At 31.9% G+C, this 144,179-nt stretch overlaps 2 protein-coding genes across 3 annotated transcripts; one reads left to right on the forward strand and one right to left on the reverse strand.

Moving 5' to 3' along the window:
• Nucleotides 1–2,863: 2,863 nt before the first annotated feature.
• Nucleotides 2,864–75,624, forward strand: LOC142334356 (pyridine nucleotide-disulfide oxidoreductase domain-containing protein 2-like). Its single transcript, XM_075382334.1, has 11 exons — nucleotides 2,864–3,077; nucleotides 8,935–9,122; nucleotides 11,909–12,064; nucleotides 13,642–13,798; nucleotides 19,033–19,201; nucleotides 20,728–20,869; nucleotides 59,683–59,887; nucleotides 65,913–66,069; nucleotides 70,129–70,282; nucleotides 71,965–72,072; nucleotides 75,393–75,624. Exons 1-11 carry the CDS (start codon nucleotides 2,939–2,941, stop codon nucleotides 75,588–75,590), a joined length of 1,773 nt encoding a protein of 590 aa, XP_075238449.1. The 5' UTR covers nucleotides 2,864–2,938; the 3' UTR covers nucleotides 75,591–75,624.
• LOC142334357 (uncharacterized) lies at nucleotides 50,203–57,294 on the reverse strand. 2 transcript variants are annotated; one of them, XM_075382335.1, is made up of 3 exons: nucleotides 57,081–57,294; nucleotides 54,022–54,119; nucleotides 50,203–51,348 (listed from the first exon to the last, which is right to left on the reverse strand). In XM_075382335.1, the coding sequence occupies exons 2-3, from the start codon at nucleotides 54,032–54,034 to the stop codon at nucleotides 50,903–50,905; spliced, it is 459 nt and encodes a 152-aa protein (XP_075238450.1). In that variant the 5' UTR covers nucleotides 54,035–54,119; nucleotides 57,081–57,294; the 3' UTR covers nucleotides 50,203–50,902. The 2 variants fall into 2 exon arrangements, with proteins under 2 accessions (XP_075238450.1, XP_075238451.1); XM_075382336.1 differs by lacking the exon at nucleotides 54,022–54,119 and having other exon boundaries at nucleotides 50,205–51,348.
• Nucleotides 75,625–144,179: the final 68,555 nt, after the last annotated feature.

The raw sequence follows: 144,179 nt of genomic DNA on the forward strand, positions 1-144,179 counted from the left end.
GAGTCTGAACCAGCGTACTCTGCTACAGCAATCCGGCGGGTTTCCAACTGAGTAACCCTATCTTCCTTCCGCTTACAACGCGTCTTCCGACTGGTATCCTCCGATACCACCTTCAACAGGCTCGAGCGGTGACCCTTCCTAGAAGGTACCAGTGCCTCTCACTGAGAGACCAGACTCAGAGTCACCAGACGAACATTTGCGAGGTCTACAACCCCGCAACGGTCTCCCCGCTCTCCTAAAAACCGGACGGCAGTCCTCTTCACTTTTCGGATCCTCAAAATCGGACATCAGAAGAAACGAACAGGATAATCCTCCAACGCCAACAATAAAGAAATAACAAACAGTTGTTGGAAACAAGCAATGCAAATATATAGTTTTACCAACTAAAGTTGGCGTAAAACGCCAGAAAATGTATATATAAGTATAATATAATCTATTATAAATATAAGTAAATAATAAATAACACCCAACACAACAAAATATAAATATCAGAAACAGAAATAGTCACTGTTAACCTACGTTGCTATGGTAAACAACTCAGATGTAAACAAAGTTTAATTAAATTAATAAAACAATAAAACGGGAACAAAAGCAGAAAACTGAACTCAAATCAATCCAGCAAAAAACAATAACAAACAAAAACAAGCACAGTACACCGAAAGAACGTAAAAACGAACACTAGCACGGAGTTAAAAGTAACACGCCTAATCACCATGGAACTCCATTCTAACCTCCGCATTTTGGAGGTTGTGAAGAGAAAAAATCTAATGTGGAAGAGGAATAACAATGCTAGGTTAATAGAAGATGGCTTGATAAACATCCACATCTCTGGTTACCTGGTGTGGAAACCTAATATGTATGTGTAAATTATTGAAATTAAAAACGAACATAAAAAAATTACATTTTTTTAAATTACCAAATTCTTAAAAAATCAAAATTCATGACAAGACTTCAAGTAGAATAAAGATAGTGATTTTTGAAAAACTCGTGAAAACCATTGTTGGAAACAAGGAATTGATTAACTCATAATTATGAATGTTTGTTTAACATTTATGACTCATTACTTGCATAAAAAGTATTTTTTTAGAAAAAAATTAATATTTTTTTAATCTTGATAACATTTTTTACATGTATGCATTTGAAAAATTGACTAAAATTGGATTGAACTTTTTAATAATTTTTAAAAAAGCAAAAAAATGGAAGCTGAGGGATTATTTTGCAAATTTATTTGTCATCTATCATATCTTTACAATTATTTATTGTTTCTTGAGATGATCATTAAGTTTATTAATTAGGTAAGTTTTTATTTTTCTGGATATTTTATTTTATTACAAAAAATCATTTAAATTCCAAAATAACAATTACATTTTATGCTTTCATTCTATCCTTGTTACTCATACTAGTACTCTTACTCTGAAAATATTAAATTTTTTAAAGATTATATAGCTTATTTTTTAATTTCTTAATATTTCTTTTTTAAGATCTGAAACTAAATTATTAAATTAAACTAAACTCACTGAAACTAAATTAAATGTTGATCATTAAACCTTATTTATGTTGTCTACATCAGCTACATTTGTTTTATGTCTATTTTGTAATTATTAATAAAATTGTGATTTAGTTCTAAATTTAATAATTCTGGCTCATTCTTAACAAGGTTTTATGAAAAACTGTTGTTTACTAAATGTATGATTTTATCTAATTTTGGTTGAAATTCTTCCTTAGATATTTTTATTTTCCTGTTATTTAAAGCTACATTTCTTTCTTGAACTATATTTTAATTTTTTAACAAAACAATCGAAATGATTTATTTATTGTTTTACTGAATTTAAGTATTTTTATGTTTATTATATTTTCTTTAAATGTATTTAATTTATTATTAATAAACAGTTTATAGTGTATGTCATCCTAGCTATGTAATTATATTAAAGTTATTATTTTAATAAAAAAAACATGTCTTAATGTTTTAATTATTTTACATAATATGCTCATGTGAACTTTCATAGAAGTTGTTACTTAATGAAATGAGTAAATGTGGGAAGGAATATCAGAAGGTAAGATTGAAAATGTAAATTCTATTATTATAAAATACACAATATTTTTTAAATAGAAATTACCAAAAAAATATAATCGAATATTTTACAATTCTTTAAATTTTGAAGTTGCAAGTAATATTAAAAAAAAAAAAAAAAAAAAAACTTAAAACCGTTAAATTTTTATTCAAAATATGGTTAAGTTTATAAAAAAGACGCCAAAATCCGCGCCTTGATAAAATTAAGCAAAGTAACGACGTGTTTTATTACCGAGCGTAAGTTAATGTGGTTTTTTTATTGGAATACGGAATGTGTATTATTTTATTGTAATTTCCCTACCAATTTTGTTGAAATACGTGTAAAATAATTTGAATAATATGTCGTAAGAGGCTGTATACCATAGCCCCTAGCAATGACTAATACTATAATCTCAAACCTTACTAGTAACAAATATTCAGTTTAAAGGCTAACAGTTTCACAGTATCAAATTTTTTTACATATTTAACAAACATTTACCCAAATATGAAGGAACAGAATTTCTTTTTTAAATAATTAAATCGAGGTCCTTTTTTCATAAAAATTGTCATGTGGTCAGTCATTTCAAGACTGATCGTACTTTTTTCTAACCGACGGTCGATAGTGTGATTGTAGGAACGTATATTTTTAGTGTTTATAATTAGGGGATGTACTTTTGGACGGACAGGAAATATTTTTGTTTAAATTAATGATGTAAAAATTTCTATTTCTACTGTACTTTATCATATTGTACTACACGTGACCCGTAGATATCTTGAAGTGAACTTTGTGCCTTCGGTGGTAATCGGAATTATTTCTTCTAATAAATATATTCATTTTGGTAGATGGTAATAGACTTTTGATTTTTTTGTTTTTAATCTATTTTTAAAATGACAAATACTGCACAAAAGTGCACACATCAGCTACTAATGAGATTAATGCGGCAAAGAGTAGAATATTTATTTAACCCATCAAGCAAATATTCCACGAAACTGGAAGCCGCATATGATGCTGTTATTATTGGAGGAGGTAATTATTAGAGCATGTTATTACCTGTTCGCAGTTTTATTTACCTATTTCCTTTAATATTAAAACTACTCTTTCATTTTCAGGGACGGTAGACCGATTGATTTATTTTTTTATGATTGGTTTGTTGATATCCAAATGTATATTTTTTCTTTTTTTGAGCCGTATGTAAGTCATATTTTGTTTTTACTTTTAAATTAAAACAATTCTTTAATTATATATGTAAAACGCATTTTGTCACATTCATCATTTGCCTTTTTTATGTAATATAACTTACTGGTTACAAAAATGTTAATAGAATTATTACGGTAATAACTTAATAATTTGAAAATTAGTTTACATGTTATGATTATTAAGATTAATTGTTTCTATAACTTTTTTTAAGTTATCTTAATAGGTTTTACATAATAATCTACACTAACGATCTCATACAATACGTCTCGGTGCATATTCATGCAAAATAATTTGCATGATACGATCTGGGATCATATCACCCATACTGTTTGATGGTTTGCTACCTTTATTTTCTCATTTATTTATTAATTTGGTCCAAATTCAGACCTATAAAATGTAAATAATAAAAATATATACTTTCTAAATATTCAGAGATGGTCCAGAAGAGCTTTTTGAACCACTGTGCAATTCACATATTGGCAGTGAAAGAAATTAACTCATCCACAGGTGCTGCTGCTACACAAATATTTTTGAATAGAAATGGCTTTTGCTAGTTATTATAGTGTATACCTTTTTAAAACAACAACCAGAGCTTTAATTAAGTAAATACAGTTGAATTTTATATTAAAAATGACAAGACCATACTTTAACACCTAATGCAGGTAGGTGGTTAAGCCTTACTATCACTTCATATTAATAAATAAGATAAAAGCATTATTTCATATAGAAAGGTGTCACCTCTTTTCAACCACATTAGTTAGCCAGGTGTATTATAAACAGTTCCTCCAAGTTGTCTAGGCAAGCCTTTCTAATTATTTGAAGTTTTCTTAAAAGCAGTGGATTATTTTTATTCTGAAGATAAAGTAACTGAAAAAAATTGTAAATGTATGCAGTATAGTTTTAATGCTATTCCTATACTAATATAAACTTTATTTTAATATTAATGAGTAGTAAAATAGCGATAAAACTGTTTCATTCTCTATTTTAGAAATTTTATTATCTTTTATTCAATAACCTCATTATTACATCATTGCTGGCTTCAAAAATCGATCAATATACACTCACCTCCCATAATAGTGAACATGTCAAAATTAACCAAAAGAGCAGATATAGTCCTATTTACACCCAAAATGTATCAGTTTTTTGGATGCTACTGTTGAGTGTATTTCTACCATAAAGAGAATCATCCTTTCAATAACTGGTATCTTTTCTTCTTGTGTCCCATATGATGTAAAATTTCTTGCAGGTGGTCTAAAAAATATCTGAACCAAATTTTCATGCCATCTCGTAATTAGACATATGAATTTTAGTTCACATTGTCAGTTTTAAATAAAACAAAACATAGCTAATCTTTAATTATTCTTAGTTTTAATAAATTTTGTATATTAGTTGGTAAATATGAGGAGTGAAAAACTACGATATTTAACAGTTGATACCCTAACTTAATTGTCTGAAGGATTTTTGTACCTGCTTAGAATGCATTACATATACTGAAATATAAAAACATTGTAAATACATTCTAAAGTTTGGGGAGCATGTGTTGTAACACTATTTGGAATAATGAATGATTTGTTTCACCCAAACCAGAGAACATTAGTTGTTACTCAAAAAGCATTGAGCTAGACAAAAAAAGAAGTAAAAATGTATGTAAAGCCAGATAGTGAAAAAAGTAACTTATGAAGTTTGTTTAGTTGAAAATAGTATTGAAAACTATATATTATTGAGTTAAAAGGTAAACAGAATTCATTTTAAAAAAATTAAGTTTATAAGATTCATTAATAAAAACACGTTTTGATACAACCTTATAAATATTAAAAGTAGCTATTTTGTTTAATGCTCTTTTATCTCCTTTTAATCATAATAAATTACAGTAGCTGTTTCATTAACATCAACCTTATAAAAAAGTTAATTCCATTTCTCCCCACAATATTTTTTTAATTTAATGGAAAATATTTTTTTCGTCCTGCTTTTTATTATTCTTTTTTATCATTGTAGAATGAATGTTTTCAGTTAATTTTGAATTTTTATGATACTCTCCTAATCATAAGAACAGTTCCTAATGATTACCTTATACAAAACATTTTGTTTCCCATCTTTTTAACTACAGTGAATACTATTTCCAGTCCAATGTTCCAGTTGTCTGGAATCTTTATATAACAGTCTTTCTTGGTTTTCCCATAATAAGCCTTACAATTCAAATTTCCAAGTATTTTTAAAAGTAGTGTGGTTCTTTATTATGTGTACATAATATTGGGATTACAAATCACCTCACTCTTTACTTTTGTCTCTGTGAATCTGAAAATTCTATCTCCTGGCAAGAAATTTTCTTTTTAATGGAAAAACAATTACTTCAGATTTCCTAATGAACATATTATGAATCAATAACATGCCATGGTCAGTAAAATCGCATTTTTTGTCAGCTCACCACATCCATGGCAAATTAAGTGTTCAATGGGCTCTGATTAATTGAGGCTTTTATGACAATAGAGTATGAAAAATATCATTTTATTAAATAATCAGGTAATGCAATTAAAAAATGCACCTTATGGTAACAAAACATGGACAATAGGAAAAACTAAAAGAAAAATAATAGCAATATTTTAAAAATGGTGTTATATTGAAAATTAGGGGATTGATGAAAATACAAAATAAAGAGGTATTACGATAATTTTAAAAGAAGGGAAATTTGTGCAAAATCTTATAAAGAGCCAACCTAAATAAAAATAACCATGGCTGGCCAACCCACCTAATTAAGATTGGATTAAATTGACAACTATTTGAATTTCAGGGTGATCATGCAATAAAATATATGTTGGACATCCAGCTAGTGAATGTTTGTAAAAACATTCTATCTGTGCTTTATTACAGGAATATGTGAAATGTGAATTGCAGTTCCATCTGGCTCAGCTCATTCTTGGAGCCACAGATCTTTGCAATACATAATTTTTTCCAAGTTTGGAATTTTTCTAAGATAATTGTCCTTAATTTTATTTTATTTACCTGTTTTCTTTGAAAATTAGTACAACAAACATTCCTATTTAGATAATGTATTCTTATCCAAATTTTTGTTCATTGAAACCAGACACTATTTTTGTATATATCTGTGTATAGAGATATACACACTTATAGAGATATAAGTTAGTTTATTATTTAAGTGTATTTAAAAATGTTTAACAATGCTATTCAGTTTAAAACACTAATAAGACATTTTTATTTTGTAATACAGACCTCATAATGCACAAGCCAACCATAACTGTTACCTGACAAAGTAAATGTTTTTATTGTAGATTTATCATGTAGCTATAAAAATTTCAATTATAATTCAAATTATGTTGTAATTGATTACATATTACCAAAAATGAAAATATAATCTTGCTTCATATAATTAATAAACATAATCATATTTTTATCAAAATATTGTCTAGATGTGAGTTTTAAAATTGCTCAAATGCAAAATTGAAAAAGATTTTGTTTCCCTAACAAAATAGCAAAATTTATGCACCTTTAAAATAGCACTATTTCAAAACTTTTTTAAAATTTTATCAATACAGTCAGTTAAACAATCCTTATCCAAAAATTTTCTTTTCCATAGATCTTTTCCATTTTTTCATATCATAAATATCTAACAATATAAAGAATACATTTTATGCAGAAAAGTCATTTCTTATGTTAATAAAGTTTTAATTACGGAGTAAGTTTAATTTGGAGACCTGAAATTGTATTACAGTTTATAAGACATCAAGAGGTACTTTTAAAGTGTAATATTATGGTCCACAAAACATTTTAATACATTATACCAAGAAAGTAAAGACATGCTTTTTATGCTACTCTCTCTTTTTTCTGATTAGCCTCTGGAATCACCATAAGGTATTACTTCAGAGGATGAATGAGGATGATATGTATGAATGTAAAAGAAGTGTAGTCTTGTACAGTCTCAAATTGATCATTCCTGAGATGTTTGGTTAATTGAAACCAGACCAAAAAACACCGGTATCCACAATCTAGTATTGAAATCTGTATAAAAGTAACTGCCTTTACTAGGATTCGAACCTTAGATCTCTCAACTTTGAAATTAGCTGATTTGTGATATGTTTTTTTATGCTGACTAATGCAATTTGTCATTTATTATTCTACATTACAACTATTTGTTAGTTGCTATGCTCAGGTTTTGTTATCTTCAGTTTCTGAAAGTTGAAAATTCTGAATGATGTGAATATAAGTTGAAAATGAATAAATAAATAAATTAAATGTTAGGCTGTTCATTTTCTTACCATGAATCAGTAAAATATTTTACTCTATCAGTACATTTTCTTTTTTGAAAATTTTCATTATTTAATGGCTGTTATCAAACATTTTTAGTAATTTATTACTAAAGTTTCTTTTTTCTTTATTTTGAGCATTTTTAATTACAGATTTTTGTAACAAACCCAATGCATAATAAAATATTTACAAAATATAGTTCAAAATATTTTTTGGTTACTTTGGAATTATTCTTGGTGACTAGTTCATCTGTTTTCACACTGGTATCAATTTATATTACTGCTGATTTTTTTTTATTAGGCACACATTAAAATAGTAGTCGAAAAGTGTACACGATTTGAACAGACATAACTCAATCACAGATATGTAATATAAAAATGCCTAATTAAAAAAAAAAAACACAAAAAAAACTGCCAAACATAACACTAGCTGAGATCAGTGTAAAAACAGCAGTACCATTCACTGAGAATGCACACAAAGGCAACTGAAAATGTTTTCAAGTATTTAAAAACTTTTGTGTCAACATACCTTATCAAATTATAGATTAAGTATAAATTTCAAATTAATATCATGAGCAAAAATCATGGATAAGAACATAACAAATTTATCTTAATTCCATGCGACTATCCTGTGTGATTAAAAAAAGCAGAATGATAAAACTGATATTGGTTGACAGACTGTAAAAAATCTACTAAAATCACTTAAGGGTAAGTACAGTTTTTGCCACCATTTCAGATGGTCTGTAACAAATGAGTAGAGTATTGCATTTTATAATGTAAATATTATCATTCAAAATCATTCTTACACATTTAAAAACATATTAACCTCCTTTTTTCAAGGATGTTATGTTTTTTCACAGATGTTATTTAATAAAATGTAACTTTAGAAAAAACTGTAACTATACAATCTGTGAATATCATGAATAACTGTTAATAAACACATTATTAATAATATAACATTTCTAAATAATAAAGTAATACCATTAATATTGTGATATTATTAGCAATGTAATTATACATTAGTAACAAAATAATTTATTGTTTTATGATTACATTGAAGCATGAACATATAATGTTCATTAAATACAGTGATTCTGTGAGAACAGTGATAAAAATATTGCAGTTTTTTGAAAACTTTTAAGTATTACAGGTTTATGTGCTTTAATATTTATGGTGTACCACCAGCTTCCTAATTTGTGGATTATAAGCAACATTATCTCATAAGGTAGCAGAATAGCTGTACTAAACTATCAGAATGCTTTATTTAATGAGGATTTGGCATTAATGATAAATATATATTATACAGTTACTAATAAAAACTGTGCCTGAAACCTGTAGTGTAAACCGGATCAATACAACATGAACTCCTGTAAAGAATTCATTTTAAGTGATGTAAGATTTAATTCAGAGATATTGTATTTTGACAGGTCACAATGGCCTGGTTACTGCAGCTTATTTATCTCGTGCTGGAAGAAAGGTTTGTGTTTTAGAACGTCGACCTATACTTGGTGGTGCTGCTGTCACAGAAGAAATTGTTCCGGGTTTTCAGTTTTCTAGAGCCTCTTATGTTCTAAGCCTACTAAGGCCTTGTATTTATCAAGATTTGGAATTAAAAGTAAGTTATAGTGAAGAGAATAGTAATAAATTTACTTAATTTACGTAATTTAGTTATAGTGAAGAGAATAGTAATTAAATTATTCCATAGTTTGTGTTTAGTCACTGAATCCAATATATCAATTTCTGTATATCATGAGTTTTTTTACAGCGTATTTATAAAAAGAAGCAATTATCAGAGGAGTAAAAAAATATATACAACTACCTGTTATTGTAAACAACTGTGGTAAACTGGTCATCATTTGTGAAAGTATTTTAAGACAAATTTAAATTAGTGGATTAATTTCATTATTAAGGGTTAATCTAGTATTGTAAATTTTCTGGCAAACATTCAAAATGAGATAATTGATCAGAAAAATATATAACTAAAAGAGGAAAAAAATCAGATTACACATAAAAAGAATTAAAAAACCAACCTGGTTCTGTTAATTATAAGGGGCAAAATATATTAGTAGAATAGGTAGAGAAGTCTTAAGCCCCATATCATATTAAGCATTTAAACATTATATTAAACTTTACAAGTCAGTGTCATCCTGATGTTTAATTACAGTGTGTAGTTATGTGATATATAATTTTAAATAAACAACTTGCTATTGAATAGTTTTTGGAAATTTTGAAACTTTTACTGTTATTTGAAATTTTATTAAATAATCTGGTTCAATATCTTATCTTAGCCCACAGGGCTGGAATAGTGGTTAACTGGTCATCGCAAATCAGTTGTTTAACAGCTGATTTTTGAAGTCAAAGGTTCTGAGTTTCAAATCCTAGTGAGATTTAGTTGCTTTTATATGAATTTGAATTCTAGACAATGTATACTGGTGTAGTTCAATTGGTGGTTGGGGTTCAATTAACCACACATTAGGTGAAAAATATTTGAGTTTACACCTATTGTATGAACTGATTAACTTTGATGAATGCTTGAATTTTTTTTTAATGTTTAGAGATTGTCTGTACAAAGTATTGTTTCATAACAGAAGGGGGTACAATAGCTTGCAAATTAATCAAACACAGATGTTATTTAATAAAAAGTAACTTTATTTAGACAAAAAGTCGTAACTATACAATTTCTGAGTATCGTGAATATCTATTAATTAATATGTCCTGCTTTATTATTAATCACTCATGTACACAATTTGACATCAATTCAACTAGTGTGTTGCACATCTTTTTGAGTTCATCATGAAACCATACTGATATTTTTGTTTTAATGAGATCAATTATGTGGTATAATTTATTCTTGAGAGTTGATTTTTGACTATTGCCCAAAGTTGGGAAGTTGCCTGGCCATGGCAGCATTTTAACGTATCGTTGTTAAAAAATATTTTCGTATTTTTTGGCAGTTTGGAATGGCGACAAATCGTGTTGTAACACTCCATTGCCTAGTGGGAATTTGTTTTGAACTTGTGTTCCAATCCTTCCCTTCAGAATCTTGATATATCCATCACTTTAACACATTATCTACTGGAATAATGAACAAAGGCCTTCAAATGTCATACAACCCCAAACATTCTTTTCTGGAATGTTTAACTGATTGTTGGATATGAGCTGGTGATGTATTTTTATCTGTTGTAACAAGTGAAACTCTTTGCTCCTGAACATAAAAATGTTACTTGACATTTATGTCAGAAAACATAACATTTTTCCAGTCTTCATTGGTCCAATTAGATGTGCTTTTGCCCATAAGAACCCTTTTTTGGAGACTGCTTAAGAGCTGTTTTTTAGCTGGCTGATGAGCTTACCATCCAGCTGCAAGAAGTTGACGTCTAACAGTTGTCACATGTAAATCTGTTCCACTGGTTGCTAATTCTTGATTTAAGTCCACACCAGATAATATTGTATCAAGTTTACTTTTTCTCAGTAATAACCAATCCTATGTTGGAGTAGTATTTTTTTTCATGAGCTCATTTGCCTTTTTCTTTAAGGTGAAAGGACCCAGTTTTTTTTAAATTGTTTTAAAATAGCATTCACTGCCCCTATTCCAAGACTACACCCAGAAGCTATTTGTGTTATGTAATACTGACATGCTCAGAAAGACAAACTTTTTTTGAAATATGTACATTATTATTTATTCAAGACAAACAGAATAAAAAATACAAAATATGATTTTGTAATAAAAAATGAAATAAACTTTCACAAAACACTATTTATAATATGAAAATTGCTAAATAACCAAAGAACAATAATCTCTCATAACACAGACAACTTAAAGAAAGATGTGGTCAAGCAGTGTAGCTACAACATAGAAATAAACAAAACGATTCCCGAGTTTGAATTAATCTGCATGGTACAGTACATTAAGCTGTTGCTTTACTCTGTTTTAAACTTTCTTAAAAGATGTAGTTAGAGTTGCTGTCTCTGATTTATAACAAATAGTATTTGCTATACATTGTCTTCGTTTCTTTTGGTAGAGTTATGTTTTCAGTTGTAGATCTGAATGTTGGCTGAGTTTCAGTGTTCTCGGAATACTGATGAATATTTGATTAGTAAAAAAGCCAGAAGAAACGGCAATTCAGTATCACATTTCACTGTATATTTTCCACAGGGTTTTGTTATTATTGAGAACATTTTGTCATTTTAGCTTTGTCATTTTCAGAAATGATTTGTGTTCTGATATCAGGTTACCAACAAATTATTTTACTATGGTTCCTAATAGAACTTTTAATTTGTCACAGATTTCATATAAGTGTTTAAAAACCTTTTTATCATTAAATATACTAATGAGAGGTGAAATTAGACTAATTTACTTTAAGCTATTGTACAAGTATTAATTGTATCTGACAATTACAGAAGCATGGTTTAAAATTACTTTTGAGAAATCCTGGCTCTTACACACCTTTGAGAGAAGATTACTGGACTAATAAAAAAGCAAAATCATTAACTCTTGGCTTTGATTCAGAAGCTAATAAAAGGGAAATTTCTAAGTTTTCTTCAAAAGATGCAGAGGTAATTATGTTATTTTTTAACATTTATCACATTTTAAAATAAAATAGTTTGTTCATTTTTACTAAAAATTAATAATTCTTCTTTAATGAAACTTTCTTGTTCTATTATTCTTGCAACAATGCTTTAGCAGTCTGTCTGTTTACATTAAAATTGCCTTATTGAAAATAAATTTTAAGAAGATAGAATTTTTCCGTAATTTATTGTCATAAAGATCAATCCAAAATTTAAAGCATTCAACCAGTTAATTATTATTTTCAATTTCTATTTAGATCTTTCTTTGTTTTTATTGTGCAGAATTTAATTACTTGATTGGAACACTGAATATTTAGATGTGCAGTTGCAATTTTTATCAATATCTACATGAAATACCAATGTCTTTATTAAGACAGCTGTTGTGAAATAAATCAAGTAGATGTGAGCCTTTAAAAGAAAGTATTTTGCTAGTATTTAAAGGCAAGAATAATCAGATATTCTTATTTAAATATGCATATAAAAGTATGTCAGAGATTGTAACATGTAACATAGTCAAACTACTTTCTGTTACTACTAGGACTACCACCACCGCTGACTTACATGATTATCATGAGTATGATTAATTAATATAACTTTATGAGCAGGTAATTACCTACTCATAAAGTTACGCCCATTACTAACCTTAGAAACCTTGTTACTATTCTCTGAATGCAATTTCCATCTTTCAAGGATAATGTCTGCATCTTCCCGCCTTCTGTTTGGCTGGAATGACTGTAATCTTATAGAATTTCAGCAAAATGTCTTTGTTTGCTTTGTGTCTGTGTGATGGTTCCATACATCCTAAATTTTAGTACTTAACAAACTTCTATGGATTTATATGGAATCTTGTAATCTGTGAACATCAACCTGTAGACATACTGAATCGGCATATTCTTTAAGATCAATGCAAAGTAATAGAATAAGTACTTAAAATGTCATTGTTTTTGTTTAATAAAATGTTTAGCAAAATTATAATCTGAAGTACTTTTTTCTGTAATTTGCATATTGTTTTATGCAATACATACTAATTGTTTGCTCTAATGACTCAACTGTAAACATAAATTTAAATTATAAAATTCCATTTGTACAAATCATCAAGTAATTCAAAATTCTTCAGTTGACTTATCCATTTTCACACAGTATTTTTGAGATGTAAAAAAAAGTATAGAAAATAATCTTATCCCTGTGACTCCAATATTTTTTTTACTTAAAATAAAATTTCTTCAGTACCAGTAACCACACAAATTTTCATTTAAATCATGGAATATAACATATATTATCTGTGCTGAAATATTTCTCAATTTGTTAGAAGTTAATTCTAGTTTCCGCAGTATCCTTTGTTTTATATTAACTGAAACAAAAAAAGTATATCTTTAGCTGAATGAATACTTAATCTGAAATTTCAGTAATGAAGTGAATATTACTATTAGCACTATGAGTATTTTGATCAATTTTGATCATATAAATGATCAAAATTCATGTAATTATTTTTAAAGATTTTTATTAATTAATTTGTATTTTTACTTCATGTTCAGAACATTTTGATATTTTTGTTGTAACCATAGGTATTTGTTGAGTACGAGAACTTGCTTCTGCGATTGATTTCTGCACTAAACCCTTTAATGGACATATCTGCTCATAAATTACTGGAAGAATTTTTTAAAAGGCCTTTATGGTATAAAGGTTACCAAATATTTTTTGATGCTGATTTCAGAAGAGCTGGTAAGTGATCAGTAATATTTATATAAAATATTTCTGTAATTGGATTTAAGATGAAGTTGCTAATAAAGTGTGTTATAAACAGTCCATGTTAAATTGATGCAGGTAAGATCAAGAATTTTTTGTGAAACAGAATCTCTAAACAAATATGGACTTTTAAGTAATTTCTAAACATATTACCAGTAATAATCTAGAAAATGTTCTATATTTTAAATTCATAAATTTCTAATAAAAACGTTAAAATGAAATTAAATGGAAAGGGCGAAGTACAAATACAAATTACTTATGTGGCTGCTCTTCTGAAATGGAGCCGAGTCTATTCAAAAGCATATGTAGATAGAATGGAACTGTCACCTGACACTTATTTCACACTTAGGGAAATACTTGTACAGCATATTGACATTGAAATTAATGATTAAGATTTAACTTGACTGTTGGACTTTTTAATTTGTAATTTCATTTTCACGTTATAGAAGAATAGCAGTTTGTGTTTATGATGAGTGGGAATATTATTTTGAATGTGTATCATACAAATATAATATTATAAAACATTTATCATTTATGCTAAAACAATTTTTATAAATTATTTAAATCATTTTCAACCAAAAAACAGTATGCCAAGCATTCAATACTCTATAAAGTAATGCTGCAATCAGTGCTCTTTAAGTAATTCTTATATAAGAGAAGAGAGTAGTGAATACAGTGAATTACTTCAATTATTATTATTATTATTATTGTTTTTTTTTAAGTTTCAGAGGCAAAGACTACTACAATTATTCTTTCATCCTATCCACAAAAAAAGAAAATATTTCTTTCCCTCCCTAAAAAGAACGCTAGCAACATAGTCAGAAGACTAGTTTTGTCAAAACAGGCCATCCTGAAATAGATTTGTCAAAGGATATTAAAACCCTATGGAAACACAAGATGACAAGGGTGTAGAGGTCCTTGCCAATTAAAAACACTTAAAACTAACATATTATAAACTCTTCAAAACACATTAAAAACACACAAAACCATTTCTAATGAAATGTCCAAAACTATCAAAACAAATTCAATGTAATATAAAAAATTAAAAAACATCCTTTCATTAAAATTTATCAAAGCTCATAAGAACTAACCTCTTAAATTTTATCACCTAGTTTATCCTTAGACCATCCTTTCTATCTTCTTTTTCCATCTTCCTGAAGGCCTTGATGTCAAACTCCAGATTGTCTGAGGCCCTTGGAGATGGATTCTTCTTATTCTCTGCAGTAAATCATGGAGGATGTCCTGCTGTCGGCATCAGATGATACTGGCTCTGATGGTACAGTCAGCAGTGTATTAAGAGTCAAGACTCTATGGACTTCCTGCTAAACTATGTGGGAGAGCAGAAGTGCTTGCCCACCCATTTTAAAAAACCTTTGTGTTTTCAGAGGCTTCATTATTATCTTTCAAAGTTTTTTCTTCTTACATCTTTACTTTCAGCTTCTCCGATCTCTGAATGGGGATATTCTTGATCTGAACTGTAATTTGTCATTTATTTTGCTCAGGCTTTCTCTGGTTTTTTGCTTTATTTTGCTTTATCTTAGAACTCATCGTGGGCTCAATGGTAGGTGAAAAAGAAACCTCTATTTTACTAACATCTGCTATCTTCTGTAGCAGTTTTTTCATTAACTGGTCCTTTTTTCAGTTCCTCTATGATGTTTTTGACCATATTAGCTAATGCTGGTGCCAGTTCAGATATGTCTCATGTTTAAATGTAGCTGTAGGAACCGCAGCCACCTGAGCATAAGACGCAACCTTTGGCAATCTACTAAAGACTATTTCCTTAGCATAGTAGTAGCTGACCTTTCCTACATTCTTCCTGGATTGCTACTTCTTGTTTGTAAACTGGAGAGTTACTTGACCTTATTGAGTGGTGTCCATGGCAATTGACACACATACTGGTGGATCCCTCCACAGGTCATCAGGGTTAATCCTAAATGTAACCAGCAACCAACAGTTCGTCTCTCTCTCTCGTCTCTCTGACAATGAGTTCATGACTGGTCAGAGACCAAAATACACAGAAAATTTAAATATAATGTAATGAATCTATACTAATAATAATAATACTGAATATAATACTGTAATAATACTGAATATACAGTAATAATACTGAATATTGTTGGTCGGTGAATATTTTTGGGTGAATGTCGATTCCTGTTTAAGACAGGTAAATATCAGGCAGAGCATTACCACGCAATGTTGGAGATGGGATCTGACCTTCTACAGAAGTTTGTTTCTGAAGCCAGGTTGTTTGTGGACTTCTCGTCTTGTAGGAGGATCATTACTAACTCCGACTTTGCGTATGTCCTGGGTGTATTTTTGGGTATATCCGAGGCAATTAACAATTTGTGGTGGCCCTCTGCCTTGTATCAATTACAACGGCGAGCTTGTACGTATGATGAGATCGGGTTCTGCAAAGTTACGTTTGTAAGCGATATGTAGTGCTTCATGATGGTGGCACTGAGGTGATAAGATGCTGTCCAAGGGGTGTTCGCAAGGCAGTGTGCTGAGTCCTTTGATTTGGATTGTGAAGTTTATCATGCTGTTAAGGTTGCCCTGTGGATGTCGTGTCATTGCTTATGCTAATGATGGGCTTCTGCTTGTCAAAGGAGACTCACGGAAGGATGTCGAATTCCGAAAAACTCATGCTTGCTGAATACTAGAGATGTGAAGCAAACAATCCAAAATGGTATTTAGCCCTGAGAAGACCACCGTGATGCTGCAGAAGAGTTGTTTGACCGAGCCCTGTTTTGATGCCCAGCCATTCTATTCATTATGTCTCGTTGCGATGATATTTGGGTGTACTTCTTGATGAGAATTTCAGATTCAAGGAGCACTTTCAGAATGTCGCTAAGAAGACGTGTGATGCCTTCTTCCGCATTCGTAGTGTAGTCCACCGCGATTGGAATCTAAATTTTAAAACAATAAGAATTTTGTGTGCAAAGGTGCGAGGCGATTATGTTTTATGCAGCACCTGTTTGGGCAAACAGGATGTGGAATAAAGCTACTGTGATATTCTGTTGAAGGCTCAGTGTCTCCTTTTACACTGTGACGGGGGATTATAGGACTGTTTTACGTGAGGCAATTCTAGTTATCGTGGGTGTTAAACCAATTGACGTACTTGGCGTCGGAACGTTAGTTACGTTACGCTGGGAAGAAGTCAGCTGAACTGACTGCGCCGTGTATTCGGGAAATAGGGGAGGAAGGTTATGTTATTTGGCAGGACAGGTGGGATGAGACAGCAGAAGGGCGGTATACGCCTGGGTTTTTTCCAGACGTAAGGGTGCAGAGAGTCGCCTTGTGGATCTCCCCGAACCGGCATGTGACTTAGTTCTATATGAATCATGGCGCATTCGCATTTCGGAACAGCCTGGCCCGATTTGGTTTGACTGACTCGGGTCAGTGTCCTCAAAGCTTAGTAAAGGTTGATACACATCATATGTTGTACGTCTGCTCAAAATATGAGTTAAGGTATGCAAAGGTGGCCAGGAAGCTCGAGGGTATTGGTTCGAGTCTGGATCTGCAATCTAACTGGAAAGTTACAGGTGAATGATGCACTATTAAAAGATTTTGAAGGTTTTTGGTGCTCAAAAAGACTACAGAGGGTGTTTAGTGTAGAATAGTTGCGGAGTGCTAGAAACCAGTTAGGGCGCTTTTCCGCCAGAGTGGGCGCATTGAGCAATTGTGCTTGGTTGTTGTTTGGTATGTTCGTGGGTTGATCGGTAATTTTGGTTGCTTTAATATGGAAGGTCAAAATTGGGATGTTGCGAACAATTTTTGAGGGTAAGAAATTAATGTTTAGTTATAGCTCAATCGGTAAATTTTTGCTGGTTATCAGTTTTTTTATTCGGTTAAGGTGAGTTTTCACACAGTATTGTTGAGATGTAAAAAAAAGTATAGAAAATAATCTTATCCTGTGACTCCAATATTTTTTTTACTTAAAATAAAATTTCTTCAGTACCAGTAACAACACAAATTTTCATTTAAACCATGGAATATAACATAACTTGTTAGAAGTTTCCACAGTATCCTTTTGTTTTATATTAACTGAAACAAAAAAAATATATCTTTAGCTGAAAATACTATGAGTATTTTATATGATCAAAATTCATGTAATTATTTTTAAAGATTTTTATTAATTTATTTGTCAAAGTATAATTGTCAAATTTAACCAAAATTGTGGTAATGACTACCCCTGCTAATTATGAGTTTGTTTAATAAATGCAATCTGGCCGGTAGGAGTTTTGTAACAAATCTTTATATTTTTTGCTTATTGTATGGACGCTTAAACATTTTAAATATAGTATGTATTTTTTAAACAAAATTCTAAATTTAAATTAATAACAAATTTTGATAATAGAAACGTAATCTCTCTCCTTTTTTGATATCAGTATCATTTTGTTACCTGTGAGACACTGTACAATTTCATTGTATTTTTGTTGGATTTGTACATAATTTGTTAAATGGTTTAACCCACTTAATAACCATTCCATTATTCATTACATCAGCTTTACTGCTGATGAATTTCACTAGGTGTTGCATTTCTTTATCCAATTTAAAAACTCATAACATATCAGAGTTGGATGGTCCTTCATTTGCCACGTTTTAAACGCTCAAATCGAATTGTTAATGCACATCACACTGCCCGTAATGACGTCTGTAAAGAACTAGCAAATAAACAAGGAATAACAATGCAAGCATAAAGCGATAATTGCAATGGCTTAATGACCATGTATTGAATGATACTTTCCGAACATGCATAAAAAAATATTAATTTTGTAGCATATTAGAAATGCCAGGCCTGGATCCCTATTTGAACCCCTGAAAGGTTGTTGGTGATTAGATACAAACTGCTAACAACATGTGGCACCCACAAAATCAAAAATACACTCTACCTTATCAAATCTTTCTGTTCTGTATTTTTTAAATCTCATTCCCACTTCACAATTTTTTCCCTTTCTGGTCTTTCTTTTTTTTGGTATATTCTTTATACCAAACAGTTATAATTTACCCTGAGTAATATTGCATAATATTACTTTTACATCTCATAATTTACTTTAATAATATTGTAATAAAAAAATGCATGTATGACGCAGAATAAACCAAAAAAAGTTATTACTTCTATTATTGATGTATTATCAAGTTGTTTTTCATTACACAAATTTTTATATTAAACAAACTTTATTATTGAAACCTTACTTGTTTCATTTCAGTGAGTGGTCTTGTTAATTTGAAAGCAGATGTGAAAACACTTTACCAGTTCTTAACTGCACCGATACTAGACATTCTTAATCAGTGGTTTGATTCTGAACCTCTGAAAGCAACTCTTGCAACAGATGCATTAATTGGAGTTATGGCGAGTTGTACAACTCCAGGAACTGGGTAAGAATGAACACATTTTTAAAGACATTACCATTAAACAATGTGCTGCTTATTAGGTCCAACATTTTTCTTCTTCTAAATTTTCCTGAGTGTTGAAAGCGATTAATATTTCTAAAGTATTGTTATTTTATCATGTGTTTTGTCCATATGTTATTCAAATTTAAGTTATTTTATTTGCCGGTCTCTGTTGTTGTGCTTCTGCATGAGTGGTAGTGTCTTGACCTTTCATCCGGAGGTCTCTGATTTGAATCCCAGTCAGACATGGTATTTTTACGCATGGTACAAATTGTTCATCTCATCCTCTGAAGCAATTCCTAATGGTGGTCCCGGTGGTTAAACAGGAAAAAAGTTATTTTATTTGACTTCATGTAATGAAAGTAAGAAATAATAACAATTCGCTTATAATAAGTCAAAAAATATATTATTCATTGTATCAGTTATACTATATAGATTATTATAACAAAATATGTCTATTTATTTTTAAATTTGAAATAATTTCACTTTCAAAATACAAGGAATTATGCTTTCAGGGAATCTTTTCGGTTAATTATTTCATCAACAGTTGAAGGAGGTTATTTACAGTGGCCATTTTAAACTAGTTAAGAAATACTTTTAGTATATAGTCAAAAGATCATATAATCTGTAGTGTTTGTTATTTAGTATGTTATTTTTCTGAAACTTAATGATTCTTACTTTTTTCATGATTTGAATATCCTATGCCTGCTGCAATAATGGCATAATTATGCTGTAATCTTCAATTATTTTTAAAATACCAAATCAACTTTTTCTTTACTCTTTTCTTATTTTGATCTGAGGAATTTACTCTCAAAGTTTCTTTGTGTATTTCAGGGAAACCTGTGAGTATTTATATATATATAAAACATTTTACTTTTTCATTAGTTCATCAGATATTATGAAGTCTGTAATTTCAACAATTATTATTAAAATGTATTCATAATTCTTTAAAATCAGTGCACTTTTAACACATCCCATGACAGTTAGTTTTATTTCATATTTTAATTAATTTGTGTAATTTTGATATTTCTGTAGGCCACTCTTGAGTTTTGAAGTTATTCATTTGATGTTAAAATCATAATCAGCTACCTGAAACACCCACTAACGTAATTGTACTTAAAATTTTAGTTACAATTTTGTAAGTTTTTAATGTTTAGGTCTTTTAATTTAGGTAGTTATCTTGATTCTGCAATGGTGCACTAATGTGAAAATCATATTCAGCAACATTAAAAAAAACAAAAAATGCTGTGAATGTTTTCATTATTGTACTGCTAATTGCTTTTATTTGTAACCTTTTCAAAAAGGTATTTTGTGCTGGTAGGTAATTTAGTATGAAAAAATATTGATTCACAGAATTTAAAAAAGTAAACTTTGAAATTCAATGCACCCTATTAACAATATAACATGAAAGGTTTCATTTAAATTTGTAAATGGTTGAATTATTTTGAAGATACAATTTTTTACATCCAATTTTATTGGTCTAGAATAACACATAACTTTATTTGCTCTAGGTATGGACTTCTTCATCATATGATGGGTAGTATAGGTGATCACCAAAGTGTATGGGTATATCCAGAAGGTGGTATGGGATCTGTTAGCCAGGCTATAGCTAAATCTGCTAAATCAAGTGGTGCACATTTATTTGTAAACAAGGTCAGTGTATTTGTTTTTAATGTATTGTATTTTATATTCTTTATTTTTCATAGATATAATTATGAAAGTATTTTTGTGACCACATTTTTGTACGTAAATAATGTTTATGTAGGATTGATTCATTTCATTTTGCTTCTTCAGTTGGATTTACATATTTTAATGCATGAAGCTTAATGCATATTTCAATAATGCATTTAATGCTAATTGTAATAAAAATTTTAATGCATATTTAAATGGTTTTCGTGTCTTCAGAATCAATTACTAGGTAGTTTCATTGTTGTGGATGGTTTTCAAAAGTAGTTTTCATAGTGTATGTATTAACTTATTTTCATAGTGTAATTATTTACTTTCAGAAAAGGTTAATTCAATATTTAAAAGTAACATTTTGAAATATGGATTGGAACGTTATAAAACATTTGTAATATCTAATCAATATCTGGTTGTTTTGTTCACTCACCTTTATTCTTAACAAATTTTTGTTAAAAAAGTAGGATTTATAAGCCTTTTTGTAACTAACAACTAAATCCACTCATTAATACATCAAATTAACAGCAAACTCATTCTAAAATTTTTATCAATTTACAAAATTATGCACTTTTTGAATCCACTGAGTCATCATTAGTTTTTTAAATGCAATCACAGGTGATACTTTAATATCATGATCAAGTGGATTAAAACTGGTTACAATTAAACCAGCTCTCAACACAGGTGTGCCAACTTAAATAACTCATCATTTTTTAAATTTACATGTTTCTTTATAAGTATGCTTATGTTAATAATTGATAATGTTAGCTTTTTAAAAATATTAATTTTTTTATTATTATTTATTTATTTCTAATTTTTGTAAATTATTTTCTAATATATATATTTTACTGTTTATAAACTATTAAATAGATAGAGATAAACATACATGTACTACTTTTTTCATTTTAAAAATACAGGTTTTCACAGCACGCAATGGTTCATCAAGTGAATATTATAAAATTTGTCAAATGATTAAAATTGACTGAAAGTATCCCTCTAAATGTTAAACATTACATTAATCAAATCAGATCTCTAAATTAATCAAATTTAGAGCGAGATCTCAGTCAGTTTTAATCATTTCACTAATTTTATAATATTATTCACTTGATGGAACAGTGCACACTATGGAAAGATTTGTAAACATTTAAAAAATAAAGGTATTTTATTACATTTATGTACATAATAATTTATATTGTTGCCGAATGGATTCGACGGCACGTGGCGCTTTATAACCTTGTAGTAGCCCTGAGAAGGGCTGTTGTCGATTGGCTTCGACGTCTCGTTGTAACTTGTAACCTTTTGGTAGCCCTGAAAAGGGCCTTTTTTGCGTTAGCTCGTAGAAGAGCTGTTCGGTCCGGAAGCTGGACCCCGGCGAAGTCGGGAAGTTGCGGCTCGTCCATTGAAATCAGACTGGGCTTTTCCTCAGCGGCAGCTGGGTCCTCATTACAGCGAGGCATTAAACCGAATCACATACAACTAAATTTTATATAGTTTCCTAAGTATATTTATTTTTATATTTTTGTTTGTTTATATTTTTTCCCTTATGAACATTATTCAGTGGAATGTTTGAGGTCTTCGGTCCCGTATTGAAGATACTGGAGTACTGGTACACGTACATGATCCGATAATCATGTGTTTCCAGGAACCTGATCTTCTACAACATGACAGAGATACGACTGTGTAGTAGACGGTAGAGTGAGTGGTGGAGTGGCTATTTTCATGAAGGATGAGGTATCGGCTACAAGGATTCAACTGACCACTCTCGTTCCTGCTATTGCAGTAAAGATCTTTATCCCATTTAATTTATATATCTGCAATCTGTATCTCTCACCAAACGCTGAGTTTAGTGCTCTTGATATCTCAAATCTCCTCACACAAATACCATCTTCATCGTTAATAGTAGGAGACTTCAATGCTCACCATGTTTCCTGGGGCTCGACCTTCTGCTCCACTCGAGGAAATATAGTACACAGTGTGAGACAAAACTTAGACCTTTGTTTGCTGAATAATGGATTTCACACATTCATGTCTTTATCATCTGGTACTATGTCTAACATTGATCTCTCCATATGTTCGCCGAATTTACTCCCTCATCTTGATTGGTCTGTTTGTGATTACTTTCAAGGCAGTGACCACAAACCAATTATTATTGGTTTCGGTGTGAACCACGAGGTTAAGAGAAGGCCACGGAGATGGATTGTAGAAAGGGCAGATTGGGATGGACATCATAAAGCCTTCCAATCACAGTATGACGATGGTCCGAACATCCTTGAGTAATGTTCCTCTTTTACGTCCATGATACTTGAAACTCCCAGCGATATATCCCACAACTATCGGGTAATCCTAAACGTCCTTCCGTTCCATGGTGAAATGATGATTACAAATGTGCTATTAAGAATCGATGGCGAGCACTACGAAAATTTAAGTATAGACCTACAACTGAACATCTAAATTTGTACCGCAGGGCTAGAGCGGTATGCCGTCGGGTCTTCTTGAACGCTAAGAGAAATTCATGGACGAAATATGTGAACACCATCTCATGTGCTACTCCCACGTCTACTGTGTGGAAAAGAATCCATGCAATTTTCAGATCACCAAGGCAATCAATTCTCGGTCTGATTGATGAAGCAGAACTCCTTTCATCATCTTCGGCTGTAGCAAAGACTTTAGCAAAATCTTTCCGCTCGGTGTCTCTCACTTCATCATATAATAACGATTTTCAGAGGTACAAAGTGCAGATAGAAATATTGGCGTTAAACATCGGTGATTCGGTTGGTGTATTGAACACTCCATTCGTATTTAAAGAATTGTTACACGCACTTAAGAACTTACGTGACACTTCCCCTGGACCAGACAACGTTCGCCTTGGTATGCTTTCCCACCTTCCTAACTCAGCACTACAACATCATTTGAATATTTACAATGGTTTATTCTCCGAACAAGTCTTTCCGCCCGGCTGGTCAGAAGCATTTATTATACCAGTACTAAAGCCTGGTAAAGACAAAACCGATCCCTCAAGATACCGCCCTATTTCTTTAACAAGCGTGTTGTGTAAATTAATTGAGAAAATGGTAAACCGCAGGCTTACATGGTACTTGGAGAAACATGGCTTTCTATCTTCGGAACAGTGTGAGTAGTAGAGAGATGTATGTTCTGGGACAACCTTGAGCTTTGACCCCGGGGTCAAGGCCAAGGTCAAAGTTCAAGGTCAAGGCCGAGTTGGGAAGCCGTATCACTTTCGTAGCGTATCAGTTGAGGAATAGCACTTGGTGGGAAGCAGCTAGTGTTAATGATTGAAGACTATAAAGTTTATCTACCAAGAAGATACTATGAAAGAGTGGATGAAGACATAATAAAGGTGGGGGTGACAATCTACAAATGTGAAAAGGATATAGGTGGCGGGAAGACTTTAAAGTGGTAGAATTCAAATAATGTATAGACTTACTATATGTAAAAGTTGAAAGGTGATAAACAGAAATGAAACTGTAATATTAAGTGTTAAATAAAAACTTTATTATTTTACATCCTACACAATTCTTTATTTGAATCTTAAATCCAAATGATTAATTAATAAGTAAATATTTAATACAATATTAAAAAAATATAAAAACATATACTGGAAAATCATTTAAATAAATTTACATTTAAAGTGCGTAATTTAAATGGAATCATAAGTAAATACTATTTAATACAATATTAAACAACATAAAAACATATATGGAAAATCTTTGACCTCTAAACCTTTATTGTTCTTAATTTAGAGGACTTGATTATTTTAACTGCATTTACGTCAATTGATCACTTTTTAACCTTAATTATTTTATTTATCTGATTAAACGGACAAATAAAAGTCACTGCTATGACCTTTATTGTTTTTAATTTATAGGACTTGATTATTTTAACTGAATTTACGTCAATTGATGACATTTTAACCTTTATTATTTTATTTATCTGACTAAGCGGACAAATAAAAGTTACTGCTATGATAATGTAACCAATCAGTTTTATCGGAATTGTCTAAATACGCAAATTAACGCCTTTTTAACCTCTATTGTTTTTAGTCTACTAAAATAATATTTACGTCAATTGATTACCTCTAAACCTTTATTGTTCTTAATTTAAAGGACATGTTTATTTTAACTGTATATACGTCAAATGTATTTATCTGACATAATTATTATTCATGTTAATCTACGATCTTTTAACCTCTATTGTTTTATTTATCATTCGTCTATAACTACCATATTTGGGTTTAAGTATTAAATTAACTGTTTAAAATTTAACTGTTAACTATAACTGTTAACTATAACTGTTAACTATAACTGTTTTCAGATAAATAAGAGCAAAATCTTCATCAAATTTATAATACTTTCTACAACAGCGGAAGAACCGCATATTGTTATTTCATCAAGCTACCTACTTCGTCAAAGTTGTGAGTAAAACTGTTTTTAAAATTTTTATATATTTTTTCACTTTAATTATTAGTTAAATTTATTTTAGATAACCCATTTTTATTTCTATTCTCCTTATATATAAATTCAAAATCTAAGTATCTCTTCAATTTTTATTTTATTTTATACATAAAGAAAATACTTTAGTTTTACTAATATATTTTAGGTCTGATGGAAGAAATATTTATTTCTATAAGTAGAATTATATAGAATAGATCTATAGACGATTTGTAAATAATAAATATTAATCGTCTATAGATCTATTCTATATATTCTACTTATAGAAAAATAGTTAGGATATATGTACGATGGTAAAAAATAAAAAATCAGTAGAAAGGAAGATATATTATTGGTCTGTTAGAAGAAATATTTATTTACAAATCTTCTATAGATCTATTCGACTATATTCTACTTATAGAAAAATAGTCAGGATCAGTAGAGAGAAAGATAGATTTAACATAATCTTAATTTATTTATTTACATTTTTCTCTTAACAGTACTACTACATTTTTCTTTAAACAGTACTACTGCATTTAGAAACTAAACTATCATCAAATATGCTATTTGCTAGATATAAACATCGTCTTATTCCAAACTATTATCTTACAGGTAGACTATTAATACTATATTGGAAAGATGTCCTTTTCTTTTATCGATAACTAATCTATTTTCGTTTCTTTCAGAAAATGCAGAATCAAAACAGCAGCAACAACAACGTCAACAATAACGATGACAGCCTGCAAGCGATGGAGGAGAGGCTGCTAATGGCTGAGATGGCCTTAAGTCAGTTGTGGCAGAGGCTGGAGGAAGAAAAGAGACGACGAGTAGCGCCTCTGCTGTCAACGTTATTAACATCAAACCGGCCATCTCACCCATATGGAAGAACGGCAAATAGGATGTCACCGCGGTGGTCAACCCCATCAACATCTGGGGTAAGGGCGATCAGAGCGTCCTATATATCATCAACGACATCGTTCTCATCGCTCCTTAATGCTTATGCGATTCCGGAGGCTGCTCCAACAACCACACCGCCAACGCCTCCAGTAGTCGTATTAAGTCCTGCGACCACTGCGCAGGAGGAAGCGCAGGCGCCGATAACAACATCGACAACTACATCGGCGACGCCTACAACTTCAACAACTGAACAAACAACACAGCTGTTGAATGTGGCATCCTCAGCTTCCTCCTCCACCCCATGAAATAATCTTCTAACACGCAGACGCCTCCGCATTGGATTCAACCATGCTGCATAAATGAAGAAGTGAGCGAGAAATTTGAAAAAATTGAGAGAAAGATTGCTGATCTCGCTCGATATACGGGAAAGATTAGCAATCGGCAGAAGATGATGGCTAAATGCCCTAGTTGCATGCATGCTTGTAACCGACCATCAGCCGAAAGAGTGGGTGAGCTCAACCCGGAGCCGGCTGAGGGGAGGTCTCTACCAATTTTAATGTTGATAGACGCGACACAGGATGCAGGCGGCTAAACAGAGCCAGCATGTGTCGCGTTACCGCAGGTGGGGGTTAGTGTCGACCCCACTCAGCGAGACGAGCGGCAACTGCGGCGGTCTACCTTGAGTAGCAATTTTTAGCTTTGAGGTAGCACCACCTCCCTCCCACAGGCTTTCTGAGCCTACGCAGAAGGAGAATGATAACCCCCTCCTTCCCTCAGGCTTTCTGAGTCTATGCAGGAGGATTTTGACAGTATTTTTAAAGAAATGTTATAAGCGGAGGTGACTGCGTGAAGATATTTATTATTTTATTTTTTATATTTATTTATATATTTTTTATATTTAAATAAATTTTTTATTTTAAAAATATTATATTTTATTTTACTAAATCCTTTCACTTAACTACATTATTTTCTATATACCATATTAAGAGTACTATTATATTTAATCAGATGAAAGAATCTTAAAAAATATGGTATATTATAACATTAATAATAAAAGAAAACACAACACCGTGCTCTATTAATCTAGCAAATATACACTGGAATATAAGCTGACGAATTTAGTGCTTAAATACAATATCCTCTTAAATTTTTTATTTTAAAATGTTATTTTATTTTACTACAATCCTCTCACTTAACTACATTATTTTCTACATATCAAATGAAGAGTACTATTATATTTAATCATAAGAAAGAATCTTTAAAATAAAAATATGGTATTATTATTATTATGTTTTTACGGCCATCATGGGACCACTTAAGTCAATTTTAGTTGGATCTTTTCTGAGAAAAGCGTGTTTTTCCGAGCTGTTCTTCCGAGCTGCCCAGTATTTCTTCATCCGTTCAGATCTTGCTTTCTTTTCTTCATCCGTAAACACCCTCTTCGTTGTATTTTGTCGTTTGTCTGTCTTTTGTTTAAATCTAATGCTTTTATCTTTTAGCTTTGTAATTTTTCCAGTTTTATTCTGTAGGTCAGTCAGGGAAATTCCCAATTCTTTCATATCTTCTCTAATTTCTTTGATCCATCCTACTTCTAGCTTTTGGAACCAGAGCTTTTCAATGATATTTCTTGACAGTCTTGTTTCCGGTGTCCTTATGAGATGACCAAAGAAAGAGATTCTTTTTTTCCGCATAGTATCAGTAACAGGCTCTATTTCTCGATACACCACCTCATTTGGCACAATCCACCATTGGCCTTCTTTTTGGTGTTTTTTATTGGTACACGTTCTGACAATTCTCCTCTCTATTTTCAGAATTTTTTCAATTCGGTTTTTCTGAGTGATTTTGAAAAGGGTCTCGCTTCCGTAGGTGACTTCTGGCTGTACTACAGTTTTATAATGTTTAAGTTTTGTTTTAGCAGAAAGGCATTTTTTGTTATATGTTGACCAAGTTAATTTTTGGGATTTAATCATTTTATTTGTCCTGTTTTGCCATGTCACTTTTTCATCTAAATTATAAGTTATTATTTCCCCTAGATATTTAAATTGTTTTACTATTTTAATTTTCTGATTGTTTACCGTAATGTGCTCTATTACCAGAGGATCTATGGCCATTAGTTCAGTTTTTTCGAAAGAGATATGAAGCCCTATCTTTTGTGCTAGGTTTTGAAGGCTCATGATTTGTGTTTTGGCTTGTTGAATATTATTTGCTAAAAGAGCGAGGTCATCTGCATATCCTAGGCAATTTAGTGTGATGGAGTTTTTCTTAGTACCCATTTTTATATTTTTGGGATTTATTTCATACCATTTTCTCATGACAAATTCGAGGGCGCAGTTAAAAAGGAGTGGTGAGAGGCCGTCTCCTTGCCTCAGCCCAGTTTTTATGTAGAAGGGTTGAGAGAGTTCAGCTCTGAATTTCACTCTGGACTGGGTATTGGTTAAAGTTAATTTTATCATGTTTACGAGTTTAGGGTGAAGGCCCAGGTTTCTCAGAATATTCAGCACGGATGGTCGGTGTATACAATCATAGGCCCTTTTAAAGTCGACGAAGGTGATTATTAGTTGTTTTTTCCGTCTTTTATATAAGTCCATCATAAGTTTTAGGGATATTATTTGCTCCGGGCAACCTCTCCATGGCCTAAATCCCCCTTGGTATTCCCCAAGTTCCAGTTCAAGTTGGTCTTTGCATCGGTTGTATATGATTCTCGACAGGATTTTGTATGTGCAATCCAGGAGAGATATGCCTCTGTAGTTTTCCGGATTAGTTTTATCCCCTTTTTTATGTAATGGATGAATGAGGGCTGTGGTCCAGTGTTCTGGAAGTTTTTCTTCGTTCCATATTTTCACGAGGCATAGATGTAGGGAAGTTTTGACTGAATAAACTGATGAGTGTTTCCAGAGTTCTGCGAAAAGCTGGTCTTCTCCGCTTGCTTTGTAGTTTTTTATTTCATTTAAGGCTGCGAGAACTTCTTGAATTGTTGGCGGGTTGATATTTACTGGTGAAGTTTTAACTGGAGTTTCAGTGTCAATCTCAAAAAGCTCTGGGGGGTCGTCACAGTTGAGGAGTCTATTGAAGGTTTCTGCCAAAATTTCAGCATTTTCTTTATTGGTGTGGGCCATATTTCCTTTTTTTCCTCTCAGCATAAGGGTGGGTGGTTCATATCTTTGAAGAGCCTGACCAAAAATTTTATAATAGTCTCGGAAGTTAGTTTTCTTGGAACTTTCTTCTATTTGCTGAATCAAGTTTTTTTGGGCTTGTCGTTTGGTTCCTCTTATAATTTTCTGAGTTATTTTCCATTGTTTGGTGAATTCATGGTTAGATTCTTCAGTTTTCTGGGTTTGGTGGTTGATCCAAGCCCGGTGTCGGTCTTTGACTGCTTTGTCACATTCTTCATTCCACCATTGGTGTTTTTTTCTTGGGTTTATAGGGGCTAGTTCTTCAGCTATTTCTTTCAGTTGGGATGTCAGTTCTTTTAAATTATTAGTTAATTTGATTTTTTTGTTGTTTCTTCAAAGATGGCATTGTTTATTAATTTATGTGGATCATAAGCTCTTTTGTTTTTAGGTTGGGATTTTTTCTTTTTATGCGGGGTGAATTTTATTTTAAATTTAATTAAGTAATGGTCTGATCCAGTATCTGTTCCTCTCAAGACTTTTACATTATAAATCTCCTTGTGATAATTCCGGTCCATGCAAACATGCTCGAGTTGCCATTCCCCTTTTTTCCAATCTGGGTGTTTCCAAGTCTTCAATTTGTTTGGTTTTCTCATAAAATAGGTGGATTTTGAGATCATATTATGGTTTCTGCAAAATTCGACAAGTCTTTGGCCGTTCTTGTTAGTTTTCTTTTGGGCAGGCCATTTTCCGATAATATCACGATATCTTCGTTCTTTACAAAGTTGAGCATTAAAGTCCCCTATTAAAATCTTGGTGTGGGTCTTATTTATGTTGTTTGCAGTTTGGTCAAGAAGTTCCCAGAATTTGTCCATCTCTTCTCTATCTTTTTTAAGATTGTTTTTGTCATTGGTGGGAGCATGGACATTTATTATGGTGTAGAATTTATTGGCTGATTTTAGGGTTAAGGTTGAAATCTTGGGGGAGTAAGACTTAAATTCTACGACTGAGTCAATTATTTTAAGATTGATTGCAAATCCTGTTCCGAACTGTGGGCAATTCTTCATCACACGTTTCCCGGGGATTCCTTTGTAAATTCTGTAACCCTGAGATTCAAACGGCTCTCGATCGGTGTTTCTCATTTCTTGAAGTCCTGCGATTAGGATATTTTGTTTGTTCATTATGTCTGTTAGAGTTTTTAGTTTGCCGGGTTGAGTTAGAGAATTAATGTTGTGAGTGGCAATGTAGTTTATTTGCTTGTGTCTTATCCTCAATTTTGAAGCTGTGTTGTTTTTGGGTGTTTCCAAATGCTCCGATTCATTGTTATCTTTTAAGCAGCTGCCCACCGGATCCGAGTGCAGCCTTCTCTGGTATTTACCAGACGGTGGATTTTTTCTTAAAAGACCTTCCATATTTGACTTTCAAAGGCAAGTCAGCCTTGGGTGGGAATAAATTCCCTAGTTACAACTCTGGATGTGATCCAGAGAGGTGATTCCGATTTAGTTCACCAGTAGAAATCTCCACGTTTCTAACTGGTTATCCAGACGAACCAACGTGGAGGCGCAAACCGATTTTCTTAATTGAGATTTTAAGTATGGAGAAAGTTTAAGGTTCCGGAATCATTTCAAAATATGGTATATTATAGCATTAATAATAAAAGAAACACCGTGCTCTATTAAATAATTTGAATAAAATTAAAAAACTTTGAGATCTCTATAAACTAATTTAGTAAATGTGCACTGGAATATAAGCTGATGAATTTAGTGCTTGAATACAGTATCCTCTTAAATTTTTTATTTTAAAATGTTATTTTATTTTACTACAATCCTTTCACTTAACTGCATTATTTTCTATATACCAAATTAAGAGTACTATTATATTTAATCATATGAAAGAATCTTAAAAATAAATATATGCACAACTAGTAAATATGCATTTTCATATAATCTGTCGAATTTAGTGTCTGAATACAGTATCCTCTCATAATGGTCGATGTGCAATCTATGATGTGTTGAAAATGATCACAGTTCATGAACTACATCTAATAATATTATCGGATAATTTATTGTTGCAGTTACCTATAAACCGCTAAGTCTAATTTAATATTTTAGTAATATCATCAGTGTACCTTAATGGTTGAGCCGAAAATCGGCGGAGGAACAAGAAGAGAGTTAGTGTTTCATATCACGCTTTGCAGGAAAAGAAAAAATGGTAATAACGCACATAGTAATGTTGAATGGTAGTTCGAATTTTTCAGAATCAAACTATTGTTAATATCTACATTATTTACCGTTCTTGTTTTCCCCGACTCCCTAGATTCCGCATTTGTAATTGGATTCAAGGATGGTCAAAAATGGGATACTTCCGTTGAAATCTGAATATTTCGCGATTTTCTTCCCTATCACATTTTTATTCTTCAGCGAGTGGTAAGGATGAGCTGTTAGGTAGTTCGATGTGTCGAAGTAATCCTCGATCATACTTTCTTTTCTTGCATTATCTTGTAAAAAGTCATACGTTTCCACTTCGTAGAAGAAACTGTTCGTATCTATGTACGTAATCCTGCTTTCTTGCCGATATAAAAAAACTACGGATAGAAAATCTTTCTACTGTACATGGATACAGACAGTTTTTTCTACGAAGTGGAAAACGCATGACTTTTACATAAAGAGATATAAGAAGAGAAAGTATGATCATGGATTACTTCGACACATCTGACTACCCAGTAGTAGCTCATCCTTATCACTCATTGAAGAATAAAAATGATAGAGAAGAAAGGATGTATTGTATTCGTGAAAAATTCAGATTTCAATGGAAATATTCATTTTGACAATCCTTGAATCAAATTACAAATGCAGAATCTAGGATTAAATAGAGTCAAGTAAAACAAGAACGGTAAAATAATGTAGATATTAACAATAACCTTATTGATGATCGACGGTTTGATTCAGAAAAATTCGAACTATCATTCAAAATTACTATGTACATTAATTACCATTCTTCTTTTCCTGCAGAGAGTGATATGAAAGCTAACTCTCTTCTTGTTCCTCAGCCCATTTTCGGGCTCCACCATTAAGGTATGTCGATGATATTACTAAAATATTAAATTAGATTAGCGGTTTAAAGGTAAGTGTAACAATAAAATTATCCACTAAAACAATTAGCCCTGATAATAATTACCAGATTTAGTTCGCGAGCTGCGTCTATTTCTTCTTTACCAACCGCAGTTCGCGAGCTACACTCATTTCTTTTTTCACAGTGTTGATACAATAATATAATTCAAGAAAGCGCGATTTACAGCAGAGGTAGATTCATAATATATACATTATAATTTTATAGAAAACGCGCTATTTTACCATTGTATTAGATCGAACTAAGTGGCTATTATTATCAGTTAAATTTAAATTAAATCTAAGTTCACCCTAACTAACTAGTCTGATCAAGGAACTCATCTAGTAAATTACGTAATGCAATCTGCTGATTAATGGTTGCACGTGATGAAGTTATTATCCCTACCAAAGGAATACTACTAATGTTAGATGTGTTCGAGGGAATTGAAACTCAAGAAGTAGTAACTGTGGTACTATTCCTCTCCTCCAGCCGAGCGGGAGCAGTGTTGCTGCTCGTGGAAGTATTCGTAAGATTATCCATATTCCTCCTCTTCTCCATTCGGGTGGGGGTAGTTTCATCACAGGTTTTACTGCGGTTACTGTACTATTTTTCGCAGTAGTTTCTATATTACGTGGAGGATGCCTTCCATTATTAACTATATCTCTATACTGAGGTGGAGAAGCATCTTTCTCAATATCAATGCTACTTCTATTTCCATCAACTTCATAATGGAAACGTGAAACTGATGCAGTAGCCGTGTTCGATATATCGCAAATGGATGATGCATTTAAAACATTTACCCCTACATCTTCTTCGCTAGCTGGAATCTCACGTTGTTTTCTTTTCTTATTCTTCATCACTCTTAAGTATAAATCCGAAGATAAATTATCATCATCACTTCCAACACTAATTAGATCTGTAGTCAGCATTCGCTTTTTAGAAGCTGAAATCTGTTTGTTCTGTTTTCTCCCTTTATTCTTCTCCGCTATTAAGTATATATGTGAAGAAGATAAATTATCCTCATCACTTCCACCGCTGGTTAGATCTATAGTTGTCGCTCGCATTTCAGACCGTATATCTCTCCTCAATTCATTTAAAGCATCCTGCGCTTTATCGATCGCATGTGTAATTCCATTTAATTTTCCCAATATTGCGGTTCTGGACAGCATCTTAATTCATTAAACTAATTATCTTCCAATAGTCTACTAATAAGTTTTTTAAATTTCTGCATTCATCTTCAGAAATCCATTCATTCTCGACTACATTCATATACTTCCTGCTGCAGAGATATTTAATATTTCCATCATTATTCCTATGGTTTTTTATATAAATCACACCATCTGATTTATCTGAATCAGCGCTGGGAGTAATAGACGCCGAAATAGATTCATCCGTAATATCAGTTAAGGGAGGGGTAGGCTCAGGAATAAGTTGCACATCAGAATTTACACTTTCTCCACACTCGAATCCTAACCATCTTCTATAGTTACACTCAAACTCATCAATTAGTTTTTCACAGTTCAACAGTCCCCTGCTTACACACTCGCTATTTTCATATCCCACACCTTCCCCCTTTATTAGTTAATACGTGACATCGAGATGAGTCTTTCTGTCGAGAATCCCTTCAATAGCAACTTCATCAAAACTTTGAACCGTTAGAGTCAATTCTAGGAAACTTTCACTCATTAGAAATAGTTGTAAGAAACATCCGCAATCTGTAACAAAAAGAAAATATATTAAATGATGAATTTATAATCTTACATTAGACAGACACCTCCCTCACCATTTTGCACCAATTGGTGACGGCCTTGGGAACCGCATTAATACGTAGTGGTTTAAGGTGTCTGAGGTTATGTAAGTGTGCATGTAATATGTTTTTATTAAATGAGAATGTATGTGGTAGATGTTGTGATGTAAGTGCGTAGTTTGTATGTTGTACATAATCATAATAATACAATAGTATGGTAGAATATAGGATGGAAAATAGTTGCTGATGTTGGACGTCATTCCCTACATAAACATTTAACAATCATGCATCTATTATGACATCGATGGAATATTTTTTATCGCAGGTAAAGAGTTTAGTACCCACTAACTATCCTTATGCGGCAACTACATTAAAAAAGAGTGACGAAATAAGAATTCCTATCCAACAACAAGATATGTACACACTTCCGCGCTTTGGAGAAAATAATATTCAGTCAATCACATCATCATAATTTTCCAGTCTATACCCTACCCACTAGACAATTTATTATGATTACATGTTCTCATACAGCCTTTTAAGCTCCAGCGGCATATCGCAATTTCCATATGCCATTGTATTCTTCTGATCAACAGCTACTCTCTTATCATCATAGTTGCATAGCGCTAGTTTATTGGTGATGATTGTATCAACAATATGCTTATTTGAACGAAACAACACCATATCCTTATACAGTAGTAGATTGGGCTCTTCAAAACAACGCTTGCAATCATCGAAAGTAATATTTTTCTTCACAAGATTCTTTTTAACGCCTTTCGCTTTCTTCTTCACTGCATCATCACCAGTTTTAAATGAGTACATTTTCGCCCGTAACCTTATAAACTCTTTTATTGGAACGCCATTACACTCGTCTTTATATTTGCCAAGCACCTTTTTGTTAACTAGTGAAAAGCAAGGGTGATTGGTTGGATAATCAGAAGTATCAAACCAACATTTAAGTTGGGGGTCGTCTACCATATCTTTATAAAAATCAGGCGTTCTAATATCATAGAAAAAACTATCAGTATCCATATATAGCAAATCTATATTATTATTATAATTGCACCTCATTATATCATAGTGAAAATTATACATTAAAGTTTTACTTAACTCTAGAACTGTTAGTCCTACATATATAGGCTTATCTAACTTTACATTTGTCTTCTGCATCCTAACCGCGCACAGATTTTTCGTATAAATTAGCCTATCTTGAAATTTGGGTTTCGCGATAAGTTTCATCAATCTCTTTTCTGACGAAACCAATTCTAAATTAATGCGTTTACGTACGTTCTCCATGCATTTTCCAAAGACAGCATTATTCATCAACTTGAAGAAATCCTTCTCAAAATTGTTTTTCGCAGCCTGTCTGTTAACAGTATTTAACTGAATCTATGACTTCATCCAGAGCTTCTGAGAGAATTGGAGCACTCTATGAACCTTAGTGATAATCAAACCATGCTCGACCGCCTGTTTCAAGTTGATGTAATAACATACATATCTCTTCTTCGGCAACAAAGTAGTCAGAAGTTTAAGCTGATTGGAGCCTGGCGGTTTTCCATTTTCAGCAAAAAATGGCAGATCATTATGTTGTTTGTGAAGCTGATCCGGATACGCTACATCTACTTCTAATATGTATCCTATATCAGAATCGTCTACCACGTTCAGAATGAAATCGATCGCTGTAGCCAACTTCTTTTCAGGCATCCATACGAAGTATTTATACGGTAGGTTTCTACTCATAGCCCAGCTGTAGAGGTTATTCGCATCAATATACATCAGATAATTAATAATCGAGTTTGAATCGTAACTCTCTACATATGGATTATTTGCTATGGCATGTTTTTTCACACAAGTTGTTATTCGACCTCGTATACCCCTCTCTAGAAACATGTACATTTTATAGTCAATAATAAGATCAAGCTCAACTTCAGTCTTCAATAACATGGCATCGAATGCGAATCCTGGAGCTGTATAGTAGTGGGTGCAATCTAATCCATACTCCCTTATACATAGACTTCTAAAACTTTCAAACACATCAGCTAACAGAAGCACATCATATCTGAGATAGAGATCGCTGTATTCGCCTAAATTCTTGATATAAAAGTGCTCCCACATCTTTCTCGCTCTCTCATACTCATCGTTAGATATGTGCTCTCCAGTTAATTTGCTGTAAAACTTTTCTTTAGATGGTAAAGCTGTTTCATCGAGAACATGCTATCCTGTAGTATATTCATAGGGATATATCCCCTTCTTCATCACAAAGGGAAGATCATCATCCCTGAAGAATTTGCGAACATGTTTAATAAATCGGATGGGAGGTTCTTTACTAGGTTATCCAAACTTTCAGCCATAAATCGAAATGAGTCCAAAAATCGTACAGATAAGTTCTTCGTAACATATTTACTGAATGTGATATATTTTTCCGTAGTATTAGCTATTACATTTATTCTATTTTCATCATACCCTAAATCCTTCACTATGAAATGGAAATCATAGTTAGAACCATTATGAAGGAAAATTGGGATCGATTTCTGATTCTGTCGCCTTAAGTTACATTTTCGACAGAGAGCAGCTCGATACCTACCAGTTAAATGGCAATGGTCTCTAACAGGCCTATCTGAAAATGATGCTAAACATAACTCGCAACATGATGCCGATTCAAAGGATTTTCTATCTCCTTCGGTAAATGTCATTTTTATATTAGCTCGTAACAGCTCGTCTAGCGGTTGGAGGATGGATTTGAGAGTATTAATGAAATGCTTTGCAGCATCTTTACCTCCATACAGCAGTGGTTCAGATGGAATATCCCTTCTAACTACTTGTAGGTGAAAAAATATAGGCAATAACTCATTGGTATGTTTTTTACCGAAGCCAATGTGGAAGAGGTTGAGGGTGTGGGGGATGTGTCAATAGAGGATAGCAAACATTCAAAGTCAGCATAAGCTACTATCGGTGCGTGCAATTTATGATGATGATTTTTAAATTTCAATATAGGTGCTCGACCATCTTTTGTGAGATTAGGCAAAATTATCCTACAGGGATTATTGTTTCTACACAACTCCAGATGTGCATCCAACTTTGAGTGATCATTACAGAATGTGAAACATCTTCTACAGATGCTTATTTTTCTAGTATGCTTTATGAGCTGAGAACTAATCAATCTCTCAAAATTTTCTATATAGCAATAATGGAATTTTCCTTCAGAGTGAAGGAGAAGAAGGTCAAAATGTTCCTTTTTCTCGTTATCGCAAACTAATAAAGGTTCTATTCCTCCTTTGCTAGTAAGCTCGTACAGATTGATTGCTATATTATTCCCTCTAGTGAATCTTTTTATCTGATGTATGGTGGTGGGGAAATCTACCATGCTGAAGTCGAACTTAATAATAAGTTTGGAATAGCGCACATTAACTCGCTCCCTATGCCGTTTATCAACATATTTTCACAGAATAGCCCATTTGAAGCAGAAATCATCTTCATTTTTAGGATTTATTATCGCCTTTTTAATGGAAATATAGCCAGGTAGGGGGATGAATGATGAAGATCTTAACGGAACATAGCGGTTTCTTCTCACAAGCAAACCGTCTATGCTGTATAGAGTCCATCCACTACCTTTACCAACAAATGTTTCCTCTTCACGTAGCAGGTAATTAATACATAGATCTACGGAGTCTTCACTGAAAAATGTTAAATTCCTCGTCTTAAATGTAATATCTCTATACTGGAATATCTCTGTAATATATGCACTTTAATAGCAAATTGAATTTAATTGGACCTAAACGATTGAAAGCGCCTAATAAAAGGTCCCGCAGTTTAACTTTTTGAGCATTTCAGAAAGTTGGAATATCTACAGTCATATTCATTTTATAATAAAATGTTAATAGGTTACAGGCGAATGCGTACTCTATTTCCGCGAACTGGTTTACAGTATCGACATATGACAGTCTCGCTTTTTTTGTGTTGAATTCCATCTGAAATCAAAAATGAAATTATTATATATTAGGTATAAAATTACCTTTAAAAAAATCCTAATAATGTTTCACTTCTGAATCGGTAATAGATTTCCTCTCCGAATCGTATTAAGCCGATTGATAATGATATGAAGATGAAGTGATAACATAGAGGTCAGCGTGTAGGCTAGCGTGCAGGCTTTCTAAAAGCCTGAAAAACCCTTAAAAAACCTAAAAAAGCGTGCAGGCTTTCAAAAAGCGTGCAGGCTTTTTTATTAGGCTTTTTTTCATGTCTTTGCAACAGCTTCACTATCAATCATCCCAATCGCTTTCTTTATCCTCCTTTCCGGCGGGGATGCAAATAATACCACCTTGCAGCCCATCGAAATTGGTCGCGAGGAATGGAGCATTCATCATCACCTCTATGATCTGCTCATAGTCCCCCGCATGCAGATAGGGAGCAAGAGACTCTTCAGCATCAATTCCATGCGCTGCAACCCTATAACGCGCTCTATTATTATCGGTTCACCACATCCGTCATTTTCACACGAATGGAGCACAAGCGGTGACTGTATACATCAATCATAAAAACCGTGTGGAAGCACTCATCCTCTATTCGAAGATTTCTGTTCGAGTTTCAAGAGCTTGCGCGTCCGATGAGATTCTGCAAGGTGATATACTCGTTGTTGCACAAATTCTTCTGAATGCATGATCCAGGCATCATGAAGAAAGTCCGCGCGAGATTTGGGCGGGTAGGGCATTTGCATATTATTATGCAGTTTTCGCCATCCGCATTAGCGATTGGTTGATGGAGGTTTAGGAGGGGTGCGGGTGTGAGTGTGGATGGGTGTGAATGGGGTAATGCAGCTCCTTCAGACGAGCTGGTAGAGCTCAACATGGGGGTGAGGTGCAACCCTAGCCACCGCTCGATCGATGTTCGGAGCGGGGTTTCCGGCTGCACCCTGCGTCTGTACTTTCTCCACTCTCATATTAGTATCAAAGGACGTGGAGATTTGAGGTTTCTTTATGCTCACATTCACATCTGCAGACGTGGAAATTCTAATTTGGATGGAATCATCCGTGAGCAGGCTTTTAACTAAGCGGAATTGAGGAGATTTGTTATCATCATCATCAAAATTTATCGTTATCAATCGCTCGCCTTTTTTTATTGAGATTACGGCCATCTGAAAAACACATAGTCCATTTTAGATTTTATGATGTGCACTACATCAATACCTCACCTAAAAAGCTAAGCGATCGCTTTGTTAACACCGCTAGGTATCCGCACTCTAATTAAAAGCTATGGGTGCTTCGTTAACGCCACACTCGTAGGTATCCACACTCTGGATACCTAGCGGACTACAAGGTAATAGTAGTAGCAGTAGTGCCAATGGTTCACTTCGTTGAAGTATGCTGCGGATAGGAAAACGCGCCCTATATATACCAATCCAGCGCTCCCCCACCACAACCGAACAAACTTCGACCTCGAACCTCGACCTCGGCCGAGACCTCGAACTTTGGCCTTGACCTTTTAACTTTGGCATTGACCTTGACCTATGAGCTTGAACTTTGACTATGACCTTGAACTTTGACATTGGCCTCAGTCCTTGACCTTGAACTTTGATCTTAACCCGACCTCGGCCTTGACCCCGTGGTCAAAGATCAAGGTTGTCCTAGAACATACATCTCTATACTACTAGTGTGGTTTCCGACAAGGACGATTTTCCATTGATTATTTAGTATCAATGAAAACAGTCATACAAAACGCCTTCCTAAACCGCCAACACTTCGTTGCTATTTTCTTCGATATAAAGAAGGCGTCTGACACAGCCTAGCGACGTGGTATTCTTAACACCTTCAAGAGATGGGGAATCAAGGGCAATATGCTTGCTTATTGCAAGAATTCAGGGATTCTTAAATCACGGAACGTTTCGTATTCGTGTAGACGATTCACTTTCAGATAGCGTCGTCTTGGAGAATGGAGTACCTCAAGGTAGTGTATTCTCAAGTGCCGCCTTATTTTCTGTAGCCATAAACAGTATCACCAATTGCGTACAGGCTCCTGTCTCATGTTCTCTGTTTGTTGACGATTTTTTTATTTACATTGTGAGCCGTTCAACGTCCACTGCAGAGCGACTACTACAGAACACTATATTTTGCCTTGAGCCTTGGTCCAGAACTACTGGTTTCACATTTTCATCTGACAAAACGAAATGTGTAGTCTTTTCTTGGCTACGAAACCCTTCTATTCCGCATGTTTTTCTGAACAGAGAACTTATTGCTATCTCTCCTTACGTCAAGTTTCTAGGTTTGCTTTTTGATAGCTGTCTTACTTGGGTCAAACATATAAAGGAATTAAGGACAAAATGTTGCAAACTTTTAGATATGATGCGGGTCCTTAGTAACACCAATTGGGGAGACGATCGGTCATGTATGTTACGTTTTTACTATTCCCTTGTTCGTTCCCGTTTAGATTATGGTTGTGTCGCCTACTCTTCAGCTCATCAAACCGTGCTTAAAATGCTGGACGGTGTACATCATGTTTTTCTTCGGCTTGCCACAGGTGCCCTATCGCAAGCTTACTTGTAGACTGTGGCGAACCATCACTTTGGGATAGACGAGATCAGCTTTTGTTATCTTATTTTGCCCGTCTCAAAGGACAGCCAAATCACCCGGCTTTTGACCCAGTTCTTAGAAATCCTTATTTAAGGAAGTATGAGGACCGTCCACGCTGCACTGCACCTGTGGGTGTCCATACTCGACGTCTGCTGCAGCATATAAATGTTGACACTCCTTCGTTCTTTCCATCATGTCCATGCTTATAATCCTCCGTGGAGAATAAACCTTGTAAATTTTACATTTGACCTTGCAACATACGATAAACAATCAATACCACCTACTGTTTTCCGGCAAATGTTTCAGTGTATTCTCACCAAGAGAATAAGTTTTATTAAGTTTTTATAAGTTTTATTATTTTAGAGTTATTTTACCCTTTTATTAATAAAACTTCAGGCATTTTTCGCCCCCAAACAAAAAAAACTAGATTGTTGATTGCAACATATGGACAATGTTTAATGTTCAGTGTAAATGTCCAGCGTTTTATGTTTTTGTATACTGTCTGAAAACTGGCCAAGTTATATTTTAACTGTTACAGCTTTAAATATCTTCAAAATGTTTTCCAAATTTTAATCAAAATTTGAAACGTATCTGTATAAAATATCAAGTATATTGAATTTATAAAATAAAGTATTTTTTAACATTTCAAACAATTAGTTTGTTTTAATTAGAATTTCATTAAGTTAATTTTCAGTTACCTCATTAAAACTAAAACTATTAGGAGCAAAATTTAAATCCAAAAATTAGTACAAATTATAAGTATAATGTGTAAGATCAAATTTAAATCTGTTTTTTTCTCTTCATGAATTAAGGAGAAATCTTATATTATTTAAATTAAACATTTTCTGGCTTATAAGTGTTCATAAATCTATGACCAAATGTTCATGCTATGCAACTACCTTTGAAAAATTGTTGAATAATTTTTTGAATGTAAAACAATACATGTTGAAAGAAAATAAACTATTGCTGATTTATTGATTTTTTTCTCTAAAGACTGGTTTTGATTTTGTTTTGAAGAGATAATTTATAAATTAGTTTAGTACAGAATTGATTTTAATGTCACATGCCCATTTTCCTTCAAAGTGAACTGTAAAAGCAGTGGTGAAGAGGATTATTTTTTTATTTTGTAATCTGAAAGTAATTGTTTTGAAAATCTTCATTTTCCTGAGATCAGAATACAATTTTTCATTAATTAATAAAGATTTATCTTTTAAACTGTGAGGAAATATATTCTTAGATTTTATTATAATTCTAAATAATGAGTCATCATTGTTTAATATCTTTGTATCTTACTTAAAGAGCTATTTTTAATTTTTATACTTAAAGTACTAAAAGGGTTTAGAGGATAATGGTTAAATAAAGAGAATATTCTCAATTGAAATCATGCATCATACATTATTCTATAAATTAATGCAAATAAAATATTTGGTCTCTTTTAGATAGTCCCAAAAGAAAGTAATTTTAAAAATATTTATTCAAGTCTTATAAAAGAAACAGTCTATAAAATAAACACATTGATAAAAAACAGATAGGAGAATAGATATTAATTATTTTTTAACAAAATTTTTAACTTTTCTGAGATCACCAAGATGTATGTTCTTTGTAATTACTTTGGTTTGGTTGAAATATGGATGATGTGTATACTGTTTTGACACTTCTCATTTTAACTGTAAAACCAAAACAAAAAATCATGCTTTGGAATAATAGTCTTGAAGATTCAGATAAAAAATGAATTAAATAAACATAATTTAAGCAAGCTGTCTATGTATTAGAACTGCTGTTTGTCCTCAAAAATGTTAAAGATGTAACTAACCTATTGAAACTGTGAGCATGTATTAATTAGTTTCAACAACAATAATTGCAATTTAACATATGTAGGGAAACTAAAAGAAAGATAGATAAGGTAACATTTGGTTTATTTTAAGTACTGAAGAATACAGAAATTGGATGTGGCTCATCATCATTTAGAATGCAGTCATTTTATGAATTCATTTGAATTCAGAGTTTTAAAAAGTTTTTACAATAAACAGAATCAGATTATTTGAACATTACTTTTTTAATAACAAATACAGAAAATTGATTATTGAACACCAACAGGGTATGAACATTAAAAATCTTAGTTTTAAATTTACTGTAAAACTTTTTATTATGAAGGTTTTCTATAATAAAAACATTGTACTTTTATCTAACATAGATCTTAATGTAATCATATCTTTATGATGTAGAACATTCATATTATCTGGCTACCCTAACCAATTTTTGCCTTAATTTTTGTGTGGGGAAGTGTGGCCACTTCCCCACACAAAAATGATTTATAGCTAACTCTTCAATTTTGATCTGTATTGTTCATTGTAATACAGTATTATTTTTATGTTAATTTTTTTAATTTATTACTATTGTTATGATTTTTAATAAGTTATGTAAATACAGAGATATGTTTGCGGCATCCTGACTTCTGACAGGGGACACAGCCACCTTATGACAATCCCAGATGCCACAACAGCCCCTCCATTAGTAACCCTGATGGCCTTTACTGGAGGTCGTCTTTTAGACCCTCTAAACTTAATAACACAACACAGTCATCCATTTGGCCCCTGTCAGGATCCACCCAAAGCAAATGTTTCAGCAGACATCTCTGTCAGTGTATTTACACAACCTACTATCGCCTTCATATGGCCTCTTGCAACCATGACCACATAACATAACTTACAACCCTCAACTATCAAATTAACCAATTCGCATAAGCGCAATTGCCTCACATAAAAATTCTTCCTATATCTAATGTCAATTAGACTATGCACTCAGATCATTACTTTATTGAATCTTTAAACACCAAAAATACTATACTGATACCAACAAAACAAGTGTTGATTGCAACAACAACAGCTTTGGCCTACAATTCTATTTACTCAAAGTTCTTTTGATTTACTTAAAAATCAAGAAACAGATTCTCAAATTTAATAATGAAAACATATTCTTTTTTTGAGGTCTGGTTTGCTTTTGAGAGTGAGGTCAGTGCCTACACCCTCCCACACTTCTGCTCAATCATGCTACATCACAGAGTCCTTAACACATCCATCTCATCCTAACAGCGAATGTTTTAGCTAAACAAGGCTTTGGCATTGAGCCTGATATGTCCAAAAAGATACCTAAGACACTCTCAGACTTACTAGAAGAAGCACTGTTCATAACCTTGCTAATAGTATCTTCTGTGTCCCTGCCTGAGCGAAAACCATACTGATCATCCATCAACACTTAGTAGAATTCAGTCTATCAGTAATACAATACCTTCTCAAAAACCTTTCCAATAACTGGCAGGTGTGTTAAAGGCCTATAAGAGGAGCTCACAGCGGGTGTTTGTGCCGCACCTTTAAACAGCAATTTTAGAACACCTTTTTTCCAGCAAAGAGGGAAATCACTAGCAAACAGCATCCTATTAAAAATTCTAATCAAGTACCAATGCAAATTCCTACTGAAGGGACAAGGAGTTCCATTGTGATTTCATTGAAACCCGGAGCTTTATTCCTACCAGAACTGCAAATTACCTGTCATACATCTGCTTCTGTAATTTCCACAGATAAATCATTAGAGCAAAAAGCAGCAACTTCCTCTTGGACTCACAGGTGATTCGAGGTTTCATTAGCCACAACATTATCTGACACCAAATCATTCAATAGAATATTTTAAATCTCAGCTTTATTACAAACAACACCCTGCTGGGTCAAGAGAACTGACAAAAAAATAATAATTTTAGCTTATTCCCTAGGACTCTATACATAACACCCCAAATATCCTTATTTCTTTTCTTTCTAACAAAAGAACACCAAGAATCTTTTTTTGATGTCCTGACTAAATGAAAATATTCACACTGCCACCTTCGATAGTCATCTACCAAAACTGCTTATCATTCAGGAACACTCTTCTGCTGAGCATCTCTCCTGAGATGGACAGACTATTTCAAAAAATACAACTGTCTAGTCCATCAATGGGCAATTATCTTGACAACTATAGGGTATTGAATTTTCAGCGGCATCAATGAAAGCCAGAAAAAATCTTTTTGCCAAGTCTTCCAACTGATTATCATCCAGATTTCAGTCTAAGAAACGGAGTCTAGCAAAGAGAATATTATCAAATTTAGGCCAGTCCACCTTCCTGTGCACAAAGTGCTCCTGATGAACAGGGACATTGCATCTATAAGTGTCTTGCAACTCCCTAACCAACTCTAAATTAATTAATCGATCACTGGAACAATTATCAACAACAGACCAATCATCAACCCTACCAGAACTATTCTTACTGACAGTAATATCAATATTCATTCCAGTAAGCAATCTACAAAAGTTTTGCAGCATTTTATAAGCATCAGATTGTTTTATACTTACTGATAATTTTTTTTTATGTAATTGAATTTTTTTTTACTTTTTTCTTTATCAGCTGATGATGATTGTTTAAAAATCAAAATTGTGTCTTACCTGGACTTTGAAAAACAACATAACAGGTTAAATAATTTTTTTTTAAATTAGCACTTTTCTTGTAAACAGAGTTTTATTTTTTGCAAATGGTTCTTTAGTGTTTCTCTTCTCAATTTATTGGAGAGAAAGGTTTGTGTGTATCACATTAATACTGTTTTAATATAATGATCATGGTTATCAAATATTTAGTTCAATAGATAAAAATCACTAAATGTAACTGTTAGCATAACAACAACAGTAAGCTGTAAGAGCTTATACAACAATAATTAATGGTGTTATTGAGCTTGAGGATGTAAAAAACAGATTACATGCTTTTGAAAAAATATAAAATTGAAAATGAATGAGTGTGAGTTTGTACATACACTCATTCACACATTCTATGCAATAAATTTAAGGTCAAACTGAAGAGTTATACTAAAAAGTGGAAATTATAAGTTAAAATAGTTTTTAAATTGTTATTTAAAGTCTTGTTTTTTATACTCACTCTCTTTGTCTCTTGATTGTTGCTTGCACATTTTACAAGTGTTTATTTGTTTGGGAATTATAAAACACTTAAAATTTATCAGTTTTTACTAATATGAATTGTTTATGGCATCCAAAGAGAAATCACGTCTGTTCACTTTCTACAGATATTTATTGGAAACAGCCATTTGAACCTCTGTAGTGTGAATAATAGTGTCTTGGTCTTTCATCCAGAGGTCCAGGATTTGAATCCTGGTCAGGTATGGCATTTTCACGTGCTACAAAATTGTCATTTCATCTCATCCTCAGAAATACTATCTAATGATAGTCCCAGAGGGTAAAACACACACACAAACACAAACACTTGTTTTAATTAAGAAGACAATTAATTGATGACAGCAGAAAAGCTATTTAATAAAATCAATTGAAACTGTCTGACAATCAAGACAGTGGTTGGCACCACTGACACGGAAAATTTGATTTATTTTTTGCCCCATAAGTGAAAATGGTGAATCTAATAGTATTTTTAATGCTGAATTCAAATATGGTTTCAAAATTAGTCTTATCACGTAAGAATTGTTAGACAACTATTTTAATTTTACATTACATATTTAAAATGCATTCTTAGTATAATATAATCCTACCTAAAAATTAGTAATTTTCGATATTGTATGATATTTTGCTTCATGAACATTTCTCTTTAGGGTCTAACAATAGTTAGCTAGTATACTCAGATCCCAGGTACCGCTTTTCTATATCCGAAATATCCTGATGAAACTGTTCACCATTTTCATCGCTGACTATTCAATTCAAATGTGAGTCCAAGAAGTGAATCTTCATTTACATGTTGCATCCTATAATTTTAGAAGATCATATACTAATTCTTTGTAGTTTTCAGATTTACAGTTACCTAAGAAGTTCTGGCAGTTGCTTTTAAAAGACTTCCATGCAGCTTTTTCCACCTCATTTAATATACTATTGAACTTGTCATCTCTAAATCTCTAATTTGAGGTCCTACAAAGATTCCTTCTTTGAGTTTTGCTTCACTGATCTTTGGAAAATAATTTTTTAAGTAAGCGAATCCAAGCCCACTTTGATCCATTGCTTTCACAAAGTTTTCATAAGCCCCAGCTTTGCATGGTCTGGAGGTAAATAAACTGTTTTTGAATCAATAAGTCTATCTTCAAATACAAAGAAATTCTTGAAATGATTATGCCTATTTTTAAAAACACATACTTTTGTTTTGTGGTGTAAGAGGTTCCAATCTTTTAATTGTAAGCCTAAAAGTTCTGCTTTCTTTTTAGATAAAAAGTAATGCATTAACAACATTATTCTTTCCTGAAGTTAATGCTGTTCAGTTTGGCCACTTTTTCTGTATGTAATGTGTTTTTTTGTCTCTGCTGTTCCACTTACAAAGAAAACAACAGTATTTGGTGAAAACGACTTCAAGACTTAGCAACAGAGCAATTACTTTCAAGTAATAACAAATATTTCATTAAAATTCTTCATACTTTATTTTATTTAGCAGAAGTTTCACGTTCACATAAGTTTCTTTCAGATCCGTCGCGTAAGCTAGTGGTATGGATGGAAACTCATTGCCAATGTGCAGAAGCATGGCTTTTGGTTAGCTTTAGATGAATCAATAAACAAACACCACTCCTCTGTTTTGTACTCATGACCAAATGATTCAATTACAGACTAAACATTATTACATAAAATAAGTTTATCTTCAAATACAAAGAAATTCTTTACGTCATTATGCCTATTTCTAAAAACATATACTTTTGTTTTGTGGCAGAGGAGGTTCCAATCTTTTAATTGTGAGTCTAAAAGTTCTGTCTCCCTTTTATATAAATTCAGATCTTGTACAAGGTCATTGAGAGGTACCCTTGAGGTAAATGTGGTTTGCTAGACAAACACAAAGCTTCATAGTTTGGATCAGTCCTTACATCATCATTATCCTCTGCCAAATCTTTGTGTTGTTGATCATCACTAAGTGTGATATTTTCAGCCATAGGCAATTCTTCACTGTGAACCACAGGCCTCATATCAGGTGGTAAATTAGGGTATGAAATAGTGTGCTTGATTTTGAGCTAATGCCTGCAATATTAGTCAGACAGAAGTAACAATTGGTGGCATGATCTTCTGGTTCCTGCCAAATCATTGAAACAGCAAAGTTCATGTGTTGAGAATCCTTTGACCAGCTTGTAAGGAGTCTCACACAACTAGCACAACAAATGCTAGGGGCCCAATGTTTGTCTTGGTCACCAACTTTGCTGCGAAAATAAAGCTCATAACATTTTTTGATGAGAAGAGTAAAACTAGTTTCTGAAATCTAAAGGTTATCTAACCACAAATGTAGCAAAAGCTGTCTGGGAGGTTCACACAATTTGCAGGCATTTGGCAAAATCACACAATATACAAACACTACAAAATTTATTCACTACACCTCTTGGATTCAAAATGTGAAATGTAAATTTAGAATATGTCACAACTGAGAAACATTTATACTGAACTTATTATATCAGCACGTACACACAAAAGATGTACAGATGTCAACAGAGTGTACACTGAACACAGACTGGCCATGGCTTGAACTGGTAACCCAGACATTGGCATCAAAACAAATGTTGCTTGTGACATCACTTAGACAAATAATGATGATTAAGTCTGTAAGAAAGCCATCCCCTGACTCATTTTAGAATTGCATCAACCAGCAGTTGTGACCAATTGTACTGTTCTATGCCATTGCAGTCCTTTTTTCATAACATTCATTTCTAAATGCTTAATCAGTACAATTTTGTTATCCATTTATGTTCTATAAATGCGTAACACCTAAACATAATTTCCATAACGTATGTAACACTGAACAGATTGAAAGTTGAAAACTATGGCGATAGAAAAATTCTGTTAACATTTTTGAATTCAAGGGAAAATACATATAGAAACTATTTCTACTTGCTCTGGGACAAAATTTTGTAAACCAGTAAAATCAACTATTTGAAAAGAATTTCCCTTATTTATGACCCCTTTTTTAATTTAAAATGTTGGTTCTGTTTTAAATGTCTGGAAGAACAGAGTGTTGTGATAAGATTTTAATTTTCTGAAGGACTAAATCTAGTCAAAATTTGCTTACAGATTTATAGTAATTTTGTTAAGCATGGCCTGTTGGTATAAGTGCATAATTAAAGTTAATATACAAAAAAACCACTTACCATCAATTGAATTCAAAGTGTTCAAGCACTTTCGGAATTAAACTCCATCTTCAGGAACTCTTATATTCGCCCTATTTTTTAATATTAATTAAAACTTTACATGTAAATTATATAAATCGCGATATCTGTTTAAAAAATAACAGTTGGTTGTCATGTTATAAAATTATGTCTGCGTAAATTTCCTGTTAATTTGGTGGTCTCAACTGTTGTGTTAAAATTAATGTGGATTAGTTTGGCCAATATAATTTATTAATAATCATTGGTAATCTATTACTTTCATTATCATTATCATTTCATTATATTATTATTATCATTACTATCTATTACTAATTATTTAGTAGTAACAGATTATCTTGGCCAAATTGATCCATATCCATTTTAGCACAACAGTTGGACCACCAAATTGACAGGGCATTTACGTTGACATAATCTTGTAACATATGATGACCAACTGCTATGTTTTAAACAAATATTGCAATTTTTATCATTTACATGTGAAGTTTTAATTATATTACAAATAAGACGAATATAAGAGTTCCTGAAGATGGAATTTAATTTCGAAACCGCTTGAATGCTTTGAATTCAATTGTTGGTAAGCGGTTTTTTGTATTTTAACTTTAATCATTAAAGATGCTAAAACAGATATTAAAACATGTTGTTCGGTTCCACGTCGAGCCGTCCGGTGCTGCGATCTAGTGGGTGCTAGCTCACCGAAGAGTTCCGCTCGTAGTAGCATTCGACACTCGAATCTGATTTAAGGCAGTCACATCATACTCTTAGTGCGGATGGACTCCATTCTTTGTTCGGATGAACGTTAGCTATAATGTTATATTTAATTAAAATTTTATATTTTTATATTTAGAGTTATACATTATGTTGCAATTCATTTCATTAACTGTCAAGACTTGTATTTTATGAATACGAGTATTTATTAATATTACAATAAATACTAATATTTTATTAAATAAAAATATCACGAAGTGAATAATGCTGTGCGTAATAATATTTTCAAAATATTGAAAATAAATATTTGATGATATGATTCTTAGATGATTTACTCTAACAATTATGAAAATAGATTAGGAAATGAAATGAATTGTATCAAAAATATTGCAATCCACAATTGTTAAACAGTAATTTTATAAACAAATTGTAAAGAAAATATATTGATATTAACAAAGATTTGTAGAATATTTGTAATTAATCTATATATAAATTGGTAAAATATATTATATTTACACACCCCAGTATTAGAATTAATATTACTAATGTTTTTTATTTGAAATAAATAAATATGCAGCATAATTCAGGTTTAGTAAATCAATAAAACACACTACTAAAAATACTCTATTAGATTTTGGAAATGCATAATATTAATCTGTGTGTGCATGCACATGCATATGCACAGATATACTGTATGTACAGTAATAAACCTGTTTGTCCAGATTAAATAGGATCATTCAAGATGAATAAAAGGTGAAAAGAATGGGATTTATTTTCTTCCATTAAAAGAGAATATACTTTGATTAAAATAAAAACTTCTCTAAAATAAAAACTTTTTTTTTACTGTATTACTGATTTTATTAGGTACTATTTAAATTACAAATACAAATGTTAACTAGTTACAGATGTAGTGCAATTATCATATATCTACATGATCTGTATATCTCTCTTACATAATTATGTAGCTGAGTAACTTTATTTATTTATTTCTCACTATAAATTAACTTCATAAATGAACCTTTTACACCTAAAGTAAATGTATAAGGAACAAGTAGGTAGGCTAATTTCTTTCTCTTTTTATACCTTTTAGATTTTGTGTAATTTGAACTGAAAGTAACAGCTACTTTATAATTATGCGCATGTAATTCATATTTAATCAAAGCAAAGTCAAAACATTTACTATACAATAATATGGAAAAATACCTTATTCATAATTAAGTACAGATGTACAATTTTTATATATTTTAAAGTTTGTAACTGACTAGAATCAGTCAGAATCAGTCTTAGAAATCTCAGTGTCACTAGTACTATCTTTGTTTAATTCAGTCTTTACTTTATCTTTCTCCAAATTTGTAATCTCTATATTTTGCGTTTCATTTTTAAAATGCTCAATGATTCTACCACTGTTCTCATCTTCTTTTGTTGGAGGAAAGTAATTAATATCTGCAACTGCCGAATAAATTCTTGTTTTATGTTTTAAACGGCCAGATCTTGATCGTGATAGTTGCCTATGTAATTTGTGTCTAGTAGAATGTTCACTGTCTGTTTGCGAAGGTGAATATCCTTCATCAGAAGGATATTTTTCTCCAAAGAGTTCCTTTATTTTATTCAAAATTTTTCCTGATTTTTCTGTACTTTCTGCCATGTTTCTTTGATGATCTTCACAACCAACTGAGGATTTAGATTTGTTGTAAATACAGGCATCAGCTAGTTCTAAAAATAAACATTAAGTTTTAAATCAGTAAATTAATTCTGCTTTTAAAATTAACTTTTTTTAAATTATTTCAGTTTTTAATTAATTAGTCTACCTTATTCTTTCGTACAGCAATTAAAATATTTACAGATGTGCAGAAAAGTTAAAAAAAAAAGCTACACACTAAAACAGTAAAATTAGTCATGCACATCTTATATTTAAGTTATCTATGTATAATATTATACATTATTCTGATCGAATTTCAGAAGAAAAGAATTAGTTAGTTTCATTCCAACACTTCATTTTTACATTTTACATTATGATAATATAAATAAATTTAAGGTTTTATATTAATTAAACACTATTTTTTAAACGCCATTTATAAATGTTACTGGAAAAAAATTTAAGTTGCACTAAGCTATTAATTTTAATGACAAAATAAACCCAATTTGAAATATATAGAGTCATTACTTGTATCAGAACATTTCTGATTTCTTTGATAGCCATTGTTAATGACAGAAGGGCTGCTTGTGGATTTTCTTAAACAATACTTGTTTAGGATATGGAAAACTATTTGATTTTAAATACGAGTATGATTGTTCTTTATTTATTTAGTGTACTTTATAAATAATTTATTATATACTTATAAATAAACATATATGTTACATTGATGTGTATAAAAAATGTAAGTAAATTTAATAAACATAATTTTCAAAGTTAATTTTTTTTTTTAATAGCTTATTTCTTTAAAAGTATAAAATTATATTTTTTTATGTGATTATCCCCTCCCACAACCATACCTAACAACAATAATAATTATATAAAATAACAAAAAAGAGAAATTTAAATAAACGTAATAAAAAATTAACAAAGAGAATTGAGTCTGCACATGAAAGTACTAATGAGGGTAATTTTAACCCATGTCCAGGTTATTGCGAGTTTTCTCTTCTCAGGACTAGATGGATACAGCCATAACATTTTTATACTTTTAAAGTTAATGATTTTACTGTGTAACAATCTCAAACATGAATGTACACCAATATAGAACAGTCAATAAACCAAAAGAGAACTACGTTTACGATTCTATTTATTTAAAAAGTAACACAGATCGAATAGAATTCTTCTGAAGTTTAAAAACTCTTAATAAATAAGATTATGACAGGCCAGTGAACAAAATACATTCCTTTCTAACACCGATACAATTAACTGTAATAAAAATTGCTGTATTTTATTTGTTGTTGACACATAACTTTTTTATTTGTAGTTGTTTAGTAAATTATTGTATAATAATTTTTCTTTAACAACAAGTTTTATTTTTCCATGTGGATCATTGATATTTATTTCATGACAACTGTTATTACATTAATGCTATTTAATTTTGAGATAACATTTTCAATTAGCATTTGATAATTATATACATTTTTTTTATCTTGTTCTTAACAAGAACAAGAATGCCATAAGAATTTTTCTGTAGTATGTAATTAAAATTTTTTTATTTTTTTGTTATTCTCAGGACATTTTAAAATTATTTTATCTCTGTGAACTATTCAGAGATTGCAATTTAGAAGTCTACTATAATTTTTTTCTCTTTTGAAGTCACACTATTGTAATAAATTTTATAATGTTTATCACATTAATGTGCTGTGATTATATTTCAAATTTTAGTGTAGTTTTAACATTGGTTATCAGTTTAAAATTCTTTACAAAATAGAATGTTTATCCAATTTAGAGTACATATTTTACTATACTTTTTCTATGTTCCTTAATTTTTTAAAAATTGAGTAGCTTATTTCCAAAACCTACTATTTTAAAAAAATATCAGTTTATATTTAAAGTATTTTAGAAGGTGATTCGAATAGTGCCATGGTTTTCCTAAATCAGGTATTTTGTATTAAAATTGTAACAAAATTGTTGACCTTGTTTTCAAAACCATCTATTCATGTCTTCTTCCCAAAAAGACCATTTTGTTGCTAAAACAAGCTATTTCAGTTTAGTTCCAAAATTTGCTGTAGTATTATTATCAGTCAAGAAAAACCTGCTATTTTACATGGGTAGTGTGGCTTACGATATAAGAACAGCCTGTTTCTTCAAGAAGAGTTATGTTGTACTATTCAAAATTCTTTTGAGAAAAATTTCTATTTTCTACATAAAACTTATTCTAATATTATTAATTAATTAATTAATATATATATATATATATATATATATAATGTTTACTTTGATTTTCAAGATATATTGTGGTTGAATTGTATTATTTTAAAAGTTAGCAATACTAAGCAGCTGTAAAGGTTATAGGTTATGTTCTAGTTTGCATTAATAGTGGTGATTCTGATGCTATTTGACAAGGTAGTTTTATAGCAGCTTTAACAGTGTTCTAAGTTTTCTTTAAATTATCAGACTTTATTTTTTTCTTTATTATCCGAATTATTAATGTAATTTTGTTACTACATATTGTTTAAATACGGTTAGTTTGTTTTTTTAGTTTTTATATCAAGATGGAAAGTGACAGTTTGCACTGTGAGAAATTTGGTGAGTGAGTACCCACAAGAAGTTGAAAAGGGAAAGAGTCAAAAGCTGGAGATAAACAAAGAACAGAGGCAAAAACTAAAATGAAATTAGTAAAACGAAATAAGAAAAATAAAGCCCGGCAAGTATCACGTATTCTTAAACAAACACACAAAGAAATGAAATACCTGTGGATGACATAGAAATGTTTCATAAAAGTATTGGGCTTTACAAGATGCTGTGAAAGAAAGGCAGCATGTCTCTGATTTTTCGCTTTTTTCATTACCTGAAAAATACAATAAAAAACCACATCAAGACATTCAGATGTCAGAAAAGTCACTACAAGTGATTAAAATCACCTGGTTGAAAGTACCTCCCAGCTGAGTTAACAATAAGTGTGATGCACAAGGAATTTCTTTAAAAAAAAATAACCTAACTGAAATGTAAATATTTACTTTACTATTCAATTTTCAGATTTGATTTTAATTTGAGTTTTGGTACAATAAAAACAGATAGCTGTAGTGAATGTTTTAGACTGAGAACTGCAAAAAGCTTAGAGTGATACAGAAGAAAAGAAAAAAATTAGTTATTTCCTACATTCTTCACAATATGCGAGTAAAACGGTTTTTCCATGAGTTAGATTTACCAGAGGGGACTGTAACAATTAATTTTGATCTGATGCAAAATAAACCTTTATTAAACACAAACATTGTCCAAGCTTTCTATGCTCACCAATTGTGGTATTGCACCTTTGGTGTAGTTATTCATTACACGGTCAAACATTTATAATGAAAGACAGGACGTTTATTTATCGCTGGTTAGAAACCGAGTACAAAAGAGGTTGTAATGAGATAATAACCAGTTTGAATCACTTTCTGAACAATGTTCTTAATGAGGAGCACTTAAACGGCGTAACAAAAATGAGATTTTTGATGTTATTTAGACCAGTTAGAGGTTATTTATACATGCCTGCAGATCAATTATTAGGTCTGGTAGAGAGAAAATTGCAAAAAGTAGACACCATTTTATTTCAAGAGCAATACAATGACATTGTTTTACTAGTAGAAATATTGTTTACAATTTCTAATCCCAAGTTTGTAAACTGGAAAAGTGCATCTGACTGATTTTTGAAAACTGACAAGGGTTTTAAGATAATCGAGGCAAAAGTTCTTGAACTTTCTGATCCATCAAGTAATACTATCATGTTCAGAAGCACATATAGTTCTGTTAGCACTAGCCATGATATTTACAAACATGTTTTGACACTTTCTAAAAGAATTTTATTGCTGAAAACTATTACACCTTCATTTATTTACTTAAGGAATAGTCTGATTAGTGATTTCTTTAAGGCTGGGGGCAGGGCTAGTAGTTCTGTCCCTCTAGTAGCACAATTTGAGCAGTTGTAGGGGATTCTTGAAGACCATTGAAGCGCCTCTGCAGTGGTTTGGAGATGAGTAATCCTGAGGCTTAATGAGTTTAGGGCAGTGTTCTCTGCTTTAGTGAATGGATTTAAGGCACTCTCTTAGAGGCACTTGCCTCTAAGCCAACTAGTCATGGAGGTTATAGTTAAAGAGGCAGTTGTCAGTACTGCAGCTGTGTCTATTAGAGCGAAGTAGAAACTCTACACCGAGGTGCTTAAAGGCCAGCTTAGCCCGCAAGCATCCAGAAGTTATCTTCCTAAACAGGAAGTAGGGTCCACAAAAACAAAAATAAAAAGTTAAAGTAATTAGAGAGAAATTTCAGGTTACTCTTTAGGGAAACAGGTCAAATTTGAAAATTAGGAGCACAAGGACAGTAGAAAAGGTCTAATTGTCATCAGAGATTGTTATGAGGATAGTATTTACGGTGTTTAATGACTCAGCCAAGTAATGATCTTAGTGTATAGTCTAATTGATATTTGATGTAGGAAGAGTTTTTGTGTGAAACCTTCTGTATTAGTGGAAGGCGTAGTGATCACACTTCTGTGAATCGGTTAATTTGCTAGTTGATGATTGTAATTGTAAGTTATAGTATGTGTCATGGTTAGAAGAGGCCATATAAAGGTGACATTACGTTCTATAAAGATACTGATTGAAATGTCTGCCAACACATTAACATTGGTGGCATCCTGACAGCGTCAAACTGATGACTATGTTGTGTTATCCAGTTTGGTGAGTCTAAAAGACTACCTCTGGTAAAGACCATCAGGGATAAGAACAGAGAGGGTGATGTGGTGATCGGGATTATCACAAGATGGGTGTCTTCCTCTACAGAGTTCAGGTTGATCAAAAGATGAAGAATCAAACAAGTAGCGATAGCAGCCTAAAGCTGTCAAGGATAAAAACAGACGTGACTAGACAAAAGAGTACTTCTCCACCGAGGAATATGCCTTCAACCAGTTCGAAGAACCGAAAAGAATTTCTTTTAAAATACTAAAGAAACCTGAAGCCAAAGTGAAAATTGAAAAAAAACTATTCAGGGATCAAATTTAAAAAAAAATTAAAATTCTAGAAAATGAAGATGTAGGATGACACACTATAGTCTTCTAAAGCTGAAAGGCCTTTAAGTGAGAGGGCAAGCATGCTATCCCACATGCTTTAGTGGGGAATGCATTGAGTCTTGACTCTGATGTACTGCTGACCACACCATCTGAGTGTGTGTCATCCATGCTGGATGATACCAGCTGTAAATTATGATAAGAATGTAAATGGCAAAGGCCCTTTATAATTAAAGGGACTTGTTAAATACAAGTTTTGACAAGACTACTCTTCTGACTACATTGGTAGTTTTTTATCATGGGGGAAAGAAATTTTTTTTTTTTGAGGTGGAAACAAGCTAATGACCACAGTAATTGATGACCTTAAACCCTCAAAAAAAAATAAATAAATAAAAAAAATAGTCAAAGAATTGAATGGTGTGACTGAAATGGTGATGATTTGTATATTATTATTCTGTTTAGATATGGTTTAGAATACTGATGTATACATGAGTATATACATATTTGTATACATTTTATATTTATTAAATGTATTATACATTTTAATTTTTTTAATATATATTTATATATACATTTTTTCTGTTTTGATGATTTGCTAATATTATTAATAAAGCAGTATTAAAAAAACAGATTTAAGATGTTTAAAAGGTTTGCAAAAATTCTCATTAAATTATGAAAATTGTTACTTTTTTTCTACCGGTTGTGGTTAAGTACAAAATGACTTATTTCACCAAGTTATTAGTTCTAAATGCAAAAATTAGTTTTCCTCACCTTTTTTGGCTATTTCCAGTTAATAACCTGAAACAGGAAGTAGTGTATCACATATTAGTTCTATTGCAGGCAAAATTAAAAAAATATCTTTACAAAACTGTTTAATTATAACAGAATTTCTTTTAATCAGGATTTGAATAAATACGTTGTCACATTTATAACAGTTATCAATTTAAGATGTTGAATTAAATAATGTGTTGTGTGTATTAAAAGCTGTTTCAGACAATTCAATAGTTTTAAATTATCTTATCAGTACAGTTTACAAGTAGTAATTCTACTTTTCATCTGATGATAAACTGCACTTGTTTTATTATCAGTATTAAGTATAAACTCTGGAAAATTATAACGTGTTATAGAGTTAGAATACATTTTCTCTTATCATTCTGACTAAGGAAATTTAAAAAAAATAAAATATTAACTTGAATTATTTAATTACTTATTTTCCCTAATAAAAATTATGTGCTTCACATAATTTTTATCAGTTTTTAATACATATAATGGAAAAAGATAAATTAACAGTGTAATTCATACATTATATATAATAATTTTTTTTTTTAATATACATTGTGCTCCATTGAAGAAAGGACATTGTTTTAGGAAGTGATTCCTGAGATAAAAATAAATTGTTTAAATCTATGATCGATAAAGCTTTGTTTTGAGTTATGGCTATCGAAAAATTTTACTCTGTATTTTGTTGCTAGTTAATTCAACTAAAATTCTTTGATAGTGATTATGTTAAAAAAATGGTTCTCAGAATTGTACATCTAATATTTTTTTGAAGTTGAAAATTGTTCGATTTGAATTGTGTTTGAAACTATAACATTTATATCATTATTAGAATGTTTTTTTGTTAAGTTTGGTCAGATGTGATCCTTTTTCTTCTGATGCTTCAAATCTCAAGTTGTTGGATTTGTTAACTATGAAAGATTGGCAAATGTTGGTCCTACATTACTATGGGACTTTTAAATGTTTATTGTGTCTTTGGTTGAAGCATTGTTCTCTTTTATCCATCTAAAATGAAGGGTATCTTACAGTGCATTTTGCTTGGTGACTGTGTTCTGTGTATAATATTTTTTTGGTTTTTTTGTTATTCTTAAGGCTGCATTGTTTCCGGTTTTTTTTAAATTTTAACTATTTTCTCTAAGATTTTGTTTATGTATTTTTTGTTTGTTTTTATTTATACCTAATTTGTTTAAGCGTATGTCACTTTGTTGTGTGATTCATTTGTTCTGGGTATTTTATGTAGTCGAGTACTTCAATATGATCTTCAGGTGATGTGGATGTGTGGAGTATTAATTATGTTATGCATGTTATCATATGTTTTATAAATTTTGAAATAAGGTTGCCGCTTGCTTTGAAAGAAAATTTTAATGTCATATAAGTACTGGGAATGCAGTTTAATGAACAATTTTTCTAAAAATTAATAATACGCCTGAATTTTTAACAAAGTGTTTCTGAGTAACTGGTAAAAAATTATGTTACAAAAAGAATAGATTTGACAGAAATATAATCGACAAATAAATTTAAACAGAAAAATTCAAAAACAGCAAATAGTAAAATTATCCTATTTTTCCTAATTGATTATTTATAAATAATCCTTTTTTAAAATTTATTATCAATTTTGTAATTGCGATATTACTGTAATAATTTTTAATTCTATATATATATATATATATATATATATATGCATAAAACATTGTATTAACAGTTTTTCACTTTCAAATTTTCATCACTGCATTACATGCAACAGTCATGGTTTATTCTATTCATAGAACTATGTACCATGAATGGACATGTCAATAAATTGATCTTAATGCATGTAATAATTTAGTTTTAGAAGTCCGTACTTTCAAATTCTAAACTATGTTGGAAATCATTGTATTACCACTCTGTCAGATAAATAGTTAATTTCACTCAAGTTTTAGGATTTTTTTATTTTAATTTTACAGTTAGATGGCAAGGTTCAGAATGATCATTACATTTATACAAGCACTTTTTCCTTGTATAGTTTTATATTTAAATTATGGTTATTAAGATCAACATATTCTGATATGTATTATTACCAATACATTATTAAATCATTTATTTCTTACTTTCAATACTACCGCATAAATTCTTTCCTTCTGGTATCTAGTTCATTTCTAACAATCATTTCATCACGATTTTGTCTTTTAAACTTGTTAACATTGCTATTTTGTTGCTTCAGAGTCTAATATCTTCAAATATTTGTTTTACTTATGTTCTGGTTGTCAATCTTAATATTAATGACCTCAAAAAGATTTGTTTATGTTCTTTTCTATGCATTTTTGTTTTTCTTTAAGATGAAAATAATAACACTTACTAATATTGAATATAAATATTTATATAATATTAATATTCATAATATATAATATTATAAATATTTAATAATATTATAATAATATTTTCTAAGAAAATAAGTGCTTTTCCTTCTAGACTATAAATTAATAGCTGACGAACAGATATTTTAGCGATTGTAAAAATGTATAATGTTCAATTATATTCATTAGAAAAAATGTTTATAAATCTTGCTGCTGAATTTTATTGAGACATGTTTCATTAGATAAAATGTACACTGTTTCAGAATGTGACAGGAATTTGTGTGGACACTTCACATAATGTAACAGCTGTAGAAACAAGTGACGGTATAGAGATAAAAACTCGTTTAGTTTTGTCTTCAGCTACTCCTAAAGTAACATTTAGTCTAGTACCAAGAGAAGCTATGAATGAACAGTACTTAAATTCTATTCAGAATATTGATTTCACAACTTCAGTCACAAAAATAAATGGTAATATTTTAATATGTATATATATATATTATGAAAAAATTTTGAATTTCTTTTTTATGTATTTTCATCTGACTCTGTTCAAAGGATTTCAGAAGCCCTTATGAGTTGTGTCTGGACTAGTCAGGCACAGGGGATATTGTTGGCCACAATCTTTTAGAAATGATTCTTCCATCGAAAAAATCCTGTAGCATTTCCATAGTAGAGCAATCTGTATGGCAAGTGGAGCTCTCTTGTTGCAACCAGTAGTCACACTCATCCTCTTGATAATTTCTTGGTAGATGGCAGCATCCACAGTTTTTTTTCAAAAAAGGAAGGTTCCTGTTATTTGACACCTTGAAACAACACTCTATATGCATATTTTTTGTGTTTTTTGTGAGTGCAGGAAAGATGCAAAAAAAATGTGCGGGTTTTCAGTACCCCAGGTCCAGTAGTTCTGACCATTAACATACCCAGTAAGTTGAAACCATGCTTCATCTTTGAAAAACACTTGATCTAAATTGCCAGTGTTGCCTCTGATGGATTTCTTGAACTACTGGCAGTAGTGTACCCTTTTAGCATAATCAGCATTAATTAGCTCATGGAAAACCTGCATTCATTATGTACAACATTTCAGCATTCTCCTTACTGCAGTGTAGGCTGAATCTATTGAATTTTTCTTTTCCCCAGCTAAGTCTTCGCTAAGAGTTATGAGGAGATCTTGTAACTGCTGCTTTAATGTCTGTGCAACTGTGTTAGACACATTTCCAGTCTAAACCAAACTTTTTTCATGAAATTTTTTTACTAACTTCTGAATAACACTTTTCTGTGGTGCTACTTTTTCAGATTTCTCCCAGAACTTTCACCAACACACAAGATGAGATTTCAAATAAGTTTCCAGCACTAATATGTGTTCTTCAACAGTTAATCACATTTTCAAACAACAACACGAATTTGGAGTTGTTTTATAGTTGTTTTATCAAGATTCACAGGATTATTACTGATCATGTATGGATCTTATTTATATCCTGTTGCAGGGCAAAAAAATCATTATAAAAGTTCACACTTCCATAGAGTTTCACATTGTCAGCATATTTGGTGAGCATTGATTTTATATCATGTCCAGTGTCATTAACAAAAATAAAAGTGAACCCAATGCTGACCTCTGTGGAGCACTAGACATTGTAGAATATTTGCTAGAGATTTCACCAGACATTTTCACTTGAAAAATCTTATTGGAAAAATATGAATGGATCATCCCAGCGTAGAATATTTGACACCTTCCTCTAAATTATATATTTGCTCTTCCTCTAAATACCTGCTTTTCACAACAGGTGAATGATATGCTTCTCACATCCATAACCTTTTTTCTTAAACATAGTGAACTTATCAAAATAAGCAACATTCTAGTTCACTTGAGATTTTAGTATGCTACTTTCTTATGCTTAAAACACTTAATGAGTACTCCGTAAAACAAATCAAGAAAGAAATTTGATCTTATTCTCTTCACAGGAACATACAATTTTATTTTTAACAAATTATGAGTGAAGACTTTAAATATTTTAGTAATTTATTCAAAATGGTAATGGTGGATTAATAAGGACCTTTCTTCAAAACTGAAGTATTATGTTAAGTTACTAGAAAAAAAAAAAAAAAAACATAGTACTGTGGTTTAGTTTAATAGATATGAATATTTTTATGTTTTTCTAAGAATAAGTGATTTCCTAAATTCTTTTTAGTAAAGATACACATTTATAAATGTAAAAACCATACCATTTAATAAACCATCTAGTTTCAAAGACTAGTTTATTTGTATTAAATATTCTAAATTTATAAGTTTCTGTTAATTAACCTAATTTTTCTCAATATAAGGTTTTATATAGAACCTAGAACCTAGGTTAGGTCAAGTTAAAAACAGTAATTTAATGCCCAAAAATGTTTAATATCTACAGAGGTTTTCATCACATAGTCTGAGATCCACCACTTTAGAATTAGTGATAGTTATATTGTTAATTTGTTTTCTCTGAAAATTCAACATTAAATATTAAACATTTTGTATAACTTAATTTACACAAATAATTTTGAAAAATAATGGAGTAAATGGATATTATATCTTGGTTTCCTCTTGTAACTGCACATTAGCATATTGTATCAAACATTTTTTTCTTGCATCTATGTTATATACTGTTATCTATGTTTAGTTTATTTTTTAGCAAAAAATTAAACACTGTCATATTTAAACCGGGTGTTAACCCGGTTAAAAAAAGTTATTTTTTTAATTCCAGTGTACTGGGATTGCATATCTTTATGAGTTTTCTGTACTTAGGAGGTGCAGTTAATAGATATTTCACTATATTATATTAACAAATGAACCTCAAAAAAGAGTAGCTGAGCAGAACACATTGATTGAGAGACTCTATTTCAATTTTTAATTCTAATTTTGTGTGTGTGTGTGTATATATTGTCGTGTGTTCGTAGCTCAATCAGGATATTGAGAGATTGTCAATTGAAAATGTTTATATAATTACTATGTAGTAGTTTAAGAACATAAACAAAATAAGAAAAATCGATAATAAGAATGACAATAGAAATGATAATAAATGACAATAAACGGATAATAACAATAATAATCACAAACACAATAATAATAATGTCAATAATAATAAACAGTGATTACATGCAAAACAGAATTTTGAAGTAATCATCAGGATTTATTTACAGGTAGTTAAATACTGAAAACCAGAATTCTGTTCCATTGACAAAAGACATTTGCATGACCTCAGATCTTAATATTTTTAACAACTAGTTTTGTATTAACAATAGTACTATAGATAAGACAAGTACACCCCTTCACTGCAAAATTCTTTGACTGCAAATACTTTTGCTGTTCACAAATAAAACTACCCTAACAATTTATGAATGAAATTTAGTAAATTATCTCTTCCACTTATAGTCTTACAGTAACTCACCGAACCACTTCTTCTTTTCATTAACTTGAATTACTTGTGATGTCACCTTAATCGCATCAAGCTTGTACACATTAAAAATCCGCTTCTTCACTGACTTCCTCACAGAATACTCTTGCTTCAAACTCGCATAATAGCTACATGCTTAGAACTCTCTTACAGAACTGATTTCAACTCATCTTCCCTGGAGTATTTGTATTCCTAACCTTTTGACCTGTAGGACCAGAACTTCTCACACCAGTTGAGTGTGAGAACGATCAACCGAGCCCTTTCAGTTTCCCATGCATTTTTAACTTGGGTTCGGTAACTCTTGTCACGGAACAACATCTGTTTCTGTGTGTCAGCGGTAAGTATTACAAAGGACGATTGTTAAACAGACCTGTTAGTTTTACTAAAAGGGTTTCTTGTAGCCCCTTTCTGGATTCCTGTTTTATTTTCTACTACTTTCTTCTTAATTGGCAGGAATCCGTTACTCAGGTCCGTTTTTACCGGTCTTGTTACAATATGTAATATATATATATATATATATTTCTTTATATACAAGAAAATGAGCGTTTCATAATGTCCTTACAAAAATTCAGTACAAAAAAAGTATTTCACTTACCTAAATGAAAGTTGTACGAGGTGATGCAGGGACTCAAACAGTTTTTGTTAAAATCTATAAATGTTCAATATGTGCTCCTCTGGTGACACGGCACACATCAACACTAAAGTCTAGCTCTTGCCAAACTCATTCTAACATGTCATTTTCGATAGAGTTGATTGCATTGATTATGCAATCCTTTAGCTCAGCGATATCGTGCGGCATTGGTGGGATAAACATCTTATCTTTCACGTAACCCCAGAGAAAGAAATCACATGGCGTGAGGTCTGGTGATCTTCGTGGCCACAGCATAATGTGTTGGTCTTCTTCAGACGCACGTCCTATTCAGCGCCGAAGTAATGTTGTGTTAAGGTACTGTCAAACCTCGTTATGAAAATGGGCAGGACAACCATCTTGCTGGAAAATGAAGTCGTTGAGTAGCTGAGGCATAAGCTGTAATTGTAACATATCCAGGTATATCATGTCGGTTACTGTCGTTTCCATAAAAAAAAAAAAACAGCCCATACACTGCCTCACGAGAGATCGCACAAAAAACGTTTACTTTCGGAGAATCCCGAATGTGTTCCACATAAGCATGTGGGTTTTCAGTTCCCCAAACTCGCACATTATGATGGTTTACTTTGCCGCTAATAGGGAAAGTAGCTGCATCGCTGAAAATTATCTTGTTTAGAAAACCTACATCAAACAACATCTTTTCCTGTAACTGTAAACAAAAATCGAGCCTACATATTTATCTCCATGAGAAAGACGCTGGATTAATTGAAGATGGTACGGTTTGCAAAATAAACGTTTACGGAGAAGTCTCCACAATGTTGTTTTCGGAATTCCTAGTGCTCTGCCTGCAGCCGCAGTCGATTTTGACGGGCTGCGAATGAAACTTGCACGCACACATTCGACAATGGCTTCTGAGGTTGATGGACGACCAGTTGATTTTCGCTTGCACAAGCAACCAGTTTCACTGAATTGTTTATACCATGCACGAATTGAATTGTCACTTGGTGGCTCCTTATGAAATTTCAACCGAAACGCACGTTGCACAGAAATTACTGACTTTGACAAGTGAAATTCTAACACATAAAATGACTTCTCGCATCCTGTAGCAGCCATTTTCTCTACTGTCATCGCCTAGCCAGCAAATGGTTTACTAACTGCCTAGTATATGTGGAAAAAACTATTTGAAGTTTTTTCCACATAAAACTTCACATATTTAAAGTACTCTTTCGTACAGTACTTGTTTTATTCTTATGAGTGAAATAGTTTTTTGTTAATGAATTTTTGAAACTCCGAAGAACATTATGAATCGCTCTGTATACTGTATTTAATAAAAAAAGGTACATCTTATCACTTCTATATCTGACAATATAAAACTGATTATAAAGTAACAATATAAAATTTTTAGGTTGATGATGGAGGAACTAGTACCAGTGACTAAATAATTAGTATAGCTAAAATTTATATAATGTTGAGAGAGTTTCAAAATGAATATGGGGTTTTAGAACTACGTAATTTTTCTCAAGTTTCACATACATTGATTAATTATACATAAGATGAAAGAGCAACGCAAACAGTTGTAGTTGTGCAGAAGCTCATAAACTGTTTCCTGTACCTTCCGTTTTGCAGTTTGCAAAGTGTGAATCTGTAAATACCGTTCAACATGCGTTATGTTTGAAGTTCTATTGTGATCCCCGAATGACAATAACATTCAGTTTGAAACACTTGTAAGCAATTTGAAATCACTGGTTGTATTTGTAAAGGGATGAGTACAGAATGACCAAGTATGTTCGAATACAATTTGAACATGTAAGAGAATCTTTTGTGCGATGTCCTAGGATACCCGTACGCTATCCTAGGCTGTCGTAGCCATGAATTAGCAATTACAGTGATGTCTGTGTGGAGGGTTTTAAGGAAACATTTACAACTGCGTCCATATAGTTTACAGCTGTAAAGCTTAGAGATTATGGTTTACGTGCTAGCCTTGCAAATGAAATAATACACTGTAAACAGTGAACACTTTCTTGTCATGTTGTATTCAGTGACGAATCAACATATCATGTTAATGGAAAAATAAATGCTCATAATGTGCATATTTGGGGATCAGAAATCCGGAAGAAAAATTGCAACAAGACTCCCCAAAACTGAATGTTTTTGTACTGCATTTCCTCGGAAAGTTTACAGGCCATTTTTTTCATAGAAACAAGTGTATATGGAATGAAATAAACTGATATGCTACAAGTATGGTGCTTTCCTCAACTGCAATACAAACTACAGATATACATTGTATTATGATATATTATGAATAATTTTTCACTGGATGCCACTGAAAAGTTGCAAAAGAAGTTTTGGCATTATGATAGTAAGAAATTTAACAACGTAACTTCATAATATAAATTATACTATCCCACCACAGTTGTTAGTCCACTGAATACAAATGAAGTAATAAAGGTGTAAGTACTATTAATTATAAATACTATTATTGCAGTTGCTCTAAGCAGATTACCAAACTTTATGGCTGACAGAAATGTTGTCAGTGAAACTCCAATGCCCCATCATCAAGCTACTATACATCTGAATTGTGAAAACTGTTCACTGCTAAATGATGCATACAACAGAGGTTCAAGCGGACATTTACCATCAAAGTAAGTCAATTTTTTTTCTAGCAATTATATTACAGTAATAATGTTGTGTTCTAATGAAAACTAATATAGAAAAGATGGAAATTATTACTATTTCACAATGAGCATCCAGGGGTGACAATAGTTAACAGTGATTAACTATATAGTTACTTCTACAAACAGCAGACAGAGCTACATTTCATCTGCATTCAAATCTATGGTTCTCTCTTTCTATGAGCATGCACATGTAGTGCACACATGCTGCATGCATGCATTTGAATTTAAAATAGCAGAATTATTTATTTACCACCACCACATTCACCAAAGTAATCATTATAGCATGATAAAATAACAATATAATATAGTCAAAATTTAAATTTTATTTTAAAAAATTATTTAGCCAAAATGTACTCGATCTTCAAAATATATTAAGATATATTTTCAGAAATTCCCTTTTTTCCTTCCATGCACTACACATTTATCATTGGAGAAGTAGGTGGCTCTGTTGTTAATATCACCCATCATCAAGTGGTTAGGAAATCCCATTTATTTAAATTATATATTAATGAACTATGACAATAAAATATGTCTTTCCATTTATTATGATATAACTTTAGTGAGTTTATAAATATATCCTACAATACTTTTACAAAATACATTTTAGAAAGATTTTTAATAAGGATGGTAGATGTAAAGTTCAAGATGATTTGCTGTATTGACTTCAACAATGAAAACAAGATACAGAAGAAAGATCTTGTGACAAAATAAAAAAACACACCTTATTTGGGTAGCACAATTAACATCATTGTTATCTATAGCAACTCTGATGAAGAAGCTTCACAATAGCTTCTTTTGAAGTGTTTAAAAACTGCTTTAGTAAAACTACTTGCCGTTTTAATTTAAAAGGGATTTTGGTATAATTGTAAGATGTGACAATTAATTTTTCCACATTACAAGTTGTACATGTAAACGTGCACTTATGTATGTGTTTGTGGGAATGTAATTTTGTAATGAAAAAAATCTGGTATTAATTACAGAATTAAGTGCTTTTGGATGGCAAAAATTACTATCTTTTTTCAAGCAGTAGGAAGTTTTTAATAATATAAAGGTATATATAACATAAGTTAAAAAAACACACAAAGTATTTGGTACACATGTAAAAAAAACTGCTCATGCATGAATACCATTTTTGCTCTACTTACATACATGCTACCCCTAGTTTTCAGAACTTTGCATGAGGCAGATAAAATTGTGTTCAAAGCATAAAATAAAGGTTTATTTGTAATAAACAGATGTAAATTCTTTTAAATACAGAATTTTTTAGATGTATTGGTTTATTTGTGGAAAATTAACAACAGATTAGTAATATAACTGAAAATGTTCACAAATATTCTGTACAAAAAATTACAAAACAGCTGGGAAAACAAAGAGAGCAATCAAATCGATATCAAACTCATAACTTTAGCACATTGTGCAATGAAATGAAGAATAACTGCAAGCTCAATTTAGCTTGGATTGACATCTAGGCCTAACAAAGACATTATAACACAGGATGACAGTATAAGCTAAGTTCGGAGTGACATCTAGTCCAAACAAAGACATTATAACACAGGATGACAGTACATGCTAAGTTCTGCCTACCAAATAGTAGGACTATGAAAAGCAAGCTTCTTTTGAAAAACCTTGATTTAGAGAAAAAGCTAGCCCAGAATCAAGTAAAGTTTCCGTAACTTTTACCCTAAATTAAATTGCGTTATAGTCAGTTTAGAAATTGTTTTCTTATTTTTAATCTGGTAAACAATGGGAACCCAAATTTAGAACTAGTTAATTATAACCTTCCACAATTCAGAATAACAGTATAATTAATTGTAAGCGTGTATAACTGAGATTCAGAAATTTCATAATAATATACCAATTTCAATAGTGAGAGATTATTTTATTATCAGTTTTAATCAATGATCTGTATACTGCAATGAGAAAATTGCAGGTAAATGTTTGACCACACAGTTTTTACTCTTAAAACTGCCAGTGCAGCTATCCTATCTCCTTCTGGGAAAGGGTATTTCTTTCAGCCTCAAGGAGGTTTCCTCCTATGAAAATCCTTCTGGGCTAAGTAAGCAGCTGGTGGTAGGGTATCATATGTGTAGTGATGGTGACTGGTATTTATCAAATGCTATGAAGGAAACCTATGAGAAGGCAGGTGCCTTCTTATATTGGTGAGGTTAAGTCATGTACCTACATGAGTGAAAGCTAGCCCCTGCTTTGACTTTGGTGTGTACGTTGTACCACATGGCATACTCCCTATTGAACTATCGGTTTAGCTACCCAATCCCAACCAGTTGGACATTGGGCATGGCCGGCAGAGATGATATGCTAGTAGAGATGTAATGCGATCCTTTCAAGGATGAAGCACCCTTTGTGGTGCTTTATCCTTGAAAGGATGAAGCAGGATACATGCTGCTTGGGAAACCTTGGTAACATGAGAACTATGGGGAAGGGGAGCCCACTGGTGTGGGTAATCGTTGTCCTGCCATGGCATGAGACACTTCAAGATAGTAGATCTAAATTCTTTTGTATATGTATAGTACTGGATATGTGTACACTATGTATAATCCAGTATGCTTTGTATAGCATAGTACTGGATATGTAATAGTGGAAGGTAATTCGAATAACCTTTTGCCTTTAAGTTATGTGCTTGCCTCAAGATTTATAAATTCTGTTTTTGTTTTAACAAAGAAATACTTTTTATTTTTACCTTAAATTTTTTACTAAATATTTATTGTAATCTTTTTGAATTTAATTTCAATTTCATTTGATTGGCATGATAATGTGCAATAATACTTTTGATTTAATACAAAGGACAGTGGAAAACCACTTCACTACTTTCTTCTCCATTTAATCTGGCACAGGATGTTTGTTATTCCTATGAAAGATTATGAAATATGATGCCAGAAATAGTGTATTCTATTTTCAAGACAGATTGTATTCTTTTATTACAAAACTAGAAAAAGGGCGAGTTATGGCTCGCCATAAAAATGTTACATGGTTTATGTTTTATTTCACTTGATTTTGTTAAATTTCTTTGGCAATTGTAACTAAATAACATTCATGAATATAGTGTAATAGCAAAAACCTTTACAACGAGAAGCTTCAAAATCTTGAACATTTTTAGCTGTTTCTTGAGTTGTGATTTTTTAACACAGCTCTAACCTCAGTGTTTCCTTTTTTATCCCTAAAACAGAAATATAATTTTAGATAAATCCTTCAAAAACGAATGAATCGTTCAAGCGTAGCCACGAGCCCTCTACCAGTAGTCCACCCTGCGCCAATAATAGCTAAAATAAAAATGTGAGCACCTAAAACAAACAAACCCATGTACCACCCGTTTTATGGAAAAGGTGGCATTATTTAAATTAAAAAAAAAAAAAACACATATATATAAAAAAATATGCCCTTCATATAAAAACTACTTTATACACAAACTTTGATTTCACACAAAACTTAAATCTAAAACTTAAGAAATAAATTTAAATTTATAAATCTAACACTTTAGATTTATACACAAATTTAGATTTCTAAATATAATTTTTAAAAACAACTTAATTTTTAATTTGGATCTTGAAAAAAAGAAAATATAACAGATCAAAACAAGGGTACAGGCAAATCTGCCTGTCATACACTTCATAAAATGCAGTTTTTACATGGATTGGTTTTTTAAACGCCTACTTTCAGATAATTATAGAAAAAACTACATCTATTTATTGAACCATGGTTTTAACAGCTTAACCTGAATAGTACCTTTTCACCAAGTCTTTGCAAATGCAAAATCTGGATTGGGATGATCACACCTGTACCTTTGTATTTACTCTCTCTGTTAATTCCATCACGCTTTTAGTTAATTTAGTGTTGATTATTAAGGCTAATAGTGAATTTGTGGAAAAAATAGTTGCAGCAGTCTCCAAAAATAATTTTATTTTGATAATAAAAAATTATTATTACTTTATAAAATTTGGGTAAAATGATATCTAAATAAATTATAATACCACAGTTATTAATTATATTAGTTAATATGATTTATTTCAGACCAATGGTAGAGATGGTTTTACCCAGTAGTTTAGATTCAACTATTGCTCCAAAAGGTGCACATGTATGTCTTTTGTTTACTCAGTTTACACCATATCATTTGACTGGAGGCAGATCTTGGAATGAAACAACTAAACAAGAATATGCTGAAAATGTAAGTAGTCTTGAACACAACATAAAATATTTCTATCAAAAAGCTAACAAAAAATCATGTTAAACTAATAAAACAACTGGCAAACAATTTTACTTTTCATTTAATTGTTCCATGTACAAGGCTAAATATGAACTTTTAATTTGTAATGATATGAACCAATTATAATAAATCTCAAGTAAATAGTTCATGCCCAAGAATTTGGACTGTGTAATCCAAAACACAGATGTTATTTAATAAAGAGTGGCTTTATTTAGAAAACGATCAGCATACCTATACAATTTGTGAATAACCTATAGAATTTATGGATACCTAGTAATTAATATGTCTGGTTTGTGGCGTTGAATATAAAACAGAACGTGAAGAAGCTGGAGGAACTATGGCGCCGAGCGCCTTGAAGGTGATCTAAGGATATTGAACCATCTCCATGGAAGCAGCAAATGTAATCACTGGTATGCCGCCAATATACGTATCTCCAGGCTTTGTTCGGGAAGAAAGTGTACGAAGGGATGGCCAAGAATACAACCAGTCAACTCCTACATCAGGAATGGCAAGAAAGATGGTCTGTTATTACAAAGGGTACATGGTCACAAGTATTAATACCAGATATGAACATACGGTTCGTGGGAGACTAACTACCACCTGACCCAAATGCTATCAGGACAGAGAATTTGGTGAGTATTTTCACTGCTTTTACAGACAGCCGGTTGGTGAATATATATGCTGCGGGGAATGGAATTCCCTGTAACACATGTTTTTCTGATGTCCTAAGTGGTTGGATGTGCAAAGGGATAGGTGTCTACTAACACTGACGCCAGACAATATAGTCGCCTGTATGGTAGCTGACTCCCAACAGCAGAGACAAGTAGAAGGCCTAGTTATTGGCCTATCATTGGGACAAGGGGGAGGATTATAGGCTCTAGTCTGCAGAGGTGTTAGGGAATACCTGATTGAGAACATGAGGAGCGTCGTTTCGAAGGGAACGACATGATGACCAACTATATAGATACCTGCAATTTGGAATAGAAAGCGACGATCGCTCTGCTCCAAGGTAGGGGTCCAGGAACGGCATAGCCAGGCTGGGCTCCTCTACCAAGGGCTAGATAAGAGGGAGCTATTACAGTGGCGAAAGTTAAGTACCACAAAAAAGAAATATGAAAAAACACAAATGATAGTCCCGGCTGCTGATGATGGTTCCTGGGAACAGCATAGCTGAGCTCAATTTCATCGCCAGGGGTTTGAGGCAAAGGATGAAGGAGAAAAGATCCGGAACCAGTGGACTGATCTGTCATGCCAGACTTACAGCTAGAAGGCGGGGAGGCCATTAGAGTCAGAGGGATACCCCCTGGGATTGAGTATTAGTTGCTTGGATGCAGATCCTTGCCAGGGGGGCAGATGGATGAAAAAAAGTTCATAATCTTAATTTATTTAATGAAGACTTTATTATAAATTTCTAATAATAAATTAGATTTATTACAAAATGACTGTATTATCCTTTTTTGTAAGTAAATTTTGTATATTTATTTTTAAGAGCTTAAAAGTAGTCAATAATTAATATTTGTATTAAAAATTAAAAGAATTTTTATTTGACAGATTTACCAGTATACTGGTATTAGTTTGTTATTTTTATGTTATTGTTTTTTATTTTATTTTTGTTAGATTTTTTTTGTATATTTATATTTTAGGTGTTTAACCTCATCGAAGAATATGCACCTGGATTTAAGGAGAGTATAATTGGAAAAGAGGTGTTATGTCCTCTTGATCTTGAAGAAATCTTTGGTCTCACAGAAGGGGTATGTTAAAGAATTTTTATTAGAAAATGTGTTCCCATTTTTTCATTGAATATAATTGTTTTTAACTTCCTTAATTAAAATCCAGTCTATGAAACTGATCCATAAAATACCTTTCTGATTAATTCAAGTTTAGTATTTTCTCTATGTTTTTGTTAATCTGATGTGGGTTAGTCCTGCTGTAAAATGTAAAATATATATTTTAAACCAACATACATTTGATTTTAAAATAAATTTTACTCGTAACAGAGTATTTACAAAAAAATCTGTAAGCAATACAAGATTTACAAAAAATTATATTAAGTGAAAATAATTCTAATAAATTAACAGCTGTAATACATAAATCGATTTTTTTCTGAAAATTTTATGCATTGTACTTTTTACTGTTTTTTTTTTCAATGTGACAGAAATTTTTGAACACAATAAGAATAATTTTTAAGAATTAAATATTAAACAATTATCTTTCAAACTGACCGAACTTCTTTTATGCAAAGACCTTTTAGAGCTAATTACTTTTTGGTTTCTTCTTCATTCAGTACTTTTCCTACTTTTTATTGGTACCTGTCTTAAAAAGATTATGAAATGCTTAAGTATGTAAACAGAAGATATATCCAATCTGATGTTTAATCATTTAATCATAAATCAAATTCAGATTTATTGTTATTGTAATTTTATATTATCTAAGTGTGATGAGATTGTGAAATTTACATGCAATATGTAAAATTTACATGTTATAATTAATGTTTATGTAAGAGTATGTGTATTCTGTTTCTATGAGATTAATTTACAAAATTTGATTCTTTGTTGAATGTAGTGACTGACTGAATGTGTTCTGTATCTGTCGTTATAATACATCCAGTTTGTCCATTGCAGTTTAATTTATATATTCCTATTTGGAATGTTTGACAGTGCAGTTTGTTAGCTGTATGAACTTGGGTACATTTGTTTGTTGTTGACACTGAAATCTTTTTCCTAAAAGGGATGGCAACTTTCTTTGACTGTTGGTAGATGAATTTTAGTATTATGTATTTTCTGTCAGTAGGAGTATAATTTTTTTTGTATTTTATGCAGCATTTGTCAATAAGATGGTTCGGTTTCCATAGCTAAGCCTTCAATTTGTGCCAGACACACTTCCTAAATGTATGAAATTGGACTTCTAGAAATTATTTTCTAGAAAGAAAATCTTCTAGAAGAAATTATTTTTCTGAGGGCAATTTACTACATTTTATGTGCAGGTAGAGGTTTTAGGTTTGTTGTCTTTGGTATTATTTGCAATAAAGTATATTGAACAATATATACAACTGAACAAATGTAAATGACTCAAGATTTCATTGATGATGAAGCTATGACAAGTAAAATTTTCTGGCCTGAATAATTAAAATCCTGCTAACCTTTCTTCTCTGTAATTAGTACCTTTGTTTTCATAATTTACTATATAGATAATTTGCAAAGATAATTTGCTTAATATACTCTCAGGATAACTATTTATGTTTCCAACAATAAGCTGGCCAAACTAGAGACTGTAAATTTTCAGTACCGTAATTCAAATACCTATAAGTTATGCAAAATGCTCTAAAACATCTGCAAACACATTGTCACATTCAGCTATAATTTTAGGTGTCCTATTTGGATTAGGTAATTGCACATACATGTACATTTTTGGTAATGCTTTTCCTTAGCTTGATAATGATCTTGCATCTGAAAAATGTTTAATTTCAAGTAGTAGACTTAGTAGTAGACCTGACAGCTACTGCTGCTATTATTTTTACTTTTTATATAAGCTTCACATAGGAAACAAGAGTACCAGGATATTCCTGTAGTGTTTCATTTTACCCTCAATGAACCCTATCAAAGGAGCAACTAACCATTGGTTAATAGAAAATGCTGATTTAACACCAAAGATGGAGCCATGGGATTTGTTCATACAGTTTGCATATACCTATCCAAGGAACAAAGGATGAAGGACAAAGCCAATGGAAGGAAGAGGGAGCAAATAATTGACTTGAATGCCTCTGATCAGGGTAGTTTCTTGTCTTGCCCAGGACAATGTGAAATATAAGCTTGCTGTTTAGGAGTTTTCTTTAAATAAATTTTTGCTTGACAGGTGGTTAATGTGCAATATAATACTATTTGTGAATTAATATTTTATATTCACAATGTGATCTTAAACCATAATCATAATTGCGTTAAAAGTTATCAAATTTGGTGATACAGAGCGAGGTATTTCATCTTGTAATTTTATAATAAAATCAAAGGGAATGTGCCATTTACATTTTAGTTTATCATAAACTAATACAATAACTTGCAAATTTATAAAACTGAACGTAAAATTGTTATTAAGGTTTTGAACTTGATGAGTCTCAAGTTCTACAGATTTGCCGCTACTTCTTGATAAGTATGGTTTAATACATAATTAAATGCATTACACAGTTTGATTTTGTGTTGTGTGTTGTGGTATATAAGTATGGTACTTTTATTCTGTATAGAATGAATGGTTGACCAATAGATTTATTAATATAAAAGTTTAGATACCGTAGTGATAACATGTGATCAATTCAATGAGGTTATGTTCAGTGAGTGTTTTTGGGTGTAAAATGTTTTAACTTAATAATAATAATTTTAAATGCTATTTTGGATTTAAAAGTCCTATAGAAGCCTTTTATTAATTTAAAATTCAAAATCTGTTTTCAGCAAACTTAAGATCAGTGCAACTCACGCTTAACTAAATACTTAATTAAATATTAAACTTTTTTTTTATAATATTGCACATTATGAACTTTTAAAATTATTTTATTAATTATCATAGTCCTGAAACATGTTATTTTGTATCATCTTTACAGTGTCATCTCTTACCTATATCACTGACCAAAGCATTAAAATTCTTTTATGGAATAAATCTTTTTAAATTTTTTTACCATAAATCTTTACATTAAAATATCAATTCTAGTGCATATTACTTTTGAGTTGGTTGTTAGAAAGTGTAGTACTTCTAAAAAAAATGTTTTGACTAAGTTTCACTACATAACACATATTCTACTTGTACTTTAAATCTAATGTAGATGACTTACTTAGTTATCTGGTCTCTTATTATGGTTTTCTCTCGCTTTATCATCTTTTAGAAATGTATATAAAAAACAAGTTTATTCCATTTTTATTTTAGATCTATTGTGTGTACCCATTAATGTATAGCAATTATTTTTAAATGGGACACAGACTTCTATCACAGTGTGATGTCCTGTAGTACTAAATGTTAAATTGCTTAGCAAATTAAGTATGAATTGCAAATGATAAATACATGAGAATATGATGTGTTCTGTTGACAGAATATTTTTCATGGAGGAATGCAACTAAATCAGATGCTACTTAGCAGGCCTGTCAGTGGATTCAGTTGGCATAGCCCAGAAACTCCAATTAAGGGATTACTTCTTTGTGGCGCTGGTGTTCATCCAGGTGGTGGAGTTACAGGAGCTCCAGGGCGACTAGCTGCTCTACACTCATTAAAATATTTTCTTAAGAAATAATGTTTTTTTTCTATTTTAACTGTATAGAAAATAATTTATTTTTTGTATTTTAACTCTATTGTAGTAAATTTATTATAAGAACAAACAAAACAGTTATAGTAAGTAGTGATCAGTGAGTGTTTAGCATACCTAGAACACTGACAAAAGAAAGTTTTCCAGCAATTATTACAGCTGATAGTATTAATTATGTAAATTTCTTTCTTAAAATAAATTAAAAATAATTTTTTTTTCTGTAATAATTGTTGGTTTTTTTTCACCCACACTTTTGATCAATTATTTTGAGCTTACGAGAAGCAAGATATACAATACAATCCACTGCATCAAGTTAGTTTTACTTTAAACAGTTTATGGAATAAAAATGAGAAAGTATGTGGTAGCATTCCAATCTTGTATATACTCAAGTACATGCTTAACAGTTTGTAGTTTTATTGGAGCCGTAAAAAACTTCAGACTACTTAGTAAGTGTGGTTCTGGTTCTGATGTTCCATTCATATACCCTCCACTTGCAATCTAAGCATTGAAAATATTCACTTGAGTTCTTTCTGAACAGAAATACAATTACATAATATATATAACTTTAGTTTTGTTAGTTACTTTTGAGCAAAGAAGTAAGTTTTTTGAAAACATGATGCAGTGAAATTACATAGAAAACAAGGATGATCTCTTGATTTGCAGATGCCTTTAACAATCTTTCTCTTTCTCCTTCAGTTTGAAATGACCCCACTACCTTAAATTCCTTCCACCAAGTCCAATTAATCTGTATCATTACTCTTCTGTTTTTCAAAAAGTGAAGACAGCCTTTTTTTAAGATTTAAATATTTTCTGGATTAATTATTAAGATGTGTAATTATGAAAAATATTTTTTTTTTAAATCGTTGTTTTTTCAAATCTAATATTTGTTGTATTAATTAAAAAAATTAAAAACTTGATTGATTCTTTCTTCATCGATTTGCCACAACATCTCTTCGTTTGTCACTTTATCCACCCATCTGATTTTTAACATTCTCCTATAGCAACAATATTTCAAAAGCAGGTACTCAGGTATTCCGATTGTCCAAGTTTCACTTCCATATAAAGCTACGCTCCAAACATATACATTCAAAAATCTTTTCTTGATGTTTAAATTAATTTTTGATGTAAACAAATTATATTTCTGACTGAAATTTCACCTGTGCTATTCGGCATTTTACATCGCTCCTGCTACGTCCATCTTTAGTAATTCTACTACCCAAATAACAAAATTCTTCTACCTTCATAATCTTTTCTCTTCCTATTTTTACATTCAGTGGTCCATTTTCGTTATTTCTACTACATTTCATTACTTTCATCTAGTTCTTGTTTATTTTCAAGTGGTAGTTCTTGCGGACTTCATCCATTCCGTTCAATGTTCTTTCTAAATCTTTTTTACTCTCAGCTGGAATTACTATATTATCAGCAAATTGTAGCATCTTTATGTTTTCACCTTGTTACTCCGGATCTAAATTGTTCTTAAAAAGTAATGGCAATAAAGGGAAAGGGAGTTCGACAAGGATGTTCCCTCCTTGTCGGACTCCCTTTCTTATATGGCTTCTTCTTTATGTTTTTCAATTATTTCTGTTGCTGTTTGGTTCCTGTAAATGTTAGCAATCATTTTTTTATCTCTGTATTTAATCCTACTTTTTTAAAATGCTGAATATTTTATTCCAGTCTACGTTATCGAATGCCTTTTCTAGGTTTATAAATGCCAAGTAAGTTGGTTTGTTTTTCTTTAATCTTCCTTCTACTATTAATCTGAGTCCTATAATTGCTTCTCTTGTTCCTACACTTTTCCTGAAACCAAATTGGTCTTCTCCTAACACTTCTTTCTCACTCCTCTCAAGTCTTCTGTACAGAATTCTAGTTAAGATTTTTGATGCATGACTAGTTAAACTAATTGTTCTGTATTCTTCACATTTATCTGCCCCTGCTTTCTTTGGTATCATTACTATAACACTTTTTTTGAAGTCTGACGGAAATTCCCCTTTTTCATAAATATTACACACCAGTTTGTATAATCTATCAATCGCTTCCTCACCTGCACTGTGCAGTAATTCTACAGGTATTCCATCTATTCCAGGAGCCTTTCTGCCATTTAAATCTTTTAATGCTCTCTTAAATTCAGATCTCAGTATTGTTCTCCTATTTGATCTTCTTCAACTTCCTCTTCTTCCTCTATAACACCATTTTCTAATTCATTTCCTCCGTAAAATTCTTCAATATATTCCACCCACTTATCGACTTTACCTTTTGTATTATAAATCGGTGTACCATCTTTGTTTAACACATTATTCAATTTTAATTTATGTATCCCAAAATTTTCCTTAACTTTCCTGTATGCTTCGTCTATTTTTCCAATGTTCATTTCTCTTTCCACTTCTGAACACTTTTCTTTAATCCACTATTCTTTTGCTAGTTTGCACTTTCTGTAGTATTTCTTAATTGTTGATGGTTCCTTTTACTTTCTTCATCATTAGCATTCTTATATTTTCTACGTTCATCCATCAGCTGCAATATATCGTCTGAAACCCAAGGTTTTCTACCAGTTCTCTTTATTCCGCCTAAGTTTGCTTCTGCTGATTTAAGAATTTCCTTTTTAATATTCTCCCATTCTTCTTCTACATTTTCTACCTTATCTTTTTTACTAATACCTCTTGCGATGTCCTCCTCAAAAATCTTCTTTACCTCCTCTTCATCAAGCTTCTCTAAATTCCACCGATTCATCTGACACCTTTTCTTCAGGTGTTTAAACCCCAATCTACATTTCATTATCACTAAATTATGGTTGCTATCAATGTCTGCTCCAGGGTAAGTTTTGCATTAAACGAGTTGATTTCTAAATCTTTGCTTAACCATGATATAATCTATCTCATACCGTGCAGTATCGCCTGGCTTTTTCCAAGTGTATATTCTTCTATTATGATTTTTAAACTGGGTGTTGGCAATTACTAAATTATACTTTGTGCAAAACTCTGTAAGTTGGTCCCCTCTTTCATTCCTTTTGCCCAGCTTGTATTCACTCACTATATTTCCTTCCTTACCTTTTCCAATGTTTGCATTCCAATCTCCAACTATTATTAAATTTTCATCTCCTTTTATGTGTTTAATTGCGTCGTCAATTTCTTCGTATACACACTCTACCTCATCATCATCATGGGCACTTGTAGGCATATAGACGTTAACAATTGTTGTCGGTTTAGGTTTTGATTTTATCCTTATTACAATGATTCTATCGCTATGCATTTTGAAATACTCTACGCTCTTCCCTATCTTCTTATTCATTACGAAACCTACTCCTGCCTGCCCATTATTTGAAGCTGAGTTCAAATAATCACCTGAACAAAGTCATTTTCCTCTTCCCACCAAACCTCGCTAATTTCTACTACATCTACATTTATTCTATCCATTTTCCTGTTTAAATTTTCTAACCTACTAACCTTTTTAGACTTCTAACATTCCATGCTCTGCCTTGTAGAATGTTACTTTTTAATTTTCTGCTGACTTCTTGCTTAGTAGTCCCCACCTGGAGATCTGAACGGGGGACTAGCTTACCTCCGGAATATTTTACCAAGGAAGGCGCCTTGATATATATGAAAATGTCTTTGTTATATGAAAATACAGAGAGCTACATTTTCTTGGAAAAAAAGCAGCTGTAGTTTTCCATTGCTTTCAGCTGCACAGTACTCAGAGGATTGAGTGATGTTGATACGGCTGCTTAAGTCTTCCTGACCTACACCCTTAACAATTACTGAAAGAGCTGCTGCTCTCTTTCAGGAATCATTCCTTAGTCCGGCTCTCAACAGATACCTCTCCGATATGGTTGCACCTTTGGTCCAGATACTCTGTGTCACTGAGCACTCAAGCCCCACCACCAACGGCAAGGTCTCATGATTCATAGAGGGAGTTATAAATTATTAAATTTCAGTAATTAAGTCATAATAAAATAAAGAGTTGTGCTAAATAGTAATTGAAATAAATTGACAAAAAGAGATGATGTTCACTGTTTACAAAAATTTTACTTAATATCTATAACTAGAGTGCCAATTAAATTGTTAAACAATCATCATCAGTAGAGAATGATGAAAAATTTATATAAGATACATAAATAAATTGCATAAGTAAATTAAAAGATATTAGAAAGAATATAAAGTGACAAATAAACAGTACTTGTGAAACACTATAAAACAAGTATTTTTAGAATTTTTTTTTTTTTGAATAAGAGTAAAACAATACAAAAAACTGTTATTTTAGGCAATCCTGTTAGATAGAACAAATCTGGCTCAAAAACATCTCTAACACATTATTATCTAATGAAATAAAAGTAAAATAAAACTTTGGCTTTATGTATCTAGGGCAAATAAAATTTATCACAATAAAGGTACCATGAATCTTAAAGCTACCAGAATTATTGTGATTCATTATCAAAATTTAAAAGAGGGAATAACTGTTAATGTTTTTATGATTTAAGGCCTTCACAAAGTGATTTCTGATAAATTTTAAATTCAAAAAAGTATTTTGTATTTGGCCCAAATATTTTTCAACAGTGGCTTTTACTAGTGATTAAATTTGCCAAACTTATAATTCCTTTATTATTGTGCTTCAGCCTTCGGTTGAACATCGAGACTTTAAAAATGAATATTTCATTACCAACGTGTATACAGCTTTTGTGTTACATTATAATTAGTGCAGGTTGTCTCCGTCCGTTACTCTACGAAACGTTTTGGTAAACGTAAGGCTTTCGGTGTAAAATATCACAGCAAAGATCCGTACCGGTAATTAGTCTTTCGATAGATTTACGTTCTCAAAGATTTATTTTCAGACCGGTATATGTCGTTCCACATCGTTGTGATATAGGTTCGGGTTGTTGTCATCAGAGTTCTGAATTTGTATGTCAATCAGACGTTAGAAATTAACATCACAGAACGGTTTATTATTAACACTTTGAAGAAGTGTAGCTTCAAATCATACAAAATGCAATTGTCAGGATATCACCATACCTATCAGATGAATTTTTTCTGCGTTATGGAGTGGGGAGACTGAGACGTTCTGATTAGTAGAGAGTATGGCGTGGCAGTAGAGGTGGGGAGAAGCTTATAAATATAGTGTAACCGAGCGAAGTAATTTTTAAATCTTAAACTTAAATCAGCAATTGCGACTCCTCCGGAGTAGGGGGCGCATTGCTCCCTGCATACAGTTATTGCCCCGTTGTGGCGTATTCCTGCTAGCCTATGAAGCGTTAGTACCGAAAGGACTTCAGTGGACGGTCTGAAGGGGAATTACGTCGGGAGGACAGGTTTCATAAGCCTAGCCTTCCGCGGTCGGCCCATAAAATGGGTTCGAAAACGCTGGTTTAACAACGGATTGGAATGCAATTAAATCCGTCCTTAAAAACACAAAATATTAAATAAGACAAAAATTGAAAAATTAGACCCGTCACCTAAAATAAACCTTTAAAAACGCCCGATACAATCATCAAGCAGCAAGGGACACTGTCCAGGTTCTGCGATCCGTAGGGAGAATCTATAAACTCCTGCCAACTTTGCATTCCATTCCGAAGTAATTTTTATCGGAAAGTGCAGGCCAAAGAAGAACGAAGAGGTCATCGGAAGGAGAAGAAGAAGAAGAAGATGATGAAGAAGATAGAAGACCGTCTACGCGACCCAACGTCTCGGACGGGAGTCCGAGAAAGAGCCCAGCAGAGATGCGTCCTGAAGGGCAGCCAACAAAGAAGTGGATGTAGAGCTTCTATTTAACCTTTTCGTACACAACTTACAATTAAATCAAATTAAATCAGCAATTGCGACTTCCTCCGGAAAAGGGGGCGCATTGCTCCCTCCAAATAACCAATGCCCCCTTGTGGCGTGTTCCTGCTAGCCAATAAAGCGTTAGCACCGAAAGGACTTCAGTGGACGGACTGAAGGGGAATCACGTCGGGAGCACGGGTTTTAAAAGCCTAGCCTCCTGCGGTCTGACCCAGAATTGGGTGTGATGACGCTGGACATGAATGGACACGGAACGCTATACAAAATCCGTCCATAAAACTAAAAGCAACCACTAAAATCATACCCGACATTAAAATAAACCCATAAACACGCCCGAATGATAGATAGAACAGCAGCAAGGGACAGTGTCCAGGCTCTGCGTTTTCGAAGGGAGAAATGAAACTCCCGCCACCTTTGCGTTCCGTTCTGTTCCGAAGTAATTTATTCTTTGAGAAACGCTCGAGGTATAAACATTATGATTCAAGTTATTGAAGAGGATTTTCGCGTACGTGTCGGTGACCGACGTCTGACGTCTCTGTGTTTTAAATTAAAACACAGTTTTGTATATATTGTCGATTTATCTGAAGACGATTTCGATTTAAATAATTAATACGGATTTTAAACTCGTAAATTTTTATTTATATTTATAAGCTATCATAGACTGATATTACTCACGTTGTTATACCGATCAGAATAAAAAGCACTTACATTACTCGGATCAGAATAAAGATTTACGTATTTGTTTATAAAAAAAAAAAAAATCTGTAGTATGTAACGTAATATTTTGTTATGAGTGGTCTAGACGAGTAACACGGTTGAGGCATCTGACATCATACGATGTTTACTGGCTTCAGTTTGCCAACATAAGGAAGACAGATTGGAGTTTTTAATATTTCATTTTCTGTATTCAGACGGAGCAGGATTCTAAGGTTCAGTTTCCTTAACGACATTGAGTATTTTAACGGTTATTGTACGCTGAACACGTATTGTAAAAGAACAATGTAGACATCACATTATTTAATCACATATTTCTTTTACCTATGGTTATTTTTAGGGAAGTAGGATGCTGTATTGCAAAGCGTAGTCTTAAAATTCCTTGATTTTGTATCTTTCTTCTCATTCTAAATAGATTGTTTTTTAAAGAGTGTTTGGATACATCAATTAATTTACAGCAATATAACAATGTTGTTACATATCTTAATCCTTGAAAAAACTTCGACCTATTGTTTTTTTACATAAAATGTATACTAGCATACACAGTAAGCATTTACTTTCAGCATCCATTTGTATCTGTCAAACGGAGGGAAAATATTGTAAAACTATTAAACGTGTCAAATCGCACGGGTCTATTTCATGTTTCCCTGTAACAATAATAAAAAAAATGATTGTAATTTAAAAAAATTGTGTAAGGGTAAATCACGAAAATATAATTTCTCTAAAATGAGCAAAACCTTAGCCTTATAAGCAACAAATATAATGCGTTTAAATGTTTACCTCGATTTTGAATTTTTAATATATATATATATATATATATATATATATATATATATATATTTAAATTTATTCTAAAAGAAGAAAAGGAAAATGAAAATGGTATTTATGTTAAGTAAGAAATGTAGAAACTTTTATTAAATTGTTTGCCCGATACACAACAGCTATTACCTGTCCAATCTTACAAATATATTATTATTATCAGATAATTTCTGAATAAATCGTATATCTACATGAAAAATAAATAATAAATAGTTTACGCGTGTCTGTTTACGCGTAACATAATAATAATAATAATCATTTATATACTGACCTCTAAAATGAATAATCATTTATAAATGTTTCTACATTAATTCATCAATTTGTCACTTTCCCACTGACTAAGAGTATATGTGTTAGGTAGATCAATTTTTATTATAAAAAATGCAATTTATATAATTTATTTTAAATAAATGATATTGAAAACTATATTTTCGTTTTCTTACCAATAACGATTGATATCGGAGACATTTAATAGAAAAGACTTGACGATAATGAATAATATATTCTTTAAATTACTGTTCTCTGTACAACAATATTACAGGAGAAATCCCATTACGATGTAACCAGTACGAGTAATACCTTTTGGAAGTGAATGTTTTAAATCGTTTTTATCTAAGGAAGAAAAATAAACACAATATGAAGAACTGTAGAGTTAATAGAACAAAAAACAAAGAAATTCCGAGATTTTATGATTCGATTAAACTTCTTTTTAAAACATTTAAATTGATCGGTCTGCTTCCATTAAAGGAAACAACATCTGAATTCGGTTATTTTGCTTGCGATTGGAGAAGTAAACAATTTGTTTACACGTATTCATTAACAATTGTCCTTCATATTTCTTCTTTGTTTCTTTTTCAAAAGTTTTCGGACAAAAACGATAACTTACGAAATAAGATTTTACCCTTCGCAATTTTCAGGTTTATCGATACATTACTTAAACAAATAATCCTTTTTGTGGTCTATAAAGATATTCATAAAATTTTTATCAACTTTGATAAATATGATAAAAATTTGTTAAAAAGTTTCGAATCGAAAAATATATATCCTTATTTAGGAAAACGTTGTTATAAATACATTTTCCTTGCGTTCGGTCTATCGATAATTCCTTTCTGTATTAAAGATCGTCTAATTCAATTAATCACCGGCGGGTTAAAACAATTTTTTTTGTATATTTTTTGGTTCCTACTTGATTTAATCTCAGTAATTCCAGAGCACGTGAACTTTTTGTTCGTTACTGCCGTTTTATTTTCAGTCTATAATCGGTTAAAAGTTCTAAACAAGTTAATTAAGCAATTTGTAAAAAACATTAAGAATGAATCGTTTAAAAATGATACGCCTACAAAATACATTGAAAAAATACGACTTTTACACTACGATTTACACATGTGTTACGAAGCACTTAACAGCATATACGGTTCTTATTTGTTTTACAAAAATATTATTATTGTAATTAACCTATCTGTACAAAGTTATTTATCGTGTTTAGTGGTAAATGATAATGACATATTTGTTACATCGTCCTGGGTAGCATATTATGGACTATGTTATTTTTTTTTCATAATATTAGTGGATAGACCACATAAATTGGTAAGCATTCTTTTATTCAGTTGTGGAAAACAAATTTATTATTCTATTAAAAATGTGTATTCCGTGATTTTGTCGCTTTCATTCTTTGTTCTTAATTTTCTGTTATTTAAAGAAATATTTTGTTTAAGTTAAAGCCGAATTTATTTGAAAAGATTTTTTTCAAATAGATTACCTTTCCAAGTTTAAGTTTCAATCCTGATAAGATGAAGATTAGTAAATTTCTAAATAGACGTTAATATGTTTTGTAAATTATTTATTTATTCCTATATAAATTACATATTAATTTTGTTAGTCGTAGCCCACATTTTTTTCCCCATTTTAAATTTGTTCCGAAGGTAAATGTTTTTATTTTTAATTTCCTCAAAGATGTTTTTTTTTTGTTGTTTGGGAAAAGTAAAACTTAATAAGATAATTTAATTTTAAATCTTTTCTTTTCATTTGTATTCCTAATTCATTTTACCAGTTTTTATCGTTAATATTTCTATTTTGTTACAAAAATATTTCTTTGACTTATTATACAAAATCGATTATTGTGATTATTCAAGCAAATATTATCGTAGCATAATATTTGCTTGTAGTATAAATCAAAAGATACTAGAAAAGGGTTAAATTTTATTTAACATTTGCCTTTTGTTTTTCTGTTTAAGGTGCGAGAAATGAAAAAAGATTTACTGAAATTGAACACAGCATTTATGGAGGAAGACTTATTTAATGAGGTACTGATATATTGAGGATGTTTAGATAAAGTGACTTAACCCTCATTGTGTTATATTTGGCGGTTTTTTCATTCATCCTCACAAATACCATATCACATTCATTTCTAGTAAAGTAATTTAAGCCACGTCGATCTCATTTAAAAAATAATTACAAAAAATACATTTGGTTACCGACCGATCTGAATAATCTATCCACATAAAATGATTTTTAATTCACAAGGAATTTTGCGTATCCCACATTTAGTCAGCTGAACGATTTAACCACCATTTTATAGTCGGTTAAGTCACTTTACCAAGGTTTCACAAGGTAATCGTATGTGAGTTTTACAGTTTTATGCTTTTATTTTAAGAACTGTACGCCGCAAATATTTATTAAAAAATGCATAAGAAACGCATTATAATTTCTAGAACTCACGAGTTACTAAGGTTAAGCATGCGCCAAAAAAGACAAATGCGTTCGGTATCGAAGGTACGAGAATAAATTATCATCAGATGCCGCTAACGGTGATGGCTATAATAAAAATATCGTTGAAAAGATATGCTATAGGAATTTATTCCAAAAGGATCAGGCAACTAGTAATGAAGATCAATTTCTGTGTCTATCATTTGATATGCAGACGGTCTTAAACGCCCCACATTGTGATAACCATGGAAATTTACTACAGTCAAAATTATTCTATTTATAATCGGACTTTTTATGAAAGTATAACTTGAAACGGACATTGTTACCTCTGGGACGAGTGCGATGGGCGTAGAGTTACAAATGATATCGGTTCGATTTTGTCCATGTATTTAAGTAAACTAGATGCAGAAAGTAATTTAAAAAATGTAGCCCTGTATTGTGACATTTGCCCGGGGAAAAACAGAAATCGAAAAGTTATTTCAATGCTTTATACATTTTTACAATCATCTAATTCTATACAACAGATTTCAATTAATTATGTTACCCGGACACACGTACACGCCTGCGGAATCAGTCCGTACATGTATTTGGTCCAAAGTACAAGAATGTGATTTGGGAACCGTCTGAACGGCTGACAATCATCCGGTTCTCCATAATAAACTCCATAAACAATTAAGACTGGAAGTTTGCCCAAGAGATATTATTTCCTAATTCAACAAAGAAATACAAAGACGGGACTAAAATTACATTTAGAAATATTACAAAAGTTACTTTTTTAAAAATGAAAATGTTTTAAAAATTAAAACATCTTTTAGCTACAGAACACAGTAACATACAGTAAAGATTCGGGCACCAAGATATCGTCCTAAATTCTTAGGCCCCAAACGTTTGTACACCGAGAGGCTTCCTATTCCTGTTGTTAAGCGAAAAGATTTGTCTGTGCTTTTTAATAAAGGAATTACACCTCAGCACGCTTACCGGGGTATTAGCAAGTTACACCAGATATATCGATGAAAACCGATGAAGAAGATGAAGTGTTTCTAGTGATGAGTGATACAAAAATAATGATATATTAAACTATTTTTTATTACAGCTATCTAAGTAGGCTTATCGATGTTGTGTTTATGAACTGTATTTTAAAAATAACATGTTTATTTTTTGTCCACGAAATGTGTTTCATTCCCCATGTAAGTAGTAATCCACACTGAAAATTATTCGTTCAGGTAAAGTAGCTTAACCCCCACATATTTCAAAATTTTATTTTTTTTAATTTTACTGACAATATATATGGTAAAAATGGAATATTTTAAGTACAACAACAATACTAATAGAATAATACTACATATTCTTCTTTGCAGTAAGTACTCTGTAAATTAAAAAAAAAAAAAATTTCTCCTGAAAAATTTACTTTTTGTGGGTTGTCATTTTACCTTAACACAATCGGTATACACGTAGCTGTCTGTAATAACACTACTTGGGGTAAGAAAGAAAAAGAGTGAAAGGGTGTGTGTATGTAATATCGATGAAGAACGGAGTTAGGAAGTACATACAACCTAATTTTAATTATATATTACATTACTCCATTTTATATTTTGTTGCAGATATATTTATTGATCAGTCAACTTCATACTCTACAGTTTAATGTTTGCGGTAGCTTTGGCTTTGTCATAAATAATGACATTATAATCAAGGTAATAAATTAATCGTTAATTACAAAACATGTAACTAATCAACCTTTAAAAATATCTACGAATTACAACAACATTTAAAATGTGGCTGATTTTACCATATTATTTTTAATGCTAATAATTTAGTCTTTTATTAAAATAAACAATAAACATATATTGTTAAATTTATTTAACGTTAAACTTAAATATTTAGGTTCGTGGGTGTACAGCGTGTGCATATGCATTAAATAAGATATATGTATTTAATACGTTTCAAAATCAAAGGTGTAAATTGAACTTAAATATACTTAAATAAATTAATTTGTATTAATCTGACTTTTTTTTTAAAAACTGAATTGTGTGCGTAAGACAACTATAAATAAATTTTTCAACATATTTAATAATTAATCGAATTCAGATATTTTTATTTAAAATTTGTTTAGATTTTACCTTAATTTTAACCTTTTTACTTAATTATTACTACTCACTTTTTTAACTTTAAATAAAGTTTTACCGTAACTCCAACTTTGAATTTGGGGTAGAAATTTGCGGACCCGATTTGTCTTTAATTAAGCGATTAACTTATTCCTTTAATATAGTTAAATAATTTAAAATTTCCTTCAATAATTCAATATTTGAAGTGTTTTCCATTTTACCCAGAGTTATGAAAAATAATGTAAAATATAACTTCTCAGACTTTTATTACTATTTATAGAAAGATATTTTCTCGATATAATAATGTACTATGTAGTAACAATATTACATAATAACAATAGCAGCCTTATTTTATTAGTGATAAAAATCCATGTGTAAGTTTTACATATTTCATAGATTTATATTTTGTGGTTGTATGAAAATATGCAAACTTTCATGTTTCGTACAAAAGTCTTATTATAGAATAAACTGGAAAAAAAATTTGTTGTAATGTTTTTTTTTGATTTGCAGGTCCTGAATGATGTTGTGAATTACACGGTAATCCTTTTGCAGTTAGATCCTGGTAATGAACGATAAAAATAATATAAAATGAAGTGGCCTTTTCTATTCAGTGAAAAAAGTTTGTTTATTAAATAATAAAGAGATTCGATAGATGAAGTTATGTTTTACATTATTTTTCATAACACTGGGTAAAATGGAAAACACTTCAAATATTGAATTGTTGAAGGAAATGTTAAATTATTTAATTATATTAAAGGAATAAGTTAATCGCTTAATTAAAGACAAACATTTCTACATCTGATATTTAATAAAAATTCAAAAGCTCTTATTTTTTATTTATTTATAAATCTAGTACTTATGGGGTTTATATTAATAAATGTTATGTAAGTTAATTTAATAATTTGGGTGAATTAAAATAAATTATTTTCTTTTATAAAAAAAATCTTAAAATTTTGTAAAGTTTTTCCAGAATCTAAGATATGTATATGAATTAAAGTATTGTATTTAGTACATATAAGCATCATTCCTGCAACAGCAATTATTTTAAGAATTTTTAATTACAGTTGAAGCCTTTATTATGTAAATTATTTTATTCAACTTTAAACTCACTTTGTTAGAATGCGCATCTAACATTTTTTGTAAGTTTCTTCTATTCGATTTAATCGGAAGGTATATTCAATGTATTGATATAGAAACTATATCTGTATAAAAGTTAATTTGTAAAATTTAGAAAAGTTTAAAAAATTGGTAGAACAAGTAAATAAAAACAACATGATGAAGTCCAATTAATACTCTGTTAATACAGATATAAAAAAATTAATAAAACAGTTACTACACTTGAAGATTATTTTAAAAAATTAAGAAATAAGTTGTTAATAATGAACATAAATTTTAATAATTTTATTGAATTAAAAAGATTAAGAGATTTTCTTAATAGGTTAAATATTTTATATAACATTATTTTAAGTTTAGTTTAAGATATTGAGATTTCGTTGTCATTTTTTTAAATTAGGAATGCTACACCCCAGAATTGTATTAAGAGTTATTTATGAAATAGAAAAGTTTTCTATTTTCATAAAAGTAAATACTTTTCTACATAATACGTATTTGTACGTATTATGTTAATCAATCTCCATCGGAACCTAAGTTATAAAACATAAGAGAATTCGAAAATTTATTTAAAGTTATAAGATTAATTCTAAGGATATAGTATATTTGTTAATTTACCGTTGTTGAACAATTAAATTAATTTTTGTTTAAATTGATTTCTGTTCCGAAAAAAGTAGATACAGAATGTATTATATACTACGAAAAAGTAAAATATTTGTAAAACAAAAATTATTAATTAGGAAAATCAAAAAGGCTTACCTTTTGAAAAAGGTTTACTTGAAATAATATCGCGACAAGAAATAAATAGCAAAAAAGAGCGTTAGATGTTCGAATTAAAAGTTAACTGTAGTGAGCTTTATGTTTTTTCTTATTTACATATATATAGAGATTCTGATATTTATTAGTTTCTGTCTTGTGAACAGTAAAAGTTAAAAAAATTTAAGTAATACACTAGATATTTGGGTGTACTACGTAGCTCTCTTCTTCGAACATCACTACTAAATCTGATCGTTCTTAGAGAAAGTATTTACTTAAATTTACTTTAGTGTGTTAGCAATAAATTTTAATTTTAATATTTTAACGTAATTATTTGTTGTAATCTATTCTGGAATTACATATACTGAATGATGTTGTGAATAGCACCGGTAATACCTTTGCAATTAGATGTTGGTAACTAAGGATAGCATGCAAGTAAATAAAATTGAAGTAGCCAGTTCTATGCGCTTAAGTATTTAAAAAAATAATAAGTATAGTAAATGAAAAATTGTATTTACACATCGTGAATTAATTATAGAAATCTTTATGCATTTGTTTTTTTTTATTTATAAATCGATTGTAATCCTAAGGTTTATATTCTTACACTTTGATGTACATTAATTTAGACACTATTTGAATTAAAGTAACTAATTTTTTTTTTGTAAAAACATGAGTAGTTATAAATATTGTCAAAATTTTCATGCATTTAAGGGCGTATTTAAAGTAAAACAATGTCGCTTATCTAAATAAACATTTAACAGTACCTACCATTGACCTTTATAATTATTTGAACTAATAGCTAATTTTAACGCTGGTGACTTTATCTTAGATAACACTTTCGAAAATAAGTATCCATTTTGGATATTGTCCGGAATATTATTTACATAATATTTTCTATACCGACTTGTCAGACAGTGTAATGAATTTATTCAGTGATGTAGAATCATCTGAAAAGTCAGGGATCATTTTTAAGTGTACTCTTTTAATACTGGAGTTGCCATTTCGATGTACCAAAATAACTAAAAATTCTCTAGCAAAATTATACATAATAAAACTAACTAAATAATGAAAATTAAATCTAATGCTACTATAGGTTATTTTTCTGTCCCGTCTATACCAGGAGACTTTCTCCCGTTCAAAGCCTTTAATGCTTTATTAAATTCAGATCTCAGTATTGTATCTCCCTTTGCATTCTCTTCGACTTCCTCTTCTTCCTCTACAACAGCAGTTTCTAATTCATTTTTTATACAACTCTTCAATAGATTCCACCCACCTGCCGATTTTTTCTTTCGAATTATAAATCGGTGTGACATATTTATTTAACACATGACTAGATTTTAACTTACGTACCACAAAATTGTCCTTAACGTTCTTGTACGCTCCGTCGTATTGGTAAAATGATCATTTTACCAATGACCATTTCTCTTTCCACTTCTGAACGCTTTTCTTTAATCCACTCTTCTTTAGCTAATTTGCACTTCTTGTTTATAGTATTTCTTAATTGTCGATAGCTCCTTTTACCTTTTACCTTCTTCATCGCTAGTATTTTTATACTTTTTACGCTCCTCCATCAGCTACAATATATCCTCTGATATCCAAGGTTTTCTACTAGTTCTCTTTCTTCCGTCTAAGTTAGATTCTGCTGATTTAAGGATTTCCTTTTTTATATTCTCCCATTCTTCTTCTATATTTTCTACCTTACATTTTTAATCAGAACTCTTGTGATGTCCCCCTCAAAGATCTTCTTTACCTCTTCTTCCACAAGCTACTCTAAAATTCCATCGATTCAACTGCACCTGTTCTTCAGGTTTTTAAACCCAATCTAGATTTCATTAGCAGCAAATTATGATCGCTAATAATGTCTGCTCCTGGATATACTTTGCAGTCGACGAGTTAATTTCTAAATCTTTGTTGAGCAATGATACCTTGATATTAATTTCTCAATCTGATACCTTCCAGTATTGCCTGGCTTTTTGTATGTGTATAATCTTCTACGTATTATGATTTTTAATCTGTGTTGGTAATTACTAAATTATGCTTTGTGCAAAACTCAGTAAGTCGGTCCCTTCTTTCATTTCTTTTTCCCAGCCCGTATTCACCCACAGTATTTCTTTCCATGCCTTTTTCGGTGTTTGCATTCCAATCCCTAACTATTTTTAAATTTTCATTCCCTTTTATGTATTTAATTTCTTCGTATACACACTCTACCTCATCATCATCATGGGCACTTGTAGGCATATAGACGTTAACAATCGTTGACGGCTTAGGTTTTGATTTTATTCTAATTACAATGATTCTATCGCTATGCCTTCTGAAATACTCTATTCTTCCTTATCTTCTTGTTCGTTACGAAACTTACTCCTGACTGCTCTTTACTTGATGCTAAGTTAATTATTCTACAATCATCTCACCAAGAGTTGTTTTCCTCAACCCACCGAACCTTGCTGATTCTTACTACATCTACATTTAACCTACCCATTAAGAATATTTACCAAGGAAGGCGCCTCCATCTTTGTTGCATGAAAGTGAAGAGAGCTACATTTTCTTGGAAAAAAAAACAGCTGTAGTTTTCCATTGCTTTCAGTTGCGCTGCACTCAGAAGATTGATTGATGTTGATATGGGAGTTTAAGTCTTCCTAACCTACGCCCTTAACAGCTACTGAAACAGCTACGCCCTCTCTCAGGAATCATTCCTTAAGCTGGCTCTCAACAGATACCACTCCGATATGGTTTCAGCTTTGGTATCACTGAGCACGCAAGTCGCTTCACAATAGGCAAGATCTCATGATTCATAAAGTGGGCTTTTGATGACATCGAACGAAAAATTATGTTCACTAATTTTTCCTAAGTTTTCCCTAATTTTAGTTCACCTTGTTAACGATTGAGATCGATGTTAATTATATGCGCTAATTGAAATTAAGGTATCCTACCGACTGCGCCAGTTAAGTCTTTTCCTAATGTAGTAGCCTTTCTAAAAACTTTTTATTTATTTTATACACAGCATTACAAATTTATATAAACTATATCGTACTTTAATTATTATTGTTAAATATTCACTTTAATAATTATTATTAACGTTTAGCGTACTTGACAGTGTAACATACATGTTAGTTGTGTGTTAAGTACAAGAGAACTTTCTTTCTTTTTCCTGTTTAGCCTCCGGTAATTACCTTTTCAGATAATACTTCAGAGGATGAATGAGGATGATATGTATGAGTGAGTGTAAATGAAGTGTAGTCTTGTACGGTCTCAGTTCGACCATTCCTGAGATGTATGGTTAACTGAAACCCAACCGCCAAAGAACACCGGTATCCACGAACTAGAATTCAAATCCGTGTAAAAATAACTGAAGTACAAGAGAACTAACTAAAATTATTACATTAAGACTAAGCTCTAATATAATAAGAATTCCTAGAAACGAAATGATGAGTTGGAAATTAAGTGATTAACAGGGGCGCCTGGCGATGTACATTTATACATATCTGTAAACATTATTAAAATATTCAAGTAGGTTAAAATTTCAAGAAATTTAGCCTGAAAATAATCAAACTTTAAGCTCCTTCTTACGTATCGGATATTTTCCTTTTTTCTTTATAGTATATATCTATTTTTTTCAATAGGTCTATGATTTACTGTTACGTATCGTATGATTTTATGCTTTTACCCGTCCATTTACAAACAAAAAAACGAATGTACATTTGATTCTTTTTAAAGTGGTCTTAAATCGGGTAAATATTTGTTACACCACTTAAATAAAATATAAATAATTTTCTTTATCACCATTAAAATTATGCCCTTTAAGAGACATATTCTTTTGACATCACTTTTTTGCATTAAAATTTTTCAAACTAATTAAAGATTCATAAAATTATTAAGTTACAATTAATATTTTTTTAATTTATTAACAAAAACGTTTACATTGAAAGATAAAATATAAAATTGCTCTTTTATCATAATGTATATTTAATAGTGCGATTAAATAAGTAGTTCGGTATTTAGTTTTTCATTTTAATATTTCACTAAAAAAAAAACACTTCAGCCTGTATGTTCACAGTATTTTGCAATACAGTCCTTTAAATAGAAAATATTTTACTTCCTTAATACAAAATACAATAAATTGTAATACCGGTATGATATGAGATGGACAACTCGTATTCGTTTTTATATAATTCAATTCGATTAGTATTAAACATTTTTAGATTTTTTGGTTTACTTCCACTAAAAGAAACAAGAGCCGAATTTGTATATTTCAAATACAATTACACACTGTAGATCTGTAGATACACTCGTAGATATCATCGACTCTTTAAGTTACTGAGAACAGAAGGATTTTCCCGACAGTAAAGTGGGCGTGTACTTCACAATATAGTAGGTTTTTCTCTTCTATATGTTTAATGTTTCGCCGGTGCTGGATTCTCACTTTATTATTACTTCACTTTTCTTCTATCAACAATCACTTCTAAGTAGTTTTAGTCAAATGATTAGTGAATAAATGCTAATGTTGTGGAGGATTCTACACATCATTTGTATCATTAATATCTGCAAGTTTATGAAGGAAAGACTACTTACGTACATGTCAGCAAGTTCGGCGATACATGCTGCTACAGAAACTATACCTATAACGAAAAATTATATAAGTCGGTAAAAAAATTCGAAAAGAATTGGTTTGATTTTAACTCTTGTGCCTTAAGGAGATATTTAAGAATACTTAGAAAAAATTGTAATATAAATTTAAACAGGTTGTAAATAATCTGCGAAAAATGTTTTTATTCCATTGCTCCCAACCCCAAAGGATTAATTTTTCTCAGACGGACATCTGTGCGTATGTACGTACTTTGACCTGTATTTGGTATTATAACTCTGGATCCCAGCTGATCAATTTCTTCAAACTTGATAGGCAGGTACGATCTTCGGGGGGAAAGAACGTAATAAATTTTTCAAAAATTGGAAAAAGCAGTGGGGATGTATTGGAAAAAATAGAATTTAGAATCTTACCGGGGAAATTTAGCAAAAGATTTTTCTCACAAAAGTTGAAAATGTTTTTCAAGATCCCAAATTACCATAAACCTTTATTTAATACTCAGATCCTCCAAAAAAAAAACTATATATATCTTTCTTTTTTTTTTTAGGTACATTTTGCTTCAGAAAAAGTAATTAATGGGAGTTATTTACATTTATATTATCTACATCGATGGCCTTCAAAGCATTATAAACATTTTTTGTCCATCCCATTCCAAATACCTTTTGATAACAAAAAATATTTGTTTTAATTAAAAAAAGATTGATTTAGTCTATTTTAAATTTAAATCCACATCGTAAGTTACACATTGCATTTATTATGTAAAAATCATAATAATAATACTAAGCTAAACACTTTAAAACTTTTCTATTTTGAATTATGGCTATATTTTTGTATTGTTTTATGAATTTTAATTTTTATTTTAATCTATTATCACAACTTAGGGTTATTTAAAAAAAAAAACGATTTTAACGGAATGCTTTACCTTGAGAATGGGAGCCCCTAAAATGAAAAAAAATATTCACAATTACAAATTTTTAATGCTCTAAACGTATTTTTTTAAAGAAAAAATTCACCAAAATAACTTAATTAACCCTTTGAGGAACTTTAAAAAAAATTGAAAAGCTTTTTTTAATTTCGATTTTAATTTATTTAAAATTAATTTTATCGAATATTTTAATTATTAAGTAGCTCCTTTAAAAAAAAAAATGAAGTTTTTTCAAAGATGAAGAGTATATCTTGGCCAGCATAGCCATCAAAGCTGTGCAGTAATTTCCGGATTTTTTTCACCTATGATTAATCTTAAAGTAATGTGAATTAATTTTGTGAAGGCTTTTTTTAATAAATGTATAACCCAGTCGCTTTGTTATTTACGCCACCTTTCTTATATTTTTAATTTTATAAATTTGAATAAACTATCTCTCGACATGAAGGAATAGAATAAAATTGATTGCTTCTTAAGTATTGAAAAAAAAGATATATTTTATTAATAAAAATTTTGTCACTAATAAATACACTTAACCAGATGTTCCAAAAATCTATTGTAAATCTGAATAAAATTTTACTCTTATCATTTTACTCACTTGGCAATAAAACCAAAAATAATATTCACCCAAATTTCCATTCCTAAATCAAAATAAAGCATATAAGGAATGAGGAATAAATAAATGGATTTTCTCTGATTGTACAAAACCTTATATTAATTAAATTAGATATAGATTTAAATATAACCATTATAATATAAAGATACCTCTGAGAAAAACACAGCACTCGTGCCAAAGGATGATTCTGTATGAGCAATTGAATATATAATAAATATAATAATGAATTCAATTTGTTCTATTTTTCTACAATTAAATTTTAAGAAAAAATAACACGTTTCTTATAAATATAATAAAATAATTACAAATAATATGTAAATGTAAATTTATTACATTATAAACTTTGTAAACTTTATAAGTTTATAAAAGAGATAATTATGAATGCAAGATTTCTATGGTTTCTGTGCCCGAGACATACAGAGCATCAGTATGGGTAAAAAGAACGAGTTTGAAGCACTTCAAGAACTAGTTTTATATCCTTGCTAATAGAAATATTTCTTCTTTACAGGTTCTAAATAACATTAAAATGATTTAGTAGTAATTTTCCAGCTAGATCGTGATTAATTGCGCTGCATATTTTATAAAACATTCGAACCGACTGCGAAGAAATGAAAGAAATTTTACAATAAAATTGAAAACAAAAAAGAAGAAAAAATATTGAATTTGTAATTTTAACTTATTACGCAACACACACACACACACACACACAACACTTGCTCACAAGTAAACTTGGTAGTAACAACTCAATTTATTAATGCATGAACAATTTTCGCAAATAAATTCTGAAGTATTACAAATAATATAATAAAATAAATTTCTTTTTAAAATATTTCTTGAAAGTCTCTTAATAGATTCCGTGTTTAAAAAAAAAAAACTCAAAAATAACTTAAATCCTACACAAAAGTCTATTCCATTTTATCTACTTAACTTATAACGCTATATACTTGCTTACTGAATCCTAGCTTTCTGATCGGTCTCGGTCTCTTACCTTACCGACTTCTATCCAAAAAAAAAGGTAATCTTAATACTTGTATGTAAAAAAACAAGTCGTAATGGGAATATTTTGATTGGATGCGAAAAATGTATCTGAAAAATATTATTAGACGATTGGAAATGTAATACATATCAGAATATATATTACAAAAGAATATGTCTTAGTTTTTCTTCTTTTTTTACCGTGTTCCTGAAAATTAAAAATAAGTGATAATAGGTTTTTAACACTGCATTACTTAAAATTCTGAAATTTGAAAGTGGGACAAGTAATGTAAAGGGAATATATGGCAGTTTTTACATTAACCTGGTAATAACCTTTTTCCAAAAAAAATATTCCATTTTAGTTGTGGTTAATCATGTAACACAGTTTACACCCAACTAGTACTATAGGCCTTTCATTCGGAGGTCCTAGGTTCGAATCCCGATATGGAATTTTCATATACGCTACAAATCATTCATCTCATCCTCTGAAGCAATACCTAACGGGGGTCCTGAGGGTAAAACAAAAAAAAAAGAAAAAGAAACTAGTACAATAGGTCTTATTTTATTCATCTGAATGACTTAAATACACGCTATAGAATATTACAAATCATTTTCAGTTACAAATAATGAAGGGAAAAATAATAATTTGGGTTTGAAAATATTTTATAGTTTTAACTTTAAAGTTAACTGATGAACATTTTCTGTGGAGAAAGGAATAATCTCTAACCTTCATGTAATTAAGACCTTATTCATGGTGAACAGCTTTATTATATTTTATAACAACAGTATCATAAAACTTTGTAAGTTTATAAAGGAGATAATTATGAATGCAAGATTTATATGGTTTCTGTGCCTGAGACATATAGAGCATCAGTATGGGTAAAACGAACGAGTTTGAAGCACTTCAAGAAGATCCCGTTGAAGAGTGTAAAGACTGATAATAGTAATTAGAGGATATTGAACCATCCTGAATAATATAATGCATGTGATTGACGGTGTGAAGCTGCTAGACAACAGCAGTTCATTTCTATAAATGATTCCAAGTATTTACTAATTATTAAAAAATATAAAAAAAACTTGTAAAGATATATAAAACAGAATATCTGTTTTCATTTATTAATACAGTTATGTGATAAAAATTTTATTTATTTGGAAAGTCTAAACACCTTTGAATTTTTTATTTAACATGTTTCTATGCAAGAATAAAGAGTAATCAGAAAACAATATTACTTTGCTCAGTTTTTAAAATTTTATATATATATTACATTTATATATATATATATATATATATATATAAATGTAATTTATAAATATATAAATAGAATGTGTTATTAATCTTTAAATAATTTTCTGATAATATATTGGCTATTATTTCCCCAGATGTGTATTTATTTTTAGCTTCCTTTCCTTCATTACATTATTATTTTTCTAAGACTATAATATATTACTGAAAAATTAAAATTTTTAAGGAAACATCAGGCTATAAGAGGACAAATTTTATTGGCTTGCCATGCATAGAATATGTGTATTCAGTACAATGACCAACACCTGTATTCCGCATTATTCTACTTACTAAGAACATTCTTATAATAATACATCAAATTTAATGATTATTTAACAGTAACTAAATTACATGAAAAATACATTTTTAATTAATCAAAGCTGAAAAAAGGTATTTCTTATAATCATAGTCACATTCTATAACAGAGTAAATAAAAACATTAAATAATAAAAAAAACAATTATCACTAATTGTTATCGATTACTTTGTCAGCTCTACAAAATATTCGAGTATAGAGTAGTTCAAGAATAGCCTCAAATTATGATGGAATCTTCTGCCTGAGTAGACTGTTTTCTGAACTGGGAAATCTTGTAGCAATCAGACTCTAAACCTTACTTGATATGATGAAGATGGTTTCGAGAAGAGAGGCTTGTGATGAGCTGCTATTGTAGACCAGTGAACAGCAGCTACACCAAGCTAGACCAACAGCTGCCAGTTAAACTTTACAATATTAGAAAAGATTTCATGAATATCGTTTAGGAAATACTGCAAAACAAAAGATTTTATGTGACTCATTATGGTAAGAAATTTTGGTGGAGAAATTAAAAGAATTGGTTGCCGCAGGGAAGTGTGTTGTCCCCCATTCAATATAATATTTATACAAACGATCAACCAAACAACCCAAAAGGGAGACGATTCATACAGCAGATGACCCAGCAAATGCAGGAGGTTACTTTCGAAGAGATTGAAGAGAATCTAGCTGAAGCCTTAGCAGAGTTAGCAGATTACTATGAAGAAAATCATCTGATACTAAACCCCAGCAAGATAAGGTTTCTGCTTTTCACATCCAGAATAATGAAGTGAGAAGGAAACTTGATATAGAATGAAGAGGATTTCATTTGGGTACTGCAGGAATTGCAGTATTGTTGGTCACCAATGATTTGTGAATGTCAGTCTGTAATGATTTTATGAAAATTTCTTACACATGTACTTTCAACACATACAAAAAAATTCTATGTTATAAAACATAAAGATATGAAATCCTAAAAATTACTAACAGCATCTTGTTTTATTCAGATTTAGGCAATTGAAATAAAATAAAATTTTTAAAAGTAAATTTCCTTATAAAGTAAGTATATATTAATGTTTCTACATTCTTATAAGCATATGTACAACCCATCCTAGGAATTATTGGCCAAACTTAAAGGTTGACTCAGAACAACATCAATAAGAATAAGTTAATGATTTACCATCAAAATTTATAACTGTCTTGTGAAAAAAAAATTTACCCCTGACCTGTTCTGCCAATATTGATTTCTTTTTGAACCGTAACACGAGTATAATATATCATCTTGACCAGCATAATCAAGAAAGTTTCATCACTTTTTATTTCACTAATTTTACTCAATATCTAATACTGTAATATATAATATAAAAAATATGAATAAAAAGAAGTAAACGGTAATAATTAATATAAAAATTTATCACTTATTTATTATCATAAAATAAATTAAACCTAAATGTATGTGTAGTAATAATACATATTTAGTATTTTTATTAAAACCTATATGCACATAAACAATTAACATTGTACTGTATAACAGAAATTAATTAAAGGGAAGCTAAATTTATAAATCATGAAATTTTGCTCAAATTCTGGTAAATACCTGCATGATAAAAATATGAACACCAATTTCATTAATAGCAAAACATTAAAGTTTATGGTTTATCAAGATTATTGTAGTTTAATTTCATGATGTAATCTTTTTATGACTATATCTTAATAACAATTATTTTCATCTTCAGTGTAATAATCTCTTCTGAGAACTGTGGAAAATATTAAATGGCCATAATTTTAGTTAAAGTTGTAACATGATCTTTATTTTTGTCAAAATTGTTGGTTTCCAATGCCCTTTAAAATGATGCATCATACTCCTTGAGTTGTTCTCCATGGTACTCCTGTGAATGTGGTGGTCTCATGCAAAAAAATTTATTTAGAGGTAGGAACATTTGTCAAATTTCATTTTTCTACGCTCTGTGGTTGAAAAGCTGTTTTAAGGATTATAATACCTTTATGAAGATGCTGTGTATGTAAAACAAAAGTGCATGAAGCCCTTATTATACTTAGAACTAATAGATATACTTGGTACATATGTGAAAATATTAAATAAATAAAGAATTAAAAAAAAATTGAGTAAGCATTAATGAAAATTCTATAAGCACATATTATTTTTGTACACGTTCAAAGATGCTGAAGATTCAAATTTTTTATTATTCAAGTATTATATTAAAATATATAATTGATAAACTACTTGCTGTTTCTGTAAATGAAATCTTTTTATTTTATTTAAAATAAATCAGTAGGAATAATAAGTAATTTACTAGAAATGGTGATGTAAATATACAAATGTTTTTCATAACCCCCTATGTATTGTGCTATGTTAATGCAGAACACTTTTTGTTATCTGGTCTGATTGTATTTAGCAATATTATTTTTTAGGAATAAGTAACTAATATTATTTTTTTATAAAAAAAAGTACACTATCTTTGCTGTAAAGTAATTCCAAGGAAAAGAAAAATATTGGATTTACTAAATATTGGTCTAAATGATTCATACTTAAGGGCACCAAACAATGAACTGGCAGCCCTATTTTGTATCTTGGAAAGTGTTTTGACTTTTGAAGGAATTTCTTTCTAAGAGATATTATATTTCTGATGGCATAATAAAATTAATAGTGATAATAAGCTTTGCGTTTTATTAAAATACTTACAAGCAAGCAATAATACGGGTTAATTTTATTACAAACTAATTATATGTATTGTGCCCCAAGGACTTATTATCAAATAAATAAATAAATAAATATGTATATATATATATATAGAGTTTGTCTGTTATTGCATCATGCGAGAACCAACCAACTGATTACGTTCAAATTTACAGAATACAGTTGTGATATCCCAGGGAAAGTTTTAAGCCATCGACTGAGGTCCTAGCTCCCTTGAAGGTTAAAATATTAAAAATATTCATTATTTCTTCACCTCTAAGAAGGGTGAAGTTCTGAATAAAAGATATTCATTAAGGAAAAAATTAAATCCTTTTACTTTATTATTATATTTCTACCACCATGACAAAGAAATAAGTTATGAATTTTTTGTTGCCAAAGGTGTGTCTACTTTAGTTACCATAGTTTCTATTATTCTATCTTTTGTAATTTACTTTCTTTTCAGGTTTCTATAAAGCCTGAATATTAAATTATTATTTATCAGTATTATTCTCAAAACCATGAGGATAACAGTGTGGGGGTCCAGGGGATGGAGCCCTTTGGGTAGATGGGAATGGTGACCGAAGCAAGTCTGAGGATGTCCAGGGTGTCGGTCCCTGTGGCAAATTGGAAAGGGTGAGTGAACCGAGCTCTGCAACCATGGGGTAGGTCCCTTGGTGGCTCCAAGGAGCCGCTGAGTTGGCTTCAGGATTCACCTGGGCTAATCTGAGCCCCGAGGGTCCAGGTTTTGGATGGAAGGGCAGGCTAGTATTAATATACACACACACACACATATATATATATATATATATATATTTATACTGTGGTGTGGAGTGATACCAGACATATGCAATAGATAATGACATATACCCTATATATTACAGATAGAGTCTGGTATGTGTTATAATTTAACGAACTAAATCGTGTGGTAAATTAAAAAAAAACTTTTTTATAAACTGTTTTTTTTTTTTAATACCTTAAATATATTTTTACTTCTGTGTATTACTTCCTTACATTATGTTTCTAGTAATTTTTTTATCCTTTGCAGGTTTATTAAAGATTGTGGACATCAGTTGATGTTGTTCTATCTCAATAGTTGTAAATTTATTGACAGCAATTGTATAAACAGATCACACTGACTCATCTTAATCTTAGAGGTAACATTTAATTTTATTATTTTGAGAAACGTTATTATTCACTTTTATGTAGTACACAACTTTTGGATGATCATAACTGACATGACACGCTTTTTTAATGGACTGTAATCAGTTTATTCCTTGTTATTGTTCTTGATCACTGATCGTTATGGGTCAGCGGGTCCCAGACTCGTTATAACCACATACAACAAGAACAGGAAACTCATTGTTGCAAAGCATTTAACAATCTCTTTCCATGCCCCCCACCTTGAAGAGGTTGCTTTAAAAATACTATATAGATATACATAAATAATAATGACAATACTAAACAAGTTAATATCTAGTGTTTCCTTAAAAGGAAATTGGCAATAAACATAATTTGTTAATTGGTCTCTTCAATACACCATTTGAAGTCTTGATGGTGACAACCCAAACTTCTGCTGGATGATTTCTACAATACGGGCCATTTTCCATTGTAAAGGGGGAAGAGCGTCTTCCTTGATGATAACTATTTCACCAATCCTTAAATTAGATGAAGTGGTCCACTCCTTTCTCTGCTGTAGGCCATTCAAGTAGTCTCGCGCCACCAAGATCAGAAGTGTTGCAACAACTGTTGGATTTGTTGCCAATGAGATAGTTTATTTGCTGAAAGATCAGATATGGAAGATAAGAAGTTAAAGGAAAAAGATCAGTTGGGTTATCTGACAAAGGAACTAAATGAGCATGAATTTATGCATGCCTCTACCTGTGTTAATGTACTAGACAAATTAATTTTTTTTTTCATTGTTTACATGAGTTTTTGTCTGACAATGTATATCTTGTTTTTAGTAATGACATTGTATACAGTGTTACAGCAAGATTGCTATTTTTAGCAATCTATTTTTTAGCAGAGGCTAAAATGTAGAGAAAAGAGTTTTTTAATATTACAGCCATATTGCTGCAGGGCCATTGTAAAATAAATACAAAATAACTCATGCAAATAAACAAACAAATTGATTCTGGTGTGTGAAACATTTTTATCTTAAAATTGTATCGTCCAGTTTATTGTTGAACACTCTGGGAGTTGTATTTTATTAGTTGAGTTTCTTATTTTAATTCAGTTTTCATTACTATAATTTTTTTTTCACTAAGCATTTATTACTTCTTTTATTTAATTTTTTTAAAGATTAATCAAATTATAATCTTAGCATAGAGTTCTCTTAATTCATCATCTGTTTTTTCTTCCAACATGTATCAGTTTTTCTCTTCTATAATCAGTATATGATTTTAATGTTTTTTCAGTCATGTTAAACAGACATTTTCACTAAACAATTCTCTTCTGAACTGCATGCTAAATGATGCAATGTTTAAATAAGATTTATGTCATCCAACTCAAATTGGGACTGATGATATTTTTGAGTAGATTCTAATAAGAATTAAACTGAATTTTAATTTTAATGGGAATATTTTTAAAAATTCTTTTGTAATTATTTATGATAAAGAATATTTTAAACATGTGCTTTGTGATTGTGTGGGGTGTAGTTTATAAGAATAGCAAGATAATTTATTTTCAGTAATTTGAATCCAGACAGATGTTTTGTATATTGCGTATTGTACCAATACAATTGATCCAATATTACAAATTTTAATAAGTATAGAATATTTTATGGAATGCTAGACGGATTGAATTGCAAGTGTGATGATTTTTATATATTATCTTGATCCTAATTTTAAATAATAAATTTTAAGTATTAGCTAAAATAACTGTGAACATTTAATTTTTAATAATTTTTATTATTTTATTTTGAAATTGATAGTATTTAAATACAATTTAATTTACTTAAAAGAACATGTTTCTGTTCTATTAACAATTTTTTTCTGTGCATTTATGTAGTAAATATGTTTATTTATGATTCCATCCTAAAATATCTAGGAAATGTATCCCTGTCTTTGCTTTTCTTTTATACTTCCCTCTATTGTCAGATTAGCTAAACCTGGATGTCTTATTATACGGCCTGCCAACTTAGTTCACTTTACCAAGATTCTGTTACAAAATGTTCTTTTCTTATATCCATGTTAAGAAATCGCTTCAAATTTTATCAGCCCACATTATTTTCAACATTCTCTTGGAATACCACATTTCTAAGGTTTTTATTTTTTCTTCCTCTTTTTCTTGTTGTTAATTTTTAATTTATGATGTTTTACATCCCAATAACTTTTATATCTTGTTTTATATCTTCAATAACTTCTTTGTAATTCTTACACCCATATTTAATTTTAGCAGACTGTTTTTACATGAAATTTCTCCTTTTCGTGATTATATTACATAAGATTTTCTTATCAACTTCTAAACAAACAGCCTAGCTTTAAACATTTCCATGCATTATTATTCTATGGATTTTTCTTGTCCATTTCTGTTTCCATTGTAAAATACATAAGCTTTTCTTTTTTTTTATAGGCACCATTTGGTCTAATACTCTATAGTAATGTGGGACTCTCCCTTGTAGGCCTGACCACTAAAACCTCTCCTCTACAACATGGGATGCTGGGCCCACCTTATGGTATTATCGCAGCACCCGTGTGATTTGTCTCTATCTGCACCTCCATTGCTGGCCACATGCCTCAAACTTGTTGGAATCCTGAGTTTTTCTTTTTAAATTTCAACCTCTTGGGATCAAGAACATGCCTTAAGGGAGACTCAAAGGTAGTAATTAAACCCTGAACATCTTCCGCCAACTTGGTGCAGATGATCTTAACCAGCATCATGGACACCGCGTGCCATGATCGTTAAGTCTGAAGCATAGTCCCAATGATGTTTTCTGGGGAAAGCATGCCAAATTCTCCCCTGCATGCTTATCTATGCTGCAGGAACTGATCGCACATGAACACTGTGTGTTCTACGGTGTCTTTCTCCCTGCAGTAATCGCAATCCACAGAAGGACTCAGTGTCTGTACACACAAGTTTCAAGGCACAAGTGTGCCTTGAAACATCAGTGACCGGAAAGGAACTGATTCAACTGAATTCAAGTTGACAGTTCCCCATGTTTTTATCGATGTCTCCACACCTGCCTTACCCTCTCCCCTGTACATCTCAACCCTCTTCCAAACAAGGAAATCTAGGAGCACAAGTCCACCCACTACGTTGGAGAAAAATACATAATCTAGCCTACAAAATCAATGTGTAAGTCTGGGATATAGCATTCTTCAAAAATTGATTTTCTTTTAATTTTTAAATATTTCAAATTTCAGAAGTAAATACCAGTCTCAAAATTTAGATATGACTTTTTTTTTTATAAAAAACATTTTTAAACATTCATAAATGTGTACCACATGGAGGAAAGAAATAGATGATCTTTGTAAGTCTTTATCTATGAAGTCTAAGAACAGTAAAGAAAATATTCGCTGAGAAACGAGTCATATATTTAGTTAGGAATTAGGTTCTCGATTATTCATTTACTTTTTCACTAAACCATTTTCTAACTACAGTTTTTAACTAGTATAATAGTAATTACATAAGACAGTTGTGGCCCAATTACTACATCCTAGCTTTTATTTATTAAAAAAATTATATTTACGACTTTGACCCTTGAGTGTCCATCCTATTGCAATTTTAATCTATTTAGTATTGAAAGATGTTAGTATTTTATTATATTTCCTGAGCAGTAAAAAGTAAAAGTGGTTTGGAGTAAATAATTTAAGTATTGGTGGATTATCTGAGAACATAACTAAATATGTACTTGTCAGTGCATTTAATTTGTATATAAGGTATAATCATTGAAAAAAGTGAAAATCTGTGTTTGAAAATCAGATTAGAATTTGCAAAACATATTAGAAATAAATTAAAAAATTATATTATCATTTGCATATTTCCGATCGTAAAATAGTATTTATATTCTTTCAACTTAAAAGGCCATGAGACTGTAAAGCAAGGTCACCCTCAGTATCTAGAGATTTCGGCTAAATAAGGTCATATTTTTCTTGGGCACATATGTCAAATATTCAATTTTTATCTTAATAAAATTAAGACTAAGTGTTTTAACATGAAAGAGAAAAAATATAAATACTATATTACGATTGGAAATATGCAAATGATAATGTAATTTTTTAATTTATTTCTAAAATGTTATGGAAATTCTAATCTAACTTTCAAACAGAGATTTTCACTTTTTCCAATGATTATACCTTATATACAAATTTAATGCACTGACAAGCACATATTTAGTTATATTCTCAGATAATCTTACCAATACTTAAATTATTTACTCCAAACCACTTTTACTTTTTACTGGTTAGGAAATATAATAAAAAAATAATATCTTTCAACACTAAATAGATTAAAATTTCAAAAATTAAAATTAAAATTAAGATTTTAATTAAGATTAAATTAAAATTGATTTTAATCTTAATTAATTTTTCATTTTTCTTGGGTAAAAATGTCAATATTTGCAACAAAAAGATTTGCAAAATCGCAATCCCACCCCAAAAAATGCTGTTGTATTCGACTGTTATGTTATGACGCCACATGTGAACGGTAGAATTAAATAAATGAATAATATTTAAAATGCAAAAAGTAACTCAGTCTGGTTGAATCTCGAGCTCGATCGCCAGGTTGACTTGGTCCCTGGTGCGTTAGTCCTCGCGGCTAAACCGCCAGTCTGTCGACCGTACAAGCGAAATTTGTTCTGTGTAAGTTGTGAAATTACATTAATTTAGTTTGCGCTGACCGTCGCCCTCAGTCTGGTTGAATCTCGAGCTCGATCGCCAGGTTGACTTGGTCCCTGGTGCGTTAGTCCTCGCGGCTAAACCGCCAGTCTGTCGACCGTACAAGCGAAATTTGTTCTGTGTAAGTTGTGAAATTACATTAATTTAGTTTGCGCTGACCGTCGCCGCTAGTGCTGACACAACTGCGCGAATTAAATACGGTATGCGCGCGCGCTTTAGAATCATTGAATTAAACGAAAAAATATGATATTTAAATAAAAGAATAAATGTTTTAAATTAAGTTGTGGGTAAGCTGTCCTTCAGAAACAACCCATAGTTGTAGGACTTGCTTTAGCCGCGTAAATTACCTTTTTATTTTTTATACAATAACAAAAATTAAAAGCTCTTATAATTTTTCTCCCTTGAGCAATGAGTTTGGTTTTATCAATTTATTTTATAAATATCAAATTAAAACATAAATTTAATAAACGATTGGATGGAAAATTTGTCACATAGAATTATATCACTTTTTTGAAGTTAATTTTCAACACATTGATTGTATTTTATAATCTTTAATTTTGGTTAGAAGGTAAAAAATGAGAAAAGTAGCTTTCTTAGTAAAATTTATTAAAATTAATTATATTCATATAGTCAATCTCTGTGGCCCAGTTGTAGTATCTCGGCCTTACATCCGGTGGTCCCAGGTTCGAATCCCGGTCAGGCATGGTATTTTTAATTTGCTACAAAATTATATTTCCATATTTCTAAATACCGTGCATGCTTTAAAACCTTTCTGTCGTGAACTAATTCGTCAAGCAAAAAACTAATTTTACGTATTTGCAAGCATAATAAATTATTATTACTACAATTGTTTAACTTAGCTACAACTTAAAACCATCATGAATAATTTATTTTTAAAAAAACTTAATTTATGATTTTTTTTTATTATTATAGAAAGTTACTCATGCTGTGTGCTTAACTTGTATTAAAATTGCTGTAATATATTTTTCAATAAAGATAAATTAACGCAAGACGTCTCATTTTACAGGGAATTTAACAATTTTTAAGGGTATTTGTAATAGTTTACATATAAGTCGCTGATTGAACTCTATATAACAAATTAAAAAAGGAAAGTTTTTTAGGTTAAATAAGTTGTGAATTCACAACTACTGCTCGATTTTCTACCAAAACATTGCAAAAGGTTCGTGCATATTTGTTAATAGCATACATTTTTTTTCTGTATTTTCCCCTCCCCCCCCCGAGCCAGGTCCACAGCCAACCATAAACTCAGCTCCGGGGGGTGCCATCGCCTCAAGCTACCTTAATGGGACCCCCACCGGGATTCCGGTCTTTACGCTCTGCCTCTAATGAGGAACCTCCAAAGTGATCTCCCGACTAAGGTCTTACATTCTCTCCTCGAAGGTGCTGCGAAGGAGTTCCCGGCCAATCATTGATGGTGGAGCCCCAGTGCTTCAAACTCCTCTTGGACGGGGTTCTGCCCCACAGACACCCAACAGCGCTAAGCAGACGGCGCATATTATGGCGCAGGTGAAGTCGTACATCCCGGCCCCCCCGGGTGCATGCTCATGCAAACTGCAGGAAAGAAATCGAGCATCCCGCCGGCTGTCCTTCTGCAGGTGACCGGCCTCACCGCAGGTAAAGCAATGCCCACTACGGTCTGGCCCAGTTCAAGAATTGGCTATGGCCCTGCTTCCAGCAGAGGAAAGAAAGGTCGTCAACCGAGCGCCTCATGACTCTGCAACCACCCAACCAATACGGACACGTCCGTCGGCCAATAATTTGTCTGTCAGGATAGGCGTCACGGTCACAGCGACCACCTGCGTTTCACCATAAGCCAGTCGCATGGACAGAACGTCTATCGACATTGACTCCCCCGTAAAATTTCGAAGTTCCGTCACGAACTCATCCTGAGTAGTTAGAACATCCATGTCCTTGACAAGGACGTGAACTCTCCTGCCACCCCTCCCTGTCAGGACCGTAGTGGTGGCCTCGACCTTTGCGGAAATATCCTTACTGAATTCGTTCAGCCGCACCCACATATGAAGGTCCTCTCCCGTATGAAGGTCTTTGATTTTTATCGGCCCGCACCCACATATGAAGGTCCTCTCCCTGCCCCTTACGTGCGGAGAGGACGACAACTTCACCTGGCGACACAGGTCCTTTCACTGAGCGGTGGAGATCGGCGTAGGTTTTCCCCTCTACTTTAACCACCACTGTCGTCGTCGGCGGGCCTACCGGTCGTTCCCTGACGATATCATTTCGCGTTGACCCCAACAGATGGACAAGATAATTCTCCCTAACCCGTCGACCGAAGTACTCGACTGAACGACGTTTAGGTTGGTCGACTATCCCGAAGGTCCTGAGAAGCACACCGCCCTACTGTGACCATCCTTCATAACTCGGGGATCCGACCGAGAGATAATGGAGGCCACTTCCTGGTCCCCGGCCGCCGTTAAATTAAAGAAGTATGCAAAGTTAAAAATTAAAGTAACATTAAAACTATTTACAACAATTTCTGTTTCATAGCAACCGTTCAAAAATTATGATTAAAAAATAAACATTCATATTCATTATACAATTTTGAAGGTAGAAGACATGAGGACATAATTCGGAGAACTACTGAAAATAAACACAAATAGTTAACAGTAGATAAAGGTATATAATTATTTTATATTTTGGATACTGGACGTAAAATAAGGTAAATTTGAAAATATAGTTGTCTTTATGAAATTACAAAAAAATTCTATCTTTGACATGACTGTCTTTATATTTTTATTTAAATTTATTAAATATAATATTTAAATATATATATTAAAATTTTCTTAGAATTCCTTTTATTTTAGTTTATAAAGTTTTCTTAAAACTTTAAGAAAATGGTTTAATTGTATTCCTGATAAACCAGCATTTTGATTTTTCTTTCCTTTTTTGTAAACTATTTTGTGGTCAAATTCTTCTAATTTTAATCGTCACCTTAAAAGTTTGGAGTTTGATTCCTTAATAGAAAATAGCTTTTATGATTGATGAATATTTAAAATTTTCTTTCCTAAAGAAATGGAAGAAAATATTTCGTCACCCAAACTACGGTAATTCCTTTTCTATTGTGGAATTATTTATTTCAGTATCACTGAGGGTCCGACTTGCAGATGCGACGGGTAGATCTGTGCCGTCTTTATGGCTTAATTAACAGTTCCGATACAAAAATAGCTGGCATCTGTAGTGAGGTTAATAAAATACATTGGAATATCGACTCATTTGACAAAATATTTTTACACATTTCAAAACATTTTATATAATTTGGGTTTTCAATATATATTTCGCGTTCTTTTTTAAACATATAGGAAGTTATTTTGTTATATTAGCAGAATTTTTTATAAATTTTCTATAATATCCTAATAAACCTAAAAATCCTTGTTATCGGATAACGTTTAATTACATTGACCTTATCTGGATTTGATTTAGCACCATCTGCTATCACAAGATATTCTAAATAGGCACCTCTTTTCGTAAAAATTCTGTTTTATCTAATTGAATTTTGGAATTAGCCTATCTAAATCTAACAAAAACCTCTTTTGTTCCTTTGAACTAGTTGAATAAATAATATCAACATAAACAAGGCAAATTTCATTTTTAATTTCGCGTGGTACATTATTAATAATTTGTTGGAAGGTCGGTGAGCTATTTTTTAATTCAAATGGCACCCTTAAAAATTCAAAGAGTCCTGTTTTTGTGGAGAACGCTGTTTTCTATGCTACTGAGATCCACCTCTACCTGATGAAACCCTGAGGCGAGATCCAACGTACTAAAATATTGAGTTTTTCTTACCTAGCTCGTCTAAAATGTTTGTTACATTCGGAAGCGGAAATTTATCATCTATTGTTTATGAATTTAATTCTATAAAATCAATCGCTAATCTAAATGTTTGTTTTCATAAGACGTCAGGTTTTTTCAGTACTATCCAAACTGGAGAGTTCCTGGGTGAATATCAGGATCGAATAATTTTTTGATATACCTTGAATTTGGTTATCGACTTCATTTCTATATTTTTCGGGATAGCGAAAAATTGTTGGAGGTTCTACTGAATTTCTTGTAATACTCATGGTATTACTTGAGTCCTTTTAAACTGAGGTCTCTGGTTCGGGTTGTATTTTGAAAGAGTAGTCGCCCGTTGAAATTTGGTTGTATTTTTTTAAACTACGATCTTACAAAGGAATTGGGATTTCTGTAAGGTAATTTCTGGGTATTGAATTTTTTGAAAGGTAAGTTGATTTGAATTAAAATGTTGCGGGATTCGGTATCGGTTAAATCTAACCCGTTTGTAACTATTTCAACTAATTCTAAAACAGGCGATTTTATTTTGGACAAATTGTTGAAAACAAATGTTCATTCTGAAAATCTGGGTTACTGTTTACATAAAATCTTGTTACAGATTTGTAGAAAAATAGTAATAAATCGATTTAATAAAGTCGGATCGCCTTAGAATTCAAGGATCATGTCAAAATATTGGCTTTCTCAACACTGTTCTCGTCATTTTATCCAAATAAGATTTGTTTTACACAAAAATTACACAAATTAAAAGGGACTAATAATAGAATTTAAATTTGATATTAATACTTTTCTACTTAACATAAAATTATTTTGTGATCGTGCACTATTTTTTACTACTTTAATTTTTACTGATTCACACCGATTTAATTTTTTTCTACAACTTTTAATAAATTTACTTTATAAAAAATATAACACATACAATAAATAAAATTGTTTTGAATAATTTACACTTATTCATTACACTTCTTAGAATAATATGCTTTTATTCTCGTTGTGTTTGTCGTCTTCACGAACTATGGAAAGCGATAAAGAATTATGTCCATTAACTCCTTGAAGACTTCCTTCCGACTGCGTCAGTTAAGTTATTTCTTAGCGATGAATATTTAAAAAAAAAAAAAAAAACGTTTATTTTATTATACATATAAAATAATTATTTCACATACAGATATTCTTTCTGTTATATTGGATATACCTTCCAAATACAAGACCGTAATGAACTATGTTAGGTGTACAAGCTAACAGAGTACGTTTTAAACAACTGAATAAAATAATGTACATAACAAAAACTTCAACATATTATTTCTTAGAATTGCTACTAATCCAGGAATACATACCAGTAATAATGCTTGCATTTGCTAAATAATATATCCTAATATACATGTGTGTGTGTTTTATGTGCTTAAAAATATACTTTATGTATATTATACTAATGTATATTGTATGCTTTGAAATTAATCTGAAAATTATTAAATGTTATAAATTATGATTACTTAATATTAAACGTTAGCGGTTTAGTTGTTTCTCACAAAAATTTGACTACATTAAATTATTATTGAGAATCAAGTTATGCAGTATTTTTGTGTTTGTTGCACTATAAACTGTACCTAAATTTCTCCAATTGAAACTGAATTTAAAAAAGTGAAATTCTGTTTATAGTTCTTTGGTTTGAAAAAATACCGCGTCTCTCCACTCATGCAGAATACACCGATATGATTTTTGCGTACCACTTTTGCGATGATGATACTGCAGCTGCGGTGGAAGAATACTAACGTAGGAATCCTGAACAAATATTTTCAAACCGTAAAGTATTTTTGTAGAATTTTTAATAATCATCGTGAAAGTAACAGTTTCCAGTGCACATGTTTCATCTGAACGTCAACCGATATACCTTGATGGCAAGAAAAAACATTCTTCAGGTGCTAGAACCAGTTAACTAACAGCTTAATCCTACTACGAGCACGTGAAGAATTTGTACACGACTCAATATTCCACAAAATACCGTATGAAGGACATTACACTATTACGGATTGCATCCTTATGTTCAGAAAGTTCAACATCTCCTCTTGGTGACCGTACCAGATGACTGCAGTTTTGTCATCGGGTTAACAATAATTACCAGTTAATTTCATTCATTCTATTTTTGGACGAAGCTACTTTTACTCGTAATGGCATAAACAACACACGGAATACTTATCGCTGGTCTGAAGAAAACCCACATGCTGTAATCGAATTAAATTTCCAGAAAATATTTTCAGAGAACGTTTGGTGTGGCATGATCGAAAACCAATTAATAGACGACCCTTTTATACTAAAACCAGTAGAGAAATTTTCCGGAATTTTTAAACAATTTCGTATAGTGCGTGAAAATTTCCCATTGGTGAAAGGAATTGAAATGTACTATCGACTTCATTGATCACTAACAAAACATTTCATGAATGAATGACAATTGTTAGATGAAAAATTTACTGGCAAGTGGATTGGACGTAGAGGGCCGGTAAATTGGCCACCTAGATCACTGGACCTTACTCTCTTAGGTTATTGTCTATGGGGCTGATTAAATGTTAGGTATGGAGACAAAAATTAGGCACGCAATGAACTGACCGCTCGCATTCTCAATGCCGCTGCCCTCATCAAGGCGGTTGAGGGCGCCCTCATCAATTACTAGTTGGCGCTAGAGAATGTAAGGAAACGTGTTGAAAAGTACATCGATGTCAGTAGTTGAATCTTCGAGCATTTATTGTTAATTAATGCAATATAAACCACAATGTGTATTTTTTTAAAAGAACAGTAGATTCAAAGTATTTTAATTTTTCGAAGGTCTAAATTTTTTGTACAAAAAACGGGAATTTTTAATTTTTAGATTAATTTTTCTACTAACATTTGCTAACATTTTTATGCTAAGTTTTGTTTTTAATAATAAAAGTTGACTTTTTTTTGTTTTTCACAGGTTTCATTACAACAGTTTTCTCAGAATTGAATTCTCTACAAGTTTTGGTGACAAAATTTACTCATTTAACAAAGCTGCAATTGAACCTAAAAAAAGTGTTTTGTCACCGAATGTTCGTTTTACGTTGGATGTGAAAACTACGCGAAATACAGTTCTTGGACCTGCTGTTATATTCGATTTTTTTTCAGATAAAAAACATAAAAACTATCAAGTTTATTCTTATACAACGCCGTAAAATTCATTCAGTTTGACTTCATTGGTCATGTTATATTTGTAAAACCATATTATTTATTATATATTATTTCTCATTTGTTAATATATATTTTCAATATATATATATATATATATGAATATATAATATTAATAATAAATGAAATGGTAAAATATTACACCTAAACCTTGACATATAACAACTGGTTGTTAGCGTTTGAATTCTTAAAACTTGATATCTCGTGATATATTCACAATATATTTTTAAAAACAATAATAATTTCATTTACAGGGATATTTATTTTTTTATATTATAAAATCATTTTGTTAAACCTAATTTTCGTAACTTTTTTTCAAACGATAATTATATACATATGTGTAATAAAATCTTAACTAAGATGCAGTATGAAAATTAAAAATACCATCGAATCTTTTATATCCTAAACGTAAGATAAAATTGAAATAAAATATATGATAAACTTTTTGTAGCTATGATAACGGAATATTAAGTCTTCATGTATTTTTTTGGTTTCTTTTCAGGGAGTTATATCAACAAAGAGGAAACGCCGGAGAAGAGAATTCAGCGAGTTCTATCATCCCAACCCCCGTAGGGGAAGACGCCCACCTTGAGACGATTCCGGTTTCTAGCCATCACCCCCGTTTCTAGCCCTGATGGGCTTACACGGGAGTCATCTTATAAACCGATTACACCTCACAGTAATAAGCCAAGCCTCGGTTCGGATGCCACCGTTTTAAATACCTCGGTAGACATTTACATCGGTGATTTTTTAACTCAGCTTTTGCCTTCGCTGTAGGCTCCATACGGACATCTTGAATGTCCTACAACGTTAAGCTCTAATTTAACTGACCGAGTTCGTGGAATCACGAATCCCGTTCCTAGTTCTACATTTTACAGAGCCAATTTGTAAATGTCACTTAAATTGTTGCAATAATATTTTTAACATGCCACCAGCAATGTTGCTCGCAACAACGGAATTTACTCCTAGCTTTCTTAATGAACTCATTTTTAGTTCATATCCCAGACATTGGAATAGTTGGACTCCGGTCTGGTCTACAAGGGGAGAGGCGGACAGACCGCCAACACCCACTCAGCTCCATCGCAGAGTCCCGCGTGACATTTACATCACTTAATACTATCGAGATGTCGCCATATTCACAGCTATCCCGATAGCTGAGTCGCCATCCCACCGACATCCCAACTCCGTAGGGGAAGACATCCGCCTTGTGACGCATCCGGTCGACACCATCCCCAACATGTTCATAAGCCTGATAGGCTTTAACGGGAGCCATCCCGCCGACATCTTTAATTTTGTTTAAGAGGCACCCACCTTGGGCTATTCCAGTAGCCCACCACCCCTGCAGTTCCTAGGCCGAAGCATTCGCCTGCAGTCCTCTAAAGCCCTCGGAACTTTTATGCCATAGAGGCATTCGCCAGGCTAAGATGTCCCCCCCTCAGCCATCCTCGGTTTCCCTCCGGCCTCATCGGGAGATTCTCGGACCGGCACACAAATTCGTTTTTCTCAACGTGATCGCCGTCCAAACAGCTTCAAACGCCTTAATCACAGACGATCCGCAAAACCCTTGCATGCTCTGCTCACAACTCATCCGATGATCTTCTTGGCGTGGGCCGCCCTACCCTATGCGGAGTCCCGGCTGGCTCAGACAGGAGGCATGACCCGGGCGGGCCATACAACCCTAACCAGCCGGGCTGTCCGAACTACCTACCTCGAAAGATGATTTTAACAAAAGATTGAAATACTTTTAAACCGGCAGTAGAAAACATCAAGGCCGGAATGGCCGACAGTGACGTTTGCTCGTTTAATATGTCCTCGTCGAAATGATGTTACGCCACGGCTGAAAGGTCACACACACAACCGCACAGTCACCGCTCCACCAACAGCTTACAATCAGTTTTTAAAGCAAATTCTATCAGCGAAGATGAAACGCCGCAGAAGGGAGTGGTGATCAGCGGGTTGTGAGAGAAGAGGAAACACCACAGAAGAAGTTGAGATCAGCGGAGAGGAAACGTCACAGAAGGGAGTGGTGATCAGCGGGTTCTGCCTGTCAACGGAGATGATACGTCGCGGAACGGGGTGGAGCTATACGTCGGTATGGAGCTATTACACATCCGACGGGCGCCAGGAGGTTAGCTGGGTGGGAGGCCTTGAGTAGAATATCGGTCGTGGCACGTTGAGTGAGGAAAGCGGCTCATACAAAGTGTGCTAGATGTGCGGTAGGGAGACGGGAATGCTGCCAAACGGGATAGAGGTTTTTTTGGGATGAGGGACGTACACATCCGACGGGCGCCAGGAGGGCCGCTGGGTGGAAGGGCGTTGGGTGTGGTATCGGGCGGGTTGTGTTAGGTGGGATATCGGTCGGGACGCGTTGGGTGGGGGAAGCGGCTCATCCAAAGTGTGCTAGATGTGCGGTATGGTGAGGAGGGAACTCTGCCGAACGGGATAGAGGTTCTTTGGGATGAGGGACGTACACATCCGACGGGCGCCAGGAGGGCCGCTGGGAGGAAGGGCGTTGGGTTTGGTATCGGTCGGGTTGTGTTAGGTGGGATATCGATCGGGACGCGTTGGGTGGGGGAAGCGGCTCATCCAAAGTGTGCTAGATGTGTGGTATTGAGAGGAGGGGAACTCTGCCGATCGGGATAGAGGTTCTTTGGGATGAGGGACGTACACATCCGACGGGCGCCAGGAGGGCCGCTGGGAGGAAGGGCGTTGGGTTTGGTATCGGTCGGGTTGTGTTAGGTGGGATATCGATCGGGACGCGTTGGGTGGGGGAAGCGGCTCATCCAAAGTGCTAGATGTGTGGTATTGAGAGGAGGGGAACTCTGCCGATCGGGATAGAGGTTCTTTGGGATGAGGGACGTACACATCCGACGGGCGCCAGGAGGGCCGCTGGGTGGAAGGGCGTTGGGTTTGGTATCGGTCGGGTTGTGTTAGGTGGGATATCGATCGGGACGCGTTGGGTGGTGGAAGCGGCTCATCCAAAGTGTGCTAGATGTGTGGTATTGAGAGGAGGGGAACTCTGCCGATCGGGATAGAGGTTCTTTGGGATGAGGGACGTACACATCCGACGGGCGCCAGGAGGGCCGCTGGGTGGAAGGGCGTTGGGTTTGGTATCGGTCGGGTTGTGTTAGGTGGGATATCGATCGGGACGCGTTGGTTGGGGGAAGCGGCTCATCCAAAGTGTGCTAGATGTGTGGTATGTCGAGGAGGGAACTCTGCCGAACGGGATAGAGGTTCTTTGGGATGAGGGACGTACACATCCGACGGGCGCCAGGAGGGCCGCTGGGTGGAAGGGCGTTGGGTTTGGTATCGGTCGAGTTGTGTTAGGCGGGATATCTTATCGATCGGGACGCGTTGGGTGGGGGAAGCGGCTCATCCAATGTGTGCTAGATATGTGGTATTGAGCGGAGGGGAACTCTGCCGATCGGGATATAGGTTCTTTGCGATGAGGGACGTACACATCCGACGGTTGCCAGGAGGGCCGCTGGGTGGAAGGGCGTTGGGTGTGGTATCGGTCGGGTTGTGTTAGGTGGGATATCGGTCGGGACGCGTTGGGTGGGGGAAGCCGCTCATCCAAAGTGTTCTATTAGTGCGGAACGGAGAGGGGAACTCTGCGTTAGGTAGGGTATTGGTCTGGACGGCGATTGGTGGCGAAACTATACAGTGAAGGTCACCATCCTCAGCCTACGGTGATCTCAAAATTTATCGTACGTAACACTTATTTGCAATGAATTTATTTACATATATATTACATCTAGACTTTCTTATTATCTTTAATATTGAACATATCTTTCAATTTGATCTCTTAAAAAAATATTTCTATCAAATATGTTGGTACAACTTCAAAACTTGGCAACATGATGCCTAATTTTACCAAAATCACTTCTCTTATTTTTTTGAGGTACTAATGGTACTCTATAATGTGTGAATTGGGAATTGATGGAAGAAGCCTAATAGATGAAAAAGTGGTATGCTGTAACGTAGAATAATAATAATAATAACAATCTGTCATAAGGTACTTTGCAAAAATAAAAATAAATAAATATTTGGCATATTTTTTCATTTTCTTCAGTTAAGACAGATTTGTTTATTTAAATATCAATTTTAAAATAAATTTAAAGCCTAATCAGTCTCCATTAATTTATGCTTATCACGCAGAATATCATTAGTGCCTGAAAAACTAAAACAAGTGATTTTGGAAAACTTAATGATAGTAATGTACCATTTTTCGTGAACATGAAAAATGGTACATTTTCCATGAAAAAGAAAAATGTTATTGAAAAGTTAAATGTTTAAACGCTTTACAGTTTCCATTATTGATATCGTTATGCATCTCTATCTATAAGTGTAAATAATAATTTCACATCGAGTGTGAAAAATTACTTCTATGTCATAATCAGCAGCATCATATGTAGTTATAACTGAAAGAAATAGACTTAAGAAAATTATTACTTACATCAAAATAAATTTTGATGTAAAAAATGGGGAACTATTTAGTTTATTGAATAAATGCAAATAAAAAAGAAACGTTGCAGTTAAGTTTCGATGGTATTTTAACATTCATATATATATATATATATAATCATATATTAATTATTTATGTATGTATGAACCCTCGACACATTTAATAAAATAAAACAAAATGTGAAAATAAAAAAAAATATTATTAAAGTGCAGATATAAAAAGAAGAGCCTGATTTAATCAAATCTCTTTCCATTTTAGTTTTGCTGAAAATTTCGATACGTAAAATATATTTTACACGTTATTCTTTAATTATAGCCTGAATACAGAAAAATATTATAAAAAAAAAAAAAAAAAAATTATTTGACTGGAAATTATACTTAATGAATCCAATTTGAACATGTAAAAAAATTAATTACCGTATTACAATATAATATTAATGTTATAAAAATAATATTTTAAATATTCCTGTTATTAAAAATTGATGTAATTGTTTAATAGTTTACAATTTTTTTTTTATGAAGCATCAAAACTTTGTTATCAAGTTTTAAATATTCAAATGCTAACAAACAATTGTTATATGTCAGTAGTGTTTTGGTGTAATATTTTCCCTTTACAACTTTTAAAAATATATCTATATTCATATTTATATTGACATAGATGTAATATATCTATATCAACCTTTATATGTATTAGCGAGTTTTGGTGGGCAGAGGAAAGACATGTGGTCAGGTTATTTATTAACTCAGCGTCAAATAAACGGCAGGAAGGAGTAGGTTTTGTAATGAACAAAAAGATAGGGAAGAGAGCAGAATATTTCAAAAAGCTTAGCAATAGAATCATTGTAATCAAGATAAAATCAAAACCTAAGCCGACAGTGATTATTAACATCTACATGCCTACAAGTGCCCATAATGATGAGTAGTGTGTATATGAAGAAATTGACGAAGCAATTAAACACATAGAAGGAAATGAAAATTTAATAATACTTGGAGATTGGAATACAAGCATTGGAAAAGGCAAGGAATGAAAATATTGTGGGTGAATAAGGGCTGGGCAAAAGGAGTAAAGTAGGGGACCGACTCATTCAGTTTTGCACGAAGTATAATTTACTAATTGTCAGCACCCAGTTTAAAAATCATAATAGAAGAGTAACCACTCTTGGAAAAAGCTGGGTGATACTACAAGGTATCAAGGTAGATTAAATCATGGTTAAGCAAAAATTTAGAAAAAAATTCATTGACTACAAAGCATATACAGGAGCAGACACTGATAGCAACCATAATTTAGTGATAATGAAATGTAGATTGAGGTTTAAAAAACTAAAGAAATGATTTCGGACAAATCTTTGAAATTTAGAGAAGCTTGATGAAGAAGAGGAAAAAAAATTTTTGAGGAGGATATCACAAGAGGTCTGGTAAAAAAGATGAGGTAGAAAATATAAAGAATGGGAGAATGTTAAAAAGGAAATTCTTAAATCAGCAAAAACAAACCTAGGCAGATGATTGCAGCTGATGATTAACATAGAGAGTATAAGAATGCATGATGGTAAAAGGAATTACCGACAGTTAAGAAATAATGGAATGAAGAAAAGTGTACAGAAGTGGAAAAAAAAGATCATTGGTAAAATAGACGGAGCATACAGGAAAATAAAGGAGAATTTTTTGGTACATAAGTTAAAATCTAATGTGTTAAATAAAGATAGTAAATCGATTTATAATACGAAAGGAAAGGTTCATAGGTGGACGGAAAATAATGAAGAGTTACACAGAGGAAATGAATTAGAAACTGATTTTTTAGAGGAAGAGGAGGAAGTTGAAGAGGATGAAAATGGAGTTGCAGTACTTAATAGATCATTAAAACATTTGAATGGAAGAAAGGCTCCTTGGGTAAACTGGATACTGCAGAATTACTGCACAATGTAGGTGAGGAAACAATAAGTATATTATAGTCATACAAACTGGTGTGCAATATTTATGAAGAAGGAAGTTCCATCAGACTTCAAAAAGAGTGTTATTTTCATGATACCAAAGAAAGCAGGAGCAGAAAAGTGTGAAGAATACAGAAAAATTATCTTAACTACTCATGCATCAAAAATCTTAACTAGATTTCTGTACAGAAGAATTGAGAGGAGAGTGGAAGAACTGTTAGGAAAAGACCAATTTGGTTTCAGGAAAAGTATAGGGACAAGGAAGCAATTTTAGTGCTCAGATTAATAGTAGAAGGAAGATTAAAGAAAAAACAAACCGACATACACGGCACGTATAGACTTAGAAAAAGCATTTGATAATGTAGACTGGAATAAAATGTTAGCATTTTAAAAGTTTAGGGTTCAAGTATAGCGATAGAACAAATGTTAGCAGTTATAGGAACCAAAATGCAACAGTAATAATCAAAGAAAGAAGCAATAATAAAAAAGGGAGTCTGAAAAAGATGTCCCCTATCTCCATTAAAACTAGCTGTTAATGATGTTAAAGAACAATTTAGATCCAGAGTAACAGTGCAAGGTTAAAAGTTAAAAATGCTAATGTTTCCTGAAGATATAGTAACAATTTGCTGGTGATATATTAATTCTAGTTGAGACAGAAAAGATTTTGAAGAAACAATGAATGGCATGGATGATGTCCTTTGCATGAACTACCACATGAAAAAAAAAAAAACACAAAGTAAAAGTAAAGAAATAAAGTAGATGAACCACTGAATATAAAAATAAGATGAAAAAGGGCTATGGAGGTAGAATTTTGTTATTTGGGAAGTAGAATTACTAATGATAGACGAAGCAGGAGTCATATAAAATGCCGAATAGCACAGGTGAAATGTGCTTTCAGTCTGAAATACAGTCTGCTTTCATAAAAAATTAATTTAAACGTCAGGGAACCATTTTTGAGAATATGCTTAGCTACTTTATATGAAAGCGAACGTAGCTTTATATGGAAGTTAAACTTGGAAGATCGGAGTACCTGAGAAGAGAAGATTAGAAGCTTTTGAAATGTGATGCTTTAGGAGAATGTTAAAAATCAGGTGGCTGGATAAAGTGACAGATGAAAAGGTATTGCGGCAAATTGATGAAGGAAGAAGCATTTGAAAAAATATAGCTAAAAGAAGACAGACTTAATAGGCCACATCTTACGGCATTCTGGAATAGTCCCTTTGATATTGGAGGGACAGGTAGATGGGAAAAATTGTGCAGACAGGTAACGTTTGTTATATGTAAAATAAATTGTTAGGGATGTAGGTGGTATACTGAAGTGAAATGGCTGACACTAGGTAGGGAATCTTGAGAGATGCATCAAACCAGTTAAATGACTGAGGACAAGAAAAATGTCTGTTTTTCATTTGAACTTTTAATCATCAATCTGAGAAAAAATTATTATTTATCAAGGTTTAATAATTCTCAAAATATTTGTTTTGTAGAATATTATCGAGAATATTAGAAATTAAATGTAATTTTATAAATGTATTAACTTTTAATAAATGTATTTCTGTTAATACTGCGTGTTAGTTTATTACTCCTTCACCTCTCCTACAGAAAGCAGATAGGAAATGGGTTAAAATTTACAATTACTATTTTAAGGTAAAAGATAGGAAAGAAAGACAACGTATTTTACTAGAATTGTTTATTAAGTGTTATAATTAAAAAGGCTATATACATATACTGATTCAATTTACTTCAAATTTTAACTATATCTTATATCCAACCCTCATTGAGATTTACTAACAGAATATGATATTAAATTTTGAGTGAATGTAATACGATTTGTTATATCAAAACCTGTAGCTGTATTGAAATGAAATAATGCAGCATATCTGTCGAATTTTGATTAGGAGGACATAATGCGATTAATTAACCAGCTTCCTCACACATACTTTTTTGGGGGTACTGGAAAGGTTCCTTTTAAAATCTGACTTTGTTGTATTAAATAATGGTTTTGAACTTATTTAAATGACAGATACAGATTGATGTCTTGTTAAAATAAACATCTATAACTGCATCAATGGCACTGAAATATACTTTCAAGGTTTTAGAAATTTCCACAGAAGTGACTATTTTCCAGTGAAAATTTAAACAGTTCCATCTCCAAACGCAACTGTATGATACGGCAGATTGGACGAGCTTCACTCCTTGAAAAATGTCGATGCTTTAACCAATGTTTTACTTAACTCTCAAATTTATAAGACTTAAAAAATGATCCTGACAACAATACTTGTTGTACACTAATAGAAATACTACTACAGCAGACATTTGGAAGATAGTGAAGGTCATCTGTGGGCGTACAAACTTTATTTCCATATTATGCTGTTAATCTGAACACGATCTAATAGATTCACCAAACAAAATCAGATTATCCGATATGATGGGATGGAACTTATCTGTAGCAGTGGAAGAAAGCATGTATTGTTCCAATCCTAAAAAAAGATAAAACTCCCATCAGTTAGAATCCTAATTTTTTGACATGTGCTACTGGAAAAATGTGTATTTTGCAACTTGTCAATTTCAGCATCAATCTACTTTTCCTCCTATAGGTAAATTATCCCTCTTAAATGTCCTTTATATTCTAATTTTTTTCCTTTGTAATCTAACCCCCCATACTCTTCTGGATGTGGTGCAGTACTCCAGCCTTTTGACAGTTACATCACTGTAAGGTATATTAAGTACTGATTTACTTGAGTTGCTACCTCTCACCACCTAAACAACTGAGTTAGTGCACATCATCTTTTTGTACTGAAAGTCTGAAAATCTGACACATCAGCTACCTCCATGCCACCACTACTTTCATTTTAGTTAGCTTTACAATTTTCTTCATGATGTTCCTTAATGCAAAAACAATACTTGGACAAAAAACATTCATCAATAACTTTGATGAAACGTCATTCATTGATTGCTGGCCTCATTTCTGCTATGTCCCATCATAAATCTGTTTTCTATGTCACATTCTAAAACTGTTTTCTATTACTGCTTCTAACATTGCATCTTCAGTAACACGGTTTACTGCTGGGCCTAATATATCATCATATTTATTAAATTTTTTACATGTCTAGGTAAGTTCATAATTCCATGAAACACTCTGCCTGCAATAACTCCTTTTTCAAAGCACCGAAGAGCATACCCTAACCTAGTATTTCTCAACCTGAGAGTCAAGATCACCACAGGGATCATGGTGATATGAAAGGGGGAAATTAGGCCTACAAATTTAAACGTAAACAATAACCAATAATGAAATCATTTCATGAGAAAAAATCATTATAAACATTTTACTTACCTTAAGAAAATAAAATAAATTGAGATAGTTGTGTTTGTTTTTCATTTAAAAGTTTTTCTATACGTGGATCTATGTTGGAAACACGCTAAAGAAAATTATTTTCAAGTGATAAAAGAAATTGCTATATTTATGTTTTAGCACAACCATAGTATTGTGAAAAACATCATAATAAAACATCAAGAAAGGAATTTAAAAAAAATTATTCTAATGTATGTATTGCATTAGTCATTTCTCATGTTTCAGAATAGATCTCTTGTGCAATTTCCAAAATTTAAAATGGTTATGGAAATAATCAACTTAAAGAAATTCTATCTGCCTTGGAAGTAAGTAAAAAAACAGATGTTCTGTCCATGTATGTTCATCCATGTATATAAAAGTTGCATCAAATAAAGAGAAAAATAATTTCCTAAAACTATTTAAAAATCAGTCATTAATGTTTAAAAAATATCTTTTTTAATTAATAAAAAAATTGTTTCATTTATGTGTAAAAATAATACGTTGGGTAAAGTTAACTAAAAAAAACACAGCTCGTATTTGCCAAAAGAAATTGGACTTTAATGAGAAAGAAAAACAACTTAACTTAAAAACTAAAAAGAAATTATGAAAATAACATAATTTAATGATACATAAGAATATCAAATGAAATCAGCATAGCCATGATATTAAATGAAAAAATACATGAATATACACTTTTAAATACAGATTTTGACAATATACATTTTTAACAAAGCCTGCAAAAGAGAACATGAAACATAATCAATAAACATAGTATGTCTGAAAAACTATTGCATTGCTGATAAATGCAGTAATATTGAAAATTAGGAATGAACAAATGTCATTCGCTTAGAAAAATAAATTACAGTAAATCTTAATTGGCACTGGCCTTTCGTGATTTATGACCAACAAACTTAGCATTAAATAATATAAAAATGCAATTCTAGTTTAACGCAGAAAAAGGACATAATAATATTATAGTACAAAAGGAGTTAATAACAATAATCAAATTGTGATAAGTAAACATAAAAATAGAGAGTTAATTACAATATAATCGCATTGAAATTGAGCACGTAAAATAGGTTGCAGCTGAACAATGACAACCTTATGTAAGTAACCTGTCGTGACTGTACTTAAGTGAAATTGAAACTTGAAAGGCATAGGTATGATGAACCGAATGTTCCACAAATTTTTACTGATAAAATAACCGTTTATACGTAATAAATAATGAAAATTAAACTTGCCTGTAGCACACAAATAATTGTAAGAGACGAACTCGTGAATGAAGGTAAAACGAATACATACAGTAAATTCCTGAGCGTAGTCCGCCGTGGTGTATCAGGAACGCAGGAGTTAGACGTGGTGTAGAGTTAGACTAATGCGTAGTAGATATGTAGCAACGAGGTTGGAGATTCTGGATCGAGGAAAATAAAATCTGCGATTCGAGAAGATTCGACGTCGATAGAAATGGCAGTTTGTAGTAATTGAAGCACTTTCAGGAGAAACGTAATATAGGAATTTGAATAATAACTTAACGAAGAAACGAGGACGAACATAGAAAAACTGTGAAATCACGAAAAACTGACGAGTAGAACTAGAAAATATTTTTGACACAGGAATACCGCATCGTGCATGCGAGTATGGAGGTGATGATGAGATTAGCACAAATCTTGAATGCGAAACGTAAAGACGTGTTTACATTGTGAATGTCTGATCAACTCTGCCGAAAATATGGCGTGAACGAAAGGAGGGGAAAACCACAGCTAGGCAGTGAACAGGAGAGAGAGTGTTTTGGCAACAAGAGTAGTGTCTTAGTGTTAGTATAAGAACGATTAGAGAGAACGTGTTGGAATTCGAGACCGAAGACATAACAAAAATAATTCTGAATATGCAAGTTGAAGAAATGACATCAGAGCCGACAAAGAGAAATAGACTTCTAGGAACTATGACAATATTGAAATTGGTTGAAAATAAAAAAGAACACTAAGCCTAATATATACATTAAGATTAAACAGCAATGAAATAATGCGTGATAGAAATGAGCTAACACCATAACCTTGAATTCATTGAAATAAAACGACTTTACGCAAAACGGCGCAAACAGAATATTTTATAGAATTACAAGTAGCATCATCATAATACTTTGGCATATTTTGTCAACCATTGTTTTTTTGCAAATTATTTTTTTTTATGTAAAATTAAAAAAAATATGGGTTGTTTTTGTACTTCTAACAATAATCATGTTTATACTTTACAAAATAAACTATTTTACACATTCAAAAATCTTAACCATTTATATAATCTTTCAATAACGGAAATAATGTATAGTGTAAATTAGAATCTATAATAAATAGTTCAGCTTCAATTGTAACCTATAATTAAAATATACAAATTTTTCATATTTTAAAAATTTCTATAAAAAAAATAAATTGAACCCTGAGGTTATTTTACTAAAATTTAAATATGTGAATGAACTTTATCTAAAATTCAGATCCTATTTATAAACAAAAAAAAAAATGTATAACATTAATTATAAAAACACACAGCATGGGTGAACTAAACTACAATAAGACAAATCAAAATATAAAAATATAATAATGAATTAACAATAAATTACTAAATAATGATATTTAAATATCATTATAATAAGGAACATACACAATGAACTATCTTATCTAATAGGGGCTAAATCGATTTGACTAGACAGTTTTGAAGGAGAAAGATGAGATGATGAATCAGCAGTATCTGCTTATATCCACACTATATTTAAATGTGTAAGCAGTATAATAATAAACGAATGTAATCTAAGCAAAGAATACAAGTATGAAAAGAGCTCATACCTCCTTATTCTTGTAAATTTCAAGCATCTGTAAATATCAAAAAGGGTGAAAATTAACAATATAATTATGAGTAAAAAAAAATTATTTAAACTGAATATTGTTACAATAAACTAAATTAAAAATGATATTTAGTCTATCAGGTTTAAAACTCTAGATCCTATACCCAAATATAACTCACCAGATTCAGGTTTTTCATACTCAGGAAGATCATGTTGTACTCATTTTGGCCTTTTGAAAAATGAAATCCTTGTATGCTATGTTTTTATAATTTTTTTGAATGATAACTGGAAGAGAAGTTTTAGAGAATCTATCCTGTTTAGCTGTTGTCATTTGTTTCATAACCATTCTCATTTTGTGCATTTATTATGTAATAAGTAAAGAAGTATATCAAAAATAATTTACATTATATCATAAACAAAATGAATAGTAGAAAAGTTAATAACATACTTTTATACATTAATAGGGGAACACTGCTTTGTTATAAATTTTACATGGCTGTTGCCAGAAATAAAGTTTGGTTTCAACTCATAATGTCTACATCCAAAGCCTTAGCAAATAAGTTATAATATTTCAATGGATTTTATATCAGTGTAATATCGATATATATTCTATCATTTTAGCAGCATTTAATGCTACTGAAGAAGCAGTTTGTATTCCTATGGAGCATGCAAAATATACTGGAGAAATAGCTTCATGGATAAGAAATCACTGCACATATTTTAACATCAAAAGATTAAAGGGAGGTGAAGAACGAATAAACACCCACGATACACAGGTAATACTTGTATCTAGAAAGTTCATTAGTGGCAGTAAGTTATATAGCCAACCCTTCATGTAGATTCTCCATGCTGTTAGACTTCTGCCCGCTGTCAATCAACCCAATAACATAAGGAAGTGTCAAAACACATATGACTTATGGAGATATGGTCTGAAGCACTTAGATTTTTTCCATAAGCATATGGTATGACTAAGTGCTTCAGACCAGTTTAGAATTAATTTTGAAAGCTAAAAAAATTGCTAAAAGGTAAATGTACTGCTAAGATAAATTGCAAAAAAAAACTTTAGAGAGACATGGGTATGAAATTCATGCAAAGACATGAGGATGTAAGGCATAACAACACAACATAATTGAGGAGTTTTGAAATTGTTGAAGTAAGAATTTCTTCTTATTTTTATCTCAGAGGAAATTATACACTAAGATAGGGAATTGATGGCACTATCAATTATTTAAACAAGAATAATGCTGCAGGAGCAAAATACAAACCAAGAAATCATAATAACACTGTAGTGTTTCAGTGAAGCAGAGATTAATATTTGATGGTCATTCATATTTGAGGGAAAAATTAATAAATGTATATTTCAATAAAAATAGTATATGTATTCTAAAGTCAGTAAAGTTTACATTTAACAACTACCGTTTAAAAAACTGTCATTTCATTTCTCTAAATAACCAGTTAGGACAATGTTTTGGAAAATGAAAGGTGGAAGGTATAGTAGAAAACAAAAGTAAATGTTCTAGAAAAAAACCCTGATTCATAAAACGCAGTTTCATGAAATTCAACAAACCAATAACTACACTATGTTACAGGTAAGTATTGGTCACGTAAATAAACTGACATTCCTTCACATCAAACTTTCATGCATTTGAGAAGCAGATAGCTACTGTTGTTTAGGAATTACTATAATGCGTGGGTAGAAAGAAGCTAGTCAAAAGTAGTTTTCAGTAATTTTGATGGCATCAACTAATTTATAATCGATGCAGTTTGGGCAATAAAGTCAAGCTAACCTTTTAGGTTTTGTATATTTCACAACTGAAAGTGATAGAAAACTGTTGATAATTTTCCAAGAAATATTTTTTTTCTTTTTTTAGTGATACCTCATGTGTAAATTTCATTCAGATCCTTGGGTTGAGAATGCCCAAGAAAAGGTCGTAATAAAACATAAGAAACTGTGGTGTTCTTCACCTCAGAGATTAGGAATAATAATTTTTACATTAATGCAGAGAATCTGTAAGATTTTAAGAAAATATTGTATTGAAACACAAGGATAGAAGAGTTATTTATATAATAATAATTTGGTAGTTAAAGGATGAAGACTAATATAATATAAACTACAGTTTTAATTTAGGAAACGGAAAGATTATTCAATAACTGGGGGAAATAAATGTATTCATATGTATATAATAACAGATGAAAAAGAAAATATAGTGCACTAAATTTTTTTCTCTGCTAATAGTGCAATTAGTACAGGATAGAGTTAAAAATTAATGAGTAGTTAATGGGTTAAAAATAACAGACTTAAATTATAATATTATAAGTACTTTGATTGTTTTTAATGTAATGATAAATTAATTTTGTGGTATAAATCTATGTAATACTTTGAACTGAAATAGATTTGTGAGGATTTTCATAAATTTGAAATTTGTTTCTTTTTACATGTATTTTCGTATTATTTTTTTTGTAAAATTAGGTCTTGACTTTTTGAGTAAGCCTATCCTTAGTGAGTATGATATATATATATATATATATATATATATATAGGTGTGTGTGTGTGTGTGTGTGTGTGTATGTGTTGTTACACTGGTTGAGTGCATGTATAAGTTATTACTTAAAAAACCATAATTAAATTTCAGTAATTTAAAAATATAAAACAATTTATATATGAATGTTTTGAGGATGGAAAACCATTTCTTCATGTGCAGTAATTTATTAAGTAGTGATGCGATAAACATTGAGTCTATTATAAAGAAAGCAGCAACAAAAGTACACAGGATGGGATATTCAGTATGAGTGACTGAAACTTGAAAACGTTTTTATATACAGTGCATCAAAACCATGTAGAGGGTGTGTTTTTGATTTTAAATTACTACAGGTGCATTTATTTAAAAAATAATACACATATATAAATTAGAGTATTTAAGTTAGCTTAGAAAATGGTTTTTTTTTTACTCAAGTCTAAAAAAATAAAGCTGGTAGTGATGTGCCAATTTTTTTTTCTTAATTTAACGCATTTAATAACATTTAGGAAAATTTAAAACAGACAAAAATATCCTTAAAATTTTTAGTTCTCAGATAAGTTTAGTAAGAAATTAGTAGTTGTAAATAAAACATATTTAATCAATTTTTAATCTTCACAATATATTTCAATTCGGAAAGAAATGGGAAATTAAGATATATATACCGATTGCGGTATTTTTCATCAAACAGTGTTTTATTTCAAACGTTGAAGTGTACCGTGGCAAGAACACCATGTTTTTAAAATCAGTTATTTATAACTAAATCTGTTATTATAACTACATAAATTATTTATAAGCGACTATAAATAAAATACCTTTTATGGTTTTATAAACCTTTATTGACATAAATTAGTTATTAAAGAAATGTACTTACTGTTGGTTTTCATTTCATTTTCTGTTTCATTCCAAATTTTCCCTTTATGACTTACATTCATGTATTTTTCATTTCCTGAAATATAAATTATAGGATATAGCTGAACTCGTTCAATCAAGTAACATAATTTATATTTATTAGTAGTATTTTGATCATAGTAAATAAATAAAATAAGTTAGGAAATGTAGACGGTAATAATAAAATGCTTAAAAAATAACTTATTTTATTTTGGAAAGTATATAACAATTTGAAATAATAATAATTTTAGTACACAATATTGCGCCAGTGAAAACCAAAAAATATTGTTGGCAACCAATTTTTAAATTTTCACTCTCTGAAACGTTCTGTGCACTAAGCATCAATATACCGTATTGTTGTGTAGCAACTTGAACATGTCGATTACAAAACAAGATAATGATATTTTTTATCGCTGGCACTGGTAGAATTTCACTGTTGTATCTGAATAGACCTTAATAATATCAATTTTTACTTTCCCGTCTTGATAGTGCTACAGCTCTAAAAGGAAAAGTATTGTAATCGATCCAATTTTGGCATATTTTGTTTTCACCTATCTTGATGTTTTGCCTAAGGAACCCAAAAAACCAGTTGGAAATTTTCCAGATGTTAATATCTGTATGTACACGTGTGCGTTCCGTGTCGCACCATAAATCACCTTATATCTTCAGAACTACTGGACCGATTTTGGCTAAACTTAGTCAGATTACTTCTATGTAATGCCGTTAAATTTTCAACTTAAAAGGCCAAGGGGGTGAGACTGTAGAGCAAGGTCACTCTCAGTATCTCGAGATTCCTCCTAATTAAGGTCATATTTTTCTTAGACATTTGTTAACAATTAAAAAATAATATCTGGCAAATACAATTTTGGCAAATCGAACCCTGTCCCAAAAAATGCTCTTAACTACTGCTGTGTTGTGACGTCGTCACAGGTGAGCGGTATAATTAAATTATAAAAAGAACTCGGTCTGGCTGGGTCTCGAACTCGATCGCCGGATAGATTCGGTTCCTGGTGCGATAAGCCTCGCGACTACACCAATCTGCCGACCGTACAAGCAAAATTTGTTCTACATAAGTTGTGAAATTACGAGGGACATTCAATAATTAAAGAGACAAATTAATGTAGGAAAGAACTGTATTTTTACAAAATGAGACTTTTACTACTTCTCAATATAATTTGATTCAGTCGATTGCTATCAAAAGGGGAGGTGCACAACTAGATGTAATAACAGTCCTAAATCCAAAATTTCAACATTCTACGGCTAATCGTTTTTGGTTTATGCGAGATACATACGTACGTACATATGACGTCACGCCGAAACTAGTCAAAATGGATTCAGGGATGGTCAAAATGGATATTTCCGTTGAAATCTGGAAAACGAAATTTTTCGCGATCACAATACTCCCTTTACTTCGTTCAAGGAAGTAAAAACAAAATCTTAACTTTACTGCCATGGGTTTTTGTTTTAGTCAATTCTATTAAATACAGTACTGCATGGTAAAAAGATACAGTACAAATACAAAAAAAAGGATATTATTGTAAAATCCACATGTTTGACTAATTATGGATGTTTCACAATTCGATTAGCGTGATTTAAATAAAGAAATAAATGCTCATAATTCAGAAAAGAATCATATTTATTAAAGCAATGAGTGGACTATAAAAAGATTAAAATACGAATTTATACATGTCATAAAGAGACTTGCGTGAAATGAAAATAAGTTACATAAAAAATAAAACAAATGAGATATAAAATTGTTAATAATGCCGCTAGACGGGTGAGTTTCGTACACGGCTGATATTGCGCGTCGACTGACTGGTCCAGCTAGTCTTGCGTGTATACCCCCACTACTTGAGTGACAGTATGAGCAAAAACACCATATTTATAAAAACGTTTTATGCGATGAATTAAGAAAAAATAAATCTGTAATTTACGTACAGACTACAGAAATTTCAAGTATTCTGTAATGCTATGTAACTAATTATTCTATTTTGAAATAAATTTTTTTTGTGGTGTTCAGAAGCATCATTTTACACTTTATAAAAATCACGGAGCCGTTCTGGTCTTCCTACGCGTAATTACAAATTTTTCTGTAGAACGCATAGGTTATTTCTTTTAACGATGGTATTTGCGGCCGAAATTCCTCTGCTTCTTCAATCTCGTCCCTTCCAGCCATTCATTAATAATTTCTGATACAATTTCATCATCAGTAACAGGAGTACAAACAGGAATGTCCTTGTCAATAGAAATCCAATGATCAATTTCGTCATCCACATCTTCGATTGAACTTATCGGCACAACATCATCGGATTCAATAGAATCATTTTTTTTGAAGCAGTTTTGAATGGCTTCAATTAGGTAGATTTCATAAGAAAGCTACCTATTGTAATGGGTACCATGATTCGACTTCTCACGTTTCGCGTTTCATATCCCCCAAACCCCAAAACCACTGACAGCTCAAAAGTTTAAATATACGAGTACATTTATCTATCTATCCATCTATCTATCTATCTATATATATATATATATATATATATATATATATATATAAATGATTCGATACTGTGCCTATTAAGGGGGTACGATTTTTTTTTTTATCTTCGAAACCCCATTTTTTCCACCTCGTGGACCAATGGTTGGTGATATCAAAAAACTTTACTTAGATATTTTAAACGAATTCTATATTTTACTCTCTCTCTCTCTCTCTCTCTCTCTCTCTCTCTCTATATATATATATATATATATATATATAGATGGAAAAAATGGGGTTTCGAATATAAAAAAAAATCGTACCCCCTTAATAGGCACAGTATCGAATCATTTTAAAGTGATCGTTAGTCCTCTAAAAATTATCTAAAACTTTTGTCTGAAACAATTTTTGATATGTCCAACCCTTACGGAAAGGGATGACCAAAATACTTCTAGAATTGTAAGAAGATGAGGCTTGATGTATGCTAAACATGTGACTTTTTTTACATGCAACCATTGTCGTATTGAGTAAATTTGAAGTTTTTCTTAACTTTAAGATGAAAATATTTTTATCCCCTACTTAGCACCGGTGAAATCTACTTCCGCCTTCTGAAAGGGATTTTGTTTTAATCTGTATTTTGCGCTTATTTTGGCTAAAGACAGATTTCATCAAGGATGTATTCTTAATAACTGCTGGTCCTTTGCACCTGCTTTTGATAGTTTTAATGACATTTCATCAGGGATGGATCGGATGTTTTTCAGTAGCAAGGGTATGGCCATGATAGGGCTTCTCTTTTGGAAGCCGACAATACACCCTTGTGATCTTGTGTTCTTCTGGGGTTTTATTGTTTTATGACAAGTCTGTTTTCTAGATGATTACTTGGCTTTCCACGTGCCTATAGGACAGTTTCCAGCGACGCCATGTTTGTCATCACCGGGGTACCACCCTTGAATCTCATGGCGGAGGAGAGGGCGATGAGACAACGGGGTGCTTTGCCAAGTGTCGCTCGCGATTGGCTTATCGGGTAGTGGCAAGAGAGGTGGCAGGCGTCGCAGACAGGTGGATGGACGATATCCCTCATCCCAGATATCAAGATCTGGATAGGGAGGAAGTCCGGAAAGCAGTCGTTCGAACTCACCCAGTTTCTGAGTGGCTACGGGTGCTTTAGTGCTTACCTGCATAGGATTGGGAAAAGAGAATTGGGTTGGGAAAGACTAGAGTTGTGTGACACTTTGTTGTTATCTAAACTATGCAAATCAACTGTCAATGTATTACATCTTCAAATTGATTCAGTTTCATACTACACTGATTCAACTATAACATTAGCATGGATTAAGGCTCCATCTTCTCATTGGACATCATTTGTTGCTAACAGGGTATCTAAGATACAAACTAACACTGAAAACAGTTCATAGAATCATTTTAAGAGTCAAAACAATCCTGCTGACTTATCTGTCAAGAGGCGTAATGCCAGATAAGATTACAAAGGCGGACTTGTATTGGAAGGGGCCTTCATTTTTGTACAGGTCACAGGAATCTCCAGAAGAGCCAGTTACTCTACCAATTGGGGATCAAATTCCAGAACGTCGTCATACAGTGTTAACATGTGTTACAGCCAAAAACCAAATGATCAATTTAAATAATTTTTCTTGTTTTACAAGGGCTTAACGTGTAATGAGTAACTGTTTACGCTTTATTAATAACTCTCAAGCACAAAATTTGCGGCTTCGTGGTCCATTGCCAGCTTCTGAACTTCGATTAGCAGAGCGTGCTTTGGTGAAGATTGTGCAAAGGGAATCGTTTCCAAGTGAGCTTAACGATTTGCAGCTAGGAAAACCACCAACCAAAAAACCAGAAAACTCATTTCTCTAAGACCATTCTTGGAAAAAATAATGTAATATTATTACATTATTGGTAGAAGATTACAGCAGTCAGATTTAACTCCAGATCAAATTCACCCCATTGTCTTACCAAAGAATCATATATTTACTGACGATTGCCAGACATTTTCACATCAAAATGCTTCATGCAGGGCCACAGTTGTTACGCACTATTTGTCAAAAATATTGGCCGATCAATGGCAGGAATTTCGTTAGTAAAATCTTCCGTCAATGCATCATGGGTTTCAAGGTAAACCTAGGTAATTACTAGTGGGGATAATAGATTTTTTGCAGTTTATTTCTTGTCGCAATATTATTTCAATCGAACGTAAATATTTACAGTTCATTTACTAAGCCTAAAAATTTTGATTTTCCTAATTATAATTTTTGTTTTACAAATATTTTACTTTTTCGTAATAAATAATACACTTTGAATCTCCTTTTATCAGAACAAAAGCGATTTAAAAAAATTTAATTTAATTGTTCTACAACGGTTAATTAACAAATATACTATATCCTTAGAGCTAATCTTATAACAAACCTTTAATTTACTGTTGCAAATTTTTCGACATCTTTTTAGATTTTAAATTAAATTAATTAATGATTGCACCATCATTTCTCTTAATTTTTTTACTAAAACTCAGTTTAAGCAGTGATAATTGATAACAAGTAATTTTTCTATAGTCGTGGGCGAAGAGATATTGAACCGTTCAACTACTTTGTGTATTACATATTTTAGATGGTTGTCGTCCACAAAGGCTAAATGTATAATAGGAAATGTGTTACATTACAAGAGGGTGTTACATGGATAAAAAATTGGCATTTTCATGTGTACTGGTGATCAATAAGTTGTGACGTAAATAATCAGTTGAGGTGAATTTCCTTGCATTAGAAAAGTGGACTAATATGGTCATGTAAGTTCAGCGATTTGATTTGTTAATCTTTAACAAAATGTAAGATGAGATGTAATTTATACATGTAATAAATATATCAATTCATTATATTAATTTAAAGCTATTCAACCATTTACTCAGTGAGACTAAGTATGTAAATTAATTGATATGAAATTAATGCTAATATAAATAATAAAAGATTCTGCTTCAATGTTTAGCTCTACTACATTAGTAAACGTATACTAAGCCATTTTTTAATATAAATGTGGTTTTCCAAGTACTTTGTGTGTTTTAATTAAATTTTGTGAATGGTATATTTATTTTTTATACAGTACTAACACTACTGGAAATGTTAAATCTCACTTATTTTTGTACTGAATCAAAAAAAAAAAAAAAACACAAATAATAGGCTCTCCAACGAAATTAAATTAGTAAACTTGAAAATGGAAGTACAAAACGAATGTGTACAATTGATTGTGGAAGGTTTATTTATTTATTATTTTTTGTATGTTTAAGGAAAAACAACAATTTGTATGGGCTATTATCATCAGTAATTTAAGACTAACACAATACTCACGCTTGCGAATAACTACAAACAACGTTATTTTTTTGCAAAAAATTTCCAAAAAGAAAAAGCTGTAATGAAATTTTGTAAGACAATATAAATTATTTTGGAAGTTAAACTACGTTAAGTGGCGAAAACAAAAATATTGAATTTTAAAAAGGCCCTCTCTCCAAAAAAAGACTATCATCAAACCAAGATGAGTCCGCATAATTAAACTGAAAAAAGGTCTAACCTAAAAAAGAACCCAAATGTCAAAAAACCGAATTAAAAAATAATTTCAATGAACTCAAACAAGTTTTTTGTTTTTACAAGGGAGTTTTTTCATAAAGTATAACAAAAACTTGTACAAAATGACAATTTATGAATATTTATTCATCTTTTTCTTTTCCGACTGTAGCGATATATCCTGCTGTAGGAGTTTTAAATATAACGGCAAAATATGTAAACCACTTATTGAGTTATATACACAACAGATAAGTTTAAAAAAACTTCCCGAAAAACTGAAAAAGAAGCTAATAAGAAATTTCATATAAGTTTAAAATTTTGTTTGAAATATTACTTTTACTTTCCCGGCTGTAATTATACAAGTCAAAAATAAATCGAAAAAACCGGTCTTTATTAGGTTTTGAGCCTCAAGAAGACATAAAAAGAAAAATTAAATCCTAAATCTGGAAAAAGTTTACTAAACTGTGAGAAATGGTATGTATTATTTGGTCTTATAACTCTAAATCACGTTGACCGATTTCTTCAAAATTAGTAGAAAGGCATTACCTTGGGGGAAAGAATTTACTAAATTTTGACAAAATTGGAAAATGGCGTGGAAATGTTTTAGCCGAAATATTTCAAGTCTTTACCTGGGCAGTTGAGCAATAAAATCTGGCTCGTAAAATTTGAAGTATTTGTTATCAAGATCAGAAATTACCACACATTTTTATTTAATATTTACCCCTCTCAAGAAATGAATTTATATATTTTTTTATCTATATCTTGCTTCAGAAAATGAATTGATAGGAGTCTTTTGCACCTATATACAGCAAAAGGCATTCAAATCATTATTAAATTTAGTTTTTATTTGCCTTTTCCTCCTTTTTACCCGCCACCCGGAGCCGGATCAGCAACTAAACATAAAGCCGGCTCCGAGGGGTGCCATAGCCTCTACCTATCTCGTCGGGAACAAAGTTCCCGCCAAATGGAGCCGAGACTTGGTCTTTGGCGCCATTCCTCCAATTTTTTTCCTAAGGGATCCCTCCACCGGGACTACGTTTTACTTTTCCCCCAACGGTACTGGAAGGGAGTCCCAACCCATCATCGTAAACGGGAGACCGAGGCCTCCCACCCCTTCCCGGATGAAGCTGTCATTTAGAGATACTATGATGTTCCTACGAAGAAGCACTTCTAGATGCCGATGGAGCCATCTTACATCCCCGACACCTACGTGCATGCCATGTGACTTGCAGGATAAGCACCTAGGGTCCTGCTGGCAGTCCTTGCATAAATGGCCACAGCCTTACCACGTGTAAAACAATGGCCGCTTCTGTTTGCGCCAAAACAGAACTTGGCCCTGTAGCCTGGATTCCAACATCTGAAGCAAAGGTCGTCGTATGTACGTCGCACCACTTGACAGGCCACCACCCAATCCGAACTCGCCCATCAGACAGTAGTTTGTCCGCCAGGATTTGCGGCACTGTCAGTGCAACCACCTGAGTGGAGCCGTGAGCCGGCCGTATTGACAGGACGTCAGTAGTGACCGACTCACCTATGAACATCCGACCAACCACCAAAGAACATTTCAATTCCCCCGGAGGGAGTAGAACACCCGCCTTGTGACATTTCGGGTTGCCACGCCACCCCTCCGTTCCCAGCCAACATTGGCTTAATCGGAGGATATCTTCTTACCCTCAAATTGATCACATTCCATAGTCATTAGCCGGCCTCAGTGAGATGCCACGATGTGAATGCCTCGAAAGACATTCCCATCAGTAAATTCCGCCCTGTCATAGCCTTTTTTGAAGGCATCGGACACCCATTAGCACTACCAAGTAGCCCTCTGAAACTACTCTACCAAACCCGCACATGCACGAAGACCCCGTACCTAATTTGCTGCCATCTAACGCGTATGCCACTTGCAATATGATTAATTCGGTACAACACCATGCTACGATAGCAAATTAAATTAGTGATTGAAATGCAAACCTAAAACACAATCCCAGAGGACCTAAGGTCTGGTCCGTCCGGGAGCTGAGTATAATCTCTTATCTTCCAATTCAGCTCCAACTTTGAGGCCCGCTTGGATGAACTATAAAGTTGATCCCAACTACGGTTCCTTATTGCCCCTTAAAGAGTGCTCTCCAATTCAACTAAGAACTGCCACGTTAAATTAGTAACCGTACCCAGGAGTGAAAATCACACTCCCGAGCACGACCCCCATTGAAACTTAATTATCTAACCCGGACTCGGTGCCAAGCACGCATACCTACGGCCAATCAACAGTCCGGGCGGTACCCTAGCCACCCGGGGACTACCACTAAAACCACCAAAGACCATCTCAATTCCCTCCCGAGGGAGAAGAAAACCCGCATCTCAGCGTGTCTGGTCGCCATACCACCCCCTCCAAAGAACATCCCAACCTCATAGGGGAAGACACCGGCCTTGTAAATTTCCAGTCACCACACCCCCCCCGTTCCTTGCCCTGATGGGCAATAATAAAAGTCATCTTTCGCCTTCTAACTTTTTACATGTCACAGTAATAAACATGGCTGGCCTCGTTGGGATGCTACCGATGTAAATGCCTCGGTAGATACTTACATCGGTGATTTTTAAATTCAGTTTTTGCATTTGCTGTAGGCCTCCTCCGGACATCGTTGCCCTCTGAACTAGCTAACCGACTTCACGGAAGCAGCAACCCCCACGCCTAGTTCTACTTTTACTGAGCCTCTTTCTTGTAAATGTCTCAAGATTTCGAGACAATTTTAAAAACAACATACCACCAAAAATGTTGTTCGCAACAACGAAAATTTAGTCCTGGTTCCCTTAGTGAACTTAACTTCAGTTCGTACCCCTGATTTGGTTAATTTACTGATTTCGGTCTGATCTACAAGGGAGAGGCGGACAGACCTCCTTCACCAAAGAACACCGACATCCACGATATAGTATTCAAATCCGTATAAAAGTAACTGCCTTTATTAGGATTTGAACCTTAGAACGCTCGTCGTTATGAGCCGAGATCATCAGAATACATGCGTTCTAGTCACTTCCCACAGTAAAACGAGAACCCAAAGTGACGAAGAATTCCAGACCAAGTCATCTGTCTTGACTGATGTCAAATGTTCTCGCTTGCAATTTTGAAGGAGTATTTTTCTTCACATAAGTGACTCTTTGCCTGTCTTTTCGTTCCAAGATCTTCTGGTACACCCTACATCCTTTATAATTTGCAGGATGATCCGAATGGCAGAGCCCAGATATTGCCGGAATAGTATTATTCTTCTTGGCAAAGTCTGCAATTTTATGTCCTCCTGCACACTTTACGCATCTGTTTGTGTACCACTTGGAGTACCCGTTCATCTTTCCTTGTAAACTTGTGGCCTCTTAGGCCTTACTCTCTAACCAAGTCAATAATTTTCATATAGACATCTACAGTCAGATTTGTATACAAACGTCCCAAATAAATCATACAGTTCTAATACGTTTGTTATTCCGTAAAGGATTATTAGCGGGGGTCTAGAAGATTTTGTATTTCGGTTTGTTGGCTATTCTCCATCATTGGAAAGTGCTCAGACTTGATTCGATAGAGGCAATTTATTCATAGTTAGAGGATGAGATACTTTCGGTTTGCATAAAACTGGTATAGTCTGCCTTGGGAAGGAATTCGTCCTTGATATCCTCACTTCAACCGAGGTGTCACTAATGTCATCGACGACGTCACTGATGTTGTATACAATGTTGTCTCTTACAAGCTTGAGCCGCGAAAATTTTCTAGGTCCTATCCGAACATATCAAAGATCTTCTTTTTCTGCTTCACTGAACACTTGTACGCGAATTTATAAATGTATCGTTGTTTGTATACGAATCATCTGACAGCTGATCTGCAAAAGCTTCTAAACAGAACAGTTCTAGGTTAACTACTTTTTAATAGCTTTTAATTAACTACTTTAAAAAAAATAAATTAACTACTTTTAAAAATAAATGCTTATTTTAAATTTAAATCCATCTCGCAAGTTAACCGCATTTAAAGCGTTAAAATCTTAACTTTTTGATAGACTAGTTTTTTAAAATAAGCCTTTTATTTCTTTAAACAAATTAGCCAAAACTTTGCATCCCTTCGTAGAAAATTACAGATTTTTATATTTTGAATGATCGTTGTATCTTTGTATTTTTAAAAAAAAATTTTAAAGTTCTTTTTAAATTTATTATCACTTATAAGGGATTATTTTCTTAAACATTAATTTTACCCGAACGCTTCCCGTTGAGAAGTGAAAATCGAAAAGATGTTTTTAAATTTAGACCGTTTTTATTTAAAATCAATTTTAGTAAAATTTAAAAGTTAAAATATAGCACGGATAATTTCTCTGGCTTTCACCTTGGTGGGTATATTATTAGTCAGAATTACCGGACCTGGGTTTCTGAAAACCAGCTTATTTTCTTTGAATACCCCCTTCCTCCTACAATTATAGACGTACAGTGTGCGGTTTTCATGCGACAAATAATAGCCCCATTTCTTTTTGAAAAAAGTGTGGAGCTACCGAATACCAAGAAATTACCCAACAGTCCATAGCCTTACTACAATAGAATAAGCGTGATTGCTGGTTGCAACAGGACAGTGCCACTTGCCATACAGCTCGCTCTACTTTGTAAATGGTACAGGAGGTTTTCCGTGGAAGATTCATTTGTAAAGGATTTTGGCCACCAAGATCGCCTGATCTGACTAGTTCAGACTAACTTCTATGGGGTTAATTAAAAGAAATTATTTACAGGAGCTATCAACACACCCTGCAGGAATTGAAGACAAACGTTACCAATGTCATTCAGGAAACAGGCAGGGTATACCTAACATGAGTAATCGAGAACACGGTTAAACGCAACGACAAGTGCACAGAAGCGGATGGTGGATGGACATCAATTTCAACATCTTCTGTAATTATTATGTAAGTGTTTCCAAAATAAACTAAGTTATGGGGCCTCCTTCAAGTTCAACACTCTGCATATAATGCATAGATTGGGCCACATCAAGAGTCCCATTTAGGATTTATTGACATGCGTAAGGCCTATAATAATGTTTCTCTATTGAAGATAGAGAAACATCTAAGATCAGCGAAAAATATGTACAAGCAGCGGAAAGATTTACAAATGATACGTACTCGGTTCATAAAGACTGGAATGTCGTACTCATCAGAGCTTACTACAAGTAAAGTTTTAAGTTTATCATAAAAAACATAATTGGAATTATGGAAATTATTATGATGGGTTAAGAATAAGGAAATGGTTGTTTTGATGCGACATTAAACATATTCGTAAACTAATTAGTAATGACAAGTTTAAGTATGATGCGATTTCAGAGATGGCCTGAAGAAATTTCAGAGAAAGCCTGAGAAATTTCACATAATAGGATGGGCCAGTATATTAAATTTACATGGAAGTGTAAGGTACATGTAGGAGAAAAGGTGTTGAACTGGAAACCATACAAGCGAAGTCAGATTGATGCCCAAATTTGGAGGAACTTATAAGAGAGAAAGAGTGCCATTATTTAACAACATTTTCTGCATTATATATAGTATAACTTTAAAAAAAAGTTTCTGAATAAAAATACATAATTTAATGACCCCATTGTTGAGATATAAAAATATTAATAACCGTTGTTAAACAACGAAATGTTTTTATTTTAAATTACACAGTTCTACCGTAAAGATAAAAAAAATTTCACACATTTCATAAGTACAAAAATGCCTGGAAATCAAGAAACACTAATCAACATACACAAAAACGTTCAAATAAAACAGAAAAGATGGGCTTCACGAACATCTCATTTAATAAATCAGTTGTACAAACTACGTAAGTAAAATCAAATTATCAAATTAACGAAACAAAAAAAAAAAAAAATTATATATATATATATATATATATATATATATATATATATAGTAAATTTAGTGCATTTCCAAGAATATCTACATTTTAATCATGTTTAAAGAATCCATTAGCTACATATCGTATTTGTATAATATTATACCGTTGAGAAAAAAAATAATTATTCATATTTTCTACGGTATATTTTCCTGTTATTTTTATCCCTAAATTGACAATTTTGAAATAGATATTGCATCGCACAACTATGATTTGATAGAGTTACGGATACAGTATTTATAAAATCGAAATTAGCTAATACGAGGGATGTAACATATAGTCGATCATAAATCGCAAATGAAAATTGTGAAACGAATCATACATGTTATAAAAGTACATTTTATTTGCTATAAAAACTTACATTTACCTCTCATGTAGTCACCATTTACAGAAAACATTTCACGCAACGGTGAACCAGTTTTTTCATTCGGCGATGAAGAATTCTGACAATCTTTCCTACATCCACTATCTCGCTGCAGTTTTCAGTTCATCACTCGTGATGAAATGAGTATCCTTAATGCATCTCTTTAATTATTTGTAGAAATTGAACTGGACTGGAGTAACACCGTACTGGGTCACCGTTTTTCAGGGTGAATGATAGTTCAAATTATTTATCCGTTATCATTGAGCACCAAAAAACCACCGATGGTGATCGTAAATACGAGGACTGCCCAGAAACTAATTACGTTTGAAATAAATAACCAACCAAATAAAAAAACGAAATTTTATTATATCTATTTGAAAGGGACAATATTAAATTATTTTTCTACATAGTCGCCATTTAAACTGAGGCACTTATCGTACAAGTTTCCGCGATACAATTTCACGCAGTAAACTTCTTAAATGAAGCGAGAGTTTCGTAATCGTAATGCGAAGATTTTCACTAATTTTATCGTCGATTTCCATCGTCAGGTCATCAATCACAAGGCTAGGCCAACCACTATGCTCATCATTAACATTGGTGCGGCCACTTCTAAACTGAATGCACCACTGCTTCACTCCACCTTCACTCATTATTCCATCTTCGTACACCTCACAAAGTTGCCGATGAATTTCAGTTGTTTGAGGTTTTTTGACAGTAAAAACCTAATCGCTGAATGCACCTCAAAACTCGCGGGATTTTCTATTGAAGAGCACATTTCAATAATTCACAACGAACAAACTAGAAAATCACAGTTCACGCGCTACGACAGCTTGATGCGTACCGAGTGTAGAAACGCCAAGATGGCGGCTCTATCCCCACCCACCACGCTAGACACAAACGTAAGTTTCTTTCTGGGCCGCCCTCGTATATACTCGTAAACAAATTGAATGTTTATGAAAAATTAATAATTTATTTATGAGTTAAACTTATTTACCGGTAAATTAAACCGGCCAAATTTATAGGTTAAACCAAACAAAACGTATATGAAACAGATATTTCTATTCTAAAGTGTTTTGGAATAAATTAATTTTTTTTTTATTATTACTATTTTTCCAATATTCGGAAACTTCTGGGGTTAGCCGGAAATAAATTTACTAAGATACCTTTTATTAGGTTATATTATCTTGCCGGAATAACGCGAATACAATGTTAAATGGTGTTGACTGAATACAAATTTGGCATTCAGAAATTCTATTTTTCCTTTATGTAAAATTTTCTTTGATTCTGTTCAAGTATTAATAATTAGTATTTTTTTCATTTTTTTCTACCATTATTCTTTGATATTTGTTTTTATTTTACAGTTATACAGGCAGATAAAAGGAAAACGGCCAAACTAATGGAAAAGAGACAAAAAGAAAAACGGTTTGACAATATGATTTTTCTTGAAAAGTCTTACTGTCAGAGCGTTGCATCAAATGGTAAGTATTTTATTCAAGTTTCTACGTATATTTTTGTTGTAGAAGTCATTTTCTATTTATGCAACTGCATATTTCTGCTTTCACGAGTACAGCGGGAGTGTTATTCACTCCACTTTATTATTTTTCAATCTGTAATTATTTTATTTATGCGGTTGATAATGCAAATGAAGATCGGGTAAATGCTACTGTAATGTTACTATTTTGACTCATCTTGTGTGCATTTTAATAGTTTAAAAAAAATAATAATATATATAAGAATTATAAAATTATATATAGATACTCAAGTATTAATCTATGGAAAAAAAATTAATTTTTTATTTTTGGTAATTAATTTTACTAGCCAATATTTATCACTGAGACATGTTTTAACCACTTGTGTTATATTTTAATAAATATAATGTTTTTGTTCATTCTGTTTCCTTTTTTGTTTTTTTTTAATTAATATATTTTTTTTTCCAGCTGTTAATATTTTGAATATGTATAAAATACCGTGTTATCCGCATTCCAAATATTACATGTACAGTAAAAAACGACGAGAATTAAAAAATAAACTACAAGCATTAATAAAACGATCTCAAGATTTAAGAAATTGTAAACATAAATTAGAGAAACAATCACAACTATGCAAGTTTCACCTTACCCTAAAACATTCTGTAAGTAT

The sequence above is a fragment of the Lycorma delicatula genome, chromosome 1 (genome assembly GCF_047948215.1).
Source record: "Lycorma delicatula isolate Av1 chromosome 1, ASM4794821v1, whole genome shotgun sequence".
NCBI lineage: Eukaryota > Metazoa > Arthropoda > Insecta > Hemiptera > Fulgoridae > Lycorma > Lycorma delicatula.

Bases quoted from the DNA above. Each gene is read 5' to 3' on its own strand.
- LOC142334356 (XM_075382334.1), top strand. From the start codon at position 2,939: ATGACAAATACTGCACAAAAGTGCACACATCAGCTACTAATGAGATTA. The intron at 59,888-65,912 runs GTAATATTTTAA...CTATTATTGCAG, and splicing joins TTCAGTCACAAAAATAAATG to TTGCTCTAAGCAGATTACCA. The intron at 72,073-75,392 runs GTATGTTAAAGA...TTCTGTTGACAG, and splicing joins TCTTTGGTCTCACAGAAGGG to AATATTTTTCATGGAGGAAT.